This window comes from Hemiscyllium ocellatum, chromosome 1 (genome assembly GCF_020745735.1).
Source record: "Hemiscyllium ocellatum isolate sHemOce1 chromosome 1, sHemOce1.pat.X.cur, whole genome shotgun sequence".
NCBI classification, from domain to species: Eukaryota; Metazoa; Chordata; class Chondrichthyes; order Orectolobiformes; family Hemiscylliidae; genus Hemiscyllium; species Hemiscyllium ocellatum.
Window position 1 is genome coordinate 136,806,835 of NC_083401.1, and position 121,896 is coordinate 136,928,730.

General features: G+C 41.0%; 1 protein-coding gene across 4 annotated transcripts; it reads left to right on the forward strand.

Annotated features, from left to right (window-relative positions):
* The first annotated feature begins 41,711 nt into the window (after nucleotides 1-41,711).
* LOC132820291 (TNFAIP3-interacting protein 1-like) lies at nucleotides 41,712-104,795 on the forward strand. 4 transcript variants are annotated; one of them, XM_060832318.1, is made up of 12 exons: nucleotides 41,712-41,740; nucleotides 63,905-64,043; nucleotides 81,039-81,140; nucleotides 86,008-86,073; nucleotides 87,176-87,298; nucleotides 87,534-87,662; nucleotides 91,105-91,230; nucleotides 91,584-91,709; nucleotides 91,832-91,906; nucleotides 96,139-96,306; nucleotides 103,068-103,146; nucleotides 103,452-104,795. In XM_060832318.1, exons 2-12 carry the CDS (start codon nucleotides 63,921-63,923, stop codon nucleotides 103,481-103,483), a joined length of 1,149 nt encoding a protein of 382 aa, XP_060688301.1. In that variant the 5' UTR covers nucleotides 41,712-41,740; nucleotides 63,905-63,920; the 3' UTR covers nucleotides 103,484-104,795. The 4 variants fall into 4 exon arrangements, with proteins under 4 accessions (XP_060688301.1, XP_060688308.1, XP_060688323.1 ...); XM_060832325.1 differs by lacking the exons at nucleotides 41,712-41,740; nucleotides 63,905-64,043 and adding exons at nucleotides 73,975-74,153; nucleotides 74,356-74,443; XM_060832340.1 differs by lacking the exons at nucleotides 41,712-41,740; nucleotides 63,905-64,043 and adding an exon at nucleotides 73,976-74,153.
* The last annotated feature ends 17,101 nt before the right edge of the window (nucleotides 104,796-121,896 follow it).

The following is a 121,896-nucleotide window of genomic DNA, read 5'->3' on the forward strand; positions in this document are numbered from 1 at the left end:
ACATTTAAAAAGACATAATTGGTTGCGTGATTAGTTCAGAAGGAGATAGGCCAAATGCTGGCTAATGGAACAAAATTAATTTTGGATATCTGGTCAGCATGGACAATTTAGACTGAAGGGTCTGTTTCCATGCTGTATATCTCTTTGACATTAATTGTTCCAACAACTTAAGGTTTACTGTGAGAAATAATTCTCATCTTGATTTTCTGTTTTTTGCCAAGTTTTTATGCTGTATTCAGGTTTTTGTTGATACTTAACCTGAGCCAAACTTTATTTCATGACTGTGACTGCTATTCACTCCTTTGCCTTTTGTTACATGACATCTTTGTTATTTAATCTTCTCACACGACCACACAAAACCTATTGAAGTCCATCCTGTTTGCATTTCTCCTTCCTTTCAGTTCTGAAGAATAATTTTCAGCTTGCAACATTATTTCTGCCTTTGTAGATGCTGCTGGACCTGTTCAGTTTTTCCAACACTTTGCTTTCATTACACGTTTGAAGTTTAATGTAACAGAAAAACTGAGTGACTATTCGCAATGTGCACAAATCCATCAAAATATTGAGCATTGGTACAACACTGTCTATTACATGTAATCATGCTAAATGTGAAACATTCTACAACAAGTGCTGTAGGTCAGTGCAATTACACTGCAGCTGATGAGCAATCATCATTTTCAATTCTACAAAAGCTCTCCAGCAGTATGATTTTGGTTTGCTGTCATTAGCTGCTGTCAGATTCTCTTGGTATGCATTTACCTGTGATTGTGATAAGCTGTCTGTCGTTAAATTTTAAAATGGTGTAAGTAAACAGATTTACTGCTGCTGCCTCCTGATTGCAATCTTGGAAATGTCCTGTAGCTTTTCCATTACTCTGCCAGCTAAAAGGAAGGGTCAGCTTTCATGAGTAAACCCAAAGTTCTTTTTAATTTCAAACATATACATTATTCATTCAAAATATCTTTATAAACATACATAGTCACTAAAGCAGTTTGGGTTTTGTATATGAAGGAACAAAGAAAAATGGAGTTTGAACAATCCAAAGGCATTTCTAACTTGCACAAGATTGTATATGCGCATATTTGGGGCATCGCGATGGTCTGGTACCAGAACATACCCCCATTTAACTTTGGCAGAAAGACCTCAGATGGTGGTCTTTCCCCACTGTGCCTTGATGGTAGCTGCCCTGTGCTTTAGCATGTCCCTAAGCACATAATCCTAGACTTTGGAATGTGTCAGGCTGTAACACTCCAACAGGATCAACTCCTGCCTCTGGAATACCAATATGTTTCAGACAGACCAAAAAGTGTCTTTCACTGAGTTGATAGTCTTCTGGGCACAGTCGATGTTTGTCTTGGTATGTAACATGGGGAACAGACAGAGTCTGTGTCACGGAGTTGCTTGGGACAAATCTTGACAAAAACCACCCGAAGATAAGGGTCAATAGGACACATAATCACTGAGGCCATCAGAGTCAGCTCGATCCGATGTCTGTCTACAACCATCCATCACGTTTTTTAATAGACATTACTGAGTGGTATAATTTTCAACCTTTTAGTTTAATGATGCTGAGGTCATTTGCAGTCTCTCTGGTTAAGGTTAATTAACTCCAAACAGACCAGAAATCAAGTCTGGAAATCTGGATCTGCCTGATTCATGTTATGATTTTCAAATGCATTTAAAAAGAGATTTGCCTTTCCCAGTGACTTATGCAAAGGAATAAATGACAAGATTGAGCACCTTAAGACTTACTGTGAGAATAAAACTAAAATCAACAATATTCAAACATCACCAAGTCATAAATTAACATACTCAACTTCAGAAAAGGTAGTTTTGATTATCTTCTTGACATAATTGAAAACCCCATGCTACATTTAAATAATACACTACACAATCTGCAGGGTTGAAACCTTGTGCTCAGCTGTAACAGGATCGCTCTTTGCATCACCATGGTGAATCTTGCAGTATTTGTCTGAACAAAATTCCCATCACTCAATGCTTTGAGTATGCTCAAATGGAATTGCTGTTCCATGGTACCTGTTGGTGATTCTATGGTCTTTTGCTCTGCACAATCTGTGTTTCCTAAATTATCAGTTTTATTGTCACCAGTCGTTGACTTGTTGATGAACCCAGGAGTAGTCCTTCACTTTGGTTTGGCATAGCAACACCTGTTTTAGATCACCTTGCTGTAAATCTCTCAGTCTAGCTGCCCCAGAAAGCTTGTAATTCTGTAAGTAGTGAGAACAGCTACTGCCCTTTTCTATCCAGTTGTTAAAACATGCACTTTATTAATTTGGTTTTATTCAGGACCCTGTTCCCCTGGCAACTAGGTCAGATGGCTTGCCTCTGAGCAGGACTTGTGGGAGGTCACATGTCATGTTGCAAATTGCTCCAGTGTAAGTTGAATTCAGGAAGGTAGTTTAAATATAACCATCCTGTAAAGTCTGGCAACTGTAACACTCACCATTCAACACATTTAACCACAGAGTCATCAAGGAAGCCCATGACTTCTCCCAAGCCACAAGTTCCACTATTGAAACAAATAAAAGCAGAAGGTATTGGGGAAAAAAAACACAGTTGTTATACCAATCTGAAATACATATTGCTGTTCCTTCATTATTGCTGGACCAAAATCATGGAACAAGTTCAAGGGCTGAGTGGACTATGTTTCTGTAACTCATTATCCCTCAATATTTGAGTGTACCTTCACCATACGCATCACTGCATTTGAAAAAGAAGGCCCATCACTACTTTCTGAATGGCAATTAGAGATGAGTAAACAACACCCTTATCAATAGTGCTCACAACCCAAGAATTAATTTAAAGCAAGGATATGAGCAGAAACAGATTCACTCCGACACAAGTTTTCTTAACAAATATTGAGGTAAATATTGTAACTATACTCTGGCAGTGGAGGCACTAGCACCTCTAGTGGTAGAGATGCACAAATACAAGATGATAAAGGTAAGTTCCATTTACTGTATAACCTTTGTACTAAACAAGGACAAAGTGTATCACTTTAAAACGGAGATTAAATAAAATCTTATTGTTCCCTCTAATGCAATGTCATTGAACATCTATTACACATTTTACATTTGCATACATTTCAGGTTTTGATTTCCTATTAGCATGATAGACTTGTAGGGATGTCAGTTCTCAGTGAGGTTTAAGGTGTCCTTTATTAACACCTGTCATGATTTAAAAGGTACATTTCTTTTCAGTGCAGCCTTCACTTCCAGTAAACGCCTGTCTGTGGGTTTGGTGCACGGAAGGAAGACAATCACAGGCTGCTCAATGATCAGAGCTGTCAGGAATCCAGAGATAACTCATTTGTGATGGCGTTACATACACGTTACGTGGGTTTTCTCACTCATGATTTACATTCAAATAAAAACCTTGCGAATCCTTTGGTCAGATATCGAAAGAAACTATGTGAATGCTGCTAGCCCTGAAACTAATAGCAAATTCGAGGGCTTTAAGGAGGCTGAGCAAGTTCAGTCAGTTTCCATCTATGTGTTCTGTATTTCACACAGTGAAACTAAAAGGTGTCAAAATATGTTTAAAGTCATTAAATAGGTCATTTTAAAAATAGTTTACAAAGTGTTTGAGTTTATAGCTTTTATATGCCATACATGTTTAGATGGTCATTCATCACTTATGAATATTGTTGCTGAGTTCAAAATTCTGCATGTTAGATGCCATGGAAAAAGAATTAACTTTCTCCTTCTTTGCAAAGGAACTGATCCACTGCATGCTATCAGTTTCAAAAGGCTATTGTAACTACGGACGTTAGCATCGAGCTAGGTGGAAATGCTAGGATAGCTCATCTTTTATTTCCATGTTCCCACCCCAGCCGGCAGCCTCCAGTTCCAAGAAAACAATTTCTGATGGTGGGGGTGGGTGCACTGCAAAGTCCAGCACAAAGCCTATCAGTTCATTGCTGTGTCTGGTTCCGTAGGCTTCACTGAAGTAAGCATTGCTCAGGAGCAAACCAGAAATTGCTGGAAAGGCTCAGCAGGTCTGGCAGCATCTGTAGAGCGAATTCAGAGTTAATGTTTCAGGTTCAGTGACCCTTCCTCGGAACTGATGGCAGCTAGGAAAAAGTTGGCTTTAATGCAGAAGATTGGGCAGGGGGAGAGGGTAAGGAATAAATGATAAGTTGGGGATAGAGTCCAAAGAGAGAGAAAAACAGTTGGACAGACAAAGGAGTGGATAACAATCAGCCTAGGAGAATGTAAAGCGATTAGTGAACAATTAGTGGCTAACGATGAATGGTGTGTAAAAGCAGACATTGTGACAACAAGGCCTGGTGTGTCAGGGTTGGGTAAGGACATGAAAGATGATGCCTCAAGCCCCCTTGTTCTGGAGTGTGCCTTGACAAAGTGTGTGGCATGCAATGTACTGGGGTGGGGTCTTCTTACCTGGTGGACTTTGGCAAATTTGCAAACTAATGTGCTCTACCTCTAGAGGAAATGGTAAGCGCATGGATGTCAGAACCTCCCTGGAATGTGCATGATCTGATGAGCAATAATGCCCCTGAAATCATCGTGCAGTATCATTCACCACTCAGGACCCAGTTGGTGTTTATGCCATGTACCGCACACCATAATAATTCAAACATGAGCTTGTCCTCCTAATCAAATGCAATATGAAGCAAGAAATGCATTGACAGAAGAAACATTAGAAGTATACAGCTGGAAAATATATCTTGACAACTGTGTAATGTTAAGAGCTTTGACCTTACATCTCTGCAGGTGTCTGAGAGATAGAAATTGTTGGTACTAGATGGCACTGAATATTTTTGATCATTAATAATGTCAGTTCCTGCGTTACATTAACCTTTTCATTCAGTCTCAGGGTTTACCATTAAATTAGTATTAACCTAGATCATAACCATATGATACCATGGGCAACACTTGCTCTGTTTATCAGGATTTCTAAGTAAATTGCATGGCTTTTTATCATAACAAAAGGCTAAGTTCATGGGTTATGCATTATTCTTGAAAATTGTTAACCAGTTTTGTGCAGCTCAATTTCACAACTTCATTAAAAGTTAGAAATATGAATAAAGGTAAATCCAATGTGTTGCTTCATTTAATTCAATCCAAAATCCCGCAGACCAGTGATACTGGACAACTGAGTAACAATGTGGTTAGAGTGGTCATGGAGCAGCATATCTTCCAACTACACAAATGAGAACTACACAAATAGAGTACTTTGGTTACAATACTGAATTGGTAACTCAGAGAGGAAAAATTACATCCATGATGAAATGGTGAGAAAGTCAATTCAATAAAACTCATTATTTGCTAGATCCATGAGAATAAAAAAGCAACAATTTCACTCATGTCTTTCAGAAACAACAATCTTGTTCATTGATTAATCTGACATAAAAGGGATCCAAGTCCATATTACATATAGACTCTTAACATAATGAGAAAACACTTAGCAGTCCTTTAATTATATAAAGGTTGGTCAAAATATTGAGTACAGGCATTGGGAGGTCATGCTGCGGTTGTACAGGACATTGGTTAGGCCGCTGGTCTCCTTCCTAATGGAAAGATGTTGTGAAACTTGAAAGGGTTCAAAAAAGATTTACAAGGATGTTGCCAGGGTTGGAGGGTTTGAACTATAGGAAGAGATTGAATAGGCAAGAACTGTTTTCCCTGGAGCGTCAGATGCTGAGGGGTGACCTTATAGACCTTAAATCATGAGGGGTATGGAGAGGATAAATAGACAAAGTCTTTTCCCTGGGGTGGAGGAGTCCAGAATTAGAGGGCATAGGTTTAGGGTGAGAGGGGAAAGATATAAAAGAGGCATATGGGGCAACTTTTTCACGCAGAGGGTGGTACATGTATGGAATGAGATATGGGCCAGGTGCTGGCAAGTAAGACTAGATTGGGTTGGGATATCTGGTCGGCATGGATGACTTGCACCAAAGGGTCTGTTTATGTGCTGTACATTTCTATGATTCTATGAACAATACATGTGGCTTAGTTTATATAGATCACATCTAAATAAGAAAATAACATAAAGGGAACCCATGCCAGTAATATGCATATCCAAATACATCTGTATATTTGTCTACTTCAAAAATAAACTCAACTTACAGACTTGATACACATATAGATAGATAGTTTTATTTGCATGGAACTTTCACCACTTTAAAGCTGTGCAAATCTTTATTGGTCTGAATAAAGCCCTTCATCAGAGCTTTTGTTTGCAATGTCAATTTTCCTGCTCCTCAGATGCTGCTTGACTGGCTTTGCTTTTCCAGCACCACACTCTCCATTCTGATCTCCAGCATTTGCAGTCCTCGCTTTCTCCCTGTTTGGTTAACACCACAACCACAAACATTTATGCCCTCAAACACTTATACATAATGCATCTGGTATCATCTACCAGATGACTACCAAATTCACCAAGGCTCCTTTGGCAGCAACTGCCAAACACATGACCACTATCATCTAAAAGGACAAGGGCAGAACCTACATTGAAATTCCACCACCTGTAAGTTCCAACAAGTCACTCAGCATCCTGAAATATATTGCTGTTCCTTTAATGTCACTGGGTCAAAATCCCAGAATGCCTTTCTTAACATCATTTTGGGTTTGCCTATGGGAAATGGGTGCAGAGATTCAAGAAAGCAGTTCAGCATCTTCTCAAGGGCATGTGGGTATGGACAATAAAAGCTGGCCTAATCAGAAATACCCACATCCTCGCTATGAATAATAATAATAAAAAAAGTTCCAAACAGGAATTGTGGGCCATGGAATGTGTATTCATAAAGAGCTCAGGCAAGTTGACTGTCAGCCTGTAATCCCTCCGATGTCTGATAGCAAGAGTATGAGTGGGAGAGCCTGGCTAGCCATCCTGCCGAAGGCAAAGGCAATTCACTGGATTGTCATATGTATGGACCAAACTAATTGAAATGCATAGCCTTTGGAAAACAGGGATACAGAAAATGCTCATGCAGACAGTATGCAGTTACAAACCAATGACATCTCATTTACAAGGCGCAATATTTTCAGAAGCAGCATTCTAATCGTAAGGAAAAATTATTATCAATGAATCTCTAGTTAATTGCAGCCTGTGGGGACTTCAACAGTGGACCTTATGGCAGATCAAAGAATCACTGACAGCTCCATATTTTACTTTGTATGGCTTGATGTCTAAAGATGCTGCCAGTTTAATTGTTGTAATGACTGAAAATATTGATAGTTTTCCAACACTACGGAATTTATCAAACATGTTTCCTACACTGTTCAGCAAATTCTAAATAATCAGAGGATCCTTGCCATTCAGGAAATGGAACATGTCTTGAAGCTTTATATCAATTATCTTGAGAAGACCGGTATTGATGGCACACAAACAGCACTGCCCATGTGTACGCCACGCATCCTTCAACATGAGCAATTTAGTACGTAGAAAGTTCAGAAGTTGTTCAATTTGTCAAATGCAGTTTCAAGTGGTAAATGTCACAGCAGCATGGTTTCTGTTCCATAAATGACTTTTATTAAACTAGAAAAGGTCAACATTTGAACTGTGCTACTTTACTTAACAGACAAACGTCACTCTAAGTTAAGGTAGGAGGTATAAGAGCCATATATTCCTAAACTGAAGTGTAGTGTTTCATATCTAATAACATGGATGCTGTATGCATCAAGTAAGATTACTCCATTCTGTGAGAAAGATTTAATCAAATTTAAGCACTGTAACGTGAATGTCTCCCAGGTGAGTGAGTTGACTCATGCTATATAATTTATAAAGTACATTACTCCGTACCCAGGTGTAACTATTTATTTTCCTGGTAATGTATATATGAAGGGTAAACATCAAAGAATGGTGAAATTAAAGTACTATTTTTGTAGGGATATATAATTTGAATGAGTACGCTGACTGTTACGATACAATTGAAGTGTTGTGGACAGTTCTAGCTCTACACTTCAAGAATGTTATGAACAAATCAGAGATGGAGCAGAAGAGGCTTGTGAGAATGATTCAAGGATGAGAAACCTCAGTTCTGAGAACAGATTGGAGAAACTGGGCATATTTTCTTTGGACAGTACAAGACTGAGGAGATTTGATATTTTTCAAACCTGTGAGGAATGCATTCTCATTTGTAAAGAAACTCTTCTCACTTATAACGACTTGATAAAAAGAAGATATAGATTTGCTAATATGGTAAATACAATATGAAACAGTGAGTAGTTAGTGTCTGGAATGTGCTACCTGGAAGTATGATGGAGGCCATTCTAGTGAGGCACTCATTGATAATAATTTGAATTGCACAGGGTTATAGGGGAAAGGCACTAAGTCATGATAATGCTGGTTTGGAGAGCTGGGGTGCGGGCATGACAAGGACAGATTGCCTCATTTTGCATTGTAACTCTTTTCTAATTCTATGAATAGGCATATTGCTTGGAAAACACTTGCATGTGTTGAAATGGGTTAAGTTAGTGAGTCTAATTTCAATTATACTATATTTCTAATTGATTATTGGGTACTAATCAGGGCAATAAGAGACAGAGGGAAATCTGTGAAATAAACTTAAAGCATTAAAATAACACACAAATGTAATGGAACTCCTAAAAAAACTGCTATATTGTTACAGTACTAATCAGGTTGTTTATCTAACTACGACAAGCAGGAACTATTTTTAATGCACAAGAATGCAAATGTGACAAATTGGAGCTGTGAACTTTGGTGACCAAAATATCCGAATAAGTTAAATTTCCATTAGTTATGTGATTAATGTCAAGAATTACACCACCCCGAGCAATATCTCATTTTCAGGTGTGGTTCAGGAATACTATGTCATTTTGTTTGCTTTCATCATTTTCTACATATGCTTGAACCTTATGTTTTTTCATTTTTCCTTTTGTTTTATTGCTCTTCAATCTTACATCTTTCAGGGATTGTTTATGAGCTTGACGCTTTTAATGTTCTTTTTTACTTTCCTGGTTTTCATGTTTCTATTTCTTTCCCATTCTGTTCCCATTTTCAAAGGTCAGCATGTAAAAATCATTTATGTTGAACAAACCTATGGCATTTATGGAAACGAGACAGAACATTTATTCAGGAATACGTTTCCAAATTTCTATGTGTCATGATCAATTTAAATGTGGATTTTCCATTAATGGCCTGTTATGACAGATAATAGACTTTGAAAATTGTGCAGTATGGGAATTGCTTGGGGACTTCTGCCTCATTCATAGGAATCTATGGAATCGTTTACAGAATTTTAAGTTATTGCGTCTCAACATTTGATTGCAAAACCATAGAGCTCAATGTGGTGCTGATTGTGAAAAAATGCCACAGGCTATCCTATAAGAAGAACTTTGGCAACTTTTCTTTGATTTCAGCACCAATTAAATAAGGTTCTTGTTCTGGGGGCAAAGCTGCCAGGAAAATGTGTGGAATTGCAACAGACTGTCTCCCCAGTAGGGCTTATCACAGAAGTGATGTGCTAACAGTAACCCATCAAGCAGGCATTTATCAATGATTCTTGTAGCATTGTAACAATTTTGGTGATGTCACATTACCCCTCTTCCTCATTAAGTCCCCATCCTGTCAAGTAATAGCGGGGCATGGCTGCACAGCAGAAGCTTGAGGCTGTATTACATCTGAAGAAGATCTAACTGAAAGTGACAAGATTGTTGAATTCCTATGGCACAGTGTTACATTGAATGTCAAATTCCTGGAGATAGATTTTGCCAATTGCCTAGCCCCTGAAGAGATCTCCATTGCTTCCGTGTTGGCTTCAGCACCTCCTTCCCATTCCTATTCATTGGGCTTTGGCAGCAGCTTCACTGGTCACTGTTGTGTAATTGGAACACGGCCCTGGAGCAACCTCATAATGATGTCACAATCCAATATACATGGTTGAGTATAAATACCACAGAATCAACAGAATTAGGACACACAGGACTTGAGAAACTCTGAAAGCAGACTACAATTGCCTCACAGAGAGAAACCTTGGTAGAACATAGACATGAATACGCATAGAAGAATGATTACCTTACCTACTGAAACAATCAGCCCTGGGCTTGGTATATCCATGTACATCATATTAATGAATAATAAATAGAGTTACTTTGATGTCTAAGCCTGTAGATAATTAAACTTCGGGAGAAGATTTGTAGCTCGGGTGCTTGTTGTTGTGGATCTGTTCGCCGAGCTGGAAATTTGTGTTGCAGACGTTTCGTCCCCTGTCTACGTAACATCCTCAGTGCTTGGGACCCTCCTGTGAAGCACTTCTGTGTTGTTTCCTCTGGCATTTTTAGTGGTTTGTCTCTGCCGCTGCCGGTTGTCAGTTCCAGCTGTCCACTGCAGTGGCCGGTAAATTGGGTCCAGGTCGATGTGTTTGTTGATAAAATCTGTGGATGAGTGCCATGCCTCCAGGAATTCCCTGGCTGTTCTCTGTTTGGCTTGTCCTATAATAGTAGTGTTGTCCCAGTCAAACTCATGTTGCTTGTCACCTGTGTGTGTGGCTACTAAGGACAGCTGGTCATGTCATTTCGTGGCTAGTTGGTGTTCATGGATACGGATAGATAGCTGTCTTCCTATTTGTCCTATGGAGTGTTTTGTGCAGTCCTTGCATTGTGTTTTGTACACTACATTGGTTTTGCTCATGCTCGGTATCGGGTCCTTTGTCCTGGTGAGTTGTTATCTGAGAGTGGCTGTTGGTTTGTGTGCTGTTATGAGTCCGAGTGGTCGTAGTGGTCTAGCTTTCAGTTCAGAAATGTTATCGACATATGGTTACATTGTTAGTCCTTTGGGTTGTGGTATGTCCTCATTCCGTTGTCCGTTGACCACTAGGACTCATAACAGCACACAAACCAACAGCCACTCTCAGATAACAACTCACCAGGACAAAGGACCCGATACCGAGCATGAGCAAAACCAATGTAGTGTACAAAACACCATGCAAGGACTGCACAAAAAACTACATAGGACAAATAGGAAGACAGCTATCTGTCCGTATCCATGAACACCAACTAGCCATGAAACAACATGACCAGCTATTCTTAGTAGCCACACACACAGATGATAAGCAACATGAGTTCGACTGGGACAACACTACTATTATAGGACAAGCCAAACAGAGAACAGCCAGGGAATTCCTGGAGGCATGGCACTCATCCACAGATTCTATCAACAAACACATCGACCTGGACCAATATACCGGCCACTGCAGCGGACAGCTGGAACTGAGAACCGGAAGAGGCAGAGACAAACCACTAAAAATGCCGGAGAAACAACACAGAAGTGCTTCACAGGAGGGTCCCAAGCGCTGAGGATGTCACCTAGACCTGGGACGAAACATCTGCAACACAAATTCCCAGCTTGGCAAACAGAACCACAACAACCTGTAGATAATCCTTGACTTTGTTTTCTCTAAATCTCTATCTCCTATATCCTATTCTACTCATTCATCATTCCTGCCCATGCCCATTTAAAATTCTTACCCATTTTAAAATTTAAATTCATTGCATTCAGTGGGTGTCACTGGTAAGGCCTACATTTATTGCCCATCCTAATTACCTTTCAGAAGGGCCACCTTACTGGCATCTGAGTGGTTTGCTCGGCCATTTCAGCAGGCAGTACAGATCAACCACAGTTTATAAAGTCACACATGGGTCAGTCTGAGTAAGAACAGTAGATATACTTACTCATAGGGCACTGGTAGGCATTTGGCTTTTACAACAATCCAGTAGTTACCTTACTGAAAATATTCTTTAATTTAAAAGGCATTGAGTTAATTTAATCAAATTCCCCATGTGTTATGACAAGATTTAAACTTATATCACAAACTAATCAGCCCAGACTTGTTGATTCCTTAGCTAGTGACATAATCACAATGCTACTGGTAGTGGCCTGTGCTTCTAAATCTGCAAGCTTTGCAACCTTGACCCAAACTCTCAATTTCTGCGCTTTCATCATTTTGGCCATTTCCCTATCGATTATTTTAGCATCCATAACTGTCTTTTCAGCCCCCAACATAGATCCTAAATTTTGGAATTTCTACCTGAAACCCTTTCACCTCTGTGACTCACTTTATCTTTGAAGACCTTCCTAAAATTCAATTCCTTGATAAAACATTTTCAAACCTCTCCCAATGTCTTATTTATCGGATCTCCATTCATTTCTATTGATTAAGACTAGAGATCCATTATATAATGGGTGACATGGTAGTTCAGTGGTTAGCCTCACAGCACCAAGAACCAGGGTTCAATTCCATCCATGAGTGATTGACTGCATGGAGTTTGCACATTCTCTCCCTGTCTGTGTGGTTTTCCTCTGAGTGTTCTGGTTTCTTCTACTATCAAAAGCTGTGCAGCTTAGGTAGATTGATCATGCTAAGCTTTCCATAGTCTCCAAGGATGTGCAGGCTAAGCAGATTAGCATGAGAAATGCAGGGTTATCAGCTCGGAGGGGTGGGTCTGCATCAGATGCTCTTTGGAGGGTCAATATGAACTGTATGGGCTGAATGGCCAGCTCCCACACTGTAGGGATGCAATAATTCTGTGATAATATCACTGTGTTGGTGCTAGTTGGTGGTGTAAGGAAATCAAAATTTAGCATCCGCCTAATTAGGTCACTACAGACACCATATTTCTCACAATTGTGGCCTCCATAAAATTGTCTCTCCCCTCCACCCTCCCCAATCTCAGAAATCAAATCTCCCCAGATTTGAGAATTCGAAAACAATTTAAATAAAATTCCATTTAAAAACAAAATGAAATGCCGAGGGGAAATTTAGTTCCCAAAAGTGATAAGTGGGATGTGAAAATTGGTGTGGTTTCTGCGTAAAAATACCTGCCAAATTATATAGTCTGAGTGTTCCCTATGCATTAGCCCTTGTAACATATACCATGTAGACTGGACTGTTGTTAAAAAGATGACTTGAAATATATGAATACCTGTAACTACTTACACTGTTATAAGATCTCAGTTTTAGAGATAGCCTATGCTTACTGAGCAACAACAACTACAAGTAAATTATGATTACTATTACTCCTACCGAAGGTGAATTCAGTACATTCTGCTGAAAGATCTTAATTATTTTAAGGCGTGTGGCTTGTCTGGTCTCAGATTCATGCAAAAATACAACAAAAATCTGAAACACAGGTTGCAAACCGGAACACAACCCACCTTGTGAGATTATTTTACTGGTTTGCAATGAGAAACGCAAATCCAGGATGATTTTCTATGCTCTGTCATGGGGGAGTTGATGGCAACTGTTAGGCTGCCCTTGTGTTTTTCTTGGCCTCTTGATTGGAAATAGATCTTGCTATCCTCACTGATCCACCCTATATCTGTTAAGAATCAAAATTAAGCTGTCTGTGATTTGTGTGATTCTGTAACACACTGAGTTGCAACTGCTCATAAATATATTTGAAAGATTTACTGCTCTACACTCCTTTTAAGGATAAACCAGCTGCTGGTTTTGTCATTTAGTAATCCAATACCAATTGTTGCATCCCTGCTGCAAAGAGAATCTAATTTTCTCTTGAAGATGGCACACACTGTGTTATGGGGCCAGCAAGTATAGTATTATTATTGCCTGCTCTTTGTCACGTCTTGCTCAGAGTACACATTTTCTTAAAAGTACAAGATTTCACATCAATGTTAGGTTTCATAGGATGGTTCTTCTTAACATCCTGAGGTTGCTATACTCAATGATGTACATTTAACACAACTTCTTTATTGTATTTATGATCCTCCAACTTTTCAGAATATGCTCCATCCTGTAATTTTTGTTACAGCTGACAAAGAAAAACTAGGGCAAAGACTGAGTGGATCTTATTTCAGTGAAGTTTGTTTCACTTGTTTTGTGTTATGAATTAAAGGTGAAAAGATGCTTTTAATTCTGCTTACTAACATGCTGAAAACTGAATGCAGCCTTCTTTTACATTTCCTGTTATAAAAACTACTTTAGATCTTCATTATTATTTACTTTGTTGATGCTATTTAAATTGATTAAAATAAATCATTAAGGGAGTGTTGCACTGTCAGGAGTTTCATCTTTTTAATGTAATGTTAAACTGAGATCCCCATCTGCCATTCCAACTGGATGTGGCATTGTTTTTAGGAAGAACAGGGGAGTTTTCCCCAGTGTCCTGGTCAATATTTATCCCACAGTCAACATCCCAAACAAATCATCTGGTCATTTTTTTCCTCCACTGTGTGTTTCTTAACTTGCAATGGTAACTGCAGATGGAGTGGATGTTGGGAAGATGTTTCCATTGGCAGGAGAGACTAGGACCTGAGTGCACAGCCTTAGAGTAAAGGCAAAACCCTTTAGAATGGAGATTAGGAGAACTTTCTTCAGTCAGAGAGTGGTGCATCCATGAAATTCATTGCCACAGAAGGCTGTAGAGGCCAGGTCATTGCGTGTATTTAAATCAGATAGATTCTTGATTGCCAAAGGGGAATCAAGGGTTACAGAGAGAAAGTGGGAAAATGGGGTTGAAAAACCTTTCAGCCATGATTGAATGGTGGAGCAAACTCGATGGGCTGAATGGCCTAACTTTTGCTCCTGTGTCTTATTGTCTTAATGTCTAAATGAATTTCTAAAATGCTTTGAGATGTCCCAAGTTTGTAGATGGAGCTCTATTAAGTCTTTCTGTTAAGTGAGGGTTTTGATTTTTTTCAGGCTGTTGTACATCTGTGGAACCAACCACTCATAGTGTAGACTGCTGCCACCAATAAAAGCTTGTTTGCTTAATAGTGGGAGAGGATGAACTGCTTTTGCACCTTAACAAGAAGTGCTTCTGCTAATAAGAAGATGTAGTTTTGTTGAATAATAGCAATGGTTGTGATTGCTGTCCCTGCCTCTGCAGCAGATGCACTCACTGCCTAAGCAGTTGTAATGTCTGTGACGCCATTGCCAGTGACACAGCCCTTAGTGCTGAGATCAAAGAATAGCTCCAACAATTAGAATAAAAGCTAACTTTATTGTCACATATACTCAAATGAGTACATGTGAAAAGTTTATAAGTCACCACTTACAGTGCCATCTTGGGTACAAAGATATCTAGGTACAGCTTCTTGAGTTACAAGGTTAGTTACAGTAAATGAGTGTTCCTCAAAGGCTGTGATTTCCGTCAATGCAACTGCAGGGGGTGGTGACAGGAAATGCATTGATAGCAATATGCAGTATTCGACTTATTTTGGCTAGTTAGACAAAATGACTGTCAGGAATCAGGAATGGTGCATCTGATCCCATCAGGAATTCAAGCTGCACTCCTCAAATCTTTGTGCAAGACTGTGTGACATTACCAAGTGGAGCATAATGCTGCCTTTATCATGAACCCTTTCAGAATAATTACTGTATACAGTATGGGCAATAATCTATTTTAAAATTTACCTTTATATAACTCATTGTAAAATAAAACTGGCAACTTAGTAGGCCAGAAACTCTTGATTTTAAGTCCCCGTATGAGCACTCTGGGTATGGCCAAGGCTGATACAACCAGCCAACCTACAACAGCATGAGGGGAGGGGGGGAGATTTTAACCTGCAAATCTCACTGTATGTGGCATGTATGTCACCTTATCTCAATCCATGGAACTGCAATCATTTTAACTGCCTGTCAAGTTTAACCAGTGGAACAGAGTTAAAATTGCCATTTATACTTGGTCAGAGATTAGTTGCCATTACTTCAGCATCTTTTCAATGTGCAGAAAAAGAGAAGGCCTTAGCATTTCGGGTTGTTTTCTGACTTGTAGGTACAAAATCAAGGCAGGCACAAGGTGAGGAGGGCTTTAACCAACTCCCCTCTATTTGACTTCTCCAAGTGACCGCAACAAAGCTTTAAGTTTTATTTTTAGAATGTGGCAATACCCTTCTCCCATTAATATGTGGGGTGGCATGTGGCTCAGTGGCTAGCACTGTTACCTCATTGTTGCCAGGGACCTGAGTTTGATTCCAGCCTCAGGCAGCTGTCTGGGTTGAGTTTGTACATTCTCCCTGTATCTGCGTGAGTTCCCTCCCATAATACAAAGATGTGCAGGTTACGTGAATTGGCTGTGTTAAGTTGCCCAGAGTGTTCTGGGATAGATAGGTTAGGTGCATTAGTCAAGGGTAAATGTAGAGAAATAGGGTGGGGCAATGGGTCAGGGAAGATTACTCTTCAGAGGGTCAGTGTGGACTTGCTGGGCTGAATGGCCTGGTTCTACACTGTATGGATTCTATGATTTGAATATGTAGCTCATTTTTACTCTTGGAGCTAATTACATGGTTTTTGTGAATGATAAAAGAACAAGTTTATTAACTCAGAAAAGTAAGAAAGAAGGTGGCATTGTGGCTCAGTGGTTAGCACTGCTGCCTCGTAGCACCAGGGACCAGGGTTTAATTCGAGCCTCAGGGGACTCTCTGTGTGGAGTTTGCATTTTATCCCCGTGTCTGTGTGGGTTTCCCCTAGGTGCTCCGGTTTCCTCTATCAGTCCAAAGATGTGTGGGTTAGATGAATTGGCCATGCTAAATTGCCCATGGTGGGCAGGGATGTGTAAGTTAGGTGCATTAGTCAAGGGTAAATGTAGGGGAATGGGTGTGTGGAGAGTCAGTGTGGACTTGTTGAGTCGAATGGCCCATTTCCACACTGTAGGGATTTAAAAAAAATACTTCAAACATGGAACCTGATGGCATCAAGTACAAAAGAAGGATTTTAAAAATATGGTTTAAAGTCCCCTTTGGGTAGCTTTAAGATGTTAATCTGAAACCACAAATGTATTGTTCGGTTCTTAGACCATCAGCAGCAGCAAATATTGCAGTTATGTTTTAAGTTTTCAGTGTTCTAATATTTCTTTCCAATCAATGATGACACTCACATCTCCCTGAAGTACAAACTTGTTTATATTTTCCAGGTGTGTGGCAATATGTTTCAACGGCTTAGTAGTTGTACGCAATGTTCCATCTCCAACATTTAATGATTCTCATTATGGTGTACATCAACTTAGAAGAACAGGGCCTTATCACAGCTTCCAGAGAAATTTCTGGAAGGTTTAATCGTCCTTGCAGAAAATGTTCATTTTAGCTCAAGTTTCCTCCATGTTAATCCACATTAGTTTCATGAAAAATTGTCAACCTCCCCAGTCGGCTGATGCCCATATCAGCCAAGATCAAATGGCAGAGTAGACTCGATGGTTAGAATGGTCTAATTCTGCTCCTATATCATATGGTCTTTTGGCCTATAACTATTTTGAGACATTGTTGATGGTCCCTTTCAAACTATTGCATTCCATATTAAATTGAACAATGGAATTCAAAAAGCAATACTCCATGTTGTATTCAAAGTTTGGGAGAAGATTTGTGTTTTGTAGCTCAGGTGCTCGTTGTTGTGGTTCTGTTCGCCGAGCTGGGAGTTTTTGTTGCAAACATTTCATCCCCTTTCTAGGTGACATCCTCAGTGCTTGGGAGCCTCCTCTGGGAGCACTCATCCACTGATTCTATCAACAAACACATCGACCTGGACCCAATATACCGGCCACTGCAGCGGACAGCAACTGACAACCGGAAGTGGCAGAGACAAGCCACTATAAATGCCGAAGGAAACATGACAGAAGCGCTTCACAGGAGGCTCCCAAGCACTGAGGATGTCACTTAGAAAGGGGATGAAACGTTTGCAACAAAAACTCCCAGCTCGGCGAACAGATCCGTGTTGTATGTCATTCATGACTCAATGCAATCCTAAGTTAAATTGAATTGAATAATTTATTGTCACTTGTATTTTACGGTGAATAATACAGTAAAATACAGTGAAAAGCTTAAATTGTGGCCACAATCTGGTGTCATTTTTAATAGTTGAAGAATAAAAAGAATAAAAAGATACAGCTGAAAGATGTAGAGTCTGTCTTCATTCTGGCACCTCTGCCATGAATCCTGAGCCCTGAGCCATCTCAGCAACAACATCTGCTCAGCCACCCCTTTCTCCACCAACTCACTGCTAACTGTGCCAGAGCTACCACTGTAGGAGTGGCCACTCTTCAGCTGCCATCTTTTCATCTCTGGGCAGACCTCACCAACACCATTCTTGATGCTGATGCTGGATCCTCTGCTGTACTCACACTCGCTGGAGGAGCCTCCAACTCCACTGATGCCACTGATAACCAGGAGTCCCTGACTCTGGGCTTACCATAACCTGGAGCTGCCAGTGCCACCTAGCTGATGTTTGGAATCCCCACTCTGGACTTATCTCAACCAGGGATCCCTGTCTCCGCTCCCTGGCCACATCACAGCCTTGCCCAGAGTTCCGCTCCAGCTGCCCTCCTCCATGAAGTCGCCTTTCTCCTCTACTGCTGACTGGAAGAAGATGAAGAAAAACAAAGAAGATGAAATGTTTTCGGAAAGAAGGGAGGAAGTTGCCAGACTGCAGCAAGATTAGATTCCTTACAGTGTGGCAACTGGCCTTTCGGCCCAACAAGTCCACGCCAACCTTTGAAGAGTAACCCATCCAGACCTATTCCCCTACCCTGTATTTACCCCTGAGTAATGCACCTAACACCACGGGCAATTTAGCATGGCTAACTCACCTAACTTGTGCATCTTTGGAGTGTGGGAGGAAAGCAGAACACCCAGAGGAAATCCACACAGACATGGGGAGAATGTGCAAACTCCATACAGACAGTCGCTCGAGGCTGGAATTGAGCTCAGGTCCCTGGCGCTGTGAGGCAGCAGTGCTAACCACTGAGTTACTATGCTGCCCCTGGATGGGCAGATGGACTCAGGAGGCCAAATGCTGCCTGCCTTGTCAGTGCAGCCATCTTGGAATTCTCATTTATTGTGGGCATCTTTATGTTAATACAGCTAACCAGCCCCAAGCATTGGATAGCACATTGCCTTTTACAGAGGTTCAGGTCCATCTCACCAAAGGAGAACTGAGTAATGAAGCACACATCAGTTCTAGCAGCCAGCCACAAGCCCATGTCTCATTGTTTAAATTGTTTAAATTGCTTGCCTTCATGGAAGATGCAATTGTCCCCAACCAAGCGAACAGAACCGTGTGTTTGAAGACATCTCTGGGAAACGGATTAGTCTGCTCACCTCCAACACAATTTTCTGCATCCACCAGCTGGTGTGTGAAAAAAAGCCAAGTGATAATAACAGCCCTCATCCCACCAAATCTTTCTTATTAAACCCCATTGAGAAATAGCAAATGCAGAATGAGGGATGTAAGTGTGCATATGATACTAAGGTAGGAAAAGCTTATTCCATTTTCTGAAAAATAGCCGCTGTGTTTTGCTTGTTATGCACGGCACCTTTGTGATCAATCTGTGTACCTTTTGTTATACAGGCAGTGATACACACGGACTGAATGATTCATTACGGAGACTGTGGAATCAGATTCTTCCTCAGTTTCTGTCCTCACTCAACTTTGCTCACTTGACTAATTCTCCCTAGTTTCACAATCACTTTCATTACTCCAGAGTGTAGTGGATGTCAGAACACTGAATAACTTTGAGGAGGAAACAGTTAATTAGTAATGAGTTAAATGGTCATGAGGAATGGGCAGGAAAGTGGAGTTGAGGCCAAGATGGGATCAGCCATGATCATATTAAATGGTGGAGCAGGTTAAAGGGGCTGAATTACCTACTCCTGCTCCTAGTTCTTCTGTGCTTAGTTCTCTTGAACCCCAGAGCAACTAAGGCCCGTATCGTTGGCGTTGCTTCTTTTCCTCTCTCACTTTCCATAGACCTGATGATCACTCTTCAAAGTTTTCAGACAGACTCTTCAAGTGACTAGGAATTGCTTTCCAGAAGCAAGTGAGGCTCAAAATACTTAATAAAAACCAAAATAACTCCAGCGAAAACTGGAATTGCTGCAAAGACCCAGCAAGTGGCCTAACTCTGAGGAAGGGTCACTGTGATCCAAAGCAGTAATTCTTATTTCTCTCCACAGATACTGCTAGACCTGCAGAGCCTTTCCAGCTTTTGTTCCCAAAATACTTAATATTTGAACAAAGCCCACTAGATGGTTGTATTTGATTTGAATGACTTGGACACCAGGATGCAGAATTAAACCAAAAGACTAAAATCTGGATTTAAAAAAAACCATTTCCTTTTTGAGTGAAACTTTTTTCTTAATGCTCCCAGCCCTACAATGTATCATAGCAGAAAGAAGCAAATGCCATCATGTATATCACAAAAGAAAGTTTCACTTCTTTTCTTTCGCAACATGTATGCTGACTTGAAGGACTTGCACAGTTGAAGGGAACAGCATTTGTCCTGCAGAAAGGATACAGAAGATGATGTGGAGGCGCCACATTTCTTTCAGTAGATCTTGGGGGTTTTTTCAGGGGTGTGTCCCTCTGGCCTGAGTAAAACTAAATGTTCCACTGTTAACTCTGCACCATGTTCAGTTGAGCCATCGTTTTAAGGTTATGAAACCATTTCTTTTTCTTCTGCGGGATCTTTGGTTAACCTTTATTATCACTTCTACTTCGGCTTTTCAACACCCTGATGTGATGGGGATTTTTCTCAGCCCAGTTGGGTCCTCCCACCGTTTCAAAATAAGTATTTGAATAAACTTTTAATATTGATGTTTGAAGATGCAGCTTTCTCGATAGTTTACTTTGTAATCAATTAATTTTACCCTTTTTTCTTTCTTGTTATCAGAGGAAATATGCTGTACTCCTTAAAATAGATCAAAGTTATTTTTGTTAACCCGCTTCTTGCTGCAGCACTTTATGTGGGAGCTTTGCAGTAGACATTTTAAAGTGGGCTGTTCCTAGATGTCCTAGGATTGATTCAAGTAAATGACATTGATATATTTAAGGGAAGATCAGATAGATATGTACAGGGATGAATGGAATGGAAGTAAATAGGGTTAGGAAGTGCCTGATGTGGGGTGTTATCACTAAGATAGGGCGTTTGGACCAAATGATTGCTCTCTGTCTGGCAGATATCATATAATTCCACTTTCACTTGAAAATCAAATACAAAGATAATAACATCCCTTTAACAACAATATTATAATCACTTTATTCATAAAGACCATATAGTTCTAACATTATGAAAAGCTCCCAATCTACTGAAATGCATTTCATGAATTCTAATACGCCCTTGGTGATTCATGCCCTTAAAACCGGAATTAGTTTCAATGGATATTAACAGTTCACTTTTTAAGTTATTTCTCAACTTTTGAAATTCCATCTTGAAAATTACCAAATGGCGAATGAGTCATTTACTCCATGCCCTTTTCTGATTGCTACCATTTTCATATGACCTTTTACATTATCAATGCATAAATATTGTTGAGTCAATAATGGCTTTAAGCAGACTATTTTAACCATATAACAACAGTGCTGTACCTTAATTGCAGGAAAAATACATGAAAACAAGCCAAAGTATTAACATTTTGAAAATTCTTGAAAATTTCTCTTTGACTTTCTGTACATGAAGGACTTTACCCTCTCAGTGGAGTACAACATTATCAGCAATAGCCAACCTTTGGTAACTCCCCCAGACAGCAATTGTTGATGTGATAATATGGTGATGAGTACAGGTCACAATCAAGTTGAATCCTGTCCTCAAATGTCTCCATTCTATGCACTTCCAGTAGAGGTCATTGTACAACACCAGTTCCAGGGATGCAGACAAACTTACATTTTCGTAATCTAGGAAATCTGTGGCTAATGTAACTGCAGTACCGCTGCTTCTGCTTTTAGCTACTCCTACCAGGTCACCAGCCCTTATGGTACATGTCGTTCATCTGCCTTGAACATCCCTGCAGCTGATCTGAAACTGTTTTATGATGTCTGTCATCCAACTACATTATAGTTGACCTCCCTTTCTGCTGCCCCCCACTATGCCCTCCAGATGGGGGTCTCTAAAGTTTCAGCTCAAATCAAATAAATGATTTACTGACATTACTGTTTCTGGATGTCACTGTTTGCAATAGCAAGAAACAAAAAGGAAACGAAGCCAACTATACAAAATTTGCAGTTTGAGCGTTTTGAGAACATGCCTTGTACGGTTGTGACATCTTTATGTGGAATTTTAAGTGTGCCTCAGAGAAACCACATTTCAAAGGCCTCTATTTTCTTCCATAGTTTTTACTTCTTGTTCAGATTTCTGAGGCGTCCAGGAAAATCAAATGAGTTTTAACCGAGCTGCAAGCTTGAGTTTTCATACTGTTAACATACCCTTCATTTTGCTTCAGAGCCCAGAAGTTCTTTTAAATTCAAATTAGGTAAAAATTGCAAGACAGAAATATCAAAAATGTTGGGGAGTCATTGTTAGGGAAGGTTTGGACCGGATATGTTATGTGATGTGAACTCAGTGGACCATAGGCCTGTATTTGAGTTGTGACATTCTAATCTAGAAACTTGATCAAACAAGTAGCCTTTCACCTTTCTGGAGATTATTTTTAAGTTTTCATGCCATTAGTCACAATGGGCTAAGTCTTACTTTTTTTTGGCTAGGCCTGAGCTGCAGCAAGTTTTTTTGGGGGGCATTACTGTCATAAGGCCTCACGGGTTCTCTCGCAGTTTCTTACAAAACTTGTTTCAATAATTGCCCACCATGCCTGATGGCGTCTCTCCCATCTGATATCCCACATTACCATGCATTTGCAACCTCATGCTGCCTAAATGTGGACCACTCTGATTTATGTGAAGGATGTACACATGCCCAAGTTGAGAACAGCACCGACTTCAGCATATGCCATCATTTTGTGTTCATGGCTGCACTGTTGGTCCCTGCACGGCAATTTGACATTTATTCTGGGCTGGCTTTGAGCCACAAGGATATTATATGTGGGGGACTAAGGGGTTGACCGAAGGAAATGATTGTGAGTGACCAGCTTACTGTCTTCCCATCCATTCCTCACACAAGAAGTCAGGAGCTGGGGAGATTCAAAACCCAGTAGCCTATCCACCATCTTTTATAAAAGTAATTAAGGTTGGTAACAGGCCAATGGACTTGAACAATTTCCAGTCATACCATAAAGCAATTGAGCGGAAGCCTCTTGTGACACAGTGTCCCTGTTCTGAACCAGAGTGACCTGGGTTCAAGTCCCACCCATTTCAGAGGTGTGTAATAACATCTCTGAACAGGTTGGTTAGAGAAAATATAAAAGCATTTGAGTTGTGAGGTTCTTGTAGTGCCGTGGTAGTATTCCTATCTATGAGCCAGGAGGCCATGGGTTAAGGTCCCACCTGCCCCAGTGGTGTGTAATAACATCCCTGAACCAGTGATTTGAAGATATCCAAAACAGTTAAGATTCAGAAAAATGGCTTCTAAATAGGAAAAGGCAGGGTTCGTCTTCAGAAGAAAGTCACGCGTATCAGCAACTTTCAAGATGTCATGTACCTTTGTTCCTCCATGACTTCACTTCAAAATCACACCCCTTCCCACCTAATACCCCTGCCCCCACCCCATTTTTAAGCTCCCTAATCTCTCTCCTGCAGAATCCCCAATTTATCTCAATCTCGGAGCCATAGCTATCATAAAGTCATACGGCACTGAAACAGACCCTTTGGTCCGACTAGTCCCATGCTCCAGTGAAAAATGTTCCAGCCTATTTTTATATCTCAAACCCTCCATTCCTGGCATAATCCTGGTAAATGTTTTCTGAACTCTCTCCAATTAATAATACCCTTCTTATAACAGGGCAACCAGAACTGCACACTACTCCAGAAGAAGCCTCACAACCTGTACAACCTTAACATTACATCCCAACGCCTATACACAAAGGTCGAAACAATGAAGACAAGTGTGAGAAATGCCTTCTTAACCACCTTGTCTAATTGTGATGCAAATTTCAAAGAACTATGCACCTGAACCCCTAGGTCTATCTGTTCTACTCAAGGCCCCACCATTAATTGTCTAAGTCCTGCCCTTGATTATTTAATCAAAATGCAATACCTCACATTGATCCAAATTAAAATCAGTTCATGTGGAGTGCTGAAAAACCATAGTAGGTCAGGCAGCATCCAAGGAGCAGGAGAGTCGATGTTTCAGGTTAATTCTCCTGCTCCTTGGATGCTGCCTGACCTGATATGCTTTTCCAGCGCCACACTTTTTGACTCTGAACTCCAGCAACTGTAGTCCTCACTTTATCCTTCAATTCATCCGGAACCTTGCTGTAATCTCAGCAGCAGTCACCACTCAGCTCGAGCACCAGTAGGTCTGCTACAGCTGCCCCGTCAATCACATTTTCAAGGTAAAAACAAGGACTGCAGATGCTGAAAACCAGAGTTGAGATTAGAGTGGTGCTGGAAAAGCACAGCAGGTCCTGATGAAGGGCTTTTGCCCAAAACATCAATTTTCCTGCCCCATGGATGCTGCCTGATCTGCTGTGCTTTTCCAGCACCATTCTAATCACATTTTCAAACCTATTGAAACTTCTTCAAGGCTTCTAGCAACGTGCTCTCGCTTCATGGTGGCCCTAACAAATGAGTAAAAAATGAGGTCTGCAGATGCTGGAGATCACAGCTGCAAATGTGTTGCTGGTCAAAGCACAGCAGGTTAGGCAGCATCTCAGGAATAGAGAATTCGACGTTTCGAGCATAAGCCCTTCATCAGGAATAAGAGAGAGAGAGCCAAGCCGGCTGAGATAAAAGGTAGGGAGGAGGGACTAGGGGGAGGGGCGATGGAGGTGGGATAGGTGGAAGGAGGTCAAGGTGAGGGTGATAGGCCGGAGTGGGGTGGGGGCGGAGAGGTCAGGAAGAGGATTGCAGGTTAGGAGGGCGGTGCTGAGTTGAGGGAACCGACTGAGACAAGGTGGGGGGAGGGGAAATGAGGAAGCTGGAGAAATCTGAATTCATACCTTGTGGTTGGAGGGTTCCCAGGCGGAAGATGAGGCGCTCCTCCTCCAGCCGTCGTGTAGTTGTGTTCTGCCGGTGGAGGAGTCCAAGGACCTGCATGTCCTCGGTGGAGTGGGAGGGGGAGTTAAAGTGTTGAGCCACGGGGTGATTGGGTTGGTTGGTTCGGGCCTAACAAATGTACTGCTTTTGACCATCCAAGCCGGCTCCATCATTCAACAAGGATGTGACTGTTCTTCTGAACTTCAAATTCATCTTGCTGTACTATCCCCATATTCCACAATTCCCCTAGCATCCAAAAATCTAGCCATCTCTGCCTTCGGTATACTCAATAACTGAACATACACAGCTCCTCATCTGAAATAGCTGACCTCTTCACTTTGATTGTGACCCCTGGTTCTAGACAGACAAAGAAAACATTCTCCCTGCATCCACCCTGTCAAGCCCCTTAAAACTTTATATGCATCAATTAGCTTTTGAATACAGGCCTAGTTTACCAAATCTCTCTTCAAAGGACAGTGCTTTCATTTCAAGATTCATTCTAGTGAACTTCTTTTACATTCCGACTAAATGATGCTGCCAGGGTTGGAGGATTTGAGCTATAAGGAGAGGCTGAATAGGCTGGGGCTGTTTTCCCTGGAGCGTTGGAGGCTGAGGGGTGACCTTATAGAGGTTCATAAAATCATGAGTGGCATGGATAGAGTAAATAGACAAGGTTTTTCCCTGGGTTGGGGGAGTCCAGAATTAGGGGCCATAGGTTTAGGGTGAGAGAGGAAAAATTTAAATGGGACCTAAGGGACAACATTTCACACAGAGGGTGGAGTGTGTATGGAATGTGTTGCTAGAGGAAGTGGTGGAGGCTGGTACAATTATAACAATTAGAACGCTCAATGGATATATGAATAGAAAGGGTGCAGAGGGCTATGGGCCAAGTGCTGGCAAATGGGACTAGATTAGGTTAGGATATCTGATCGGAGGAGAAAGTGAGGACTGCAGATGCTGGAGATCAGAGCTGAAAAAATGTTGCTGGAAAAGCGCGGCAGGTCAGGCAGCATCCAAGGAGCAGGAGAATCGACGTTTCGGGCATGAGTCTTTCTTCAGGAAAAAGGGCTGAAGAAGGGCTCATGCCCGAAACGTCGATTCTCCTGCTCCTGGGATGCTGCCTGACCTGCTGCGCTTTTCCAGCAACACATTTTCAGCTAGGATATCTGATCGGCATGGGATGAGTTGGACCGAAGGGTCTGTTTCCATGCTGTACATATCTATGACTCTATGACTCTAAATACATCTGTCATTTCCTTGGGACACCAAAATGTATATTCTTTATCAGGTCTCACTGAGGCCCAATATAATTATTGTAAAACTTATTTATTCTTGTACTGCTTTGAAATAAATCAGAAACATGACAAAACTGTGTCAGGATTTTTTTTCATTCTTTGCATCATAATTGTTATAAAATTGAAAGCTTTTCAGCAATTTTCATGAAATGTGAACGTTGCAAAATGGCTAATGCCTACTGTACATGGTCTGAGCAAAATACAAAAAGCTGTTTATTATATTGCATTTCACAACTCACAGGCAATTAGGCCCTTTTGAAATGAAGCCATTGCTGAACTGTAGGTAAATGTGGCAGCCAATTTCCACAAAGCAAGATCCTGGAAACACCAATAAGCTAAATAATTAGATAATCTGTTTATGGTAATGCTTTTAACGGGATAATTATTGATCACGTAATCAACTGCTTTTGCTCAAATAGTGTCATAAGGTCTCATACACCCACCTGAAAGTTTATTATCTCATGCTAATTTCCTACATTACAATGTGAAAAGCATTACCTCTGGCTGTGCAATGTTCCCTCAGCCTAGACTGGATTATGTGCTGAATTATTGATGATTAAACTCAAATGCATAACCTTCTGATTCAGTACAAAAGTACTACTATAGAGCCAAGGCTGAGCCCTTTACTCCTCATCATTTAATACTACTTGCTAACCAGAGAATGCACTTATCTTTTAATGGATTTTTTTTCAAGTACTGTGTATTGTATTTTCTACAGAAAATTTTAAAAACATGATACATAGCAGTAATATTGCTTATTCTCACCATTTTCAAGAAGCTGCAAACATGTTTTCAGCTAAATTAGAAATCAAGGCCAAAAAAAAGAAATAAATTATAACATTACTACAAATTAGACCATGCATTAGGCTTGGGGACTAAACTGGTGAGTTGTCTTCATTTTGCCTACTCATTTACATGATTGCTATGTTCACCCAGATCTGCCCCTTGCTGTTTGCACATCATCAAATTGTTCCAGTGCAGAAGGAAGCTATTAAGTCTACTGTGTCTGTACTGGCTCTCTGACTGTTTTAACTTATTGCAAATCCCCTGACTTTCATTCATAACTCAGCACATTATTTCTATTCATGAGATGGCTTTGGCAAATATTGTTGAGGAGAATCCAAAGGGATTCTATAAGGTCATTAAGGAGAAAAAAAAACTTGGGAGAAAATAGGGCTGCTTTAAGATCAACATGGTTGCCCATGTGTGGAACCACAGGAAATGGGTGAGATACTAAGCAAAATTCTTCACATTGGTATTTACTGTGGCGAAAGACATTGAAGCTAGAGAACTTGGGAAAAAAGATAGTAATAATAGTCTTGGAAAGAGTTCATATTACAGAAGAGGAGGTGCTGGAGGTTTTAAAATACATAAAGGTAGATAATTCCCAGGACTTGATCAGGTGTTTCCCAGAGCTTTGTAGGAAGATAGAGAGGGGATTGCTGGGCCCCTTGTGGGATACTTGTGTCATCAACAGCCATAAATGAAGTGCTGGAAGACTGGAGGAGGGCTAATGTAGAGGCATTTAATAAGTGCTGTGAGGAAAAGCCAGGGAACCAAAGGCTGATGAGCCTGATGTCAGTGCTGGATAAATTGTTGGAGGGGATTCTGAGGGACAGGATTTACATGCATTTGGAAAGGCAAACTAATTATGGATAGTTAGCATGGCTTTGTGCATGAGATATCGTGTGTCATTAAGTTGATTGAGTTTTTCGAAGGGGTGACAATGAGGATTGATGAAGGCAGAGCAGTCAGTATTGTCTATATAGACTTCAGCAAAGCATTTGACAAGATTCCACAGAGTAGCCTAGTTAGTAAGGTTAGATCACATGCAATCCAGGGAGAGCTAGCCAACTGGATACAAACTTGGCTTGAAGGTAGGATACAGAGGGTGGTGGTAGAGGGTTGCCTTTGAATAGAGGCATGTGACCAGCGGTTTGCCACAAGAGTCTGGGTCCACTGCTTCTCATCACTTAGATAAATGATTTGGATGTGAATGGTTAATACATTTACGAATGGTACCAAAATAGGTTATGTAACAGACAGTGAAGAAGATTATCTCAGATTACAATGGGACCTTTATCAGATGGGCCAATGGGCCGAGGAGTAGCAGATGGAGTTTAATTTAGATAAATGAGAGGTAGTCCATATTTTGAGGCAAATCAGGGCAGACCTATACAGCTGATGGGAGGGTCCTGGGGAGTGTTGCTGAATAAAGAGACCTTAGAGTGCAGGTTCATAGTTCCTTGAAAGTGGAGTCACAGGTACTCAGTGTGGTGGAGAAGGCATTGGCATGCTTGCCTTCATTGGTCTGAACACTGAATATAGGAGTTAGGATGCCACTTTGCAGTTGAACAGGACATTGGTCATGACACTTTTAGAATATTGGGTTCAATTCTTGTTGTCCTTCTAAACTTGAGAAGGTACAGAAGTGATTTACAAGTATGTTCGCAGGACAGGAGGGCTTGATCTATTGGGAGAGGGTGAATAGGCGGAGCCTTTTTTCCATGGAGCGTCAGAGACTGAGGGGTGACCTCACAGAGGTTTATTGAAATCATGAGGGGAATGGACAGGTTAAATAGCCACGGCCTTTTTCCTAACTACTCTGGTGTTTTTTTTTAAGGTAAGGATTTTCTATTTCTTTACCAGTGACTGGTTAAAAATTTATTTTGTTTTTGTGTATATATATTAATTCTTTTTTAGGAAAAGACTATAGCAGAGAGGTATCAGAAAGTATTTAAACTCAAACCTGTACAAAGTAACAAAGTAATTAACTAAGCAGAGATGGCTGGGCAGGTGATGTGCTGCAGCTGTATGATGTGGGAGCTGGCTGATCCCATTGTGAATGGCAGTGACCACATCTGCAGCAAGTGTTGGTTGCTGGAAGAACTCCGGATCAGAGTTGATGATCTGGAATCTGAGCTTCAAACACTGCGGCACATTAGGGAGGGGGAGAGTTACCTGGACGCTTTGTTTCAGGAAGCAGTCATACCTGGGAGATTAAGTAATTCATATTCAGCTAGTGATCAGGCACATTAGAGTGTGACTGTAAGTGAGGCAGGTAGGGGGAACCTGAGTTCAGGAGTGCAGGAGCCTCAGCCCTTGACCTTGTCCAACAGGTATGAGATTCTTGCTCCATGTACGGATGAGGAAAAGGGCTCTGGACAGGATGAGCCAGCTGACCACGGCACCATGGTGGAGAAGGCCATTCAAGAGAGGGGAGCAAATAGATAAGTAGTGGTTATAGGGGATTCTATAATTAGGGGGACAGATAATATCCTATGCAAGCTGGATCGGGAGTCTCGCATGGTGTGTTGCCTGCCCAGTGCCAGGGTGCGAGACATCTCTGACCGGCTTGAAAGGATATTGGAGCGGGAGGGGGAGGATCCAGTTGTTGTGGTCCATGTTGGTACTAACAACATAAGCAAGACTAGGGTGGAGGACCTGTTTGGGGATTACGAAGCACTAGGAAGGAAATTGAAGTACAGGTCCTCAAGGATCATAATCTCCAGATTACTGCCCGAGCCACGTGCCAATTGGCATAGGGATAAGAAAATTAGGGAAGTAAACACATGGCTAAGGGATTGGTGTGGAAAAGAGGGATTCCACTTCATGGGGCATTGGCATCAGTTTTGGAATGGGGGGATCTGTACCGTTGGGATGGTCTCCACCTGAACCGATCAGGTACCAATGTTCTAGTGAGGAGGATAAATAGGGTGGTCAGTAGGACTTTAAATTTCTGAGTTGGGGGGGACGGGAAAGTGAAAGCGACAGGGAGTATGGAGTTAAATGGAAAGATAAGCAACAGGATAGCGTATGTGCAGGCGGATCTAAACTCGAGGCAGACTGGGAATGCAGCAAAAAGGAAGGACAACTTAGGACATCATATGACTTCCAATATCTCTAATGATAAAGTTAGCATTAAGGCACTTTACCTGAATGCTCGTAGCATTCATAACAAAGCAGATGAACTAATGGCACAGATCATAGTGAATGATTATGATGTGGTAGGCATCACAGAGACGTGGTTACAGGGGGGTCAGGACTGGCAGTTAAACCTCCAAGGATTTTCAACTTATCGAAAAGACAGGGAGGTGGGCAGAGGGGGTGGGGTTGCCTTGTTAGTTAAGAACAAAATTAAATCTATGGCACTGAATGACATAGCATCAGATGATGTGGAGTCTGTGTGGGTGGAATTGAGGAACCACAAAGGCAAAAAAACCATAATTGGAGTTGTGTACAGACCTCCTAACAGTGGTCAGGACCAGGGATGCAATATGTACTGGGAAATAGAGAAGGCATGTCAGAAAGGCAAGGTCACAGTGATCATGGGAGACTTCAATATGCAGGGTAAATAATGTTGCCAGTGGATCCAAAGAAAAGGAATTCATGGAATGCTTACAGGATGGCTTTTTGGAACAGCTTGTCATAGAGCCCACAAAGGAGCAGGCTATTCTGGACCTAGTGCTTTGTAATGAACCAGACTTTATAAAAGATCTTAAAGGAAGGGAACCCTTAGGAAGCAGCGATCATAATATGGTAGAGTTCAGTCTGCAGTTTGAAAGAGAGAAGGCAAAATCGGATGTAATGGTGTTACAGTTAAATAAAGGTAATTATGAGGGCATGAGAGAGGAACTGACAAAAATAGACTGGAAGCAGAGCCTAGCGGGGAAGACAGTAGAGCAAAAATGGCAGGAGTTTGTGGGTACAATTGAGGACACTGTATAGAGGTTCATCCCCAAGAAAAGAAAGATTATCCGGGGAGGGATTAGACAGCCATGGCTGACAAAGGAAGTCAGGAAATGTATTAAAGAAAAAGAGAGATCCTATAAAGTGGCCAAGAGCAGTGGGAAATCAGAAGATTGGGAAGGCTACAAAACCAAACAGAGGATAACAAAGAGAGTAAAAAGGAAGGAGAGGATCAAATATGAATGTAGGCTAGCCAGTAATATTAGAAATGATAGTAAAAGTTTCTTTCAATACATAAGAAACAAACGACAGGTAAAAGTAGACAAACTGATGCTGGGAGCCTAGTAATGGGAGATAAGGAAATAGCAGGAAAACTTAACAAGTACTTTGCATCAGTTTTCACAGTGGAAGACATGACTAAAATCCCAACAATTAAAGGGAGTCAGAGGGCTGAGTTGAGTATGGTTGCCGTTATAAAAGAGAAAGTGCTAGAAAAGCTAAAAGGTCTTAAAATTGATAAATCTCCTGGCCCCGATGGGATACACCCTAGAGTTCTGTGAGAGGTGGCTGAGAAAATAGTGGAGGCATTGGTTGAGATCTTTCAAGAGTCACTGGAGTCAGGGAAAGTCTCGGATGATTGGAAGATCGCTGTTGTCACCCCCTTGTTCAAGAAAGGATCAAGACATAAGATTTAAAATTATAGGCCAATTAGCCTAACCTCGGTTGTTGGTAAAATTCTAGAATCCATCATTAAGGATGAGGTTTCTAAATTCTTGGAAGAGCAGAGTCTGATGAGAACAAGTCAATGTGGATTTAATAAGGGGAGGTCGTGCCTGACAAACCTGTTGGAATTCTTTGAAGAGGTGACAAGTAGGTTAGACCAGGGAAACCCAGTGGATGCGGTCTAACTAGACTTCCAAAAGGCTTTTGATAAGGTGCCACATGGGAGGCTGCTGAGCAAGGTGAGGGCCCATGGGTTTCGAGATGAGCTACTGGTATGGATTGAGGATTGGCTGTCTGACAGAAGGCAGAGAGTTGGGATAAAAGGTTCTTTTTCGGAATGGCAGCCGGTGACAAGCGGTGTCCCGCAGGGTTCAGTGTTGGGGCCACAGCTGTTCGCATTATATATTAATGATCTGGATGAAGGGCCTGGGGGCATTCTAGCGAAGTTTGCCGATGATACGAAGTTAGGTGGACAGGCAGGTAGTACTGAGGAAGTGGGGAGGCTGCAGAAGGATCTAGACAGTTTGGGAGAGTGGTCCAGGAAATGGCTGATGGAATTCAACGTGAGCAAATGCGAGGACTTGCACTTTGGAAAAAGAATAAAAGCATAGACTACTTTCTAAACAGTGAGAAAATTCATAAATCCAAAGTACAAAGGGATCTGCGAGTGCTAGTCGAGGATTCTCTAAAGGTAAACATGCAGGTTGAGTCCATGATTAAGAAAGCGAATGCAATATCGTCACTTAACTCAAGAGGGTTGGAACATAAAAGCACCGTTGTGCTACTGAGACTTTATAAAGCTCTGGTTAGGCCCCATTTGGAGTACTGTGTCCAGTTTTGGTCCCCACACCTCAGGAAGGATATACTGGCACAGGAACGTGTCCAGCGGAGATTCACACGGATGATTCCTGGAATGGTTGGCCTAACATACGAGAACGGTTGAGGATCCTGGGATTGTATTCATTGGAGTTTAGAAGATTAAGGGGAGACTTAATAGAAACTTACAAGATAATACATGGCTTGGAAAGGTTGGATGCTAGGAAAATTTTTCTGTTAGGCAAAGAGACTAGGACCCGTGGACACAGCCTTAGAATTAGAGGGGGTCAATTCAGAACAGAAATGCGGAGACATTTCTTCAGCCAGAGAGTGGTGGGCCTGTGGAATTCATTGCCACAGAGTGCAGTGGAGGCTGGGACGCTAAATATCTTCAAGGCAGAGATTGGTAGATTCTTGATGTCTCGAGGAAATAAGGGCTACGTGGAGAATGCGAGTAAGTGGAGTTCAAATGCCCATCAGCCATGATTGAGTGGCGGAGTGGACTCGATGGGCCGAATGGCCTTACTTCCACTCCTATGTCTTATAGTCTTATGGTCTTATGGTCTTAAGTCCTAAACTAGAGGGCACAGGTTAAAGGTGAGAGGGGAAAGATTTAAAAAGGGCCTGAGTGGCAGAGGGTGATGCATGTATGGATTGAGCTGCCAGAGGAAGTGATGGAGGTGAATACAATTACAACATTTGAAAGGCATCTGAATAGGTGTATGACTAGGAAGCATTTGGAGGGATATGGGCCAAATGCTGGCAATGGAATTAGGTCTAACTGGAATGTCTGGTTGGTACAGACAAGTTGGACCAAAGCGTCTGTTTCATTCTGTATGACTTTATGACTCTATAAATAATCATCTCGTGCCCTCTTTAATCTGTCAATTGATTCTGCCTCCACCAATCTTCGAGGCTGTGCATTCTGGACCCTAACTATATGATACACGAGAAACATTTTTCTCACTGCACATTTGTTCCTTTCACAAAGCACTTTAAAACAGCATCTCATTCTCAACTCTGTTGCACGGTCTTGATCCCTTGTGATTTTAAAAGTTTCTATCAGTCAATATCAGCAGCTGGCCCAACCTGCTAGCATTGATAAGAGCTGGCCAGTATAACTTAAAATTATCCGACAGCGCTTAACACGGTGGTGCATTGTGGCTGAAGCAGGTTTTCTGAGCCTTGTGGAAATTGAATCTGTGCAAAGAAAGGCAAAAGAAATGTTGCACAAAGAAGAAGGAGAATACCTAGATGTTTTTGTTGCTCCTCTGAAAATCTTGACGGAGGTGATGGCTAAAAGGAGAGACAGCCTGTCATCTGCACCTCTTACTGTCCCCCGTTCCCAGACCACTTTCTTACCCTTGTGACCCTTCGTCATGAATACACCCAAGGAATAGAACCTGACCAGGCAGCAGAGGAAGACCAAAGGGATAGTGAAGATAAAGACAACAGGAAGACAATTACTTTTAAAAAGTGGATATCTGATCCTCAACTTTCATAATTGAGCCATTTCAGCTTAAAAATGTAACCAATCAATTGTCTCAATTATCGTATCGTCCTTCATTGATAGTCAGCATTTGAAATCACTATACGACATGAAGACACCAAATACTCCAATTATCAGTTAGTTCAAAAAATCATAAATTATAAGGAAATGCCTACTCTAGGAAGTGTTTTTTTTTCTTCTTTCATCATGGCCAGACCAGCAACATTGCCCATCCTTATTTTCTCTACGGAAGGTGGGGGTGAGCTGCCAACTTGAGCTGCTGTAGTCCATTTGGTGAAACCACAATTTTATTAGGAAAGAACTTTCAGGATCTTGACCACAAAACAGTAAAGGAACAGAATAAGTTAGGATATTTTGGATTGGAGGGAACCTGCAAATTATAGAGTTCCCACGTATCTGCTGCCTTTGTCCATCAAGATGGTAGTGGTCACATGTTTGGAAGGTGTTACAGTGCATCTTGCAGTTGGTACACCCTGCTGCCACTGTGTTTCAGTGGAAGAAGAAGTGAATGTTTAAAATGATAAATGGACTACCAGTGAAGCTGGCTGTTTTGTCCTGGGTGGTGTTGATCTTCTTGAATGTTGTTGGAGCTGCATTCATCCATACCCACAATGGAGCTTGCCGTCCTCCCTCACAATGACAACATTCATCATTCCTCACTGTCATGACACTCGTGTTCTTGCTGCTATTCATTAGATAGTTAGTCTGTGCTAACCTGGTGCAGTCAAAATTAGGCCTTCTGTGTCCACAGTTGCTCAAAGCAGACTCGTCCAGTGAAAATCAGAAGACGTCCACTAGCCATGCTGAGGTATTCCTGTATTAGATCACTAGAACAGCCAAAGATCCCCCCCCTCAATAGATAAACACTCAAGAGGAATGCACAACCACAATTAGTTGACATTTGAGGCAATATGGCATGGTTATATTTATAAACGTGGTCTGGAATGTTTATTTTCTGGTGATTTCTAATTTTGCACTGTGACCAAGTGTTCAAAGTGATGGTCAGTATCTAAGGGAAGGTAAATATTGGTGAATGGTGAATTTGAGTTCTGGTTACTAGTGTCACACTTGGACTGTATCTGGGATGGATGCTTATAGGTGGATGCTGAATGACATGGACTATGGTGAGATATGTGGCAGAGGGCTATTTCAATGTCGGCATTTGCCAGGTATCAAGTGAACTTCCTTGCTCAGCAGTGGCAGGTTACCTATAAGTGGGGAGGAAATTATTGTTTGCTAACAACTTTACTAATGGCAGACCTTGCATCATTAATATGCAGCTTCCTATCTTACTAAATGTGTTAAACAAACTAGAAGTTGAGAATTCTTAACATGGAAGTTAAAGGGGGAACCTGGCAACATCAGCTCACTCCTTGTTCCAAAGGGTCTCCATGTTGGATACCAAGCTGTAACCACTAGGCACATGCACCTTACATCATTAGACATTGGCATCTGGCAAGTGCCAGTCTCTGGAAAACTCTCTGATCCAATTACAGGACACTTCTGCATTTCAAGGCTGCACTTCACGCTGCACAGACACAGATCATTGTGATGCTGCAAAAAGGACACACTCCACTCAGGGATACACACCCAGCTCACGGACTGGACCAGCCTGTATCTCCAGCTTGTCACTTGCTGTCATAGCGCTCACTCATTCTGAGCCTCCCTGAGTGCACACAGAATCCCCACCCGGCCTGGTCTGGCTTTTTACACTTGGTCCCTTCACCCAGAGATGTCAGGCTCACTGCACTGCTGTATTTCCGAGCTGTTTAGTGCAGACATAAAGTCAGGAAGCTTTCAACAATCTTCAACCAAGTCAAGGGGGTGATAACACTTCAGTCAGGACGATCTTGCATGGTAAGTTAAGGACAGTCTCTGTTAGCAGTCCAGGGGCTCAGACACAGTCAGGGAGCCACGCGGGACTGTCAGAGTCAGGATGCTCTCCATTTAAAGGATGAGGAGTCAATGCTTAGGCAACTCTCCTGATTCTTTGTAGTCTGTTGTGGGCTGTCTTTCTCTTGAGAGAGAGGCAGGTATCAAGGGAGATGAAAATGGGAAGCGGAGCTGGTATAGTCCTCTTGCAGATGGGGGGGGATTCCCAGATGAGTACGCAGGCAGTGTAGAGGGCAGGCAGGCTTAGTGGTGTTGGGAGTTGGAGTAGGTGACAGTAAGTGGGGAACATATTGCAGGCAAAAGTGAGGGTGGTATCGACGGTGTGCCTCGATAGGAGGTGAGTATAATAACAGGGATGGAGTGGCACTTACGCTTGCAGAGTGGAGAATGTCATTTACCTCCTTCCCAATTTACTGTGCACTCCTCCAAATAGCTGCGTCTGCATGGTCTTGGAAGATTCCTCAGACCAAGTGGGCACGTTCTGGTGTCATAACCTTCCTGTCCAGCAGGATCTTCAGGTTAGCGCTCCCTCTAATTTTCTTTCCGGCTGCAGGATCGTCTGAGGTCTGTGAGCAGCAAAGACTTCCAGAACCTGTGGTCGATGCAGCATGCATGGAACCGTGGAGTGAGGACATTGCTCCAGGTCTCTGCCCGAGAAATGGATGCCAGTTTCTTCCTGACTGCAATGGCCTGGGCAAACGTGAGGCAGCTTGTAGGGCAGCCCCCGACTGACAATGTGGGTCAATGAACACAGTGGGCTTTTAAAAATGGCCCCAGTACTAAGGATATTGGTTGCTTCCAAGATATTCTGGCAATGTGTCTAGATAGGCTCAGAGTGAGTGAGGGCTATTACATTAAGAGAACAGGTCAGAGAGAACAGTCCAGTCCATGAGTTGGTACATGCCACTGAGAGCAAAGTGACCTTAACTGTAGCATTGCAATCATTGCTAGTGCACACAAAAACATCACACTTCAATGACAGTGAGTCATTAAACCATTATTAAGGACCTTTTTGCAAGATTTTCTTGAATGAATGAAGAAAGATCATTTACCAAAGAAGTCTGAACAAAATAAAAGTACAACCTCCAACACATACTGAAATACAGGTATAAAATTTATGAAAGGGAGAAAGTCTAATACAACAGGAAAATAGAGGTTACACAGTTTGAAAGGTTCTTGGAGGCCTTACGTTATAGCTGAAGCTGATATCCCGGCTGTTCAGTTAATATTTTTTATCCTCAGTGAAACTTGTACAATCTTTTGAGTTTTCACTGAATGAATGTTTCTCCATTTTTTCTATCACCAATTGCTCGCTTTTGAAATATTAAAAAGGAAACATGAAAAGACAGTTTCCTAGTCCTTGTAGTTATTTCTTTCTCTCTGGCTGCTGCTATGCCAAGCAGCTATTGAAATATGGTTCATTTATGTCGTCTTGACTCTGACTTGATTGTTTTTCCAACTGAATATTTGCAGGAAAATTTTCATTTCTAATGTGTGTGCCATATCAAACAAATGTACATTTCTTTCTTGATACATCACTCAATTGAATGTGTTTAGTAAAATGGTCATTTTAGTGCAGACAATTTTGTTTATTTCAATTTACTTTCCTGAACTTGCCTCAGTTTGTGGTTGCTGCTGTTATTTCAGGCCACATTTCTTCCTATCAAAATGTCAATGGCCCATGAAGGCTTCAGATCTTAAAATCAGGTGGCAGAAGGTGAAAATTGAATACACATTTTTTAACCACGATCACGACAACCCAGAGAACAGGTCAAAGTCATTTCTATAATGCTTATATATTGGTCCAAATCTTCCAGTCTATGGATCATCAGAGATGAGTAAGTGACGTTATGGCATTTCTCCAAGTGACCAGTCCTGGTACCTTGTTGTATTTGCCATCTCTACCAGGATGTGTTTGTTTGAGGTAGCTTGCCACCATATATCTTGATTTGTATTTTCTTTGCCTTGGACATATCTAGTCATTAATGGTAGAGGATATATTACCATTGAATATCTGCAGAAGAAGCATCGTTCTTAGATAACCAGAAGGTTTATTGCATTAAGCCAATAAGTACTATTACATATAGGCAGCCATAATTCCTGGGTCCTGAGGGTGTTTGCACAGATATATCTGCTCCCTTTGAGATTTGGAGCGGAACACCTCGTCTCCACCCAAGGACTGTGTGCATCATCAGGAGAATTGGCGGCATTAATATCACATGAACATTAATCCCTCCAAAAGCACTACCTTATACAACAGGATGAGCATTGGGAGAATGCACTTCAAGACGCTGCAGAGGGTCTGATGCACAGATATCTATGGACACTCCCCAGCAAGGCTGCTCAGGATCCTGCATGAATATCTCTGACCCTGAGCTCGGGGACTGCATACTTTCACTGTGAACATATCACACTTTCATACCTGGGATAATTCAGTGGTTAGCTAGGATAACTAAGCTGTGTACTGTAACTAACCTCTCACTCCACCAACTCAACCATCTGAATATCGTCCTAACCACAGCGCTGAGCATCTTTCTTGCATCTAACCCAGTCCAATGACCCCTTTGATCATTTGATTAGCATCCTTACTACCTAACTACGCCCACTGACTAACCCACCAACTGGATCCGACTATCCCCACTTGACTGCAGACCAAACTACAACCTCAACAATTCACCCACACCCTGCTATCCTAACAAGCTGACTAAATACCAAACCAACTACCCACTCCCACCACCTCTCTAGCCATCTGAGCACTCAACTACTCTCACCACCTAATTAAACCTGAACTGACCAACCCTCTGTCCTCTCACTGAGCACCATGACCATCCAACTATCCAATGACTACCAAAACTACTGCCAGACCATTGAACTACTCCCAGACAATCAAACTACATCCAGATTATCGAACTACACCCAGACCAGCAAATTGCCACCCCTCAACTGGACTCTATTGCTTTGCCAACTCAAACCAAATTGGTCACCCTCTTTGATCACCTGAAAAGCCCTTGATCACCTAACTACTCCTGCCTCCACTCCTCAACAGAACCAACCACCCCTCCACCCAGAAATAGCTGCAATTACTTGGCCACCATCTGACCAGACCCAACTGCATCCAACAACACTTGACTACACTCTTCTACTGGCCAACCAAATAACATCCTGACCATTGACTGTCCCATGACCACCTGACAACCCCAACCAGGCCTACCCAGCTACAGCCAATCCAGACTCTCGACTGCATGTCTAAACTTCCCCACTCAACCACCTACTTATTCATTCAATCTCGTATTCACTCATTCACCTAGCCACCCATTCTGGAATCCACATCTCTTCAGTAACAGGCTTAAGACCATTTAAAATGTGACCCAACTAAGGCAATGTAAAAGTAGGGACCTGCCCTCTCCCTCAATCCAATCACTGGATTTTCCCTGGAGAGGTTTTGCTGCCCATAGTTGGCTCTAGCAGGATCAGAAGCTACAGACAAAAATGAGTGGGAGCATCAGCTCAGAGAAATCACAGCAGCAAAGTGGCCAAAATTACTGCCAACCAGATCATCCATGCCAAAGATTCACTGATCCAGTGAGGCTCATCAATAAAAGCAGGAAACTCAGCAGGTCTGGCATCATCTGTAGAGAGAGAGAAAGAGAGCGAAAGCAATGTTTTGAGTCTAATGATTCTTCTTTGCAACACTGTCAGACTCAGTGCTGGGATCATTGAGCATTAAATCTCCATGGCCTAGAGAGTACCATCATTGAGAAGGACCCACACTGAAGAAGTTCATGTAACAGCCTTCTTCCTGTGAATCAACAAATTTTCCTCATCCATTTAAGCCGAGGTAGTTAATATTTGTGTGAAATAGCTGACAGAAAGATGTCATATAAATGTTTGTCCACCAATAGTAATTCTTACATTTATAAAAGAATGTTGTCTCTGGAGATTTCATTTGGAGATTCCATTATCAAATCTGAATTTAGTTATTTTATCCAATTTATTACAGTTCCAGATATCCCAAACTGCCAAGCCCCAGGGTGAGGAAGGTTGAACTGACTCCCTCTCTTTACTCATACACCCTCCCAGAAAGGCCACAACAAGGTTACTTTTAAAAGGATCCCTTCCCTGTGGATGCCTTTCTCCCAAATCAAATGAATATAATGTTTGAAAAGAGAAAGTTTAATTAGGCTTTCTTGAATTAATGAGAGTGAGTTTATTCATTACTAATGAGAGATAAGTAGTAATGCAAACAACATCTGGCCTGATGATATCACCCATTCTTGTCTGTAATATCTGATCCTGCAAGAGCTGAGTCCAAAAAAAGTAAAAGATAGACAAAAATATACAGATCAGTCCTTGAGTTATGCAAAGGGTATATGAAGTATTGCAACCATTACATTGGGTTGAAAGCAATTACATTAAAGTTGGTAGGGGAGCAGTTTTTTTCAAGATGCTTATAGGTCAGTTGGAAAACCTTTGTCCTGTCTCCTTTTGACTGCAGCTTTCCTTGACTTCCAGCAAAGACAGAGAGATACATCCTTTCTTTTGAGCTGCAGAGATGATACAGCTGAAGGATTTCCCAGTTATGTCTCTCAAAGCAACCCCATAACCACTAGTATCCACAGACAAGGTTGAAATGGCTTGTAACCCCTTTCTTACACATTCTTGAAAGAGCGAAGCACAAACTTGTCTCTCACCCAAATTGTTTATTTTCTCCCATGTTCACAGTTTGAGATAAATCACAGATTACAGCCCACTTTGCATTGCATGTCTCCCTTTGAATCCTTCCCTTTGAGGTGTATTTGACTCCCATCAGGAGTGACATTCTATGGTCTCCCTTGAGGCTGAGGAGAATCCACACAAGCCTTCCAGACACTGAATTATATTGCTTAGAATTCACATTCTCAGTCAATTCTTTTGTCTGAATATCCTTTTTTTAAAAAACATTCTAATTTAAAATTGAACATGTGATCAGGCTTATGATTCACCTTGATGACAAATCTGATGGATTGATTCGATGGGAGATATTCACGAACAGTTATTTCACAAAATAAATGTATCAGCTTGGAAACCACTGCTGAGCCTATACCACACTTGAATACATTTTTTAATCTGTCCGTTTTGAAACTCCTCTGCCAAAATATCGAAAAGCAGAGAAATATCAAACAGTTGCTGTAAACCTGGAATAAAGCTTAAAAACACCAGAAAAACACAACAGAGTTGGTAGCACTTGAGACTTTTATAAGGACTGGTAAAAATCAATAACAATCACTTTTTAAAAAATAAATAACAAGTATTTAAATTATATTTCATGCTACAGTTGAGAACAATTTACAAGAATATGTATTTACTGTGTTCCTTGGTTAACGTTTCAAACACTGAAATGCTATCACAATGTAGTCAGTGATGTACCATTGCATCTCTTCTGCCACTCTTTTCAGGAAATTTTGTGTTAGCTTAAAAGCAAACGCAATGATTATTTTATTTAACAAACATTTACGATTAATACAAAGGTGTGCCTTTGGTAACTCCATGATTACTGTAAATTACAGCTCTACGATATTGTTATCATTGCTGTTGATGTAAGTTTTCCACTGGTGCAGTCCGCTCTGTTCACTGAGGCTTTCCTTCAGGGCTTCCTCTTGCAGCGTGGGAGTGCACTGACTCTTTTTTCCGTTACAGCTAAGTAGACAAGGGAATCCTCAAACTTGCGACACCACTTAGGGACTCAACCTTTCTCTATCCATTTTAATGAGAAAACCGTAGGAGGGTCACAAAGTTGAAACATTTTGATAACGATGAGAAAGTGACTATTTTTTCTTGAAGGGGTTTCCCTTTGAAACGGGTGGATTAGTTTTTTTTTCATATATATACTCGAACAGTTGCATTTTGTCGCTGAGTGTCCGCTTTCCATTTCAGTCACAATACTATTTGTGGTGATGCTGCGATTACAACACTGAATATAAAACTAAAGAACCCGAAGAATTGTCTATAAAACATACTGTGGTAAGTAATATTAATTTTTATACATTTGTATATTAATATAGGAAAACTGCTTAAGATATTTGTCATGAGAGCGTGAGACTACAGTCCCGAACATGTGGATTAAGAATATATTCTTCCAGCAAGCATAGAGCTCACCTGTTAATCATTTTAAAAACCCTGATTCAATGATAAAGCTTTTCTTTAAAGTGACAGCTGTGATGCATGTTCTGAATATAATGGTATAGTATAATTTCTTTTTATTGTTTAAGACTGTATTTCATATAACACAGTGTAGAGGGAATCTGGTGTTGTGATTGATATGTGATATACTTTCCAGTGTACACCATACTGAATTGAATTGAATTAGAATTAGCTTTATTGTCATAGAGTCATAGAGATGTACAGTGTAGAAACAGACCCTTTGGTCCAACTCATCCATGCCGACTAGATATATAGCCTAATCTAGTCCCATTTGCCAGCATTTGGCCCATATCCCTCTAAATCCTTCCTATTCATATACCCATCCAGATGCCTTTTAAATGTTGTAATTGTACCAGCCTCCACCACTTCCTCTGGCAGCTCATTTCATACATGCACTGCCCTCTGTGTGAAAATGTTGCCCCTTGGGTCCCTTTTAAATTTTTCCCCTCTCCCACATGTATTCACATTAGTACAGTGAAAAGTTTACAAGTTGCCACTTAAGGTGCCACCTTAGGTACCAAGGTAATTAGATACAGGTTCTTGAGTATAATTTCCCAGGAACAAAAGTAAAAAAAAACCAGATGTTCCAAAGTACAAAATCATAACCATAAATTGGAAAAATAAAGACACAGGAATTCTTAGTGACACTCTCATAATGTCATAGAACATTCAGGTAAGGAGCTTTAATGTTTATCTCACTGATGTTTGAATGGCTGAACCCATGTTCAGATCATCTAACCAGAGAATTTTAAAAAATCATAATTTCATCAAGATGAGCAAATCTCTATCAGCGAATTTGTGGCGATAGCATCACATGTCTTAATGCTGCTCAGATTTCAAAGTAATAATTGAGATTGGGCCCACATCTCCCAGGTCCACATGTAGATTATGTTTACGGTCTGTAATGGGATCTGATCTTTTCCTAGTTACCCTTTTGTGCTTCATATGTTTAAAAAAAAACAGCTTAGACTTGCCCATATTCTATCCACTAACCTTTCTCATGACACTCTTCTCTTAGATTTCTTAATTTACTGTCATGAGTTATCTTCTGAGCCATTAGAAATGCTCAATTAAATTCCTTTAAAAATAGACATAGAACAATACAGGAGGTAAAAACAATGACTGCAGATGCTGGAAACCAGATTCTGGATTAGTGGTGCTGGAAAAGCACAGCAGTTCAGGCGGCATCCAAGGAGCAGCGAAATCGATGTTTCGGGCAAAGGCCCTTCATCAGGAACAATACAGCGCAATACAGGCCATTCGGCCTTTGATGTTGCACCAACCTGTGAAACTGATCTGAAGCCCGTCTAACCTACACTATTACATTATCATCCATATATTTATCCAATGACCATTTAAATGCCCTTAAAGTTGGTGAGTCTACTACTGTTGCAGGCAGGGCATTCCACGCCCTTACTACTTTGGAGAATGGTGATTTTTTTTACATGCATCAATCAAAATAATTTGTATATGTGTAAAATCGCCGTATATATTTCAAAGATTGATGCTCCATGAGGAAGGACAAGAGGCTGAATAATCTGGGAGATCTTCATTGCTCAGACCATTGAGTGTAGGAGTTGGGGGCGTGTGTTGAGATTAAAAATGTGTTGCTGGAAAAGCACAGCAGATCAGGCAGCATCCGCATGTTGAGATTATATAGGATGTTGATGAGGCTACTTTTGGATATTGCATACAGTTCTGGCCGCCCTGCTATAGGAAGGATATTATTAAATTGGAGAGGGTTCAGAAAAGATTTACCAGGATGTGCCGGAACTGAAGGATTTGTGTTATAAGGAGAGGCTGGAAAGAATGAGGCTTTTTTTCATGAGAGCGTAGGAGCTTGAGGGATGCCTTTAGAGATTTATAAAATCATGAGGGACATAGGTAAGGTGAATAGCAAAGGTCTTTTCCTTAGGGTGGGTAAGTTCAAAATTAGGGGCATTTTTTGAAGTGAAAGAAGAAGATTTAAAGGGACTTGAGAAACAGCTTTTTTTTGCACACAGGGTGGAATGAACTGCCAGAGGGAATGGTGGATGCAGGTACAGTTACAACATTTAAAAGACATTTGGACGGGTACACGTCTGGTAAATGTTTAAAGGGATATGGGCCAAATGCAGGCAAATGGGATTAGGTTAGTTTGGGAAATTTGGTTGGCACGGGTGAGTTGGACCAAAGGACTTGTGTCCGTGGTATATGACTCTATAACTTTATGTGCGAAATTCGTTGTCACTTGATGTTGATCCTTGATTTCTAACAATTTACCAACATTATTAAAAAGTAAACAATAACTACCGGCAGATTTTGTACATTCAATTTTTATAGGAATAGAATCTAAGAATACAAATGACAAATGATTAAAGGTAGCAAAGCAGGTTAACAAAGTTAAAACCAAAACATTGCAGTTTATTCCTAGAGGAATAGAATACAAAAGCCGTGATGGCCTGACTGGTTGTTTGGTTTCTTGATATCATTGAATAACTCTTGCTTCAATTAATTGGAGTTGAGCAATTCAGCCACAAAATGATATTGAGAACAAGTTATATGAGAGGGGTTTTTCAAGGTTTCAATGAAAACTGAAAGGATTTTGCCACAAAACCCAAAGAATGCTGTCTTTATGGTTTATTACCCTCCAGTGATTCGTGAATGAATTTATTTTATTCACTTGTGGTACGTGGGTATCACCAACTGGGCCAGCACTTATTGTTCATCCTTGAGAAGGTGGTGGGGAACAGCTTTCTTGAAACACTGCAATCCATGGACAGTAGGTAGACCCACAATACCATTAGGGAGAGAATTCCAGAATTTTGGCCAAGCAGCATTGCAATGCTGTAGCCAATTTCACAAGGTTGGTAATTTCACAACATCTGCAGAAGTACTAGTTGTACTTAGTTGCAGCAACATGTGCTGGTAAAACAGTTAATGTACTTTAAGGCAACGATTTGTACATAAATCACTTTGACGTGTTTCCCAATTAATTTCTGTAGCATGGTACAATTGCAAAAATTTCTTCCACACTGTAAGGTATGTAAATTATTGGTGGATAAAGATACAGAACAGGGACATTCATTTAAAACATTTACCATGATATCTAAAACAAGAGTAAATCAATGTAGACTTCAAAAGAGGCCTACAAGGAATGGCTTTTCAAAAATATACCCTCATTGCCATCAAACAATTCCAAATATCAGTAACATTATGTATAAATCAGACATAGCACGTGTTTATTGGGAAGTGCAGACCTGACATCAGCAAACTGTTAGCATTCTGCCATTTTTATATGAATCTGTCTTGGTCTTAAGTAGCGATTAACATAATCTTGATCAATACCATTCCGATTTTAACTGCTCTTTGATCTTTCCTGTGTTAATATATTAATGACCTCTAAAAGTTCACACATCGTATTATTCACAACATGACCCATGGCAACAGAAAATATATGCTTTAGTGAATTAGCGATGATATGGTAAAGTGTGAAAACAGTTTTGAAGCAGATTCCTATTACTCTATGACATCCTAAAACATTTGAATAAAGCATCAAACTGCTATTGAACAATACAGTGGTTTACTGTTTGTACTAGACATAAGGGTAAATGTTCTGAACTAACATAGAGATTCAGTCATCAGTAATTCATTTATCCACATTCTTGACGTAGAATTTACTGGACCAGAACAATTCATTTGGTTAATAGGTCTATGCAGGTGCTTACATCCCACAAAGGATTCCTGTCATCTTTACCCATCATTCCATTTATATATCTTTCTATTCCTTTTTCCTGGAGAAAGTGAGGACTGCAGATGCTGAGATCAGAGCTGAAAATGTGTTGCTGGAACAGCGCAGCAGGTCAGGTAGCATCCAAGGAGCAGGAAAATTCCCAAATTCATTCCTGAATTCATTCATTCCTGAAGAAGGGCTCATGCCAGAAATGTCGATTCTCCTGCTCCTTGGATGCTGCCTGACCTGCTGCGCTTTTCCAGCCACACATTTTCAGCTCTATTCCTTTTTCCTCTCATGTTCTAGACTAGCTTCCCTTTTAAAATATCTATGTTATTTGCAGCAATTGCCCCAAGTGATAGTGAGTTCAATCTTCTTATCACTCTCTGAGTAAAGATGTTTCTCAAAAATTCCTTGTTGAATGTATTAGTGACTATGTTGTATCTATGATCCTTAATGGAAACATCCTCTCTACATCTACACTATCAAACTCGACCACAATTTTAAAAACCACTATCAGATCAACTATATATTTTCTTTCTTTTGGAGACAAAAATCAATCTATTCAGCCTATCCTTACAATTGTGTCATCAAAGTTTCTGTGACAGAAATGTAAATTTTTTTTGCATTTCTCCAATGTGTGTGTTTTAGTGAAATGTTTGTCAGCATATAGTATTCTATTCTAAATGTAGTCTAACTGGGATTTGAAGTTTGTTTGCAGTGTGATGGGCTCATTTTCATTCCAACCTTTGTAGCTGTGGGAGATGTCCAGCAAAGGACAGACAAACATGCAAAGTTTATATTTGCTATGGATTTTTTAATTAGCATTTACAGTTTATTCCTCTTTTCCTGAAAAATACTAAAGGGCAAGTTTTGGTTTCTGCTATTATGTTCATCCTTTTGTTCTGCACCAATGAGTAGAGTAGACAGCATACCAAGGCACGTTAAGCATACAAACTATTTATTTTTGGGAGCCCACTGTTCAACCAATTAGTAAAGGAAGTATATTAAGTACATCCAATTTTTAAAAGCACATGGTAAATCGCATAAGATAACGCAACAAGGGGAGCTGACTTCTCATAAACGTTATATCATGCTAAGGCAGTTACTGTGAACAAGAGGTATTTTTCATAAATAACTATTATGTTATCAACAAGGGTTTGAGCTATAGGGAGGGACTGAATAGGCTGGGGATATTTTCCCTGGAGTGTTGCAAGTTGAGGGATGACCTTATAAAGGTTTATAAAGTCATGAGCGGCATGGATAGAGTGAATAAACAAGGTCTTTTCCCCAGAATGGGGGAGTCCCAAATTAGAGGACATAGGTTTAGGGTGAGAGGGGAAAGATTTTAAAAAGACCTAAGGGACAACACTTGCACGAAGACAGTGGTGTGTGTATGGAATGTGCTGCAAATGGAACTGGTGGAGGCTGGTACAATTACAATATTTAAAAGGCTTCTGGATGGGTTTATGAATAGGAAAGGTTTAGAGAGATATGGCAAAGGGACTGGATTAATTTAGGATATCTGGTTGGCATCGATGAGTTGGTCCAAAGGGACTGTATCCATTTTGTACAGCTCTATGACTCGAAATCATTTTGACACAAAGGTCGAGATATTACCGTTGGCAATATTTGTTGTTGAGTACTTCATACATTTGTATAACATTTCTTGGCTATTTTAACAAAAGTGTTTACCTATTAAGATAAATGAGTGAGGCCAACTTTAAATAGTAGACAGAGGAATAAAATATTAAATCAATAAACATCTATCTACTAATATTGGCAACAGTAAATTGTATGCTCTAAATGTATTTACATTTTAACAAACGGAAAGTATAGTATTTCATTCATGGCTAATTTAAAGTTGTATATGTGCCAGAACATAATACCTTTGTTTATATTTTAACAAAAAAAACTACTCTAAGATTTTAGGAAATGCATCCTAACAATATTACCATTTTTCAGAATAAGACTACAGAGCTATTGCTTCAATTAAAAAAAACCTGCACATTATGTAGAATATGTTCACTTAAAAAAATTGCCACTGGCTAAATCATATTTCCAAAGCCAATTAATTAAGCTTTTTTTTTCCTCCAGCCACGGTGTTAAGAGCCCTAATTTTAAATATTAAATTTCACAAATGAGCAGCTGGAGCTTTTAATGTTAGCCAGAGCATCAGATATAGAATGAGTGTCCCACATTCTAGATACTTGTAATCTATAAGAAAATAGTACAATTGGAATTATATCATATTGGATTGGTTCCATTTCCACTCTCTGAATATGAAGTTTATTCACTATTGCACACTCAACTGACAAACGTAAGTCTTTCAGGTGTGAAACTTACTGAAGTATTCTTGTTACTATTTTTACAGTCACATGAAGAAATACTTCACTCCATCAATATGTCTGTTTATTTCTGTTGATTGTGATATCAGTAACTATGTACAGCTTCCATAAATATTGTCACTGCCAGGCATTTAGCATTAGTAACCAACCCGATCATTCACTGATGAGCAGGATAGTTGAATTGGCCATGCTAAATTACCCATAGTGTTCAGGGATGTGTAGGTTAGGTATATTAGTCGGGGAAATGTAAGTTATTGGGCAGGGAAATGGGTCTGGGTGGGTTACTGTTCAGAGGGTCGGTGTGTACTTGTTGGGCCCAATGGCCTGTTTCCACACTGTAGGGATTCTATGAAAGTTCTCCTTCACAAAACTCAACACTTTCTGCAGCCTGTTTGGTATTTCCTGCTTTCAAGGAGAAATGGTTGGAGCATTCACAGCACATACTAGTCTTATTCTTTCAGCAATTGAGAGGCCCAAGTCATCTGGTGTGGTGAAACTCTGCTGTCATGTCCAAGGATTAAAAGTTGATCTGGTTGTAACACAGATGTGATCAAGCTAAATTCAGATGCCTTATATTTTAAATAAGTGTTACTCCTGGATGGGTCAGTTTTAAGGCACAGTCAGAGATGTAGCATAATTTTGGTTGCAGAGAGATTTCGTAAAGCTATTTCCTAAGACTTTAAAAGTAAATCCATATTTAATAACTTCTATAAGGCCCTCCCTAATTAGTTATAAGATCACTTTTGTGACTTTGACCCAAGTTGGATAGGTAAACAATTAAACTCTCAATTCTGATGAGTGACCAATATGTTTCTTCAGATATGAGCATTGCAATGTTAATTTATCACATAATTGTATGTGGCTTACTATGGAGAGCTGTGATCCACAACTCACCGCATACAGATGGCACAGCTTGCAGAGCCAATGTACTTCCAATTTCTTGTGAAACGATCATTAGATGTGTCACCACACAACATTATAGGCGGCATGCTAAATATTCATTCTATCAGCTCTAAGCACAAATTGAACAAGGTTTTATATATTGAACCACATGAGACGAAAGTATCATTTGACAAAGCACCCTGAACAGAGGACACAGCAGCAGTTTCATAAAGATTGTCTGAGTAATAATTTCCATTTATTCCTTTCAGATATTTCTAAAATGAAATATTTGAAAGAAATGCATATACATTGACGTTTGGTATTCCCCTCCACCTACTCTGATTGCTCTTGGCCACATTTATGTCATAATAAATGATATATTCAAAATTAGAAAAATGGTGAGAGTCAGTTTAAAGATGCATTTTAAGAATATGTTTAACAAGTCCAGTCAGAAAAGCATGTCATCAGTCTGCACAACTCTCCGAGCAAAATGAGTCAAATGGTCATTCATAAATTGAAAACAGACCGTGTTGTATTGTTTTCATAAGATATGGCTCATCAAATCAGCATGCAATTTTTATTCACATGGCAAATAAACAAAATGTAGAAAGTAAGATTTCTTTTGGAAATTAATAACAGATTTCTCAAATCCGGTCATAAAGAGATAAACTATACAGAGTGCAATGAACAGTTAAGCAATGTTCCTTTTGTGAGAATAAACTGGCAATTCTTTTTTTTATTCATCCGTGGGATGAGGGCATTACTGACTGGCGCAGCATTTATTGCCTATATCTAATTGCTCAGTTGACTGTTAAGAGTTAAACACTTTGCTGTGGGATCTGGAATCACACGAAGGCCAGACCAGGTAGATGGCATTTTCCTTCCCCAAATAGACACAACTATCATAGTGCATCTCTTGAGACTCCAACAGTTCATTCCCTTCCACAATAATCAAAGAAGAATGAATATCTTAAATCATTCTGATATATTCTTTTCTATTCTTTAAGTAGCATTTCTAAGAGCAGAGGAAACTGGCAGCTGCAGTCCAACTGTTTTCCTGCTTTCCTGTTAAATCAAACAGGGTAGAATGCACAATTAAACTTACACATGTATTGCCTTTCATTCACCAGTGTGGTTTCTAGCCATATAAAAGCTTGTGGGACAGTCACTAATTTTTCCAAAAAGAAATATAAATATACAGTCATGGAAATATATCATATAGGGAAATACCACGCTAGTTTAGAAATCCCCTCAGAATTCTTTATAACAGCTTCCAATATGCATAACAGCTGTTTATAAAATTTAATTTTCCTTTATAATTAATAAATCATTTTTCTTGTTTATTAAAATTGCATATGAATAAATAGCATGGAAGCAACTTTTATTTTACTTAAAACTCAGTTAAAGTGTTTCACAAAATGATCTCTCATTATCGTCACAATTAACACAATTACTTTCTGCTGCCCCCTTGAAATTTTTAAGGCTGATCTTTTTGTTTTAGTAAAAATTAGTGAAAGCCTTTTCTTCTCTGTGGTTGATGGCCTAATAGTTAAATGATGAAAAGTCTCCATCTTTTATTTTGGAGAAGGTGATTTTGTCAACAAATTAAAAACTGTGGAAAAATGATCTCCCATTGTTCATCAAAGAAGATTTTTTTTGTGCTCCATAACAGTCACTATTCTCTTCCCAAAATAGAAGGACAGAAAGAACAGAGTATTCAAGGGAATGGAGTATAAAGGTAGGGTGATTTTGCTAAAAATATACAAGGAACTGGAACAGCTGTGAACAGTTTTGGAGCTCTTATTTAAGGAAAGATGAATTGGCATTGGAGGCAGTTCAGAGAATGTTCACCAGGCTGATACCATGTATGGAGGGATTGTCTCATGAGGAAAGGTTCTATAGATTTGGCCTGTACTTAGTAAAATATAGAAGAACGAGAGTTGATCTTATTGAAACATACAGGTTTCTTAGAGAACTTGACAAGACAGATACGGAAAAGTTATCTGCCCTTGTGCGAGGGTCTGGGGCCAGAGGGTGGAATCTCAGAATAAGGAAGTACCCATTTAAGGCAAAGATGAGGGGGTGTTTCTTCTCTCAGAGGGTTGCCAATTTATGTAATTCTTTACTGCAGTGGTCTGTTGAGGTTGGGTCATTAAGTGTATGACAGACTGAGAAAGAGATTTTTTTATCAGTAAGAGCATCAAGGGTTTGGGGGAGAAAGCTGGATAGGTAAAGTTGAAGATTGACACCAGCCATGATCTCACTGAATGGTGAAGCAGACTTGATGGGCTGAATGGCCTACTGCTGGTCCTACATCCTGTTGTCTTATGTGAAGTATTCACTGAATTGCAATTTCAAAGTGCCTGATTTTTCAGGTCCATATGAGACCAGTTGGATATTTATTCAACTTTTTTAAAAATAATAGGACCCCAATATTATCTTAAGATGGAAGAGTGTGGGAATCTGGAAACAGCTCCATGGGCAGATATAGGCAGAAAAAAGCAAAAAGGCCTTTTCCCAGCTCAGTTTAAAACTTTCCATTGTGGAGCTGAAAGCAACAGAAGTGCATTGCTGAATTGTAGGTGAAACATGTGGGTCTGCTGTATCTCAAATAACCAAAATGGCTGCCTTACCATCAAAGCCCCACCCTCCACTCATTCTGGGGCAGATGGTCAGTAGTGAGAGTGATCTGTTAAAAATCTCTCTAAAAGTAAAAATCTGGCTGTCTGTGGAAAGGGTGGATAATCAGATCACATCAGCTTGCCGACTGGTGAGATAAGTTGTCTCCCTGGGTGCAGTATTCCCTCTAAGCCCATGGTCTCCAGTACATAGATCATGATCATCTAGTCAATCGCTGAGTCTCTGACAGTTAATCTCACTACTCGTCCACATTGCCTTGTCATGGGCACATCAATTATCAGGCCTTCCTGAAAAGTGCAGGAAAAGTGCTTGCTCTTAAAAGGTTTTTGCCAGCTTCGTGCATCATGTTTCACTTTGATCCAGATAGATGATCATTACAGGGTAAGTAAGTTTTGTGGTGGCAGTACAACAGAGGACTAAGAAATATATCATTGAAATCCTTACTCGATGAACATGATGCTGCCTATGGTGAACCAGTTTTCATCCTGCCGTGAAGTGGGTTAAGTTGAAGGAAGTTCCTGCAATGGCTTTTAGATCTGATGCTTGAAACCGCCACTTTTCTTAAATCAAGGAAAGAAGTATTCAGTGAACTGCTAGACAATGCGTGGTTGCTCAACTCTGGTTTCCCTACAGACTTAACGTGAACTGCAGGGAAAGGACAGAGATTTAATTTATGATTAGTGCTTGGAATGCATTTAAACTGAAACTGCATTCTGCAGTCCTCCCAGTTAAAACAAAATGGTGTAATACATCTGGAGATTGGAAAGATTGTGAGAAAAATTGAAAGAAGAAAAAAAAATTCTATTCCAAAAACTACTGTGCACATCTGAGGAACGAGAACAGGAATTCAACAAGCGATTTAGGAATGAGATAAGACCATTAGAAATAGGAACAGGAGAAGACCATTCAGCCCATTCAGTAGGATCATGGCTGAACTGACACTTCTCACATCCACTTTCCTGCAACACTTGAAGTATCTGTACCTAGGTGCTCTGTACCTAAGATGGCACCAAGAGGTGACATTACAAACTTTTCACTGCATGCATTCAAATGCATGTGACAATAAAGACGATTCTACGAAGGCTATTCTATTTCCGTGTAACCCTACTGATCAAAAATCTATCGATCTCAGCTTTATACATGGACTGCCCACACAAGTTTCTGTGATGAGGAGTTCCAAAGACTCATAACCCTCTAAGAGAAAAAAAATCCTTCTCATCTCAGTCTTAAATTGACATCACGTTATAATGAGATTATGCCATCTGCTCCTAGACTCTCTCATAAGGGGAAACATCTTCTCGGAATTTACCCTGTCAAGCCCCTTAAGAATTCTATGTTTTATTGAGATTGTGTGATGGAACAAATCATCATTTTGTCTCAAATCCATTGCTTCAAGTATAGATTGCTGAGGGCTCTACCAAATTCTGTCAGGTATTTCATTCACAAAGCAGTGGAGTGATAATTACTGTGTAAAATTATATCAAGCTGAAAGTCAGATCAAGGGACAGTGCTTTTTGGGGCCCATAAAAAGAGTAAACTATCCACTCCAGCAGTCCTTTGCTTTTGAGATCAAGTACTGGCCTCACCGATGACTGTATACAACTAGCAGTCTCAAATTACAACACAGAATCAAGGCACTTGCCAAGTCCAGTTACAGGTGTCACACTGAAACTTAGTGAGGAGAGAATAAAAATGAATAATTGTATATAATTGGTTTCAGATTTGTGTAGCCACAAATAAACTGGCTATTTTTTTTTAGGAGTAAATCCCGATTTGCGCTTAAAGCCAAAAAGTGATCTTGTGCTTCAAAATGTCGGAGACCACTGCTCTAAGCTGATTTGGTTCATGGCTGTGTAAAAATCCAGAATTTACCACTTAGGGGATAAGCAGGCCACTCACAAAAAGTGTGATTGTTAAGTTGGATTTATGTGTTGATGCAGAGCAATCTTAGCAGTACAGGGCAGAATAAAACACAAATCATAGACATCAAAGGCAAATTATAGGGAACACGGTTGTGTGTTTGTGAGCACATATGAAGAAGGGAAGCAGGAAATAGTAAATCTGTTTTGATGAAAAGCATAATTAATCTTCACGTTTTTTTAACCAATTCTTTTTTGGAGACATTTTAGCATAATGATTTATTTATGACCTTGTAAAAGAATTATTGGCTTTAGAATTAATTAATGATAAATTTAAGTCATCACTTTCGCACAACACATTTTAATATGTTTTTTGACCTTATAGAGGTTTATACAATTATGAGGGGCATAGATAAGGTGATTAGCCTTTTCCCTGGAGTAGGGGAGTTCAAATCTAGAGGGCATAGGTTTAGATTGAGAGGGGAGAGAGTTAAACAGATCTAAGGGCAACTTTTTCACAGACAGGGTGATGCGATATATGGAACGAACTGCCAGAGGAAGTGGTAGATACGGGTACAAATATAACATTTAAAAGACATCTGGACAGATACATGGATAGGAAAGGTTTACAGAGATATGGGCCAAATGTATGCAAATGGAACCAGTTCAGTTTAGGAATGTTGATAGGTATGGACAAATTGGGCCGAAGGGCCTGTTTCTGCGCTGTATGATTCTATGACTTCAGTACCTTGGATGTGGTACTATTGTTGTTATGTTACTGGACTAATAATCTAGTTCACAATATATTCATCTGGATTCATCAGTTCAAATTCCACTACAGCAGCTGGGGAGTTTAAATTCAATGAACTAAAAAAAACCGGAATGAAACACTAGTGGCAGTAATGCTGACGGGGTTTTTGTAAAAAAGCTACCCAATTTATTAAAATGCTTTTGGGAAAGGAAACCCACTGTTCCTATCTAGTCTGACCCATTATGTCAATTTCCAAAGCAATGTGGTTGACTTTGAAATGGCCGAGCAAACCACAACATATGCAAACTGGATTCACAACTCGGGCAAAAGAGACTTTGTTTCCTTAATTACAAGGTACTTTGCTCTGAGTCATTGCCAGAATGGCAGTTTGCCTTCATTGTTACAGATTAAATGAACTTAATCATTCTGAGCCATGTATTCCTACTGAAGCATTCATCAATAAAGTATTAACATCCTCATTGATTTATTTGCTAGGTGTAATCATGTCTTGAGTTTTATCTCTATATATTGATGAGGGCGACTAGTGGGGAAGTTTCCTATCCTTCGCCCGTTCTACCATCAACTGAAAGCCATGATATTTCTCTCTTTCCCAAACAATAGCTAATCAGTGAGCTCTTATCACAGGTAAATGCTAAGTTAGATAGTTGAGATATAGATACTGACTCTGCTGGAGAGAGATTGTGCATTTCTTATTAATATCTTCTAAAACAAAATTTCCATTTCAATTGATCACTCTTTGCAGTGGCACTGGCTCCTGTATTCTTTCACTCCAGGGGTCTACATGCTCAGGGGTTGAATTGGTGGTGCTAGGTTTTCTGAATTTCTCCATTTCTTCTTTCAAAGGCTTGATGTTGACACTTGACTGTCCAAAATATACATTACACCAAATACTGATCCTTTGAACTTTAGGTATGAAAAGGTATACTGAAGACGTCTAAATGTCATGAGTATATTCTTGACTCCAAACCAGCAATCTCCTAGGTTTCCCACAGACTTAAATTTTGCCCATATTCTTAACATAACCATTCTTGGGATTCAGTTTGACTTAATTGCTGGATGTTGTGATTGACTGGTTTGATCTTACCAAAAGTGGAACTACTGTGAAAGCATACCCAAATCTGATCTGTGTACCATTGCAACTTTGCTGTAAATGATTATTGTTCATCTCTCCAAAATGTGCTTGCTTTTTTCTTTGCATAATGTAACTGTTGCTATTGGTTATGATCACTGTTGCCAATGTCATATGACAACTGCTCGACATATTTATGCCATTTTTTTTCTCCCACATATAAATGGAAGCTATTAAGTATAAGCATTATTCAAATAGAAGGAATAAATTAGTTATCAATAAGTTTTGTATGTATATGATAATTTCACTGTAATCAATTTCTGGTGTTGGGTGATTTTAAAATTCTCTAAAAAGATCTCTTTCATATATTTCAATCCTCACTCTGTGCATACTGTATTTTTGCTGGCAGTTGTGTTCCATTCAAGTATGTGTCCAGTGCTTTAGCTGTTCTGATAGGTTGTGAAATTTATGTTACGACCACTTTTGACAAATTGATCAAAAAACATATTTTCTAAAGATTTGTGAAAAAGTTGAGACAGAAGAATGCTGTATTGAGAATTAACCTGGAGCAGCCTTTACATGTAGTCATGTGGGAAGAAATCCAAGTTAATGGTTAAGGCAGAAACTATGTCAAAACAGGGGTTGTGTGAAATGACCTGTTGCTGTTTTGCAATTTCTATGTATTGTTGGCATACTGCAAGTAACTCATCAAAGTTATAACCAAATCTACATCAGAGTAGTCAAAGCAACATAAACCCTACAGTTACTCTGTGAAAATATTATGATAGAAATAGCTCAGAAATTCAAAGGCACTGTAGCTGTCATTGTTCGGTTCAAAATGGGGCCTAAGTATCCAATCTGCTGACTCTTCAAGCTCAACACACATCGGAATTGTGACATTGTATCAGACAGAGAAAAGGCTCCCTAGCTGGATCTGAAACAATCCTCGGGCCTGAATAAGACCATAAGACCATAAGACATAGGAGTGGAAGTAAGGCCCTTTGGCCCATCGAGTCCACTCCGCCATTCAATTATGGCTGATGGGCATTTCAACTCCACTTACCAGCATTCTCTCCGTAGCCCTTAATTCCTCGTGACATCAATAGGGACATGAATAGGGACTTCATGTTTGAGGGCTCCTTTGAAAAGTGGGGGAGGTGGGGAAGAGAGACTTTCTTTCAGGCTGATACATTCAGAGAAACGTGGTCCCTGTGTAGATAAATCAGGAGTTATGAAGTTTTAAAAATAAGAACTTAGTGATTGTGGAACTAGGAAGGATTCCTCCTAGTTTCACTGCACTGCCAAAGAACCATTGTCATTCCCATATTGTCCCCTTCCCCTTCTCCTTTCACTTTCCTTGATCATCCTCCAACTCACCCTCTCACTCTGATCACTTCCATCTCTGTTCAAGTAGTGCTGTGAATTTTTTTTGTGCAGCCATTCAAAATTGCAACCCTCTGTACAGACAAGCTGCTTTGGGTCATGCAACAGGCATCTACAGTTCAGCAGTTCCACGTAAATGAGGTTGAAAGCCCAACACTGGTTGTGCCATTCTGGCAGAGTGATCATTTTAATAATTTAGCAAAAGTGCTAAAGCACTTCAACCCAGTGTTTGTATAGTGCACAGTGAAGAGAGAGTTTTAATGTTGGCCAGGAATCTCAAAGGGATTTTCCCAGAAGAAAGGCTAGTAATATTTAAATTTGAGTGCTTCCTGTTTAAGTTAAACAGAGCTTTGCATACTGAGAAAATTGTGCAGTCTTTTGTTTCAGCTGGGACAGAAAGGGTGAGTGTTTAGCTTCATTTCTCTGTATTTATATTCTTCTCTGCTCTTTCCTCTCTGCCTATTTTAAATCTCTTCACCCTGATAGTTGCTTCTTTACCAATCAAATTGACAATTGATGCTGGTTGTGAGCAACTTGGCAAAAGTACGTTCAACATAGCAAAACTCATATTTATGGTGGCAAAGAAGAAGAAATGTGTGCATAGGTGACAAAAACAAATTGGAAAATCTCAACAAGTATAGCAGCATCCATTGAGAGAAATCTGAGTTAACATTTCAGTCCACTGACCCTTCTTCAGAACACTGTTGTGAAAGTGGCTCTAGCATGCACTGTGTATGCCTTACTTATAAGCCTGAGGGAAAGCAAACCAGATGGGGCATATAGTAGATAAATAATTCTATAATCCCTGCTTTGCACCACAACTCTGAGTGTTTTTCCGGTATTTCTAAAACTCTTTACACACTTCAGATGAGTCAGAACATTGGTAACAAGGTGAATTGCGAGACTTAACCTCTCTTCAGTGTGAGACAGTGCATTTAACAGTGTATCGGTTACTAAAAGACAATATGGCATGGTGCTAATTATCACAAATCATTATCCTGCATAATTATTGAAGCAAGATAATTTATCAACATGGCCTAAAACTAATTACCATCCTCTAAAACAGTCTTCAGAGGATAGTAGAAGTTCTGAATTCAAGTAGAGTATCTGTCTATCCTAAGCTCTGGTGGTTATGGTTTTTTATGCATTTTGCAAAAGGAAAAAAAAATTATGACTGATGTCTGCTAGAGACATTGTGTGGGATTATCTAGTTACTAGTGACTCAGTGTTGAGTCAATCTTCTTTGTGGTGCACGTTATATCGCTGCCAAATTTACGACCATTATAGCCTACCTCAATCCTCAGGACAAAAAAAAAGATACAATGAACATCAATCAAATGTGCAAAAAGCTGCTTGTTTTAATTTTAATGGGCTGGGCTTTGGGCACACAGCCAACTCTGTCTGAAACAATGTGAGCAGAAGCAATATGGCTAATCTGTACAGTGCACTTGTTACTGGCGACTTTATGGGGTTTGAGTATGTGTGAGGTTCCTTCACATGCTGATCTGAATCTGACTTCTTCAAGGCTGTGCCTAATTGTTTTCTGTCAGTATCTATTTCACACACGTTATTGTTGTCATGTTATTATGCACATTAACATAGAGAGACCTGCCATCATCCACTGACTGTCAATGCAAGGCTGAGGCTTACCCAGGATTGTGCGTTTCTTCTGTGATTAAATAGGATGGCTCTCGAGCCCTGGATCTTTGAGCACGCGGGGCAGGGTGTCCCACAAGGGAGACAGATACAGGGTGCTCCTTTGTCTTACTTCTTTCTGTCACTCGGCCTCATCGCTGAGGCGTCTGGACTTTAAACATGGTGCAGCTTGATGGATAAATTGTCACCATTTTGGAGTTAGAAACAAACCCCTCCCAGTCATGAACATCAATGCTGCTTCTGCCTCTTGAGGAGAGCTTCAGAGTGTCTTGAGGCATTTTCTTTATCCTCCCGGAGGACTGACCATTTTAATGTTGCAAAAAAAAGGACTTGGCAGAAGAGGCCTTTTTCTGCCATCTGAGCAGCTTCCGATCCACCCAGGTTAATTTTTACAGTGGTTTGGTCTGAACATTTATAAAGGACACAAGCATTTGTTTGGCAGTCCTCAGAATAAATCTGGAGGATACAGTGGAGATGTCGCTTGGCAATTTTCTCTCGCGCTCGTTTGTGTCATTGGCGCACAATCCAGGACTCACTGCAGCACGTGGACATGGTGATGGCAACTGCGCTGTACACTAAGATCTGTGTAGACTTCTGATGGATTTTCTGGTCAAATTTTTCCTGCAATATTTGCAGAAAACTGAGCTAATGCAGCTGATCACATGTTCGATCTACTAAGATGTGATAAAACGGTAAACACATTAGTTGATAAGACTGTGGAACTGTAAAATTACAAAGATCAAGGCATAGAAATGTTTTTGACACACGAGTAGGATTGCAGATAACAGTAGACATGTCAAACATCCACTCTGGATGTGGTTAGTCAACATTTTAGAGATGAACACTGAGAAATTCAGATGTAACCACATTTACTTTTATAGGACTAAAAACATACCAATTGTCAAGTACAAAAGTGTTTCAAATTAGCTTAAATGCATAACTTTTAATGCAAGAATGCTTTTAAAATTCTGAACCTCAAACTCTTACAGTACTTGACTAGTGTGACAGACAGGAAGGAAGATTCATCATTCAGAGGAAATGTGTAAACTCCAATATTGGTCCCTACAGCCATTGTCTGGAAGATCTCTCTGGTCAATCACATGATGCTTGCATTCCCTTAGATCTTTTTTCAAAGAAATAAGTAAATTATTTTATTTTGGATTATTTGTTACAAAAGGGATGTCACAGGAAATACTTAATTAATCAGGAAAGAAGAGCAAGAAATGATGTTGAATTTGAACAAAACACTTGTTAGCCCTTAGCTAGGCTATTGTGTCCAGTTGTGGTGCCATGTTATAGGAAAACTGTAAATGCTTTGGAAAGATCACAAAAGCGATTTACAAGAATGGTTTCAGAACTGAGAAACTTCACTTATAAGGATAGATTGAAGAAGACGGGTGTGTTCTCCTTGGAAAGATGGTTTCTTGGAGATTTGAAAGAGGTGTTCAAATTCATGAATTTACTGGATAAGTGTGAATAGGAGAGACTGATCCCTTCCAATTGAGGGTTTATGTTAAGAAGGTAGCATTAGGTAGTAGTGTGTGCAAGTTCAGATCAAATTTGAGTTGTTTGCTTTTTTTGCTCCTATTGGTTAGCTTCTCCCAGTTTGGAATGTACCTGGCTGTATTCATCACCCCAACAATAAACAATCCAAGGCATCTTACGATTTGGAAAAAAATATGTTCCTACCAATAATTGACAGGGAATCAGGGGACTTTTTAATCTTACAATATGCAGATTCCATTGCACTTAGACTGAATATTTGGTGTGAAATAAAAGTGGGTGAGATGATAACTCCATATGAGACGCTCTTAACTTTTACTTAGTTACCTAATCATTTTAAAACACAGATTCAATGCCAGGTATTGTCTCCAAAAAAAAGGCTAAAGGCTGACAATTGAAGTGTAGCAGGAAATGAGACTCAAACAAAATAAGTCATAGTTCTGAAAAACATCATCACCTACAGCTGACAGCAGCAGATCCTGGAGAATGTGTGGGAGGCAGCTCCTGATCTACACCTCAGATTATTACTGATAAAAATCAATATCATCTCTTATGTGTCAGTAGAGCCAATTTGAAAACAAAATTAAACTTTCTGAACCTGAATGAAACTGACCAATATTTCTTGACAAGCTGGCAGCTATGGTGTTAAGTAAAAATGACAAATGAGTTTTCAACTCTGCAATGGGCAGCATTCATTGCCAATAAAGCAGTAAACTAACCTCATGATCTATCTATACAAACAGTGTAAAGAGTGTGCTGTACAGTAAAGGGAGTGCCTCAATCTGATGTCATCCATTAAACATATCATCACAATTGGAAGCACAAGCATAAGAACATGGAAGGTGAAGGAACAGAAGCTGGAATATGCCCTGTGGCTTTGGAGCTTTCACCTATATTCAAAAACAGATCATGACAGACTCCCTACTCCAATGCCACAATCGTACATTTTGCCATGTCCCTGAATTATCTTAGTACTCAAAAAGCTGCTGAATCTATCTTTAATGCTCTCAATAACAGAACATCTACAACTTTCTGTGGTAGAAAATTCCAAACATTCACACCCTTTGAATGAATAGATTCCTCATCATCTTGGTCCTAAATCGCCGGCCGCTTTTTCTGACAAAGTGATGCCATGTTTTAGATTCCCCAGGCAGGGGGAACGTCCTTTCATATCCATTCGTGGGTTGAGAAGATGAACCCATAATGAAGGATTGAGTGAGTTTGTCCAAGTCTCTCTAAATGTTAGAAAAATGCAATATGACCTCATTGAATGACATCCTGTTCTGAGCAGCTTCATAGGGTTGATACTGAGAGGTGGCTTCCCTTGGCTAGGGAATCTGGAACATGGGTATAGCCAGTTAAGAGACCACCACCTCTACTGCCATTGAGGATGATGGCCTGCCTCTCTGATTGTGGCTAGTCCAAACAGTGGGCAATTAACTTGGCAGCAACAATAGCATCATTGATAGATGTGGCCATAGATGTGGCTGAAAGAAGGTGGACGGTATCTTCACATTGAAATGCCCTCAAAGTAGTGGGAAGACATTTTCTTAATGGGTCGAGTCCTCAGCAAGAGGCAAAACCTCCAACAACAGTGTCAGAGCCACCGGGACACCCACTGCTGATAGGGTGCTCCTACACCAGCCTTTGAACTTCTAAAATGCCCCCTAGAGGAAACCATTGGGAGACACCTAAACGTCACTGGTAGCCCCATACAGCAGGGGACAAGCCAGCAAAATGCTCATACTTGGATTAGTGGCCCAGTACTTGGCTGCCTGGCTCTGATCAATGGGATTTTCACCTTTGGAAACAGTTTATGGCAATGAGAAGGTGCCAAGTTTTGACTGTCAATTTCTAACCTTCATACCTCCCAGTAATTCTTTAGAAGGCTTTAAAATCTTGGAATTTGTTGCATTCACTCAAGTGAAAGTGTATTCTCCTTCAGATAAACAGCTCAAGGCTGTGCAAAATCCTTCAGCTTTGACTTCACCAATACTCTATCTAAGATTATTTTAATGCTCCAGTTCCTTTCTCACAACAAACATGCCCAATATAGCAAAGAGCCAAAAGGCGCCACCTGCATTGTAGAAGGCCCATTGGGATTGAGTGCCCACGAAGCACTAAACTGACCAGCATTGTGCCTACCAGGTGCAGTGGCTATGGCCAGTAATGCATTTACCAGAGGCCTAGAACAATGAGGGACTCAGAGTACATTCAGCGAGAGCGAGACATGGTCTCCAAAATCATAACTGGATGCATTAATTTTCATCCAAAGGTTCTGAAATGATAATACAAGCACAGAGTTCAGATTCTAACACTGGATGTATGTAGGAGTTAGGTAGGATTCAACTTGGGAGATCAAGGAGATCATTACAGTGGCCAAGCTTAAACAAATTGGACTGGATTCCAGTGGTTGTAAGATTTGCTGAGATAGAAGTAGACAATATTTTGAGTGTGGGAGTATGTGGCCATGATGATGGACTAGCTGGTGTTCAGCTCCAATTAATCATTGGTGCAAAGTTTGACATTTGTGGAGGTTGATCTTAGTATATTAGTGGGATATGAGCATCACTGGCTGAGCCAGCATTTTCTGCCCACCCCTAATCACCCAGAGGCAGATAAGAGTTGACCACATGTCTGTGAGGCTGGAATCACATGTATGTTAGACTAGGTAAAGACATCGAGATTTCCCTTACTAAAGGACATATGTTGCCTCTATTTTTACAGTAATACTACTAAAAATGAATAAGCAGATCCAGTGGATTTCAGGAATGATATTCTGGGTAGTAGCCATCGTATTGTAGTCAGGCAGAGCCAACAGAATTTTATGAAGGAAAATCATACCTGAAAAATGGATTAGAGCTCTTTAGAGAATGTAGCAAGTTGGGTAGTGCATTTGAAATTCCAGAAGATATTCGATAAAGTTTGGTCTCCTTATATAAAGGAGTGATATACTTGTATCTCAAAAAGTTCAGGGAAGATTCACATGGCTGATTCCAGGATGAAGGGGCTATCTTGTGAGAAAGGTTGATCAGCATTGAACTTTACCTTTTGGTTTTCAAACAAGAAGAGATGGTTTTATTCAAAGATATAAGATTCTGAGAGGTCTGACAGGGTAGGTGATGGGATAATGCTTTCTTTCAGAGGGGAATAGGAACATAGGAATTAGGAGCGGGAGTAGGCAATCCAGTCCTTCGAGTCCACTCCGCCATTTAACATGAACATGGCTGATCTTATCCTGGTCTCAACTCTACTTTCCTGCCTGCTCCCCATAGCCCTTTATCCCGTTTTTCATCAGAAACATATCTATTTCTTTCTTGACTGATTCTGCTGCCACTGCCCTCTGGGATGGTGAATTCCACAGATTCACAACCCTCTGAGAGAAACAGTTTCTACAATCTAGAATAAGGGGGTGCAATTTAAGAATAAAGAGGTCTCCCATTTATGATATGGATGGGGATGAATTTCTTCTTTCAGGGTGCCATTTTGAATTCTGTTCCACAGAGAGCCGCAGATACGTGAATCTATTCAAAGCTCAGTTGAGATAGATTTGTGATCTACAATGGAGTCGAGGGTTACTGAGTAGGCAGGCATGTGGAGTTAATGTCACAATCAAATCAGCTAGGATCTTAAGAATCGTGAAGCAGGTTCAATGGGCTGCCTCTCCCATTCATGTCTCTTATTTCTTATGACCTTAGGTAGGTGAGGAAAAGCCATTGCAGAAGATATGTGGATTGCATTGGGCCTGAGGGATGTGGAGTCATGAAAGAGTGACATTGTGCAATGGAACACAAAGGAGGGACAGCAGAGGTGAATGCATCAGCGAAAGGAATACTGACTGATTGAGAGAGGGATAATGCATCATAGTCAAAATTGTAATGGTGAATTAATTTAAGGCAGTCTCATCACTGCAAGTGTGGTAGAAACCTGAAGAGAGTCAACGATGTAATTGTAGGAAAGACATGAATAGGAAGGGTTTGGAGGGATATGGGCTGGGTGCTGGCAGGTGGGATTAGATTGGATTGGGATATCTGGTCGGCATGGCCAGGTTGGACTGAAGAGTCTGTTTCCGTGCTGTACATCTCTATGACTCTGTATAGACTGAATTGAGCAACAGTGACAAGGATCCCATGGTTTTTCTGTCACATCTGTATTAACAGGTACACAACTATCGACATGAGTACTGAGTCACAAAGTTGGAGTGGGAATGAGAAAAACGGAAACATCGAACAGAAATTTGAAATTGTCCCCAAGCATCAGTGGATTAACAAGAATGTAGACAGCCCTGACATGCAGAAGGTGAGTGGTTGTTCACTTTAGCATCATCACCAGGAAGCTGAAATGGAGAACACCCTCTAGGAAACAACTGAATCAAACCCCAGTCAGAACTTCCTGCTTGTAAGAAATCTCTGAATGCACACAGCACACATTTCCTTTTATATCACAGCCCCTGTTGTACAGGAAATAGATGATGTGAGAAAATTGTTCCTGTCATATGGTCTTTTGAAATCTACTGAAAGACAGTATTTGAAAATACTGTGGCTTTGGTAAGTTATATAATTGATATATTTTTCAGCTTTCTGTCAACAATTCAACTGAATATCACCTTCAGTCAGCTGGAATGAGAAAATGCAGTCAGATATCGTCAGCAGCTTGATAAACAATGTCATCTGCACTCAGGAAACAATTTACAAATAATGCTCAACACAGGCAATGCTTACTAGACCAGCAAATGAGCAATCCAAAATGCACCCTGGTCTACTCTGTGAGCTTGGTGCTTGTCCCTGTGTGCAAGTATTCTGACAGCAGCTTTGTAATGCTAATTGTCAGCACACCTTGAAGTGTGGATATAAAGTGCAGAGGAATCATGCAAATGGACAAGAGAGGTGCTACGAGAGTTCTAAGAGGCTGGTGTTCAGAGATGAGGGACATGTATATCTTGAGCCATGGAGTGTGCCCTAGATGTTGTTACCGGGTGTCCAAGATGGGACCACTGGAGGAGCCAGCTAGCAAGCTGCAGTCAGCAGGTATCTGCTCTGCCTTTCATAGCTGGAATTGTCACTGTAACAGCGGATGGTAGGGATAGGATGCTACAAATTATTGAAGCCATATTCGGTGTTAATGAGGCTATTAAGGAACAAGAATACCAGTTGCTAAGTAGCTTGCCACTGCCTAGCAATAATCTCACGTCAACACCTGGAATGTTGGCTCCATCGGATTTCTCACTGGATTCTTGCAGATTTTTCACTGCAGACCACATCATGCAGCCCATTATATGATACTGCTGTACATTTTCAGAGCTACTTTCGGAAATACTATTGCATGACAAACCTTCTGGGTCACAGCCCCTTTCTCCAGCTGCAGGAAATATCATTAATACACAAAAAGTAGAATACATTCTGATAGTTTTGTATTCACTTTACCTTAGGTCCCAATTTAAAACTTCTCTGGAGCAATATTTATAGATAAAGTATGCAGGTAATTCTTTTTCTCTTGAATGAAATGGGCTACAATTGATAAAAGCTGTTTGATATTCATGCCTTTGAAGAAGGGCTTATGCCCGAAACGTCGATTCTCCTGCTCCTTGGATGCTGCCTGACCTGCTGCGCTTTTCCAGCAACACATTTTTCAGCTCTGATCTCCAGCATCTGCAATCCTCACTTTCTCTTAAGAAAACATACACATTAAACTAAAGAGGAGAGCCAATCATCCTGTAAAATCAGTTGCAAAGAACAATGAGTAATTGTTGAATTAATGTTTCCAAGCTTTCAATGTTACTATAAACATTAAACCAAGTTAAGATTCTGGCTAAAGTTTATGTTAATTGTTATTCTCATGGCCTGTCTTTCCATGGATCAGATCAGCTGATAGCCATTGTCGCACTGTCAATCAGCAATCTTGTGATCCAGTGGGAAATTGGTCTCTATTTTAATACGGATTTCACATAAGCTCATATTATTCTTTTGCATTTTATGTTCTTGATTGAGCATTAGAAACTTTTGCTAGGAGGGTTGTGCATGAATAACATTCAAAAAGCCTTTTGTTTGAAAGGTTCTGCTGCTAAGGAGAAGGAGTTGGTCCTGGGTAGATTCCACTCTGTTTCACAACAATAATAAGTTGCCTTCATACAGAGATTTCAATATTAAACATGCCAAAGCACTTCACTGGAGCATTGTCCAGCAACATTTGATAGCAAACAGCATAAAGAGACACTACTCAAGGAGGCAGATGTTTTTTTAAAGATCCCTGGAAAGAAGGGAATAGAAGCGAGGCGGTTTAGAGGGACAAATCCAAAATTTAGGGAATAGGCAACTGATAACATAAAGGAAGAAGGAAAATCAGGGAGAAAGATAAGACAAAGCGAAATCAGACTGTTGGTCTTTGTAAGATGCTAACTAAGATCCATCAACAAATAAATGTCAAATGCTTCGTGCTGTATTCCCAATACTTTCCAACCCCATATAAAGTTGTTGCATGGCTCATCCACTGGTCTGGCCTCCTAAGGTTGGATCCTTAAATGGTGGCTCAGTGTTAGTAGTACTGCTGCCTCACGCACCAGGGTCCCAGGTTCGATTCCAGCTGCAGGCGACTGCCTGTGTGGAGTTTGCACATTCTCCCCGTATCTGCGTGGGTTTCCTCCCACAGTCTAAAGATGTGCAGGTCAGGTGAATTGGCCATGCTAAATTACCCATAGTGTCAGGTGCATTAGTCAGAGGGAAATGGGTCTGGGTTGGTTAATCTTTGGAGAGTTGGTGTGGACTGGTTGGGCCGAAGGGCCTGTTTCCACACTGTAAAGAACCTAATCTAACCTAAAGATATGCTTCTATTGGAAAAATTGACTGAGTGATATTTATGATGAAGCATCAATTTCTTTTAACACCTTTCTCTCCCTATTAGTTTCTGTTGTTGTGAAAGGTGACATATACATGGATAATGAGTTATTTTCCACAAAACCTGCCTTCAAAATTGTTGCTTGCTTCTGCAGTTAAATAACAAAACAAGAATATACAAGACAAATCCATAAGTTGTCACCAAAATTGCAATTATTACAAATCCTCAAGTATGGGGCATATTTTTTCTGGACCAAGGGGAAGTGGGTTTGAGTAGGTGGACAGTTACATACATAAAAGGAGAAATTGGATGTAAATATCATGCTTTCTTTCTCTGGCTTTAACATGGAGTTATTCTTGCAGATGTTGGTTAAAAGATTTCCATTTTCTAACAGGCAGTTAAGTTTTGCTTTAACCAAGGATTCTGCATTAAACAGGCAGCAGGCAAACGTCTTGAGCTGTCAGCACCTCACCAAGGCCAGTCCACAGAGGTTGGTAGTAATATTTCATCAGTGAAACTGACAGACTGAGAAGGCACTGATCAGTGAAACTGAACAGCCGCAGGCGTGGCCAAGTGAGAGGCTGCTTTTCAGAGTTTGCCTTCTGCGTCTGACAGGTGACTGCCACTTTCTTGGGAATTACTGTATTGCACTTCATCACATTCCACCACACTTTCCTGCTGTCAGCTATGATACAGGGGCAGCTCTAACCTGTCTAAGGAGCAAATGAAGCAGCAGCACCGATAGAAGCATTCCCAGAAGGACCCATTGGAGCAAAACCATTACCAGCTGCCTTTTCCTCAGGCATGTACTGCTCCACAGGATAGAGCACAGAGTCAGAGAGTCACACAACATGGAAATAGATCCTTCAGTCTAACTCATCCATGCAGATAGACACAGAGATTGAGCTCCAAGGAGGCATGACCCTAGCAACCAGATTCACAGAGGATCATTTCTCTGGAGGGGACTGGTGCTCCAGAAGGCTGAGGGAGGCATTCACTGCAGATTATTGTTGTGACAAATGTCATGTCTCCCTTTGAGGGGAGGGCATGGTGTACCAGTAATGTGACTGGGCAAGTAATCCAGAACCTCAGATTTACAATGTTGGTTTGAATCCCACTATGGTAGATGGGGAAATTTGAACTTTTTTAAAAAAAAATCTGAACTAGAAAGGTAGTCCAGTGGTGACTATGTGACCATTATTAATTATGCTGAATACCTATCTGGTTCATTAATTCCTTTTGGCAAGGAGATTTATCATTCTCACCGGGATCACTGGACTCATAACATTAACTCTGCTTTCTCTCTGCAGATATTACCAGACCTATTCAGTTACTCCAGCAAGTTCAGTTTTTGTTTGGTATGAGACACTGTCCTCTTTCTTCCCACTCTGGAAAAATCACACATTGCTGTAGTCCCTTAGATTCCATAGTAGAACTGCCAGGTCTGAGTGATGGACAAAGAGAGCAGCCTTTTCTGGCCCCTTCTCCATTTCTTGGGTGTCTGCAGCTATAAGAAGCCCTGTCCAGTCCAACTATTCTGACTTCTACTACAATCCCTTTAGCCAGAGTTCCTTCGTTGGACAGATCAAGCATGTGGGATCTATCACAGCCTCCTCGAGAAATCATGGAAGCGGGAAAACTTAGTCCGAGAGTTTAATGAATTCCAAACCAACTAATTATCTTGTTGTTTTGGCGTCAAATCCCTCTCTAAGATTTGGACCCATCACTTCCCAGGTCTGGGTTTGACCACAGAATTCCTATCTGGGCAGATCAAAGACTTATTGTTTCACATAAACAAAAATGTGGGAGAAACTCAGATCCAAAGAGTCACATTGGACTCAAAACACTGGCTCTGTTTCTCACTCCATAAAAAGATGGCAGAACTGCTGAATTACTCAAGTGCTTTCTGCTTTGATTTCCGATTCCAGCATCCTAAGCACCTTGCTTTCATTTTAAGCCTTATTGTGTTCAGTTTTCTAGTGAAGCTGTGCCAGTCTGCTCCAGGATAATCTGCAAGCAGCCTGTACTAGAGGAATTTGTCTTTCCATAGCTGTGTAAAATATAACCATATACATTTCCTGTCATTTCAAGTAATTGGTAAGGTGCTCTGTCAGATCAGACACTGTACAATTCATACTAACAGCAGATGTGATGAAAACAAATGTTCATATTTAATACTCACAGAGCTTAGCCTCAATTTGTGAAAACAGAAAGATGTCTGAAGCAACAACACTTTACAGTAAGGAAAGGGTCAGCTGAACTATTGGGTTTATTCGCTGTTGTATTTGCTCAAATGCTGTCTTGATATCAAGGGCAGTCACTTTCATATTGCCTCTGAAATTCAGCTCCTTTTGTCCATCTTCACTTGAATCAAGGCTGTTGTGCTCTGAATGCTGGTGGAACTCAAACCGAGCAAATTATTAGTAAGTAACTGCACTGTTGACAACATCATCCATCACCTGCAGGGGTGGTAATTGGTTGGATTGAATTGACCTAGTTTTTGGGGACTAAACCTACTTGGGCAATTTCACATTTAGCTGGTTAGATGCCAGCCTCGTAGCTGTACTGGATAATGCAGAAGATAGTATCACTATGACGTGCTCAAGAACTATCAGCATGTGCCAGAGACCGTAGGTTTTGCTCTGCTCAGCACCATCAATACTGTAAAGGAAATTGAACTGGCAGAAGATGATTGCAAACATGTTAGCCATATCTTTTGAACTGTGATGTGGGGCTCTCCCATCACTGAGAATGGGGAGATTCACAAAATGTCCTCCTCCCACTGGTTGTTTGATTGTCGACAAATCATAATAACTAGATGTGGCAGAACCACAGGGTTTTAATCTGACCTCCAGATTGTGGAATTGGTTAGCTCTGATTATAGCATGTTGCATTCCTTGTTTAAAATCACACAACACCAGTTTATAATCCAACATGTTTATTTGGAAGTACAAGCTTTCAGAGCACTGCTCCTTCATCAGGTAGCTAACGGGGCAAGATCATAGGACACAGAATTTATAGTAAAGGAGCAAAGTGTCATATACCTGATGCAAGGTATTTCTTATTTGATTTACAAGTGGTCTGCGTTATAGCTTCACCAGGCTGATACTCCAATTTCAGGTATGCCTGCTACTGCTTGGGGCAAGCCCTCCTGCACACTTCATTAAACCATACTTGATGCATCTTTATGCTTAATGGTAATGGTAGAATGGGGGATATGTTGGGCTGTGATGTTGCAGATTCATAGCCATGCCTCACAGCTGGCCATTTTGGAGCAAGTGGGTCTGTTCTGGATCTATCCTATTTAACATGTTGGGAATGTCACACCATTCAGTGGAGAGTAGCCTCAATATGATGGCAAGACGACATCGCCATGAGAACTGTGCAGTGGCCATAACACCAAAACCATCAGGAACAGATGCATCTACACTTAATAGCTTGGTGAAGATGTGGCCATTAATTCTTTTACCTTTTTTTGGTTCTCTCAGCACCTGTGGCAGACTTGTGTGGAGTTATGCCCTGCCAGGCTTAGCGAGCTGGGTTAGTAGTGGTGATACCAAGTATTCTTGTTGATTGGGAACTGAAGACTCCCACTCACAGTGCATTCTCTGTCCTTGCCACCCTTTTCTTCAAAAGGATGTTCAAAAGGATGAAAGAGAAGTGATTCATCAGTTGGAGGAGGATTAGCATTGGTAATCCATAGCAGGCTTCTTTCCCCATTTTTGAGCTTTTGCCACAGGGGGGTTCAGAATTAATGTTAAGGACTTCCGGAACAACTCTTTCTTGACTGTATAGCATTGTGTCACCACCTCTACTGGAACACCCGACCATTGGGATAGGTTTGGAGGTGTGTGGGATTGTTCACTGAAAGCGATGTCTTGATATGGGCTCAGGACAGGTATTGCATCACGGCCTACAGCTCTGCTAAGGGACCAGCTGTGCTTAGGTCGTTAACCTCGGGTGAGATTGAGGGCCAGAAATAGCACCGTGGCCTGTGATTTCTGTTTCTGCCCCGAGCATGGCTATATCAGGCTGTGTTTCTACCTGTCCATCTTCCTCCCCACCTATCCACTCCACCCTCCTCTCCGACCTATCACCTTCTCCCCACCTTCACCTACCTATTACATTCCCAGCTATTTCCCCCACATCCTCACCCCCCTCTTATTTATCTCTCAGCCCCTTGGCCCACAAGCCTCATTCCTGATGAAGAGCTTATGCTCTAAACATCAATTCTCCTGCTCCTCAGATGCTGTGCTTTTCCAGCACTGCTCTTTTAACTCTGATCTCCAGCATCTGCAGTCCTCACTTTCTCCCTGGGTGAAACATTTCCCCATTTGTATACCAGTATGTGTTTGCAAAGAGGAATTCACAGTGTTGACTGGACAAGGTACGTCCTGTCCACATTCCATGTCTAAGTTGATGCTGTCATAATCAATCCAATTATTTTCATATTCACATTTTTCATTGCAGTTTCGATGAAGGTAAATAATACATGAGGCCATGTTGAAGGGAAGTTAACAATCATCCATATTGCTGGGGATATGGAATCCCCAGCAATTAGGGCGGCACGATGGTTAGCACTGCTGTCTCAAAGTGCCAGAGACCTGGGTTCAATTCCTGCCTCAGGCAACTGTCTGTGTGGAGTTTGCGTGGGTTTCCTCCCACAGTCCAAAAAATGTGCAGGTTAGGTGAATTGGCCACACTAAATTGCCCATAGTGTTAGGTGTAGGGGAATGGGTCTGGGTGGGTTTCTCTTTGGAGAGTTGGTGTGGACTTGTTGGGCTGATGGGCCTGTTTCCACACTGTAAGTAGTCTAATGATAAGGCAGATGAGTGAACCTGATAGACTTAATGACGATCAGATAACTTTATGATTATCATTACTGATGCTAGTTTTTTTAATTCCAGATTTGATTAATTAATTTAACTTAAAAGTAATCCAATTAAACAACTTTTCACTTGTGGAATACTTGTTCAGGTTGTTGAGTCAGACAGTACGTAAGGGTAACATTAATAGAGATTGGCACATGCCTCAAATTCCTCCTTATCCTACCCCCTCCCAAAAACAACCTAAAACAAAGAGATCTTGATCCATTGGGTCAATGGATTGTGGAGTGACCGATGGAGTTATAATTTGGATAAACGTCAGGTGTTGTGTTTTGCTAAAACAAACAAGTACTGGACTTACACAGTTAATAATAGGGTTCTGGGTATGTTGTAGAACAGAGACACCTCGGGGTTCAGGTAAACAATTCTTTGAAATCTGTGTCACAGGTAGACAGGGTGGTTAAGAAGGCACTTAGTCCACTTACCTTCACTGCACGGATCTTTGAATACAGGTGTTGGCACAACAGGATGCTGGTGAGGCCTCTTCTGGAATACTACGTGCAGTTCTGGCTGCCCTGTTATGGGAAGGATATTATTAAACTTGGGAGGATTCAGAAAATATTTACCAGGATGTTGCTGGGAATGGAGGGATTGAGATATAAAAATAGACTGGAAAAGCTGGGACTTTTTTCACTAGAGCATGGGAGGTTGAGGGATGACCTTATTATGGTTTATAAAAAATCATGACAGGCGTAGATAATGCGTCTTTTCCCTAGGGTGGGGAAGTTCAAAACTCGGGGGCATATTTTTAAGATGAAAGAGAAAAGATTTAAAAAAAGACATGAGGAGCAGCTTTTTTAGACAGAGAATGTGGTTCATATGTGGAATGAACTGTCAGAGAAAGTGGTGGATGTGGGTACAGTCACAATGATTAACAGACATTTGGATAGGAAAGGGTTGAAGGGATATGGGGCAAACACAGGGAGGTGGGACGAGGTTAGTTTGGGAACATGGTCGGTGTGGTCGAGTTGTTTTGAAGGGTCTGTTTCTGTCCTCTATGACTCTATCGCCTCAAATCTCCACAGCTCTTTCACATTTGGACAATTACTGCCAGCACTACTTGTTTGTTTTATTTGTCCAACAGAGGTGGGCATTGCTGGCGTGGCCAACATTTTTTTGTCCATCACTAATTGCCTGAAGAACAGATTCTGGAGTCACATATAGGCAGGACCACGTAAGGAGAGCAGATTTCCTTCATTAAAGGATATTAGTGAACCAGATAGGTTTTTATGTCAACCTATATTTATAGTCAGGCAGTTGGCATTTTGCCAGCTTTTTAAATTGAATTCAAATTCCCCCATCTGCTATGTTTGGATTTGAACCCACATCTCTCGAATGTTAACCTGAGGCGATGGTTTACCAAGCTCTTCTTAAAAAAAACTCCTGATGTTAGAACTTGACAGAAGAATCCTGATAATTCCTAACTTGTGACTAAAAAATCATACCTTTGAGCATTAACATTTTCTAGCAAAACTTTAGGAGGCAGTGTTAATTTAGACCCTACCTTTGGTCACTTGTATGCCTCAGTACAGCTGCTACACTGTATACATACAAAGTAAACAAAGGGTGAAGCAGTTCTAATCTGTGCCAAATGAAACATGTCCTAACCGTCAGATAAAGGTGAGGATGTTTACATGACTCATACCGTAAAATGTCTTCCGTTGGTCTTTAAAATATCTGAAAAATATAGGAGACTTGTTAATTTATTTCCTGCTGTTTCTAAACAGAATGTGCTGCAAAAAAATTAATTAGCTGGAAATTGAAACCCCCTAAAAAAAACTGCAGCAAATCTTCCGTCACAGCAAGAACTTCCTGTTGTCATCATGGTTCTGAGGTGCAAAGGTTTTGTTTGATGACTATTAGAAGCAGTGTTTTTGGAAGTTTTTTCTGATACACAGTTCCTATTGTACGACAGATATCAGCTAGTGGCTCATCAGCAGAGCACCAGTATATTTTCCCATCATTTCTTGTGAGCCGCTTAGAAAGTTAAACTGCAATTAAGAATTTTTATTTTATATGGGGGAAGGCAAGTAAATGTTGAAAAGCTTAGAAAACATAATGTAAACAACAGCTACAATTTTAACTACTTTTTGGACTGAGTTCGGAACCAACGTCTGATTAAAATAGAACTGGGACTAAAAAGGGGCCAATTTGTTTTTTTTAAATCTCCTGCCTTGGGAAGATTCGCTGCTGGAGGGCTCTGAGAACAGAAATTATAGGTCGGCCCAACCTATTTTCCAATACCACGAGTGAAAATATCTTGAAATCCTAGCTGGTGAAACTCCCTGTGCAAGTTTCGAAGTGTCTTCTGGAAAGACTACTGACTGCGAACACTTAAGAATAAAGCCCGAATTCCAAACACAAGACTAAAGCCAAAACAGTTTGCAGGAGCGAGGCGGTGTTGCTGTGGCCTGAGTACATTCACAAGGAACAGGTCGTCAATAGCATCCTGTTTTGATACGATAAACCGCGCTGTCCTTGTTTCAGTCAGATTCACATTGTTATTTTCAAAACAAATCCAGATGCAAAGCTCCATTAGAGGGCAGCATCAAAACCCCAATATCTGCAGATTTATTAGTGGGAGGATGCGGCAGTTAATTATCGTCAACCGTGTTGGAGCTGAATGTTTTTAAATAAGCAAAAAACCGAGAGCGCTTTATTTTTGTGTACCTTCCAATGAAATGTCGTGCAGGTAAGGCTCCTCTCGGTGTATTAGCATCTGTTGAATGGGAATGTTTTGGTTAGCTGCAAGGCTATTTTAATCAATAAAAACAAAGCAATTGAGTGAAAGCTGCACCACTCCACGGTTTGAAGTGGTGCAGGTTATTCGCCTCAGCGCTGTGCTATTTGCACTGCCATCTGTGAAACTGGCTGCTAACTATCTGTTTAAACAGCTGCACGGGGGAAACGGTACTCCTTCGACTCTCAACGGACGGTGCACTTGAGAGAGAGAAAAAAAGAGCCCGAGCTGTAGGGATTGCGGTAAGTGAGCCTGGAGTTTCTGTGTTTACAAACAGAACGTAAGGGTTCAGAGATAGAGAGGGGGGAGCTCTCCATTTCAGTTCAGATTTTAATGTGAAAGGCAGAGACTGCTGTGGAGTCTAGATCTGACCACGAGCAGGAGGAGAGGTGGGACCTAAGAAGGTGGTTTCGATGGTTAATTAATGCTTAGGGGAAAATAACCATTTGTCTTTACTTACCTTTCACATCATAAAGGGTAAATACAAATGGAAACTAACGGCGGTGACACCGTGAATACAAAAATGCCAATGTTAGTGTCCGGTATATGTTTCAGTCCGGACTGCCTGGTTAAAACGTAAAATTGGTGGGAATTTTTAAAGTAAACGGTTTGTTTGAGGCACGGATTTCTTATAGTTGTATCCACTTCGAGCGTTAAACTAGATTTTAAAAATTAAATTGCAGAATTGTACCAATAGAAGTCTGGGACAAATTGGTAATTTTTAAAATATTAATTTGCTTTCAATGCACACTTGCTCCGTCCCTCTGCACTAAAATTACACGAGATACTAATCAACATGAACGTGGTACACTATTCTCTCCTGTTCCAGCAGAGTTTGTAATCTGTTTGTTTCTAAAAGGTTAATTTTGTCGCTAATTTCGAGGAGAGCTATTCTGGGGGAGATGCGTTTGCCTTTGAACACTTGTACACTGTACTGTGGCTACAGCGCTCAGATCCTATTACCTGTCACTTAAGTCCATTTGTGACATTAATTTACACACAAAGTCTTAAAAATGTTACGGTTGATTATGTAGAATCAGAGTCATGTTTCTCTGAGGTGAAAGGGAAACCAGGGCTTGAGAAGTTATGAGAACACCCCATTTGCAAGTTCCTCTTCAAGCCACAGACCATGCTGACTTGAAACTATGTTGCAGGTCTGTCCCTGGATCAATATCCTGGAACCCTCTTCCTCAGGGTGCCGTGGATCTCCCTAGATCACATGGAAGCAAGCCATTTGGCCCAGTAAGTCCACACTGACTCTCCAAAGGGTATCCTATACAGACTCACCCCATCCCTGTAACCCTGCATTTCCCATGGCCAATCCATCTAACCTGCACATCTTTGGACTTTGGGAGGAAACCAACACCTGGAAGGAACCCACGCAGACATGGGGAGAATGTACACCCTCCACATAGGCAGTGGCTCAAGGGAATCAAACCCTAGGTCCATGGTGCTGTGAGGCACCAGTGCTAATCATTGTGCCACCTCATACACAGCCTGCAGCAGTTCAACAAGGAGGCTCAGCAGCCCCTACTGAAGGACATTTAGGGCTGGGCAGTAAATGCTGTCGTTGACAGTGACACCCACATCTTGTGAAGTGATAAAATAGCTTCAGTGTGCCTCATGATGAACAATAAGACATTCAATAATCTTTCTAAGGATAAGATAAATGGGAAGCATGGTGAAAAATGAGATCATTGAAAACCTTCATCACTTCCTCACTAATCATATGAGTGTTGCAAGATGTGGCTTGCCCATTCATTGGTATTGATTTTTATGAATACAGTCATTTTAATTATATTGGTGTAGTGTAATGGATTTTCTGGCTATGGATTTTAATAACTTGACAATCAGGCCCTCCCTAAACTGCCATGCTGACCTCTGTACCAGATTCTCAGTTTGAAACTTCCACTGATGGAGGTTCCCCATTAATAATGGGACTAGCGTTGATAGTACTGTGCTTTTGGTGGTACGGATGTGATGGACTGAAGGGATTCTTCTGTACTGTATGATTCAACTTCCAATTTCACAGCAACAAACCCACACTTATATTATTCAGGCTATGTGTCCACATGGAACTGTCCCAATATGTATATAAGATGCAGAAGGAATTACTTGTTTAAAAATCATTCATGGGATGAGGGCATCACTGGCTAGGCCAGCATTTATTTTCCATTCCTAACTGCCCAGAGGAAAGTTAGGAGTGAGCCACATTGTTGTAGGTCTGGTGTCACATCTTGGCCACACCAGGTAAGGACCAAAAAATATGATCTAAAGTGACATGAGTGACCTAGATAGGTATTACCAACAGTCAACAATGGATTGATGGCCATCATTAGACTCTTAATTTCAGATTTTTATAAAAATTAAATTCCACCATGTGCCATGTTGGGATTTGAACCCAGGCGAGGAGAAAGTGAGGCCTGCAGATGCTGGAGATCAGAGCTGAAAATATGTTGCTGGAAAAGCGCAGCAGGTCAGGCAGCATCCAAGGAACAGGAAATTCGACGTTTCGGGCATAAGCCCATTTGAACCCAGGCTCCTAGAATGTTAGCCAAGTTTCTGGATTAATTGTTTAGTGATTAATACCACCAGACTGTTGCCTCCCTGGTTACTAGTTATATTCTGCTTTTTAGACTGTTCTTCCTTATTGAGGATGACTTGTTTCCAGGACATCCCAGATGGCCTCCTACTTCAAGGACTGCAATTTCCCCTCCCATGTAGTCAACAATGCCCTCTCGTGCATCTCCTCCACTTCTTGCACCTTGGCCTTTGAACCCCACCCCTCCAATTACAGCAAGGATAGAACTCCCCACTCTTTCCCCCCCCCCCCCCCCCACTCACCCCCCCATCCTACTAATCTTTGGATACAATGCATTATCCTCCTCCAATTCTGCCACCAACAATCAACCCCACCACCAGAGATATATCTCCCTCCCCACCCCTATCAGCATTCCACAGAGACCACTCCCTCTGTGACTCCCTCATTAGGTCCATACCCCCCCACCAACTCACCTTCCACTCCCAGCACCTTCCCTTGCACCCACACCTCCCTCCTCATCTCTGTTCTAGGACCCAAAGGATCCTTCCACATCCGGCAGAGACTTTCCTGCATATCCAACCACCTCGTCTACTGTGCCCATTGCTCCCGACCTGGTCTCCTCTACATTGGGGAGACAGGATGCCAGCTCTCAGAACATTTCAGGGAACATCTGTAGGCCACTCACTCTAAACAACCCCACCACTCTGTGGCCAACCACTTCAATTCCCCCTCCCACTCCACCAAGAGCGTGCAAGTCCTGGGCATCCTCCACCGCCAAATCCAAACCACTCAATGCCTGGAAGAAGAGCACCTCATTTTCCATCTTGGGACCCTCTAACCACATGGCATCAATGTTGATTTCACCATTTTCTTCCCTTCCCCCCCCCCCCACCTTATCCCAGATGCAACCCTCCAACTCAGCACCACCCTCTTGAACTGTCCTACCTGTCCATCTTCCTTCCCACCTGTCCACTCCACCCTCCTCTCCAACCTATCACCATCACAGCCCAATTCCATCTACCTATCGCATTCCCAGCTACCTCCCCCCCCCCCCCCCCCCCCCCCAAGCCCCACCATCCCTGCTATTTATCTCTCAGCCCCTTTCCCCCATGCCCACATTCCTGATGAAGGGTTAATGCCTGAAACATCGACTCTCTGCTCCTCAGATGCTGCCTGACCAGTTGTGCTTTTCCAGTGCCATGCTTTTCAACTCTGATCTCCAGCATCTGCAGTCCTCACTCTCTCCTGATCACTTGCTTCCACTCTAGTTATTGGATTCTGAGATGGCGGAGAGGCCCAAATGTAATCTGCTGACCCTGCCCAAGTAGGTCACAGGTCAGGGACTCCACGGGTTGTGGGGGCAGAGGAGGAAGGTTTGATCTCCTTGGTGATGCTTTGGGAGTATCCTTAAAGCAATTCCTCTGTCCCCCTGGGAGTGGCCCGCCATGATAGAGTTTCACATAGAGCATTGTTTCAGGAGCCTGGTGTCATGCATACAAAGATATCACGGAGCTGGTTTTGAGTAATTAAGGGCCAGTTATCAGTAAAACAGCCCCGAGTTGGTGTTGGTTTTCCTGACTATTCATAAACCCTCAGAGCTGTTGATCACAAGTCGGATGGTTCCATATTTCTACTGTTGTTTGTAGCCAGAGATTTTCTGTCCAGATATGTCACATTTGTCTGCCTCTTGCCACCCTCACACCTCCACTGTAGTTCATCTGTAGCATCAGTTATCTAGCTTAGCTGTTCTTCCTTCTGCTGCTCTCTACTTTGCCTCTGGGAAAAAAATCTCTGTATTTTAGAAAAACAAGATGAGATGCTGTTTCTTCCTATTCTATTCAAACACAAAAAGGAATTTCTTCCTTCTTTGTTTTTGGATGTTAAATACTCACCTGGACTGATGCAAGCTCGAGCAGAGGTGATTATATTCGGCAATGAATCAAATTGAAAGGGGCTTTTTTATTGTTCACTTAAATAAAAACCAAATAATGCAAACAGATGGAATGCTGGAGAAATTTCGTAGGTTTGGCAGGATTTGTGAAGGGAAATATTTCTGTGTTTGTTTCCTTTTCTTTTAATATATGTGTGTTAAAGTTCAACACTTCCCCCATTGTGGGGCAATCCAATTTAATTACTGCTTCTAGCAGGTTTGTCAGGTATTGTAATTTCCAGGTCATCTTGATTGTGTGTACAATATCCCTTAGTCATTTGAGCAAGGCACAATAAGTTTGCATCATAATGGGAAGCCCTGACCTCTTTCATATCGACTCACTGATCAAGAATGTTGAAATGTCCTTTATATAATTCGGTGTGGTTTGAAATATGATAAAGACGTTGGGATCATTTAAATGCCTAGGTGAAACTATGTTTGTATCAGTGCACTGTATCAGATTAGAACTGTAAATACACAGACATTGTCTTCACTTTGAAAAAATTCAAAAGCTACAATAAATAAACCTACAGCTCCAGAGGATGAAAAGCAAAGACTATATAAAGGTGGGTAAATTCATAGTAAAGAAGTAAAGTGTCTTAAAGCTGCATGACCACTTTTATCTGCTGCTGTTTGAAAACCTTAATCTAAAAGTCCATCCCGTAGAGGACTATAGCATCAAAATAATATTGGATTAACCTTTTTGCTTTGCTAGGAAAAAGTAGTAATTATAAGTCTGCATGTACTTACTGTGCAATTCTAGTGAGTTTTTTTTAAGAAAAATGATAAGGATTATGTGGTTAACAAGAGCAATCAGAATTTACCTAGATGGAATCCGATAATGTTCCCTAGATCATTAAGAGATTATGTGTGTCTTTATTGTGACTGTTCTAAAGTATTGGGCCTAAATGACTGAAATTTCTGCCAGTGATGCTGGAAAAGCAGGGTGTGCACAATTCACAGGCTGAGTCAGAAAATTAGTGAGTATGGGAGGGTTATGAATGTAAACAAGGTTATAGAGGCTGGTAAAGGTGAGCCCATGGTGGGGGAGGGGGGAGCACAATTGGTGGGTGGTTGGTGGGTGGGGGGGAGCACGGTTGGTGGGGGGAGGTGGGAGTGGGGGTGTTGGTCGTGGTGGGAATGAGGTATTCAATAGTAAATTTACACCAATGCAGATCAACTAAGAAAGATGTGGTGAATATAATAATGTGAGAAAATTCTCTTACAACTAGTCAACAAAACAGAGATAATGGGTGGAGGATACCATGATAACACTGTCTGTATCTGAAGGAGAAAATGAAAGGTTAATGTGTTGATGGTCAGTGACTGGATTGATGAGATTCAAACAAGGGAGTGTAGACCTGTAAACAGTAACATACTGAGAAACAGGAGGCGAAAGATAAGGCCATAAATAGGCTGAAAATATCAAAGCTCAGCATTTTGAAGAGGAGGTATTGACAGGGAAAAGAGAAAACAACAGAGCCATAGTGAAAGGAGTAATTAATTTATGTAATCAGATATGGGGCTGGACAGAGTAATGGTGTGGTTAAGATAGCAATTATATTTGTCTGTATATGTGTTTAGATGCTGAAATTGTTGATGGTTTTTGAGGCATTTGGCTAAGTGCAAATCCACGTGCCTACTTAAATGTGATTAAGTTAAATTAACATTAGCAGATGATTGCTATTATGTTGGGCACAGTGTTTGCTCCAACTCACTTCCTCTGCTGCGATCTGAACAAAATATTGAATAAAAATACATGGAAGACAAAATAAATGGCAACTTAGCATAATATAGGGATGGCATGGTCGCTCAGTGGTTAGCACTGGTGCCTCAGAGCGCCAGGGACCCTGGTTCGATTCCAGCCTCAGGCGACAGTCTATGTGGAGTTTGAACATTCTCCCCGTGTCTACATGGGTGTGCTCTGGTTTCCTCCCACAAACCAAAGATGTGCAGGTTAGGTGAAGTGGCCATGCTAAATTGCCCATAGTGTTCAGGGATGTGTAGGTTAGGTGCACTAGTCAGGGGTAAATGTAGATTGAAGGGGAATGGGTTTGGGCGGGATACTCTTTGGAAAGTCAGTGTGAACTTGTTGGGCCTAAAGGCCTGTTTCCACATGTTAGGGACTCTGATTGTAATCCCACAGAAAGTTTGTTTTATTTGATAAAGGAATGTTGAAATGGTGCCTTCAATTAAATAAGTGACCTAGTTCGTATTTAATGTTGCACACATGAAAAAGCAATTTAAATTGTGACTCTTGAAAACATTTAACATATATTGTGTGTGCACGCCATAAAGTGCAAAACTAGAAGGAACCACGAGCAATGAGAGAATGACCAGCTTCTTCTGCCTTCTTTCCTGCTAGAATGTGACTGGAATGGAAATCGAAAACCAAAGGAGCCTATCCACAGATGGAAAAGAAGCTTTTGAAAGACAGATTAAGATTTTAGAAAATCAAAAAAAGGAGGTACATTCAAATTTGAAATTGTTGCACTCCAGTCTCTGATTTGAATGACAACTTACATTTGTGTATTATCTTTAAGTGGGATGCTGGCCTTTATTGCAGGGGCCTGGAGTATAAAAACAGTCAGGTCTTGTTACAGCTGTAGAGAGCATTGGTGAGACCAAACAAGAAACATTGCAAACCGTTTTGGTCTTCCTATTTAAGAAGGGGCATAGTTATATTTTGGTCTAAAAGCCTTAATGATTAGGCTGAGTGGCAGCAGAGAAAATAAGTAAATGTTGCATTTGGGATCCCTCTACCTTATGGGAAGTCCTACCCGATTTGCCCGAAGATCAATGAGTTGCGAGTCAACCTGTTCAGTCACCTGATAATCCACGACACAAACCCTGCATTTCTCAGTAGATGGTATTCTCAAAGCAAAGAACAGCAGATGAGAACAACTTGTATTGGTGACAGCTCAGAGAATTTTTCTTGCCTTGAAAGGGTTGCTTTAGGAAGCCGAGTTGAGCAAGTCGGCTTATTAATATTGGAAATCACAAGAATGCGGTGATCTTGTGAAATAGTAAAAGGGAAGGTCTGTGACAGACTGGAATGCAGGACTAATTAAATGCCAAAAGGGACGAGATTGCAAGACAAAAGGAGATGGTAATATGACCAGACAAGACACAAAAGATAGGTTTTGAGGAGCTGTCAATGTCAAAGTTGCCATCATTTGCCAGCTGAAAAACTTGGGGAGAGTGTTTATAATCTGAAATTGTCAAACTGAGTTGGGAAGACTGCAGAATGCAGAATTGATGAATGAGAGGCTGGGCTGATTACTTCAGAGCCTACCTACTGTTCATGGTCTGGGGATTAGCTCAGGGTGGGTGGGAATGTGGTGGGCAAGTCACCTAGCCCATTTTTTGTACCTATCCACAAAAACCGTGCATATCATATCTAGCCAACTGTTTTCAAAACTTCTTTTGAACTTAATTTGATCAGCAAAAGAAGGCAAGGTCTAAGTGGGGTTACGGCAGAGAATTAAGCTACTAAAAGATTTGGCCATATTTGTGGATTGTACAATGATGTTCATCCAATTAATCACCAAATGTGTGTTTGATTTTTCCCAATGGACACTATCTTATATCTTAGTGACATTTCTTGTGTGGATAGTGCATGTACTTAAAATTAATCTTGCTAATACAGAAATCTGAAAGATTGTTGAAACACAGTATGTTGTCTAAATTAAATCATGCTTGTTTTATTTTGAATGCTGATATGTATCAGAATGTGATGTTAGATTATTCTCGGTCACCCCATAGTGAGTTCATCAATATCTCGAATTCAGTATAATACATTTGATGAAGTACAAGTAAGTCACTATTTCTCCTGGAAGGAGTGTTTGTGGTCCTGGACGATGGAAAGTAAGCAGGGAAGAGGACAGATCTGGTATCTCCAGTGTTTGCACAGAAAGGTGTCATGGGGAAGAGTGGAGGTGTTGGGACTGATTTAGAGAGTGGATCAAGATAGTATGGCGGAAGGAGACCCATCAGAATTCTGGAAGGTGGAGGGAAGTGAAGAAAACAAATGATGGTGGCACATCCTGAAATTACCCTCCTTCCAAAGCGGTTGTGTTTTTTAAAATATTCTTTCCCAAGTCAGTGGACATTGTATTTAGGGCTCAGTTCTTCCCAAGCTGTAATATTTGAAGAAATCATAACTTTTAGGCTGTGCTGGACCATTTGGATACAAAACTGGCTCAAAGGTAGAAGCCAGGTTGGTGGTAGAGGGTTGTTTTTCAGACTGGCACGATTTTCACTATGGACATCCAGTCCCTGTACACCTCCATCCCCCATCACGAATTTTCACTATGGACATCCAGTCCCTGTACACCTCCATCCCCCATCACGAAGGTTTTCACTATGGACATCCAGTCCCTGTACACCTCCATCCCCCATCACGAAGGACCTCCTCCAGGATTTTCGCTTCCCCGGTCCCCAACGCCTTATTTTCACTATGAACATCCAGTCCCTGTACACCTCCATCCCCCATCACGAAGGCACCACCCACGCCCTCCACCTCCTCCAGGATTTTCGCTTCCCCGGTCCCCAACGCCTTATTTTCACTATGGACATCCAGTCCCTGTACACCTCCATCCCCCATCACGAAGGACTCAAAGCCCTCCGCTTCTTCCTTTCCCGCCGCACTAACCAGTACCCTTCCACTGACACCCTCCTTCGACTGACTGAACTGGTCCTCACCCTGAATAACTTCTCTTTTCAATCCTCCCACTTCCTCCAAACTAAAGGAGTTGCCATGGGCACCCGCATGGGCCCCAGCTATGCCTGCCTCTTCGTAGGATATGTGGAACAGTCCATCTTCCGCAACTACACTGGCACCACCCCCCACCTTTTCCTCCGCTACATCGATGACTGTATCGGCGCTGCCTCGTGCTCCCACGAGGAGGTTGAACAGTTCATCAACTTTACTAACACCTTCCATCCCGACCTGAAATTCACCTGGACTGTCTCAGACTCCTCCCTCCCCTTCCTAGACCTTTCCATTTCTATCTCGGGCGACCGACTCAACACAGACATCTATTATAAACCGACTGACTCCCACAGCTACCTGGACTACACCTCCTCCCACCCTGCCCCCTGTAAAAACGCCATCCCATATTCCCAATTCCTTCGTCTCCGCCGCATCTGCTCCCAGGAGGACCAATTCCAACACCGCACAACCCAGATGGCCTCCTTCTTCAAGGACCGCAGATTCCCCCCAGACGTGATCGACGATGCCCTCCACCGCATCTCCTCCACTTCCCGCTCCTCCGCCCTTGAGCCCCGCTCCTCCAACCGCCACCAAGACAGAACCCCACTGGTTCTCACCTACCACCCCACCAACCTGCGCATACAACGTATTATCCGCCGCCATTTCCGCCACCTCCAAACGGACCCCACCACCAAGGATATATTTCCCTCCCCTCCCCTATCAGCGTTCCGCAAGGACCACTCCCTTCGTGACTCCCTTGTCAGATCCACACCCCCCACCAACCCAACCTCCACCCCCGGCACCTTCCCCTGCAACCGCAGGAAATGTAAAACTTGCGCCCACACCTCCACACTCACTTCCCTCCAAGGCCCCAAGGGATCCTTCCATATCCGCCACAAGTTCACCTGTACCTCCACACACATCATCTATTGCATCCGCTGCACCCGATGTGGCCTCCTCTATATTGGTGAGACAGGCCGCTTACTTGCGGAACGCTTCAGAGAACACCTCTGGGCCGCCCGAACCAACCAACCCAATCACCCCGTGGCTCAACACTTTAACTCCCCCTCCCACTCCACCGAGGACATGCAGGTCCTTGGACTCCTCCACCGGCAGAACACAACTACACGACGGCTGGAGGAGGAGCGCCTCATCTTCCGCCTGGGAACCCTCCAACCACAAGGTATGAATTCAGATTTCTCCAGCTTCCTCATTCCCCCTCCCCCCACCTTGTCTCAGTCGGTTCCCTCAACTCAGCACCGCCCTCCTAACCTGCAATCCTCTTCCTGACCTCTCCGCCCCCACCCCACTCCGGCCTATCACCCTCACCTTGACCTCCTTCCACCTATCCCACCTCCATCGCCCCTCCCCCTAGTCCCTCCTCCCTACCTTTTATCTCAGCCTGCTTGGCTCTCTCTCTCTTATTCCTGATGAAGGGCTTATGCTCGAAACGTCGAATTCTCTATTCCTGAGATGCTGCCTAACCTGCTGTGCTTTGACCAGCAACACATTTGCAGCTGTGATCTCCAGCATCTGCAGACCTCATTTTTTACTTTTCAGACTGGAGGCCTGTGACCAGTGGAATGCCACAAGGATTGGTGCTGGGTCCATTACTTTTTGTCATTTACATAAATGATTTGGATGTGAGCATAATAGGTACAGTTAGTAAGTTTGCAGATAACACCAAAATTGAAGGTGTAGTGGACTGCAAAGAAGGTTACCTCAGTTTACAATGGGACTTTGATCAGATGGGCAATGGGCTGAGGAGTGGTTAATGGAGTTTAATTTGGATAAATGTGAGGTGCTGCATTTTGTGAAAGCAAATCTGAGGAGGACTTATACACTTAATGATAAGGTCCTAGGGAGTGTTGCTAAACAAAGAGACCTTGGACTGCTGGTTCATAGCTCCTCGAAAGTAGTGTTGCAAGTAGACAGCATACCAAACACCTCCTTCACTATCCTTTCCTTTATTGGTCAGAGTATTGAGTACTGGAGTTGGGAGGTCATGTTGCGGCTGTACAGGACATTGGTTCGGCCACTTTTGGAATATTGCGTGCAGTTCTGGGCTCCTTCCTATCGGAAAGATGTTGTGAAACTTGAAAGGGTTCAGAAAAGATTTGCAAGGATGTTGCCAGGATTGGAGAATCTGAGCTACAGGGAGAGGTTGAACAGGCTGAGGCTGTTTTCCCTGGAGCGTCGGAGGCTAAGAGGTAACCTTATACAAGTTTATGAACTCATGAGGGGCATGGATAGGATAATTAGACAAAGTCTCTTGCCTGGAGTGGGGAGTTCAGAACTATAGATTTGGGTGAGAGGGGAAAGACTGGGATCTAAGGGGTAACTTTTTCACGCAGAGAGTGTTGTGTGTATGGAATGAGCTGCCAGAAGATGTGGTGGAGACTAGTAGACTTGCAACATTTAAAAGGCATCTGGATGTGTGTATGAATAGGAAGAGTTTGGAGGGATATGGGCCAGATGCTGGCATTTGAATTAGGTTGGGTTGGGATATCTCGTTGATTTGGACGAGTTGGACCGAAGGGTCTGTTTCATGTGCTGTATTCCATATCTCTATGACTCTGATTCTAAATGTCTCTTTCTAATGAAATTATTGTCGTGTCAGCTCTTGAAGATAAACAAGCAGTGGGACCAGGAGTTCAGGAACATGAAGGCAGTGTATGAGCAGAAGGTAAAACACCCACGTCTCTTCAGTATTTTATTTCTTTGTTAGTGACATTCCTTGTGTGGATGGTGGAGGTACTTAAAATTAAACTTACTGATACAGAAATACTAAAGATTGTTGAAACAATGTATGTTGCCTAAACTAAATCATGCTTGGTTTTATTTGGAATGCTGGGGTGTACATGCATTTTATTAATTTCATACCAAGTCCTTAATAGTATCAACGTAAATGCCCCTTTTGAAATAATTGTATGTTGTTTCGGAATGTGATGTGAGACCATTCTTGCACACACCCTAGTGAGTTCATCAAGAATTACATCTTCCCAGAGCCAGCGATGAATTATTTGAACACCACCTGGGTTGGAAATGAAGTTCAGTGCTTGTGATGTAGAAAGGTTGAAAGAAGAACAACTTACGAATATGACGTACAATATGAGAACAGAAGGAAACCATTTGACCCTTCAAACCTGCTGCACCATTCAATAAGGCCACAGCCGATTTGTTTGTATCACAAAGTCCACATTCATATCATCTTTGGCTCTTGGTTAAGGGTATCAGTTTACCTCTGCCTTAAATAAACAGGCTGCACCATTTCCATGGCAGAGATTCCAAAGTTGCACAGCCTTTTGAGGAAACAAATTCCCCATATCTCTGCCCTAAAGAGGGGATTCCTAATTTTAAATCAGCGCCCGCTGGTTCTGGACTCGCAGCATCCTCTCCATGCTGGTCTTAACAAGACCGTTCAGGATCATATACATTTCAATTAAGCCACCCCTCACACTTCTAAACTCCAGTGAAACAAGGCCAGTCTGTCCATTCTTTCTTCATAAGACAACCCACTCATTTGAGGTGTCAGTCAAGTAAACTTCATCTGAGCATCTCTGTTGCATTTGCATCCATACAAACCTAAAAATGAAATGGAATGTATTACAGTTCTCAAAATGGAGAGTTGAAGTCCAGCTTTGGCTTCTTGATTCTTTATGAATCACAAAATGTCCCTGCTTGCCCTTATCACCTGTGTGGCCTCAGACTTCTGTGTTTGATTTAATTGAAACATTCATCACTTCCCAACCCAAAACGAATTCTCCGCTGGCTTTCATTTTCTACAGCTGAAGGAAAAGTTCACCACTTACCAACACTCCCTGACTGACCTAGAGAAGGAGCTGGATGAGAAGCAGAGGGATTTCGATAAGAAGTTGCTGCTTGCCAAAGCAAAACTTGAAACAGCAGAAGTATGCTTTTTACTAATATTGGCTTGAGAATAATTAATATTTAATTATAAAGGAACAAGTAGATTTATTGGAAACCTTGTATTCCATGTGATTCATAAACTACAACTGTTTCAAATTTAATATTATGTTCAGTTACGTAAATGTACCATTTGAATATATGTATCCTGAAAACCCAGTCTTTCTGTTAGTTACATTGTGTTTTTTCTCTTTATACCCCTCCCCATTTTGTTAAAAGGAACAAAAGCAGACACTAAATGCAAAATTGCTTGAGGCTGAAGAAGAAAATAAACATTTGAAAGAATGCCACTCCTCAATAACCAAACAAAAAGGATATTATGAACATGAAATTGCTCGTCTCAATAAGGTCAGTACAGTTTCAACTGCATGGTCATCTATTGCCTAGTGCAGCAGTGTCTCACCTCTAAGCCTGCTTCTCATGTTCATGACCACAAAATCATTTGCAGGATTTTTAAAATTCCATTTTCTCTACTGTCGTGTCCTCAAGGTGCTGAAGCACAGGTTTACAGGCACCACCTCTCTGATTAGATTAGACTTACAGTGTGGAAACAGGCCCTTCGGTCCAACAAGTCCACACCGACCCGCCGAAGCGAAACCCACCCATACCCCTACATTTACCCCTTACCTAACACTACGGGCAATTTAGCATGGCCAATTCACCTGACCCGCACATCTTTGGACTGTGGGAGGAAACCGGAGCACCCAGAGGAAACCCACGCAGACACGGGGAGAACGTGCAAACTCCACACAGTCAGTCGCCTGAGTCGGGAATTGAACCCGGGTCTCTGGCGCTGTGAGGCAGCAGTGCTAACCACTGTGCCACCGTGTGTTAGTAAAACCTAATTGCAGAGGGTTAGCCCATTTATTTTCAATAGGTAGCATAATGAAAAACGGGATGGCCTCACTAATAATCTTCAAAATGTTATCATTTGGAAATTGCCTCTGCCTAGCTTCTTCATGTTCTTTTTAGTCAACACACATCTGGTCAACTGCTGTCGAGTGCTGCACTGCATTTGGTCTTATGGTGTGTGAAGTATGAAAGTTTTGGGCATTCATACAAAGTTCTGGGGCTCAAGTCTTTCTCTATTAATCATGGTCATTATCAAGATGAAAGCAGGCATTAAATGGTTGGTGTAATGTTAGAATCTATTCATGTTTGAATGAACTAGATTTTGAAAGGTGAGCCAGTACGTGTGTGCATGCATATTATGTGTACATATTGTGCAATGTGTTACACTATCTCTTTAATTCCTCCCTGTAATGTCAAATTGTGTTCCTGATCTCCTCTAGACCATGCTTGGGAAGACGTTTTAGTGGAAACATTCTTAACTGAGAGAAGACAAACAAGAAAATTCAAAGGATTGGTTAACCTGCCCCTCATTGTGTTTTCATAGTCCTTTTATTATCAGTAAGACTCAAGGAACGCTTGGACCCACCTTATAGATTTGAGAAAAAGTATGTGTCACAGGAGGCCTATAGGTAGAAAATAGTGAGGCAAAAAGAAAACAGACATGTTTTTGTTAAATGGTTTAAAGTCAGAAACCACAATGTTTTGTTAATAGAGAAAAAATGGCAAAAGAGGATTAAAAATAATTTTCATTCCATTTGGAACTGATAACCACCCAAAACTAGGAAACAGGTGTGATATCTATTACTGGATTATGTCCACCAGTTGATATTCAAATATCAGTCTCCCACTGTTTCACACAGCACTGAAATCTATGAAGGAGACCTTAAGTATTCTGTGGAAGATTTATTGTTAAATTTCTGAATACATGGAATATATTTATGTGCAAGTCCTTGACTCTGAGCTCCAGTGAGAGTTGCTTTCCTGCAGTAACAGATTAAAAGTAGATTGTGCTGTGACAATTTCAGAATGAACCGCAATGCATATTTTGTTTGCTTCCCACTGAGTTTTGCAAATGGAATTGAATTTATATATGTAGCAACAATTAGATTTTAACCCTCATTGCCAAAGCCAGTAAATTATTAGTGTGAAATATTTCAAGAATGTGAGGTAATAAAGAGCAGGGTGAAATTAAAACAAAATGCTGAAAATAAGGAAAGCCTGACAATATCTGAAGATGGAAAAAACAGGTACTGTTCAGATGTAGACCCATCATTGTAACTGAAAAATACAAGCACAAAAACACTGATATCTTCCCACTTTTTTTTTAATGCTATTTTGCCAGTAACATTCATTTTCCCCTAATGGCCAAATCTGAATTTGCAGAATATTCAGTTAGAGTTCAGGTAGTTTGGTTGGATTTGTGTGTTTGTAAATGTTGCAGAGATACAGAATGGTTTTCCCCCTTGATTCTTACAAGATAATGCTATTTGGCTGCTGATTTCACCAATGACTCGATTGGTGGAATTATCCCCTCTCCTAGAGAGGGCGAGAAGGGGAAATGATTGGGAAAATCTGCTGTGGTGAGAAACACAACAATTCTCAGTGTCTCTGGCTAAGAAGGTCAGAGGGCAAGTCTCTCAACTCCCCAGTAATTAAGGCCCTAATATGGTCAATTAATGACCACATTGGGGAAGTGGCAAGTTGAGGCCCTAATCACCTGCTTTCCCAATGGATGTGAAAGGTAGTTACTTTCCTGAATAGGAAATCATGGGGTGCGGCCCCTCCAGTTGCCCTAATTGGGGTAATCAAAGATGCAGATGGGGAGCAAAATGGCAGCCACCCTACTTCCCTTGCGTTTTGACCACCTCCTCACCACAACGCCCCAATTCACATCTCAAAAAAAAAGAAAAAAAAGCCTTATACTCTAGTCACTGGACCTCCTAACCATGAATGAGTGTCTTTAATTTGTGTTTAAAAACATTTGATATTCCTGTTTTTGTTGATAGGTTTTTGATAGAAATGAGTGGAGGTGTATCTAACTTCCTTCTCTGTAAACAGAAATTATCCCAGGACATTTCTCCAGCGTTGACTCTGTTTCTTGGCTCAGACTTTGCAAACTCTGATCTTCCCAAATGGAATCTCTAACACTTCGTGTCCTTTGTATTCCAGCTTCTAATCTAGAACTTCAGAGCGAGTGCATTGCACTTCATTTTCTTTGCCCATCCATGTCAGTAAAATGATGTGTTTTTTCAGAGATGCGTGATGGATACGATTTTACTTGCCCAACTGGCTGCAGTTTCTTGATGGGGTGGGGGCCACATCAAATATGTTGGGTGGCAAGCTCACCAACTTGCCACCCCTCCCAGAGATCAAGCCCACAATACATTTGTTCTTGGAGATCTTTCCAAACTGCCCCCGCTATCAGCCCTCATTTTTTAGCTCCAAAAGTGGGAAGGAATTGGGGGCACGTCATTCTTGTGCGCACTGCTCACATCAGGGTCTCCCCTGCAAGATGCTGAACCCTCTCTGATTGACCAGCAGCTTCTGGAAACCCAGATCCATACCCTTGCTCACCGGTCAGTTCTTGATGAGCTGACTGGCAAGTGATACAGTGAGTTACTTCAACAGTAGGGAGTTAACAACTAATGTGCTTGGCCCACACTTGGGTTGCAATTTTCTGACAAATTTTCAAAATTTCTTCTTCATAAACAATATTGTGGAGCTATACCTCACCATTGATTGGTAAATGGTGTTCTTATCTCAAAGGAGTCCAGGCGGTGATACATAAGCTCAGTAGACAGGAATTTCAAAATGCTCTACCAGACAGTGGGAGGATGTCAGGCTGGACTCTTTTTTTTTCAAAAACGTAGTCTCCATTATTGTGACACAATGGAAAGAGATTGTTAGTCTCAGGTGTTTAAAATTAATTTTGTTTCAGGCTCTGTCTGATGCTTTAAGAAAGCAGAATGTTCCTTGCATGTCTCACGGTTTTGATAATGCAGAAATAATGAGAAAGTCTCATCCTGAAGAACTGACAACACAAATTGAGATCCTAAAGCAACAGGTAATGCCCAATATGTTGAATGTTTTTCATGGAATTATAACTTGATGTAGCATATGGTGTTTAGATAACCCTGCATATTGCTTCATTTATATTTATGTCCTGAGTTTGAGTTTAAGTTTTAAAAAAACCTCATCCTTCTTATCAACTCTCTCTATGATCTTGCCCCTGTAATATCTAGTGGCCCAACAATCTTAATCTGATCTCTGTGCATTCCAAATTTTAATCTCCTTCAGCCCCTATATAATGTAGCCCTCTTGTGTTATTCCTTCTGTAGATAATCAAGAATATTGACCAGAATTGGTTCATCCAAATTATATCGATGAGCTCTTAAAATGTTTGGGATTCTGTTAAAGGTGCAGATATTTGAAGAAGACTTTCAGAAAGAACGGTGTGACCGGGAAAGAATGAATGAAGAGAAAGAAGAATTGAAGAAAAACATTGAGCACCTACAATCAAAACTTACTCTTCTTAACACACGGGTACTAATATAGTAGCTGTCTTTCTATGCTGCTAATTTACTGAACAATTGTTTCACGTTCCAACCACTTGTTTGATTAATGGCCAGACGTAACTTAGGGCAACCTTTATTTTTTTATCACAGCTTAAGACTTATGAGGAAGACTTTATCAAGGAAAGGAAAGAAAAGGACTTACTGGGAAAAAAGCTGAAAAAACAGGTATGAGACCATAATATTAAAATGGTATCATGTGATGACCTTGAAAATACTACCTAATAAAACAAGTAAAAATTAAGAATTGGTTAAATGGATCTTGATTTAATATAAACTTTATGCAATTAATCATTCTCTTCTTGGAAAGAAATACCTGAAGGTTATTACCAACATCTTCAATACTACTCAGCTAGCTGCGAGACAAATGAACCTTTACGTCTAGTTGGCAGGCTGTACTATGTCCACTAAGCGTAGACATCCCATCAAGACCATCTGATAGTACCCTGATTGAATGTATACATCAAGTAACCTTTACTATCTATTAATCCAGTCATATGATAGTATGATAGAAAAAGCAACGTATAATGATTTTTAAAAAAAACTTTACTCCGCTTGCTGTGGATTTAAGTTTCTCTGGTTCAACCATCTATTATTTGTTCTGAAACTGAACCATATAGCCCAGCTAAGTTCCATCTTTTTACTCCGATCTTTGATGAATGCAGAGTTGGAAGCAACTTCTGGTGGTTCGAATTGGAACCACCAGAAGTTGCTTCCAACTCTGCATTCAGCTATCAGCTTAACATTAGCAAGAAAAGAAATCATTGTGCATTCCAAATCTTAATAAAGAGAGCCTGTGTTGAATGAGTGAGAGTAATGTAGGTATCTGGCCAGCCATGATGTCATTGCATGGTAAAATCTCTTGTCTACTCAGTTTAACTGATAATCAACATTTTCAGTGAGGTTTAGGAGGCATTACAGATTTATCTAGAACATGTCTCCCAGCATGAGTCACTGCCTTTACGAAACTGTAAAAATATTTGATTGTAGTTGTTTCTCAGATAGGGCACACACTTATCTACATTTTTCATATGTAAAACTATTTCTGCATATCTGAGGTAATCTTAACAGATCTTGAAGTTCTATAGATGATAAAGATTACTGTACCATTAACTTTTGTCATTCACTTGTGACCTTTGACAACTTCTGCAGATAAGATAACTTGGATGGTTCAACTGAAACCGAGTCCCTGATGCTGTTGTAGTCAGCAATGCCTGAAAACCCTCTGTCACTGCTGTCCATTAGGACACATTCATACAAAGCAAGGGGAATTACTAGGTAATCAGAAAGCCATCTTAAAGAAGTGAGTCTTGGGCTGTGTGACAGACATCATTAAAACCTCAGGGTGCCTTCATGCACTTGTTCAGTCTTAATCTGCTCCTGAAATAATTTGATAGTCATTGCCTTTGTAAGACAATGTTTACAACAGTAATGAGAGGGATAGGCTAGAATTTCAAACAATGGCTTTTAGGTTTTCAATGAATTAACCCAGGATGGGAAAATGTCTTCTAGACATTCAGCTGCATTTTTCAGAATAGCGAACATTCAAATGTGAAAAGTTTTGTATTGTGCTAAATGCTATTTGGATTTGAACAACACAGAAACTTCCTTTTGGCTTGTTGATTTATTTGGGTATTTATTAAGCTATTACTGAAACTTAGGGGGTACATTTTGACTTTATTTAAAACTGCTCATGGAGAATTGATAGTGTGCATTACATTACTCCTGCATTTTATTTCCACTGGCTTCATGGGTGCAGCTGTGGGCATCTAGGGTTGGCAGGGAGGATGTCTAATTAGCTGGGCAGGGGACAGACCTGATGCCTGCCTTTTTCTGCTTGGAATTAGGTTTGGTATAGGAAACCCAACCGAGAACCACTCTTCTGTCCTTCCCTGTGCTCTCCACACCACTCCATATCCCTCTGCGCGTAGCCCCCAAGCCTGGACACTTACCTGTCAGATCAGTTGCTAACTTAAATGCAGTTTAACTAGGTGTGCTAAGTCTGGTAAACTATACCAAAGGGCCAATCTGGATTATACGTTAGTTGAGAGGAGAGAGATTTCAAAAAGACACGAAGGGCAAATCTTTTTCATAGAGAGTGGTTCGAGTATAGAATGAACTTCCTGAGAGTGTGGTGGATGCAGGCACAGTTACAACAAAATGCAGCTAAATGACGAGAAGACCTATTCCCATTCTAGGTTATTTCATTGAAAAATTAAATGCCAATTGTTTGAAGTTCTAACCTACCCAACTCTTTACTGTTGTAAATGTTATCATATAAAAGCTCTTACTTAGATACGTATGTGAACAGGAATGGTTTGGAGGTTTGTGAACCAGGAACAGGCAGATGGGACTAGTTTAGTTTAGAATTACGTTCAACGTGGACTTGATGAACTGAAGGGTCTGTTTCTATTCTGTGTAACTCTGTTGGAAGTGACATATTTACCAGTGGGCTTGATAAAATGGTTAGTGCCTATGATGAGGCTGGACTGTGTAAGTTAGATGGATTATTATGTAGACATGTGGAGAATGATTATCTCCTCCCTGGAGGTGGAGAGAAAAGTGCTGAGAAAGGCAAATAATTGGGTGAGTTGGCTCTGGAGAGATACTGTTCTCATTTTTATTAAGTTGGAGGCCCAATTAGGAATTTTCTTACTGCCGATGAGGGGTCTTGTGTGGTCAGTTAATGACCACGATTCACCACCAGCCCAAATGAGAAATGAACTCAATGAAGCCTATAAAATGCACAAAGGGAAAGATGGGACAGATGCATGTAAGATGTTTTTCCTGGTTGAGTCATCAGGAACCAGGGAACACAGCTTCACAATAAGGGGCACATGACTTGGGATCAAGGTGAGCAGAATTTTGTTTCACTAAACATTGTGAATTGTTGTAGTTCAGTATGTCGGAAGATTGTGGAAAATAACTCATTGGCTACGTTTTAAAGTAGTGGTTGAAAGATTTCTAAATGCTGGTTGTAAAGGATATGAGGATCATGAGGAAGAAGGACATTGAAGTGGATGATCAGTCTCTGGGAGCTAAACTGGTATAATCTGCTCTTGGAAAAGAGATGATCCTGGGGGAAGGACAGGGAAGACAAACCTATCAAGTGGTGTCAAGAGGAGCACCAATGCTCCTTCTATTTCCACATCATGGCCCCACCAAAAAAAGAATTGAGAAGGAAACTGCACCCTTATATTTTTAGGAGTGGCATGTAAAGAACCTTTTCAGACTATCAAAGCTTTAGTTTTGGCCTGGACTGGCCCTTACTGAAGGAGCAGCCAGCCTAAAGCCCAGGAGCAAGGTCGAGAGTCTGCATCTGATCCAGAGTGTGGGAAAACCCCACTCTCACCACAAACAGAAATTAATATTAGACTATACATCAGAATCATAAGGAATGGGAACAGGAGAAGCCTACTTGGCCTGCCTCACTTTTTAATAAGATCACACCTGATCTGAATTCAGCATGAACTCAACTCTGGTATTTTTCACTATTATTTGTTATTGACATTTGTCTCCAAACTTAATATCTTATTTTCTAATTCAGAGGAAACACAAATGGAGGAATTCTTTTGATTTTTTTCTCAAAAAGATAAAGCAAAAATAAAGTAGAAAAGAAAGATGATGGAATCTTCTAGCACTGAATGAGCCCATTTGGCTTTTTATGAATGTGCCAGTTCTTCGAAAGGGCTGTTCAATTTATTCCCACAACCAGGTCTTTCTTCAATAGTTCTGTCAACAATATAGGTTTGCCTAGAACATAAAAGATAAGAATCCCTGGTATCATCCTAGAAAGCCACCTGTTTACTATCTCCTGGCATCTGTTGTGATGCTTGAACTCCAGCAGAAACCTAGTTAATAACCTGTTGAGATTTACTGTTTTAAGGGGATCATGGGTTATGGGAGAAGGCAGGAGAATGGGGTTTGGAAACCCATCAGGCATGATCAAATGGCAGACACACCCAATGGGCTAGATGGTCTAATTCTGCTCCTATATCTTGTGGTATAACGTGGCTCACTTGGCTTTTATATTCAATGCTCCTACTTACAAATCCCAAGTATCCAACACACTACTGTTCAATTTGCCATGTCAGGATTCGTGAGTGTTGTTTTTGAAACTTTGAAATAAACTGCTGAAAGGACAATTAAAGGTTTGAAATGTTTGTGAGGCATGCAAATGCAGCCTTGCTATTAACCTGAATTAAGTTGGAAGCAAGCTGTTCAAAGGCATTGCTGATTGTCTGGGCTGATGGAAAAATTCACACTGTTCAGAGGTGCTGGGATGGTAATAGAAGATAAAAGGAGTGAAGGCATATTTCAAGTCAATGGCATAAAATTTGCAAGAACCCATTCTGACAGTCCCAAAATAAATAATTTGACTTTTTGTACATTTATCTCAGGCTACAGGCATTCCGCAGTCACCTGCAACCCCTTACCCACCTCTGGCATATGCACCTTGTGCACCATACATTAATTATGGACATCCCTATGGAATCCCTGTCCACTATCCAGGCCCTGCATTCATGATGCCTCAGACAGAGAGTAGAGGTTATCAGCAGCATCCCATGGTGAGTAATTCTTTGGTCAGTGCCGAACACTGAAATACTAAATATACACCAAGCATAATTGAAATTTTGTTCTTATCCCGAAAGGGAGAGTAAGGTGTAAGGGAGCCATTTTTTTGTTATGTACTCTGTTCATGTTCAATTTATGTATTTAAAAGAGTAGTTTGCTCCCACATGATGGGGACTCTCCATGCTAGCCGTCACAGCTTTTTTTTCTCCAAAAGTATGTGATGAGACATCACAGTAGCTGGAAATTATTTATCATGTGACTGGAATTCACTTTGTTTCCTGACATCTCTTGTCTTTAATTCACCCTAACAGGAACATCCTGTGTGTTGTCTCTTGTTTTCTCATATTTCCCATTTTCCAGCTGTACCTTTACCTGCCCACATCCACGCTTAATCTACTTTTGAAAGTTCTTGCCTAATACCATCAAAATTGGCCTTCCTCCAATTTAGAATTTTAACCTTTTGATGCATTTCCATGATCTCTGGCCCAAACGTGCTCCTCCACTGACTCCTCAGCCACCTGCTCTGCCTAATTTCCCAGGAGTAGGTCAAGTTTTGTACCTTCTGTGGTAGGTACATCCACATACTGTATAAGAAAATTTTCTTGCACACATTTAACAAATTCCTCTCCGTCCAAGCCCTTAACACTATGGCAATCTTCATCTATGTTTGGAAAGTTAAAATTCCTTTCCGTAACCACCCTATTATTCTTACAGATAACTGAGAATTGCTTTACAAATTTCTTTTTCAACTTCCTGCTGACTATTGAGGGGTCTAAAGTACAATCCCAATAAAGTGATCATCCCTTTCTCATTTCTCATTTCCACCCAAAAGATCTCCCTGGATGTAATCCCAGAAATATCGTCCCTAAGTACAACCATAATGTTATCCTTCATCAGAAACTCCACTCTCCCTTCTCTCTTCCCTCCATTTCAATCCTTCCGATAGCATCTATACTCTGGAACATTAAGCTGTCAGTCCTGTCCATCCCTGAGCCACATCTGTGTAACTGTTATGATATCCTAGTCCCATGTACCTAACCATGCCCTGAGTTCATCTGCCTTCCCTGTTAAGCCCTTTGAATTGAAATTCATGAGTCTTGCCTTGTTCTCTACTTTGTTCCTACCTGTCCTGTTTGTTTGATTTATTCCTTTTCCCAACTGTATCCGTGTCAAACTGATCTCTTTCCTCATTATTTCCATCATTCCCTCCCACCCTCTACTCTAGTTTAATTCCTCCCGAGCAGCTACAGTAAATCTCCCTGCCAGTATATAAAGAACAAAGAACCTTACAGCACAGGAACATGCCCTTCGGCCCTCCAAGCCTGCGCCTATCCAGATCCTCTATCTAAACCTGCTGCCTGTTTTCTAAGAATCTATTTCACTTTGCTCTCTGCCCATTCATGTATAAGACCATAAGACATAGGAGTGGAGGTAAGGCCATTCGGCCCATCGAGTCCACTCCGTCATTCAATCATAGCTGATGGGCATTTCAACTCCACTTACCCGCATTCTCCCCGTAGCCCTTAATTCCTTGTGACATCAAGAATTTATCAATCTCTGCCTTGAAGACATTTAGCATCCCGGCCTCCACTGCACTCCGCAGCAATGAATTCCACAGGCCCACCACTCTCTGGCTGAAGAAATGTCTCCACATTTCTGTTCTGAATTGACCCCCTCTAATTCGAAGGCTGTGTCCATGGATCCTAGTCTCCTCGCATAATGGAAACAATTTCCTAACGTCCACCCTTTCCAAGCCATGTATTATCTTGCAAGTTTCTATTAGATCTCCCCTTAATCTTCTAGACTCCAATGAATACAATCCCAGGATCCTCAGCCGTTCTTCGTATGTTAGACCTACACACATCTGTGTGAATCTCCGCTGGACACGCTCCAAAGCCAGTATGTCCTTCCTGAGGTGTGGGGACCAAAACTGGACACAGTACTCCAAATGGGGCCTAACCAGAGCTTTATAAAGTCTCAGTAGCACAACGGTGCTTTTATATTCCAACCCTCTTGAGATAAATGACAACATTGCATTCGCTTTCTTAATCACGGACTCAACCTGCATGTTTACCTTTAGAGAATCCTCAACTAGTACTCCCAGATCCCTTTGTACTTTGTATCTGTCTAGATACATTTTAAATGACACTATCATTCCTGCCCCTATCACCACCACTGGCAACACATTCCAGGCACCCACCACCCACTGCGTGAAGAACTTTCCGCATACATTTCCATAAACATTTTCCCTCTCACTTGGAATTCCTGACCCCTATTAATTGAGTCCTCCGCTCTGGGGAAAAAGCTTCCTGCTGTCCACCCTGTCTTCACCTCTCATGATTTTGTAGGCCTCAATCAGGTACACCCCTCAACCTCCTTTCCAATTAAAATAATCCTAATATACTGAATCTCTCCTCATAGCTAGCACCCTCCATACAAGGCAACATCCTGGTGAACCTCCTCTGCACCCTCTCCAAAGCATCCACAGCCTTTAGTGCCCTTCTAATTCGGGTGCAGTCTGTCCTTCTACCCCCAGAAGAGATTCCAATGATCCAAATATATGAATCTTTCTTGCCTGCACCAGCTCCTCAGCCATGTGTTAATCTGCTTTATCTTCCTATTCCCACCCTCACTAGCTCGTGGTGCTGGGATTAATCCAGATATTACTACCCTTGGACCTGCTTTTTAAATTCCTGCCTAACGTCCTATTTTCTCTCCTCAGAATCTCAATCTTTTCTCTTCCTATATCGTTAATTTCAGTGTGTACAATGACCTCCTTTTGAGAATATTCTGCACTTCGTCTGTAATAACCCTGATCCTGGCACCAGGGAGGCAACACACCATTCTGATATCTTGCTGTTGGCTGCAGACACATCTGTCTGTGCCTCTGACTATAGAATCCCCATCACAATCAATTGCTTGGAACCTGGCATACCCCTTGTTAAATTAGAGCCAGTCTCGGTACCAGAAACCTGTCTATCAGTGTGACATTCCCCTGAGAGCCCATCACCCCCTACGTTTTCCAAAACAGCATACACGTTTCAAATGGGGTAACCACAGGCTACTCCTGCACTACCTGCCTCCCTCACCTACCTTTCCTGGAGGGAAGCCATCTACCTGACTGTATCTGCCATTTATCTCCCTCCCTGCAACTGCCATCCATCACAGCCCCTAGCTCCTGTAGATTCCTCATTGTCTCAAACTGCCGCTGCAATCGATCCATGCAATTGGAGAGGATTCACAACCAAACACACTTCCCAGGGTTATAATTGTCAGTAACACGGAAATTCCCTAATCTCCCATGGGAAGAGCACATCACACTATGAAAGGCCATTTTTGTACCTTAACAATCTGCAGAAAACAGCACAATCTTACTGCTCTTAAAAAAAAACACTGTTCCAGGACAGCTTATTTTGCTTGTTTTTATATTTTTGAAGTTTAATCAAGAGGCAGATCTCAAAAATAATATATGATTAAAAAAATCCTCACTCTGCTCACTATTGTGGATTTACAAAGGAAGGTTACACTTTAAAAATGTAATTAGCTGCACCCCATACTGTAAGCTCCCACACTCCAGTTTTTCCAAGATCAGCTGTGAATTTTGCTGTTTGTTTATTTTCCTTAGAGCAAACTCCAGTATCCAGAGTTTCTTGAAACCAGACAGCAAAGGCAGCAGATATGCAGATTACTGCTGGGTCAGATGGCAGTGTAGGTTCCTTTTTCTGTTTGAGTCACTGCCCATGTGGTCACTGCCTTTGTCTCCCTCCTTTTAAACGTGCCATTGTTTTGATTTGTTTCCCCCCTAAAGTTCCAAAACAATGCACCAGCCTATGAAACAGCCTACAAGTTCAGGAAATCCGCACCAATACTGAAAATACCTCAAAAAAAAAGGTGCAGCTCTTACAGCCATACCTTTTCCCTGTCCTCCATCTTGGATTACCCAGAATCCTTTCTTGAAAGTTTTCACAAGACAAATAACATATGGAAACTCATAACAGTAGTATGCTATTAAAATTAAAACAGAATTATTAGTAATAAAACTGGTCACAGAAACAAGTCATCCAGATCAACCAGTCTGTATTGATGTTTAAGCTTCTCCTCCTCCATATTTTCTTGTCTAATTCCTAGCCATCTGTTCTCTTCTCCCTCAAATGCTTGTCTTGCTTCCCTTTAATGTAATGATACCAACTAGCCCTTGCCACTCTTTTGTAAAGTAGTTCCTTCTAAATTCACTATTGAATTTCTTGTTGACCGTCTTCTATTGATAGCTTCTAGTTGTACGTTTTCCTAGAGGAGTAAAAAAAATCTGCTTATATCCACTCCACCAAAACCTTTCACAATTCTAAATACCTCTATAAGTCATTTCTCACTTTATTAAGGAAGGAGAGACTCTGCTGTTTGTCCCATCCTGAGATATGCCCAAACATTCCTGGTGCCACCTTTTGTAAATATTCTCCAGATACTCTCCAATACCTTTTTTAAATATTCTGCTGATCAAAACTGCACACAGTACTCTGTGATTTAACTAAGTTTTGATGCAGATCTAGCACAACTTCCCCAGTTTTCAGTTCTTTATCTCCAGAAACAAACATTTGTGCTTTATTTGCTTTCATTATGGTCTTGTCAACCTTTGAAGCAACCTCTAATGATTCATGCATTTGTACCTCACAGTTCCTTTACTTCTCTCACACTTCTCTCGTGCTGTCTAGAATTGCATCTTCTTTGGGATGAATGACTTCCCTATTTGTCTTGTCGAAATGTACTATCTTACATGGGTGGCATGGTGGCACAGTGGTTAGCTCTGCTGCCTCACAGTGCCAGAGACCTGGGTTCAATTCCCATCTTGGGCGACTTTCTGTGTGGAGTTTGCACATTCTCCCCGTGTCTGTGTGGGTTTCCTCCGGGTGGTCCGGTTTATTCCCACAGTCCAAAAGCTGTGCAGGTTAGGTAAATTGGCCATGCTAAATTGCCCGTAGTGTTAGGGAATGGGTCTGTGTGGGTTGCTCTTTGGAGGGTCGGTATGGACTTGTTGGGCCGAAGGACATGTTTCCACTACTGTAAGTAATCTAAAAATCTCATATAATCTACATTTGTCTATGTTGACCTACATTTGCCAATTAATTAAACATTTTTCAAGTTTATTTGTGTCCTCTTGTGTTTTGTTGCAATCCTTCTCAGTTTTGATTATCCCAGCCAATTCATTGTGACCCACAAATTTAAAAATTGCTTTATTGATTCCAATGTTAAAATTGTTATTCTAAATTCTGAACAGCAACGGTCCCATCATTGATTCCTGTGGAAAAGCACTTCTGTTCTCCCTCTCTGATTTAACTAACTACTTATAACTCCCACTCACTGCTTTCTGACTTGAAGCCAGTGAATAATCCATTCTGCCAACTCTCTCCTGACTCCATATTCTCTGACCTTCTTCATTAGTCACCGTGTACTGCAGCAATTCAACACGGCTCTATCGATAACATCTTCCAAACCTGTGATCTCTACCATCTAGAAAGACCAGAGCAGCAGATGTATAGGAAACACCACCTGCAATTTCCCTTCCAATTTACACACCATCCTAGCTTGGAAATGTATTGCCGTTCCTTCATTGCTGTTGGGTCAAAGTCCTGGCACTCCCTAACAGAATTGTGAGTGTACCTACACCTCAAAAACTGCAGCAGTTCAAGAAGGCAGCTCACCACCACCTTCACAAGGGTAATTAGAGTGCCCTGGCCAGTAATACCGAAATACTGCAAACAATATTTTTCTAAAAATCTGTTATGAGGCATCTCATTGAAGATCTTCTGAAAAACATTCAGATAAGTTGCATCTTGCCTAGTAACAAAAGATTGGCAATAATGAATGAACATCCCACTTGGCATCATACCTGTTTATTTACTGGGGTAAAAAAATTGTTCAACTCCTTAGTTGAAAATCACACAACACCAGGTTGTAGTCCAACAGGTTTATTTGGAAGCAGTACCTTTCATCAGGTGGTCTGAAGATGAAGGAACAGCGCTCTGAAACCTAGTGCTTCCAAATAAACCTGTTGGACTGTAACCTGGTGTTGTGTGATTTTTAACTTTGTACACCCCAGTCCGACAGTCTGGCCTCTCCAAATCATTTCAATTCCTTAGTTTTCTTTTCCCGTTGTTCCATGCTGACTGGTTGATTGATTGGTCACCATTAGACTACAAGTAAGGTCAGAAACAATTAAAGTTTCTCATAGAACCCGTTATTGCCAGATTTGCGCTTGGACTTGAGATCAGTGTCACAACCATGCTCTCCCCTGCCCCGGAGATAATCTGAAATCAAAACGAATGGTAAACATTACCAAAGATACCTTTGAATTTAAAAGTGTTGAATTCTACAGTAGCTCTGTACCTTCAGATGAATGCTCAAGGCTCAGGCTGTTGTACAGTTTTATCTTCTAGTATTCCTTTTAATTCTGCTTCTTAGTACATTCGCTGCCATTTTTCACTCTGCTCTCAGTTCAAAGTAGATGTTGAATTTCGCTTTCATGCCAGATGCACTGTTTCAATAGAAAAGCATTTGTAGTTGCTATCTAACCCAACATGATTTTGTTTCATGTTTGTGGTCGAAACATATTTAGAGTTTTTCTTCAAGTGTGACATACTGTTAATTCTAGCCTACCCTGAAAGATTCCAAGAGTCTCTCTTGTTGTTTTTGTCAACTATTCAATAAATCCCCAATCTTCTTATTTATTTCTTATGTCTGCATAATTTGTCACTTTTAGCCAGAGTGTCCCTGGTATCTTCCATACTCCGATGAGCTTTCACCAGATCAACAAAATGTTCAAAAATGCAGGCCGAAAGGTAAGAAACAGACCAGCCTTATATTAAAGCATTTTAAATAAGATTGCTTTATTCCTGGGATTTAAGTTGGACATTCAGTTTTGTGTATCAAATAAACTTGCCCATTTGGCTCAGTATTTTTGTATACTTTTGTGGAAAAGTTTCATTCTGGAGATTCAGTTTTTAGTTTGACTTTACGGAGTATGTCTGCATATATTTATGTTTAACACGAACTAGCAGACCTGTATTCAAATCCAATTAAAATGCTTTTTAGAAATGTATTAAACTAATTCTAAACTTTCTTTCCCTCACTTTTGAAATTGCAGATATTACCTCAACAAAAAGAAATGCAAAATAGACACCATGGAATAAAAATGATTTGTTATGAATATTTATCAATGCCTTCAAACAACACTAGGCCTTTGCTGATTACTGTCCTGTTGCAGTTGCTGCTGTTTAATATATTTTTGAAGTATGCTCTTTGTTTCCATTTTTAAACAAACCATAATGATATGTTAAATATGAAACAAAAGCTTACCTTTTCAGCTGCAGTCAGGGATGTAATGATTTTCATTTGCATGACTTATTTAATGTAGTAAACCATCCCAGAGTTTTCATAGGGGTGTCACCAAACTTCAGTATTCCATCACAAAGGAGAATATCTGGTGGTAGGTCTGTCTTATGAACAGAGATTGAACCGTTTAGGCCTATACTCCAGCGAGTTTAGAAGAATTAGAGGAGATCGAATGAAGTATGTAAGATGCTCGGGGGTATTGACAAAGTAGATGTAGAAAGGATGCTTCTTCATGTGGGGTAACCTAAAATAGATGAAAAACTGCTTCCCCAAGTCTATAGAGTTTGCTATCTCAGACTACGGTGGATGTTGGGACATTGAGTAAACGTAAGGAGGTGATAGCTTTTTGATTAGTATTACTTGAAAGGCTAGGGAGAATGGGAAGGAAAGTGGAGTCGAGGCCGAGATGAGATCAGCCATGATGGTGTCAAATGATTGAGCAAGCTCAAAGGGCTGAATTACCTACTCCACCTACTTATGTTCTTCAAAATTGGAACACTTGATGTCATGGAAGAGATAATCTCATTTTTAGAATTTGGATTTTTTTTGAAAGATAGATGGATTTTAATTATATCTGTGAAGTGTTTTGGTCACAAAAATGGTCAAAGTCAATTTGGGACAGTGCGCTAAATAAATCATTCCTAAGATAACATTGTAAATTCAGCTAACTGCCTAACGAACTCCCTAAGGCATTAATGGGGGAAACTGTTTTATATTGTTAGGTTTATGGGGGTTGGGGGTAGAATGAACAACTAGTTTAGTTTTAACTTCAGAGCAGAAGATTCAAAGTTTGTTCAGAATGTAGAAAATTTAAGTTCTCAGAATTGTGGAAGTTTCATACAATGACACCAAGAAAGCAATCCTAAAATGGTCTCTACATTTAAAATAAAAACTGGACAGATAAAAGATCAAGTAAAAGTTTAACAGCTGAATTAGGAGCAATATTTCTTTGGGATTGAGTCATTGTGACAGGTGGTGTTGGGAAACCAGTTGAAACTTTGATGTTTGTGTTAAGGTCCTCCTTACTGTATTATATATGTGTATAGCTTTGTTTGCTTTTCTTTTATGTAATAAACTTGTTTTGTGTTAAAGAAAATTTGCAGTCTTGTTTGAATGTGTTTGTGTTTAACTACCGTGTTAACGATCTGTAGAAGTTAAACACATGATCGATTTAAGCCAGATTTCATTTGAGGGTGTGAATTGTCTAGTATTTCCATCAGCTGGGATCATAAGTGATCAACCATAGAATCAAAATTGTCACAGTGTATTAAGAGGCCATTCATGTTCATACTGCCTCTGAGCATTTCACCTCTCTGCCAATCATTTCCCTTTTCACCTAAAACCCTTTCTGTTGTTTTCATCTCGATAATTATCCAATGCCCTCTTCTATCTCTCACTTGTACCCACCTTCCCCAAACTTTCAGACAGTGCATTCCAGACTCTCTCAATTTACTGTGTTATAAAGATTTCTCACCTCACATTTGCTTCCTTTGCAAAACACTTTAAAATTGTGCTGGCTGGTTCTCAATTCATTTATAATTGGGAATAATTTTGCCTTATCCACTCTATACTCAAAATTTTGAATATTTCAATCCAATGTCTTAGCCTTCTACTGTCCAACTTCTCTAATGTTCCCCTATAACTGAAGGGTTTCATCACTGGAGCCATTCTAATAAAGCTCTTCTGCACACACTCCCTCTCCGCTGCGTTCACACCCTATCTGGTTCCATCCAGAACTACACACAGTACCTCGGGCAAGATCTGGCCATAGTAGAAGAGAGGTTTAAGAAAGATGTGAGGGGTAAATCTTTTTACACAGAGGGATGTTTGCAAGCAAAATTAACTTCCTGAGGAAGTGGTGGCTGTCGGTACAATTACATCATTTAAAAGATATTTGGATAAGTACATGATTAAGAAAGGATTGGAGGGACATGGGCCAGGAACAGGCAGGTGGGATGAGTTTAGTTTTGGATGATGTTTGGCATAGACTGGTTGGGTCAAAGAGTCTGTTTCTGTGCTGTATGACTCTGTAACTACGCAACTCTTGTATTCTCGGCCTTTATTGAATAAACCTGGAATATTGTATACTTTATTACCAACACTCTTCCCTGTTTTGCCACCTTTAATGACTTGGGTACATATGCACTCCGGTCTCTTCTCCTACGCACCCTTTAGAATAGTAGCCTTAATTTTATGCTATCCCTATTTTATTTGTACCAAGATAGATCACCTTAAACTTTGCATTGAACTTCATCGGCCATCGATCCACCCATTTCACCAGCATGTCAATGTTCTGCTGAAGTTTCAAAATTTTGAGGAAAGTCAAAAGGAACGGTTTATCAAACAACATAAAGGATCAGCAAAAATTGGAGAAGCAGAGAGAATTCCAGAATTTGCACCGCAAAACAATTGCAGTTGTACAATGGCACAACAATAGAAATTAAAGTATGTTGTCAAATATGGAACTTTGCCAGTGCATTCTTATTTTTCTTTTGTCAACTTAGCCTAGTTTATCTCCAAGGAATTTAAATCTGTCCTCAGGAACAGCATGGGAGCCCTGAGCTCCATCACTGCCCTTAACATGGCAAATTAATGACCACTTTGGTGGCAACAAGATAATGCCATTAGTGGAATTCTGGGAACAGTTTGTGGTGCGAGGAGGTTACCCACTAAAAGCTGGGTGGGCCACTTTGCAAGTTGGGGGAGGAGTGATAGGGGAAGGCACCCACAGCCGATGTCATTTTTTGAAAGGTGTTACCTGCACCTTTGCCAATATTCCTCCTTGGACAAGCACAAACAAGAACAAGTTTACTGGTCGTTTTTCCCACTGCTTGAGCATTTGACTGTGATGCTCATCCACAATAACTGTTCCACAATGTAACTTCACTTCATTGAAATGCTTTGAAACCTTTTTTTGAGGAGCAAAAATATTTGCTTATATAACAGGAATAAGAGCAGACTGCTTGACTGTCAAATGTTTTATCGATCAGTGAAAGCATGGCTGATCCAATACCAACTCCAAAGTTGACCCCATCTACCTTTTCATACGTTTTGGTTCACAAACATCTAATCATTTTAGTTTGAAGATTAATAATTTATATAGCATCAATTGCCAGTTTTAGGAGAATGTTACATCATTTTTTCATAAAGAAACCTGTTTTTAATTGGTCTCTTGAAAGGTCTAGCTCAATATTTCTTACCCTGCACCATTGTTTTGACTTCTTATTGTCACGTGTACCTAGGTATAGGGAAAAGGTTTGTTTTGCATGCAGTGTAGGCAGATCATACCTTGCAAAGTGCACATGGGTAGGAGAACAGACCCAGGAACACAATATTATGGCTGCAGAGAAGGTGCAACATCAACATTAAAATTTGCGAGGTCCATTCAGAAGTCTGATAAGACCGAAGAAGAAGGTGTTCTTGAATCTGTTAGTTCATGTGTTTAAGCTTTTGTATCTTCTGCCTGACAGAAGAGTATGGAAGAGGTTATAACCAGGACAGGGGAGGGAGATCTCTGATTCTGTTGGCTGCCTTTCCAAGGCAGTGAGAAGTATAGATGGAGTCAATGGATTGGAGGTTGGCTTGTGTGATGGACTGGGCTGTGTTTGCAACTCTTTGTAGTTTCCTATGGTCCTGGGCACAGTGGAGGCCATAGAAAGCTATGATGCATCTGGATAGAATGTTTGTTATTCTGTATTCCCCAGCTAACTAAACATAACTCCTCCCAACCTGCCCGATTGTACTTTCTAATGATTTAAAAGATGAAGTCAAATCACTCTCTAACCATCTAAATTCTGGGGGAAGCAACTCTTATTTGTTTATTCCTTTCTTTTAGCACAGCTTTTGGAGTTCAGGTGTCAATCAAGAAAATCTATCCCTCTGAGGCCAATATATTCTTAAAAGCCAAATACAGTTGATGTTGGAAATCTGAATTTAAAACTGAACATGCTGGAGGAAATCCAGCAGGTTTGTTGGTCTGTACAGAGAGAAAAATATTATTAATGTTTCTAGTCCAAGTTGACAAAGAGTCATTGGACTTGAAATCCTCTCTGCGACAATATATCCGTCCGGGATGTGTGTGTGTAACACAATACAGAAGTAGTTTAATTTATTGCATGTTTTAAAGTTAAATACTTTGCTTTTTTTAGTTGCATGTGACCAGCTAGTCTTGTGATATTAAAATAATGTTGCTGCTATGAAGATAACTTTTTGTATAACTTCAGTTTGTTTTGAAGTAATGCCTCGTCAATGGTGCTGATGAGACATGCAACTCGACTTCCAAAGAAAGAGAGCACCTTTGCAAGTCCAGTGCCTCTTTGTTTGTGTAAGAATACATTTTGGGTTAAAAAGTGCAAGCAGTTTCTTTTTTTGTCACTAAAAATAATGTAACTGAATTATCTGAAGAAATCATAAAGGATATTTGACTTGGGACAATAGAAAATTAATGGGAACGCTTCACATTCTGATTAAATTTGCAGTCTAGCTGAGAGTTGTGGTCAAGGGTGAAATTTGAATCCACATTAATTCAAGATATCATTTTGGGTCTTGAACATTTTTCATTGTCCATTCCTCTGGAACTCTGTTGCTATGGTAATTTTTTTTGTAACTTATTGGCATTTTGATGAAATGTGTTTGTAAATTTTGGATGCATTTTGTAACATAATGCGACATTTTTGTTTAAAATGGGAAAAGAGAACCAGCCTGACAATTTGTGTGCTTATTGCATTATTACATATGCATGGATAACAGAACACTTTCACACATTTCTCCAGGTTCCAGTATATTCAGTGTTATGTAGTCAAGTAATGGTGAACGAGAGGGCACAAGATGAGGAGAAATTAATTTTCTCAGAGGGGAGTGAACCTGTGATATTAGAGTCATAGAATCATAGAGATGTACAGCATGGAAACAGGCCCTTTGGACCAACCCGTCCATGCTGACCAGATATCCCAACCCAATCTAGTCCCACCTACCAGCACCCGACCCATATCCCTTCAAACCCTTCCTATTCATATACCCATCCAAATGTCTCTTAAATGTTGCAATTGTACCAGCCTCCACCACATCCTCTGGCAGCTCATTCCATACATGGACTACCCTCTGCGTGAAAAAGTTGCCCCTTAGGTCTCTTTTATATCTTTCCCCTCTCACCCTAAACCTATGCCCTCTAGTTCTGGACTCCCCGACCCCAGGGAAAAGATTTTGTCTATTTACCCTATCCATGCCCCTCATAATTTTGTAAACCTCTATAAACCTCCGACGCTCCAGGGATAACAGCCCCAGCCTGTTCAGCCTCTCCCTATAGCTCAAATCCTTCAATCCTGGCAACATCCTCGTAAATCTTTTCTGAACCCTTTCTAGTTTCACAACATGTTTCCAATAGGAAGGAGACCAGAATTGCATGCCATATTCCAACAGTGGCCTAACTAATGTCCTGTACTCAATACTCTGACCAATAAAGTAAAGCATACCAAATGCCTTCTTCACTATCCTATCTACCTGAAACTATTCTTTAATGCAGAGGACTGTTGAGGCGGCGTCTTTGAGTACATTCAAGAGGTAGACATATTTTTAATCAGTGAGGGAGTCAAAGGTATTGGGATAATGCAGGAATTTGGGGTTGAGGATTATCAGGTAAAAAGTGAGGTCTGCAGATGCTGGAGATCAGAGCTGAAAATGTGTTGCTGGTTAAAGCGCAGTAGGTCAGGCAGCATCCAAGGAACAGGAAATTCGACATTTCGGGCATAAGCCCTTCATCAGGAATGAGAATTATCAGGTCAACTATGGTCTTAACGACAGAGCAAACGTGGTGGGCTGAATGGGCTGCTTCTGCTCCGATATCTTATGGTCGTACATCATATCTAAAGTGATGCTTAACTGGGCTTTTACTACAGCACTGCAGGCATGAAAACTGGAATGTCCCTGCATTGATGAGCACTTGCCTCTCTGGCCATGTGATTCCCTGAGAAAGTTGCCTAACAGCCCAGATATATAATTAATGAGATGAAGACTGGAAGTTTGGGCTAAACATGTCATTCCAATCCATGGTGTACCAGGCATCATGGATCTCAATCAAAGAAATGCTTAACTGAAAATGGGAAGATTCTATCCATATATTCCACCACTTAACCACTGAGGAGAAAGATATTTATTACAAAGATAATTGGCAGCTATTTTAGATTTTTCCTGATTTTTATTTCCATTGAAATTAATTGCATTTTGCTTAAGGGGTTTACAATCTTACAATGGTCCAGAATTTCCCCTATTTTGTTTACACCACAATCACATCAACATTTGTTTTAACTACAGCTTCTCTTATGGAAATTTACAATTGAAGTTCTTGTGGAAAACGGATGACTTGTTTGGGAAGTAGCAACTGGTGTAAAATTCCAGCAACTTTCTTTTAGTTGTGGAGTTAGAGACCTTCCAGAAGGCGGTAGTACAGAACCTGATGTTAAATAAACATCTGGGTAATCCAAGATGGAGGATGGGAAAAATTTCTGGCTCCTTTTTTTGAGGTATTTTAGGTGTTGGAGGTGATTTCCACGAATTCCAGGAGCAGCAATTATTGTTTTATATGCTGTTGCATATAGAAGTTTTGGAACTTTGGAAAAAAAAGTCAAAACAACAGCAGTTTTAAAAGGGAGAAGAGCAGACAAAGGAAGCACAGTGCGGAGAGAGAGAGAGAGAAGCTGCACAGTTACTGCCTTTGCTGTTTGAATTCATGTATTGCTGGACATCGGAGTCCATCTGGGAAAATTAACAAACTGTGAAATTCACAACTAATCTTGGAGGAACTGTTGGGTGAAGTTCACAACACAGAATCAGACAAGTTAATTGTTGTTTTAAGTCTGTCCGAGAGAAAGGCTGCAGTAGTGAGTATAGTGGATTCTTTCTTGATTATATTTTTTTGGAGATAAGTCTCTTGATTAAACTAGCTATTAGTTTAGCTATTAATTTAACCTGGGGCAGTGTTTTGTAGAGGAATAAGACGGTGTGATTTTCTGAGTCTGTAGGTTGTGAAGGAGCAAAAATGGCCTTTGCAGTGACATGTACTTCTTGTCAGATGTGGGAGTTTAAAGAGAGTTTAAGGATTACTGCAGATTATATCTGCCATAAATGCTGTTGGATGCGAATCTTATCAGATCAAGTGTATCGGTTGGAGAGATAGATAGAAGCGATGAGGAATTTGCAAAAGAAACAGTATGTGATGGATGGCTGTTATAGGAAGGGAGGAATGTCTCAGATACAGTCACATAGATGGGTTAACACCAGGAAAGGTGAGAGAGGTAGGCAGCTAGTGCAGGAGCCTTTTGTGGATATACCCATTTCAAACAGGTATGCTGCTTTGGAAAATGTAGGGCGTGATGGGATTCTCAGGGGAACGCAGCACGAACAGCCAAGTTTCTGGTATTGACACTGGCTCTAATGCAACTAGGGGTATGTCGGCTTCCAAGAGATCAATTGTGTTAGAGTATTCTGTGGTCAAAGGTACAGACAAACATTTCTATGGCCAGCAGAGAAAAAGCAGAATGGTGTGTTGTTTCCCTGGTGCCAGGATCAAGGATGTCTCCGAGTAGGTGCAGAATCTTCTCACGGGGTAGAGGAGCCAGCAAGAGGTCATTGTTCACATTGGAACCAATGACATTGGAAGGGAAAAGGTTGAGATTCTGAAGGGAGAATACAGAGAGTTAGGCAGAAATTTAAAAAGGAGGTCCTCAAGGGTAGTAATATCTGGATTACTCCCAGCGCTACGAGCGAGTGAGGGCAGGAATAGGAGGATAGATGAATGCATGGCTGAAGAGCTAGTGTATGGGAGAAGGATTCACATTTTTGGATCATTGGAATCTCTTTTGGGGTAGAAGTGACCTGTACAAGAAGGACGGATTGCACCTAAATTGGAAGGGGACTAACATACTGGCAGGGAAATTTGCTAGAACTGCTTGGGAGGATGTCAACTAGTAAGGTGGGGGGGTAGGGACCCAGGGAGATAGTGAGGAAAGAGATCAATCTGAGACAGGTACAGCTGAGAGCAGAAGTGATCAAACAGTCAGGGCGGGCAGGGACAAGGTAGGACTAATAAATTAAACTGCATTTATTTCAATGCAAGGGACCGAACAGGGAAGGCAGATAAACTCAGGGCATGATTAGCAACATGGGACTGGGATATCATAGCAATTACGGAAACATAGCTCAGGGATGGGCAGGACTGGCAGCTTAATGTTCCAGGATACAAATGCTACAGGAAGGATAGAAAGGGAGGCAAGAGAGGAGGGGGAGTGGCATTTTTGATAAGGGATAGCATTACAGCTGTGCTGAGGGAGGATATTTCCAGAAATATATCCAGGGAAGTTATTTGGGTGGAACTGAGAAATAAGAAAGGGATGATCACACTACTGGGATTGTATTATAGACCCCCCAATAGTCAGAGGGAAATTGAGAAGCAAACTTGTACGGAGATCTCAGCTATCTGTAAGAATAATAGGGTAGTTATGGTAGGGGATTTTAACTTTCCAAACATCGACTGGGACTGCCATAGTGTTAAAGGTTTAGATGGAGAGGGATTTCTTAAGTGTGTACAAGAAAATTTCCTGATTCAGTATGTGGATGTACCTACTAGAGAAGGTGCAAAACCTGACCTACTCTTGGGAAATAAGGCAGGACAGGTGACTGAGGTGTCAGTGGGGGAGCACTTTGAGGCCAGCGACCATAATTCTATTCATTTAAAATAGATAGACCACATCTAAAAGTTGAAGTTCTAAATTGGAGAAAGGCCAATTTTGATGATATTAGGCAAGAACTTTCGAAAGCTGATTGAAGGCAAATGTTTGCAGATAGAGGGACGGCTGGAGGGTGGGAAGCCTTCAGAAATGAGATAACAAGAATCCAGAGAAAGTATATTCCTGTCAGGGTGAAAGAGAAGGCTGGTAGGTATAGGGAATGCTGGATGACGAAAGAAATTGAGGGTTTGGTTAAGAAAAAGAAGGAAGCATATGTCAGGTATAGATAGGATAGATCAAGTGAATGCTTAGAAGACTATAAAGGAATCAGGAGTATACTAAAGAGGGAAATCAGGAGGGCAAAACAGGGACATGAGATAGCTTTGGCAAATAGAATTAAGGAGAATCCAAAGGGTTTTTACAAATATATTAAGGACAAAAGGGTAACTAGGGAGAGAATAGGGCCCCTCAAAGATCAGCAAGGCGGCCTCTATGTGGAGCCACAGAAAATGGGGGAGATACTAAATGAATATTTTGCATCAGTATTTACTGTAGAAAAGGATATGGAAAATATAGACTGTTGGGAAATAGATGGTGATATCTTGCAAAATGTCCAGATTACAGAGGGGGAAGTGCTGGATGTCTTGAAATGGTTAAAGGTGGATAAATCCTCAGGACCTGATCAGGTGTACCCGAGAACTCTGTGGGAAGCTAGAGAAGTGATTGCTGGGCCTCTCGTTGTGATATTTGTATCATCGATAGTCACAGGTGAGGTGCCAGAAGACTGAAGATTGGCAAATGTGATGCCACTGTTTAAGAAGGGCGGTAAAGACAAGCTAGGGAACTATAGACCGGTGAGCCTGACCTCGATGGTGGGCAAATTGTTGGAGGGAATCCTGAGGGACTGGATGTACAAGTATTTGGAAAGGCAAGGACTGATTTGGGATAGTCAACATGGCTTTGTGCATGGGAAATCATGTCTCACAAACTTGATTGAGTTTTTTGAAGAAGTAACAAAGAAGATTGATGAGGGCAGAGCAGTAGATGTGATCTATATGGACTTCAGTAAGGCATTCGACAAGGTTTCCATGGGAGACTGATTAGCAAGGTTAGATCTCATGGAATGCAGGGAGAACTAGCCATTTGGATACAGAACTGGCTCAAACATAGAAGACAGAGGGTGGTGGTGGAGGGTTGTTTTTCAGATTGGTAGCCTGTGACCAGTGGAGTGACACAAGGATCGGTGCTGGGGCCTCTACTTTTTGTCATTTATATAAATGATTTGGATGCGAGCATAAGAGGTACAGTTAGTAAGTTTGCAGATGACATCAAAATTGGAGGTATAGTGGACAGTGAAGAGGGTTACCTCAGATCTGGACCAGATGGGCCAATGGGCTGACAAGTAGCTGATGGAGTTTAATTCAGATAAATGCGAGGTGCTGCATTTTAGGAAAGCAAATCTTAGAAGGACTTATACACTGAATGGTAAAGTCCGGGGGAGTGTTGCTGAACAAAGAGGCCTTGGAATGCAGGTTCACAGCTCCTTGAAAGTGGAGTCGCAGGTAGATAGGATAGTGAAGAAGGCGTTTGGTATGCTTCCTTTATTGGTCAGAGTACTGAGTACAGGTGTTAGGAGGTCATGTTGCGGCTGTACAGGACATTGGTTAGGCCACTGTTGGAATATTGCATGCAATTCTGGTCTCCTTCCTATTGGAAACATGTTGTGAAACTTGAAAGGGTTCAGAAAAGATTTACAAGGATGTTGCAGGGTTGGTGGATCTGAACTACAGGGAGAGGCTGAACAGGCTGGGGCTGTTTTCCTTGGAGCGTCGGAGGCTGAGGGGTGATCTTATAGAAGTTTACAAAATTATGAGGGGCATGGATAGGATAAATAGACAAAGTCTTTTCCCTGGGGTCAGGGAGTACAGAACTAGAGGGCATAGGTTTAGGGTGAGAGGTGAAAGATATAAGAGAGACCTAAGGGGCAACTTTTTCACACAGAGGGTGGTACGTGCATGGAATGAGCTGCCAGAGGATGTGGTGGAGGCTGGTACAATTGCAATATTTAAGAGGCATTTGGATGGGTATATGAATAGGAAGGGTTTGGAGGGATATGGGCCGGGTGCTGACAGGTGGGACTAGATTGGGTTGGGCTACCTGGTCAGCGTGGATGGGTTGGACCGAAGGGTCTGTTTCCATGCTGTACTTCTCTGTGACTCTATGACTCTGTCTCAATGGCTGAGTTAAAGAATGAGAACTTGAAAAGAGCCCATAGCGAGTTTCATCCCTACTGATTACACTCTGTTAGAAATCAGCTGACACTTGAAATCTCCCCCCAAAATATCTTGCAGATGGCTGACTATTTCTTGAAGCACTAATTTCTAATGTGATCCTGTCTGAGAGGTCTAATGATATGCACTACACAATAGTTAAGTACGTTATACTGGGTGAGCGTCTGTCTTGTCAAATCCCTTTTAGGACCCTGCATTTGCTTGAATAAATTGCCAAAAACCTATACTCTTGTGATTGATTATTAGAAATCACTACAACACCCTTTATTAAAATAGGATACTGCTTTCCTGTTTTTCATGTCAAAGTGGGCAAATTCATATTTTCTTATATGATATTCCATCTACCAAATTTAAACCTCGTATATAGTGTATCCCCTTGCATTTAAAACCATCAGTGCAATTGTACAATATCCAACTCCTTAAAATAGGCATAAATCAATTACTAGATCATGATGCAACTTCAGTGATGATACTTTCCAACACATCACACTGCTGATGTTTGTCGTAATTGCTGTGGAAGCAACCACGATCAGATAATGGTTCACTTAGAGTGTTCACTTCTCTTCCTCTAAAACATTACTTAAGTTACAAAAGCCCTGGTTCAGCATTTTAAACAAATTTCTCCTTTCTATGCTTGGTCTAAGAACATGTTAGGTTAACAGTGATAGACAAACAGTGATAGAGGATGAACCACCAGTGAGATTGAATAAAAAGGAACAGTTATCTTAACAACAATATGTAGTTTATTCCATGTGAAGTGGGAGATGGCATAGGGCAGGCTGACACCAGGCACACGGACACATAAGATGGCCGCTCACCCATAAGTTGGCCACTTGACACACAAGATGGCAGCTGGACCAAACATGGAGAGAGACAGCAGAGCAAACACAGATACTGCCTGGAGCCATCAGAAAGCCAGCATAATCCACTCACAATGTAGTTGATTAGTTTAAGGCGGGTGGGGGAGAAAATGCACATGAAGTGTCTGGGTCCAGCCAACATTTTTGATAGAAATGCTAACAGTTTGATACAGACTCAATACAAAGTGCTAATAGCCAGGGCTGCAGTAAGCATCCTTCTCAGGAAGAGTGATTAGCACCCATTACTATAGCAATGGACTTCAGCGCTGACATTGAAACTGACAATGTCTGTGTTGAAATTGACAACAACTGCACTGAAATTAACAAAAGCTGCCTTGGAACTGACAATGACTGCATCAAAACTATCATTGATTCTGCAATGTTTACAATAAACAAACTATGTTACAGAGACAATAACCTCATCACTGACCTATTATATCCCACAATGTATAAAAGTATCTTTGACAGGTGCTCGGGGGAGAGAGAAGACTTGCAGCTGACCACTGTGCTGTTGGTGTCTTTCTTTCCCCAGAGCTCCAGTATTTCCTTGTATAATAAGCTCTGCCATTGAATCCCCAACTCTGACTCTGAGGCTGGTGATTTTCCCCACAACTCATGATAATAATAGATACAAATTATTTTGGTTAGTTTGGTATAATTACTAAGACTTTTAGGGCCAGGGATGACGTCAGACCTCATTGGAATATTGAAGTCATTGGAATCTCCTTGTTTCCCCATCTTACCCATCCGAGACTGCATGAAAGCATTAGACTGGAAAGAGTTAATGAAGTCTCAAACATTAACCCTTTCAGCCCATACTTTAGTTCCGGCGTCTGCTGGTTAGCTCAGTTGGCTTGATGAACTTGCTGAGCAAGAAGTAGATGCAGGCACAGTTACAATCTTTAAAAGACACTTAGATAAATACATGGATAGGAAAAGTTTGAAGGGATGTGGGACTATTGCAGGGTGGCGCGGTGGCTCAGTGGTTAGCACTGCTGCCTCACAGCGCCAGGGTCCCAGGTTCATTTCCAGCCTCGAGCAAATGTCTGTGTGGAGTTTGTACATTCTCCCCGTGTCTGCGTGGGTTTCCTCTAGGTGCTCCGGTTTCCTCCCACAGTCTGAAGATGTGCAGATCAGGTGAATTGGCCATGCTAAATTGCCCATAGTGTTAGGTGTATTAGTCAGAGGGAAATGTGTCTGGGTGGGTTACTCTTCGGAGGGTCAATGTGGACTTGTTGGGCTGAAGGGCCTGTTTCCACACTATAGAGAGTCTCGAATTTTAGTTTTGGGATTATGTTCAGCACTGATGGGTTGGACCAAAGGATCTGTTTCTGTGCTTTGTGACTCTATGACTGGTTTACAACACAAAATAATCCAACACAATGGGCTCAATCCCCATGCCAGCTGAAAGACTCTCATTCTCAATGTCCCTCCTTGCCTGAGGTAGAAATATCCTCAGGTTAAGCCACCACCAGTTTTCTCTCTAATGAGAATCATCCCCTGGGACTGTAACGACTTTACCTTTGTACGAGTATTCACTGTCAGTGTGAATAATGGACACTCAGAGGAAGGACTAGAGAAAAGCTCATTGGTTTGGAATTCTCTCCCCAGTAAGGAACAAACAGAAAAAGGAAAAAAGACCATGAAAAAATACAAGTAAGGAGAAAATATTCATTTATTAAGGTGACTGAACTCAACTGAAAGGATAGCTATAAGTAGTAATAACTTCTCTGAAGATCAAATGCAAGATAGTGATAATGTTTCTACATAATGACATGTCCTAAACCATTGCTTCCTTAAAAATTGTAATAAATAATTATCACTTTTGTTATAATTAATCAATTTAAATGAAGCTGAAGCCACACCATAACTAGAGTGTATAAGAATAATTGGTATTTTGAACATTGGAACACCTGACAAGTACAGTTACTGTACTTTTTGAAATCAGAGAGAGCAGGGCTAATTCTGTCTGTCATTGTACTGTTGGTGTTTTCAGGCAGGAGAACATCTGCTCCTCGCACATTATGTTCAGACACTGTCGGAACAAAGTGAATGGCACTCTTACATTTGAAAAGTGCAGCCAACAGAAGAAGAACTGTACGCATAAACAACCTGATCTTTGTTCTTCCATCTGTACTGGAGAGCCCAGATTTTCATAGATCTCGCAAGGCTGCATTGAACTTCTGTTTATAAATGGATCTGTAAAGCCAAATGAAGTCACTTGCAGCTGAGAGTGTGGCAGGTATCCAACTTCTCACAGTGGCACCAGGTAAAATAAAGAGGCAAAGGGAGAGAGACATGTGATTCTCCATTAGTGCATTGCCACCCAACCCCCAACCCCCAGCAAATAAAATTGTACTGTGACCCTCCAGCTGTGCAAGAATGGAACACTTTTAAATTGACTCTATGTTTATTTGCATGAAATATTTTATTATTTCTGCGAAACATGTGGGTGGAGAGAGATGGGTTCTCACAACTTTCAGTGGAGCCTCTTACTGCAAGGATGCACTTTGCCGCAGTTTGATGATGTCATCAGGTCACCGAGCAGGACTCTGTCAAAACAAAAGGGAGCTTGGACTCGTAAAAATTCCACATCAATAGGTTAAGGGTGCAGCAGATGTACCAAAAACATACACCGATACGAAAGCCCATTTGGCAAATTAACAGCATTCCTCTTACAACATTCAATTGTCATTTAAATATTTCCAAGGTTTTTAATGCCACTTTCCCACTCCAGATATTATAATGGCTCAGAATTTTCAGAAAAGATGTTTTTGGCTGTTCCAGGAACATCCATAAAAAAAATTGAAAGGAAGATGAAATATAGAGTCTACTGTCCCACACCTGCTATTTACTGGAAATGCAAATTTGCAAAATTACACAGATGTGATATTTTTTTCCCATTGACGTTATTGGAAGTAAAATGTTCAGGATGAGTTTGCAAATTTTGCAATACGTTTTGTCAATAGGCTCTGGAAGCAATACAGAAGCTGATTTTAACTCTTCAATATTACAAACTTAATCTTAGTTTACAAGATATGATATAAAATATATATTTTATCAAATAGAAGGTTTCAAATGAAATATTGGGCTGTTTCCACTGACTCTACATGGATTTAAAAGAACCCATAATGTTAATTAAAGGTCCAGTCAGAACGATGGGAATTTCACTTTGGTGCAGTTAAAGATTGCTCCTCTCACATTGCGTGACATTATGTATCTTTGGGTCAAAGTGGTGGGAAGTTTATTTTGCTTTGATCTATGCAAAACCTAATCTGAAACCGTTTGATGTACCATGTGGAAAATAATCAATTTCTCACCCTAACGTCACTTAACTCTATGATAGGTAAAATCCACCAATATACAAAACATTACTGCCTTTAGCACTGAATTTCCAACTTTCGCTTCCCATTTTGAGCATACTTTGTATTTAATTTTCTAACTACTTCAATAAACGATCTGAAAATTGTCTGCAATATGCATGTTAAATTCTGATGTATGTCATCTGCATGGTAGGCATGGGTAGTTACTTCTGTATTCCTGTGCGTTTTCTAACTTGTCAATGAAGCTGTGAAAATGCCGAACTGCAAATAACCAAAATGGACATTATTTGCTTGGAAACAAAAGACTGACCTTGAAAGATTCAAAGAGAAGTATGAAAGGAACTGCACATTAAATTGCTGCACATTTGAGGTTACATTACAGGTGACTTAAACAGAAACTTTGTACAAATATTATGAAACAGGGGTTCTTTATTCTGCTGGCAGCAAATATTTGTAGGTATTAAAGGAAAATCATAACTTAGTAGAATTAACAATTTACAATCGTGTCCCTGATCCACCAAGTTACTGTTGTAGAGCATAACTCCAGATCTCTCATCAATTGGGCAGCCAAATCCTATTGGTAAAGTTCCTCCTGCTAAATTCATGTGTCATGATCATGTGTTGTGTGACCTTGTCTTCCAGATACAAAAGAGGACCTTCTTCTGCTTGCTGTCTCTAGAACTCAGATTTTGCCCAGATGGCCCACCTCAGACTCCCGCAGCTGTTTGCCTGCTCCCCTTTCACTTCTCAGCTCCCCAGCCACCATCAGTGGCTTCAGTCTGTGTTGCTTGCAGCCCTGAGACTTCAGAACACTGCTTCAGCTGTAACTGCTGCCCTGATCTCTTCATGAGGAAAATAGCAACTCGGAGGCAGGCAAGTCATTTCTGGCCTGCTCCAATTCCCCTTCCTGGTCTTGCAGTAACCACCAGAGACATCCAGCTACTACTCGCAAGTTTCTTTCTCCTTCATTTGTCTGTGTCCCACAGTGCCTGGGCCTGACATCGCAGCTTATCAAAGACGCTGCACTGTACAGGAAAGGAGCCCAGAGAGACTGGTTATTTCCCCAGCTCTGTGCTCTCCCCTACCATTGCTGAATGCCAGAAGTCTCTCCGTAATAAATTGCCTATTTTGTGTCTCTTCATGAAAATCATCTGCCAATTTGCTAGCATGTATTTTACCCCATGGCATTAAAAGGTACTCCTGAGACAGAGATCTTGCCAAGGAAAATACTTTGGGGAAACATAGCTTTAGTAATAAGGCATAGAACACAAGAGTAAAGAGGTCATGCTGAATTTGTATAAGATACTGACAAGACATCAGCTTGAGTTACGTGAACAGTTCTGAGCACCACACTATAGGACGAAATTGAATGCATTGGAGAGATTGCAGTAGAGATTTATAAGAATGGTTCCAGAATGGAGGATCTCCTGTTCTGACAATAGATCAGGGAGATTAGAAGTGTACTCCTTGGAGAGAAGATGGCTAAGAGAGAACTCATTAAAGTTTCCAAAATCATGAAAGGGTTGAATGGAGTAGGTTGGGAGAAACTGATACCACTCACAGAAGAATCGGGAACAAGAGGGCATCGAATTAAAATAATTTGCAAATGAACCAAAATTAATATGCAAAAAATCTAGATTTGAAATGCACCACTGGGAGGATGGTGGAGGTGGGCTCAAATGAGCCATTCAAGAGGGCAAAAGATGATTATTTTAATAATAGCAATGTGTACGTGTATAGGGAAAATATGCATGGGATGGCATGGTGGCACAGTGGTTAACATTGCTGCCTTACAGCACCAGAGACCTGGGTTCAGTTCCAGCCTTAGGCGACTGACTGTGTGGAGTTTGCACATTCTCCCCGTGTCTGTGAGGGTTTCCTCTGGGTGCTCTGGTTTCCTCCCACAGTCCAAAGATGTGCAGGTTAGGTGGATTGGCCATGCTATATTCCCCAACGTGTACAGGGATGTGTAGGCTAGGTGCATTAGTCAGGGGTAAGTGTGTGATGGTGGGGTGGGAAAGTGGGTTGCTCTTTGGAGGGTCGGTATGTTGGGCCAAAGGGCCTGCTTCCACACTGTCGGGATTCTGTGATCCTGTGAAAAGGCTGGAATTTGACACAAAGTCATGATGCTCATTTGGGGAGACATGATGGGCTGAGCCCTAATCCTTCTACACTGTAACATATTGGTGATTCTATGATCAATATCTAACAGAATAGTCACATCAGAGAGCACTATATAAGCTGCAAGTTTCTACTTGACTGGCTGGGTGCAGCTCCAACAACACTTAAGATTTTTGACACTATTCAGGACAAAGCAGTCTGCTTGATTGGCACCTCAAACACAAACATTCACTCCCTTCACCACCAATGATCAGCAGTAGCAGTGTGTGACATCTACAAGGTGCACTGCAGAACTTCATCAAGGTTTCTGAGACAGCTCCTTCCAAACCCATGATCACTTCCATCTAGAAAGAAAAGGGCAGCAGTACGTGGGAATACCAACGCCTACTCAACGTTCTGACTTGGAAATGTTTTGCTGTTCCTTCACTGTTGCTGGGTCAAAATACCTGAGCACCCTTCTTAGCAGCATTGTGGGTCTAAGAAGCCCCAATGTTCAAAAAGGAGCTCACCTCCAACATCGAAAAGGCAACAAAGGACAGGAAATAAACATTGGCTCAGTCAGTGATGCATTCCATGTAGTTACTAAAGAGTCTGACCAAGGAGATAAATGAGAATACTGAGAGTGAAACAGAAATAGAAAATTTAGAAATCTTTTGTAGGTCTGGCTGCATCTGCAAAGAGAAGACTGAGTGAATATTCCAAATTATTCTGGATTAGAATCCCTACTTTGTCGGTAATAACAGCAAAGTTACTTTAGATTAGATTAGATTAGACTTAGATTAGATTAGACTTACAGTGTGGAAACAGGCCCTTCGGCCCAACAAGTCCACACCGACCCGCCGAAGCGCAACCCACCCATACCCCTACATTTACCCCTTACCT

Coding starts and splice junctions, on each gene's coding strand:
- LOC132820291 (XM_060832318.1), top strand. CDS start 63,921: ATGAGTACTGAGTCACAAAGTTGGAGTGGGAATGAGAAAAACGGAAAC. Junction 86,074..87,175: donor AGGCAGTGTATGAGCAGAAG/GTAAAACACCCA, acceptor CATTTTCTACAG/CTGAAGGAAAAGTTCACCAC. Junction 91,710..91,831: donor TTACTCTTCTTAACACACGG/GTACTAATATAG, acceptor TTTTTATCACAG/CTTAAGACTTATGAGGAAGA.